At 43.2% G+C, this 143,678-nt stretch overlaps 3 protein-coding genes across 5 annotated transcripts; 2 read left to right on the forward strand and 1 right to left on the reverse strand.

The window, feature by feature from the left end:
- Positions 1–6,840: 6,840 nt before the first annotated feature.
- On the reverse strand, positions 6,841–63,461 carry Nckap1l (NCK associated protein 1 like). Its single transcript, XM_042698730.1, has 31 exons — positions 63,297–63,461; positions 62,127–62,237; positions 61,400–61,492; positions 60,895–60,951; positions 60,024–60,166; positions 58,069–58,159; positions 57,850–57,987; positions 55,053–55,101; positions 54,801–54,957; positions 45,775–45,831; positions 45,121–45,217; positions 44,121–44,230; positions 43,818–43,950; positions 42,894–42,975; positions 42,303–42,361; positions 41,958–42,103; positions 39,210–39,342; positions 38,574–38,693; positions 35,147–35,292; positions 34,740–34,871; positions 30,509–30,727; positions 27,968–28,098; positions 22,104–22,201; positions 21,877–21,970; positions 21,175–21,257; positions 20,593–20,673; positions 17,136–17,229; positions 15,376–15,492; positions 14,946–15,055; positions 12,555–12,644; positions 6,841–7,452 (listed from the first exon to the last, which is right to left on the reverse strand). The coding sequence occupies exons 1-31, from the start codon at positions 63,396–63,398 to the stop codon at positions 7,321–7,323; spliced, it is 3,405 nt and encodes a 1,134-aa protein (XP_042554664.1). The 5' UTR covers positions 63,399–63,461; the 3' UTR covers positions 6,841–7,320.
- A 201-nt stretch (positions 63,462–63,662) lies between these two features.
- LOC122124399 (gametocyte-specific factor 1-like) lies at positions 63,663–73,102 on the forward strand. 2 transcript variants are annotated; one of them, XM_042699150.1, is made up of 8 exons: positions 63,663–63,752; positions 67,127–67,179; positions 67,958–68,003; positions 69,820–69,917; positions 70,474–70,594; positions 70,713–70,814; positions 72,258–72,324; positions 73,024–73,102. In XM_042699150.1, exons 4-8 carry the CDS (start codon positions 69,825–69,827, stop codon positions 73,100–73,102), a joined length of 462 nt encoding a protein of 153 aa, XP_042555084.1. In that variant the 5' UTR covers positions 63,663–63,752; positions 67,127–67,179; positions 67,958–68,003; positions 69,820–69,824. The 2 variants fall into 2 exon arrangements, with proteins under 2 accessions (XP_042555084.1, XP_042555085.1); XM_042699151.1 differs by lacking the exon at positions 67,127–67,179 and having other exon boundaries at positions 63,666–63,752.
- Positions 73,103–79,359: 6,257 nt separating this feature from the next.
- Positions 79,360–97,894, forward strand: Gtsf1 (gametocyte specific factor 1). Of its 2 annotated transcripts, none has more exons than XM_042699096.1 (9): positions 79,360–79,410; positions 81,386–81,430; positions 85,477–85,577; positions 88,448–88,574; positions 89,018–89,101; positions 89,561–89,624; positions 92,919–93,013; positions 93,869–93,902; positions 97,829–97,894. In XM_042699096.1, exons 2-8 carry the CDS (start codon positions 81,415–81,417, stop codon positions 93,883–93,885), a joined length of 504 nt encoding a protein of 167 aa, XP_042555030.1. In that variant the 5' UTR covers positions 79,360–79,410; positions 81,386–81,414; the 3' UTR covers positions 93,886–93,902; positions 97,829–97,894. The 2 variants fall into 2 exon arrangements, with proteins under 2 accessions (XP_042555030.1, XP_042555031.1); XM_042699097.1 differs by having other exon boundaries at positions 79,377–79,410; positions 81,389–81,430.
- The last annotated feature ends 45,784 nt before the right edge of the window (positions 97,895–143,678 follow it).

Raw genomic sequence — 143,678 nt, forward strand, 5'->3', positions numbered from 1 at the left:
CTCCCAGAGCATCGTCCCTGTGATCCCAGCCAGACCAAAACCCACTGGTGATCCTGACTTGAAAGGGGTCCGCTGGAAGTTTGTGCAGGCATTTTCAAGCTCCGATCCCCCCCCCCCACACACACACACACACTGCCCCACCGCACCCCACCCCCACACACCAGTCTCCATCAACAAGGCCTACCCTAGAAGGCTAGGGTGCCTCTAGACACCCGATTGGCCCGTGGGTATTTCAAGTTTAAAGCTCTTCGGTGCAGACCGCCCTACTTCTTTTCTCACTATCCAGTAACTGCACCCAGGAAATCATTCCTGATAGCTCTCTTCCACCCAGCCTGCAGCTGTTCCAGTTCGGTTCCTCTTGTTCTGTCTTCGGAGAAAGCAGTCTAAAGGCTAAAGGCCCAGCACAGCACATAGTGGCTACTTCCACATTTGTGGAATGAGGGGCTAGAATTTGAATGCCAGACAGGAGGAAACCTCTTCTAGCTCAGGCTCTACCTAGGACCCCCAGGAATAACTACTATTTCTTTGTTCTCCATTCGGGAAGCATATATGCAAATAAAAATGGAGATGGGCTCACTAACTACCAGATTTAAGCCCAGACACTAATCCAGGAACTCAGAATGTGAATTTTCATTGCAAGAATTCTTCAGAGATGGCACATGTCTGTAATCCCAGCACTCAAGAGGTATAGAGACAGGAAGATTTCAAGTTGGAGACCAGCTTGGCTACATAGCAAGACTCTGTCTCAGAGACAGAGAGAGGTAGACATACAAACAAATAAAGAAGAGAAGTTTAGAGGTTGGAAGAAAAGGGGAGCAGGAGAAATTATTCTAATTAGAGTAATTATTCTAATTATTATCCCTTCCCCCAAATAAAGGAAGGGAAAATAGAAGGGAAGTGGTCAGTTGGAAAAGAGGATGGACTGTCACAGCTGAGAGATTCCCAGTGTAAAGGAATTGCCAGCTTAGGTCAGGGCTTCAGATCTGGCAGATATGTCAGCTGAAGCAGCTCCTGGGAAGTACAGGCAGACAAATATAGCAGTCAACGATGGAGAAAAAAAAATAGAAAAAACATCAGGACTTTCCCCATTGTCCATCTAATTTCAGCACACATGACTGTCCCTTCTTAGCCAGAGGGGCAGTCCCAACCCAGAAATAACTGCACCTGAAACCCTGCTCACATTCATACACAATGCAGTTCTCAAAATTCGGAAGTGATGGGAGAAAACAATGGAAGGGGTGACATTGATTAAGATGTGTTACACTTATAAAATGATTTGCTGAAGCCCCTTTGTACAACTACTTAAAACCTACATACATATGGATATATCAATATTTATGTAGATATATATCCATATCCATATATATCCATAAAGATGGATAGAGATATCTATATACATATATATATACATACAGAGATACAGATATACATATAGAGACATCTCTATCTATATGGAGAGAGAGATCAGTTACAAAAAAATTGGGAGCAATGCTTTCCTTATCAATTGGAGAAGGAAAGTACTTATCATTTGGGCTGGAAAGTACAAAAAAAATCACAAATTGGGCCAGGCACCAGTGGCTCACACCTGTAATCCTAGCTACTTAAGAGACTGAGATCTGAGGATCATGGTTCAAAGCCAGCAGGAAAGTCTGTGAGACTCTTGTCTCCAATTAACAACCAGAAAACCAGAAGTGGTGCTGTGGCTCAAGAGGTAGAGCATTTGCCTTGAGCTGAAGAGCTCAGGGACAGCACCTAGGTCCAGAGTTCAGGCCCCATGACTAACAACAAAAGAAAGAAAGAAAGAAAGAAATTGGAATTATCAGTTTAAAGAGGTCTAATTAGAAAACTAGGATTTGAGCTAAGGAATTTCCCAATTCAGATAGGTATTTAAATTGGGAGAAGTAGGGAAAAGCTAAGAGACATACTTCCAGGAGGATTTCTCAACATTTGTCAACACAATGACACATGCAATCCTCCTGACCCATTTTTAAGAAAAGGATAATCTATAAAAGAGACTTTGGAGGCCATCTAACTGATAATTGCAGCCAGTTAGCAAGTGGGAAAACTAAGCCCAGGAAAAAACAGTCCCTTGCCAGATGCCAGTGGCTCTCTCCTATAACCCTGGCTACTCAGAAGGCTGAGCTCTAAGGATGGCAGTTCAAATCCAGAAAAATATATGAGACTCTTTATCTCCAGTTAACCCAAAATTCAGGAAGTGGAGATATAGCTCAAGTGATAGAGCACCAACCTTAAGCAAAAAAGCTAAGGAAAAATTCAAGGCCCAATGTGTACACACACACACACACACACACACACACACACAAATATAATCCTCCACAGTCAGCCACAAAGCCACAGCCACGTCCCTTCTAGTGCATTTTCCATTCTGTGGCTTTTTCACTTCCTTTAGTCGCCAGTCCTAGAGACAAACCTCAACCTCATTCCTCTTGTTGCAATCCATTCCTATTTCTGCTTTACCCAACCTCTAAAGAGATAAGAGAGGGATATATTTGTTCCATTCACAGACTGGAAAGACAGCCATTCTTCTCTCTTTTCCTCTCTGGTTCTCCACCTCCACCTTCCCCAGGTTCCTTCTGTCCAACCTTATTCCTCTCCTTTTCATATCTGAACTGCCTCTGCCCCCTCTTTGAATCCCTGCCTCCTCATTCCCTTAACCCCATGATCTCTTCCAACAAGCTCCAAGTTTGATAGAGCCCCCCCCCAAAATGATGCTTTGGCAGCAGGTGACAGATAGATGTGATCTGCCTCCTACGGGAATGCTATTTAAAGGGGCAGCCCCACAATCCTCTCCTTCCAAAGTGACAAGAGAAAAGCCTGCTCCTCAATCTCTCTGAGGCTGCAAACTCAGCTCAAGTTAACTTCTGCCTTCCCCAACCTGCAACCTGGCCCTGCTGTTCCTGCTTCCTGTTCAGGTGGGAGGGAGAACACTTGACAACCCAGTGAGGTGTGGGGGCTGAGGGGGAACTCATCTTCATCTCCTTTTGATGACAGGTACTCAGGAGAAGCAGGAGGCCTTAGGGGGAGGAGGATGGGAAGAACATTCTTCCCCCAACAACGTGAGTACATTTCAGCCATGTGCTAGGCTGTGTCTCCAAGTCAAACTTTGTTAGAGAAGAACAGAGGCAGGCATGAGAACTGTTCAGCTTTAGAAGTCTGTGTCTAGCTGGGACCGCTTTGCCTCCCTCCTAGGTCCTAGAGCTCAAATTGGAATTGTTCCTTTCCCACAAGGCTATATGCTGAGAAGGATTAGGTCCCCCCTCCCCCCACACACACACCTTAACAAAGCCTTGAGGCTGCCTTGGGTGAAACATCACTTTCCCACTGGGTGAAACATCATAGCAGAAGAGGCAGTGTCTTTCTACTGACCAAGGGAAATAGTGTCTTGGCAAGCATCTCTCCCCGGCCTGGTGGGAGGGATAATTCCATCTCACTGCTGCAAGTGAGCTAATGGAGACTTTAATGAAAACACTGCACTAATGAAAATGCTGAGGCTAGAACCTATTCTCTGCCAACAAGACAAAGCAATCAGGGTCACAATTTCTCCAGTTACTCATTCCTCAGGTTTTGTTTTTTGTTTTGTTTCTTTTTGTTGTTGTTCGTGGGGCTTGAACTCTAGGTCTGGGCACTGTCCCTGAGCTCTTCAACTCAAGGCTAGTGCTCTACCACTTGAGCCACAGCACCACTTCTGGTTTTCTGGTGGTTAACTGGAGATAAGTGTCTCATGGACTTTCCTGCCCAGGCTGGCTTTGAATGGTGATCCTCAGATCTCAGCCTCCTGAGTAGCAAGGCTTAGAGGTGTAAGCCACCGGTGCCGGGTGAAGGGGCCCATTTATGAAGACTATGGAGCTTCAGGAGATGGGAGAGCTGCAGAAGTAGGATTCCAGGTATAGGGGAGCCTGTTGAGATTGAGGTGTTGCTCTGTGTGTGTGTGTGTGTGTCCAGCTTCCTAAGGTTGTTTGTTTGTTTGAGAGGGGAGGGGCACTAAACGAAGATGGGGGAGTCTGAGTGCAAAACAGTTCATAACTGATTATGTCCAGGCTGCAAGAAGTCTTGCGTCCTTGACCAGGAGGTGAAGTCACTGGAAGTACAGATGGGCCCTTGTTATCTCATCTGTCCATTCTCTCTATGTCCACCTTCTGTTCTAAGTGGTAAAAGCCGTCTGAACCCTCATCATCTCTTCCTTTATAAATAGGCAGTCTCGTCAGACAGAGGCGACTCATACCTATAGTCCTAGCTACTCAGGAGGCTGAGATCTTAAGATCAAGATTTGAAGCTAACCTGGGCAGAAAAGTCCATGAGAGTCTTAACTCCAATTAACCAGCAAAAAGCCAGAAGTGGATATGAGGGTCAAGTGGTAGAGTACCAACCTTGAACAAAAAGTGAATCAAGACCACTAGGCCCTGAGTTCAAGCTCCAGTACCAGCAATCCCCCCTGCCCCCTCCCACCGGCAAAAAAAAAAAAATAGTCTTTTTCTTTCCCAGTCAAGTAGAAAATCTAGGCGTGATCATCCACTTGGATCCTAGTTCTAGTTTTCCTGCTAACCATGTGATTTTCATTAACTCATTTAATTAATGTCACTGAGCTGGTTTCCTAACCTGAAATAAAAAGGCTTTCCCAGGCTATCTTACAGAATTACTGTTAAAATATTGGAAATAACATTTTGGAAAAGTATAAGTGGTGGCAGGTAAATGTGTGTGTATGATTACATGTTTATGAAAACACATTATATCAAGTCACAACATTTAGGAGAAGGGGCTTGGAGGAGAGACTTGGGTATGGGGTCCCTGTGACAATGTAACTGCTCTGTCTCTTGAGTGTGGTGATAACATACATAAATCTACAAACCTGCACATAGCTAAAAACGCATGAGCAGTGAGACGAGAATCAGTAAAACTGGGACATCTGAAGATCAGTGGATTATATCAATGCCTCTCTCCTACTTGTGATCGTGTACTATGGTTCTGTGAGATGCTTCCATTGATGGAAACTGAAAATTATAAATCTTTCTGTATTATTCCTTAAATATCTCAATAAAGGTTATCAGTCAGACATGATGGTTCATGCTTGTAGCTCCAACTATCCAGAATGCTAGGGCAAGAGGATCACTTTTTAACTCATGAGTTCGAGACCAGCCTAGGCAACCGAAGACTTCATCTCAAACCAAATAAACTATAAGAAAAGAATATGTCTATCACTCTGTCCCCTGCATAACTTGTCTTATGTGCTGGGAGGGTGAATGTGAGTAGTTCCCCACACATATGGAAGAAGTAGAACCAAGCAGAAGAAACAAGGGTGTAGGATCAGCTGAGTGTAGTGGTACACATTTCTTATTCCAGCACTCAGGAGACTGAGGCAAGAGGATTGTCCACTGAAGGCCAGCCTGAGCTATTTCAACAAGACACTGGCTTAAGAGAAAGAAAGAGTGGTGGGTCGCTGATCAGATCCTTCTGAGCCTTCTCTTCCTGATCGAATGCACTAGCAAGCTTTGGTCTCAGGAGGCCTGACACTGAATCACTCCTTAGAACGTCATGTCCTTTCCATAGCTAGGAAGGACGATTAGCTGAAGCATGAAGCCAGATTCACTGTTGCTTCTATCCAGACAGTTGTTGCTAAGAAGAAAACGTGTGTTGATTACGGGTGCCAAGTCAAGAAAGTATTAACTAATCCAAGGTCTGGAAAAATACAGAGAGAGAGGGAGGGGGGAGAAAAACCCACCCAAACAGCTATCAAATTAGTTTAATGAGGACCGGATGGTTTTGCAGAAAGCCAAGAATGACTTCCTTTTCATCATGAAAGTACAGACCTGACCTTAATTAATCAACTAGCTAATTATATTTGCCCATTCTGACCACTTTGAACCTATGACACACATAATCTGTTGCTCTGGTCCACCCTGGCTGTGGAGAGAAGAGTGACGGATGGGACCACTGTTTCCTGCCACAGAGTTAACTAAACCTAGTTTAGTGCTATCTCAATGCCCCAGGCTCTGTGACACTTGAAATTCTAATTAGTGCAGAAAAGGGCTAAGTTGAAACAGCTTGTACTCCCTCAAGGACACCTACTCCCAGGGCCCTACAACCTAATGAGGTTTGTGAAATTTAAGATCTACCAGAGAAATCCCTGCCTGGAGCAACAGCTGTACTCAGGCTGACAAGGGAATTGGGGGTTAAAATACTCCCTCCAAATAGGAGAGAAGTGTACCCCTAAATATGGTAGGAGGGAAAGTCCATATGAATCTGGGCCACGTCACTAGGATTGCTCTAGACTGCCACTTTGCTCAAAGAGAAGGGAGTTGGCATTGCTAGTTTGTGCCTATAATCCCAGCTACTCAGGAGGCTGCAATCTGAGGATCTTGGTTCAAAGCCAATGCAAGCAGGAAAGTCTTGGAGACTCTTATCTCCAATTAACCAGCAAAAAGCCAGAACTAGAACTGTGGCTCAAGTGGGAGAGCACTAGCCTTGAGCAAAAAAGCTCAGGGGCAGCACCCAGACCCTGAGTTCAAGCCCTAGGACAGACACAAGCAACAAAAAGGCAGGCAAGTGAGAGCACACACTCATTGAACACACTCATTACCCACACAGGGCAGGAGAACAGGTGGACAGTTAAACTCTACAGTGGGCACTTCCTCCCTGCCCCTGTGGGAAGTGTAGTCAAGTTGGAGGTACCAGATGAGCCCCATAAAGGAGAAGAGGGGTCCTTTTGCAGGTTTTCTGCAGTAGAAGCAGGCTGAATGTTTGCTGAACACATTTGGAAAAGGAAGAGAGGAGATAATCGTCCTAATGAATGTGCAGGAGACAATAGCAGCTCCAGAGGGAGGATTATAAGCTCATTATGGTTTAATATGATGATTGATCATCTCTGCCCGCCAGCATTATCCTAGAATAGTGATGAAGGTCGGAGAGACCCATGCCTATCAGAGCTCAAGCTCTAGTCACCAGAGAAATACGTTTATAGGTCACTCAGTTTTTTTCATGGTAAAAATTCACACATGTGGCCCATCCATGAACTATCCTCCATGCCCCCAGCCTTCCCTACTTCTCTACCCTTTCTCAGCCCTGGATTGTGCTACCATATAACTGTTCATCAGCTATAGCTCCTGGCTCCTCCCTTTCCCTCTCCCTCTCCCTTCCCCCCCCCCCTCTCTGTCTGTCTCTCTCTCTCCCTCTCTCCCTCCCTCCTTCTCCCTCTCTCCTTCTCCCTCTCCTTAGTGTCCCACCCCACCCCCATCCCCTTTGAGGAAAATGACCAGAGCTTCCATTCAGGCGTAGGTCTAGGTAGGTAGGTCCAAGGTGGGCCCTTCAGTGGGGAATGGCCGGCACCCGGTTCAGGTAGAAGGCCCGAGATACCTCCCTATAGGCATTTCGAAGCAGGACATAAGGAAAACAGGACTCCAGCATGTCAAGGGTCAGGAAGGATGATTCCTCCACCACCTGGAACAGACAGCACCAAGAGATGAGAAGTTCCAGTAGGACACAAATCTGTGATAACTCAGCTCCTCTTCATGCAGTTCCTGGGCTCTCTCCAGCCCTTAGAAAGTATAATGAGTGCTCAGGGCTCCCAAGTCCCAGTTCTCACTCCCTCCTTCCCCTGATGTGGCTCCTAGAAGACAATGACAATGGACCCTATCCACTTTGTCAAAGCTAGTATGAAGGACACAGAAGTAGAAATAGAATATAGATAATAATAACACCACTGTTCTAACAGCCAGGCAACCCAATTCTCTCCTGCTCTGGATACTAAATCATACATGAGAGTGAAGCACAGATGTAGGTAAAGATGGAGAGATGAGCTAATTACACAGCTCTGCAGCCAGAGAAACAATCACCACTGCAGGCCAAGGAAGAGAGGTCTGGAATCCACAAGAGCCCTCTTGCACTGGGCCTCCAGCTCCTCCCTCTCTCAGTACAACACTTGGGGAACAGTAAGGATGCTACATAAAGGAGCAGGCATGATTAATTAGTTTAATTAGAAGCTTGTGTTCTATGGTAAACCCAGCAGCTCCCACAGCCAAGCAGGAAGAGAAATCAGGATGCCTTAGTAAGACTAAGAGTAGGGATGTGAAGAGGACAAAGCAGCATAAACCAGTACAGGGCGGGGAGTGGGGGGAGGGTAATCTCCATATCTGAGAAAGAAGCAGGGTGTATTTCCTGTCCTTCAGTATCTCACCCCAAAAGGTTACAGGACAAAAACTGTTCCAGAGGGAAAGAGTAATTACATCCTCTGAGCATTCCCATAGATAGCTTCCACAGTAATGTCAGGTATTTCAAGTTGGAAAAATCCACTAAGGAAAGAGAATCGATCCTACCTACTTGAACATGTTTTTGTTATGTCTCTCTCTGAAGTCCCTTCAAGTTTTACACTAGTAATATTTTGCTGTTCTCAAATACATGCACATTCAATACACACATTGGCCTCAGAGGAGCAGATACTGCAGCCTGGAAAGAAAGGAAATCTGCCAGCAAACCTAAAGCTAAGCTTTGGTGACAAAGCTCCTTGCTCAGCCCCCAAGCCTCTTTACTCACAGCTCCTCTACATGCAGGTTCAGGGAAATGAGGGATGATTTCAGGAAGGACCCACAGCCCTGATTTCCTTTTCCCCACCAAGTCTCAAGGACTCCTAACTGGCAGAAGTTTATGGTAATAGAAATGATACTGGAGTAGAGGCCAAAAACCTTAGGTTCTGAGGCCAGGTGCCCATGGCTCATTTCTGTAATCATTGCTACTCAGGAGGCTGAGATCTGAGGACTGAGGTTGGATGTTAGTCTAAGCAGACAAATCTGTGAGACTCCAATTAATCAGAAAAACACTGGAAGTATATCTGTGGCTCAAGTAGTAGAGTGCTAGTCTTGAGCATAAAAGCTAAGGAACAGAGCCCAGGCCCTGAGTTCAAGTCCCAGGACTGGCAAAGAAGGAGGAGGAGGAGGAGGTAATGATGGTGGAGGAGGAGGGGGCAGGGGGAACAACTTAGGTTCTGGTTCCAAATCTACTCGTATAACTTAGAGACCTTGAGTTGTATCTCATCTCTCCTCTCTTTTCCTAAGGTTCCTCACCAATAAATTGGAAGTACTGGACTAAGTGTCAGGATCAAGTATGACTCTCATATCAAAGTGTGCACTACCCTGCCAGGTGCCAATGGCTCACGCCTGTAATCTTAGCTACTCAGGAAGCTGAGATATGAGGATTCTGGTTCAAAGCCAGTCCAGGCAGGAAAGAGCAGGAAACTCCATGAGACTCTTATTTCCAATTAACTATCAAAAAGCTGGAAATGGAGATGTGGCTCAAGTGGTGTAGTGCCAGCCTTGAAAGAAAAAAAAAAGTAACAAGTGAGTTCAAATTCTAATACCAGCACCGCACAAAAAAAGAAAAAGAGAAGAGTGCATGGTCCTCTGAGAGAGCCAACTCTCCTAGGAAACTCATGCCAGGAACAGGTTGGCAACATTGCAATTGACACTGCCTAGGCTTGACAGAAAAGATAGGAAGACTCCCCCACCCAACCCCAGGGAGATAAGTGCCGGCCAGAATTTAGGGCTAGACAAATAGACTTTTAACTCAGAATACAGCTTCTTCCCCTCCAGCCATTTCCAATTTCTGTGTGAAAATATTTGCATTTAAATTGCTTTGTAGCAGCTAGTCCCTCTAATCTTCACCTCCTACCTCTGCTTCTACCTCTGCAGGCCTACTTAAAGCCCTAAGGGCAGATACTTTCTCATACCTTACAGCTGAGGTTGGGGTGGCAGTCAAGGCAGAGGGACTGGAGTTGAATGGCAGTTCAAATTACCTGAGGTGGGCTGGGAAGGTGGCTCAGTGGTAAAGTGCTTGCCTTGCATGCATGAGGCCCTGGGTTCAATTCCTCAGTACCACATAAGCAGAAAAAGCCAGAAGTGGCGTTGTGGATCAAGTGGTAGAGCACCAGCCTTGAGCTGAAGAGCTGAGGGACAGAACCCAGGCCCGGAGTTCAGGTCCCACGACCGACCAAAAAAAAAAAAATTACCAGAGGTAAAAGTTGCCTAAATGGTAGCTGGACACTGGAAAGTGGGGGCCTGGGGTGGGGGTCCTTTGCCTGTAAACTAGCTACTCAGGGGCTGAAATCTGAGGATCTATGGTTCAAAACGGACCAGGGTAGGAAAGTCCGTGAGACTCTTATTTCCAATAAACTAGCAAAAAGTCACAAGTACAGGTGTGGCTCAAGTGGTAGAGCACTAGCCTTGAGAGAAAAAGCTAAGCAAGAGCCCTGTCCTTGAGTTCAAGCCCCAATGTGTGCAGAAAAGGCAGAAGAGAGGAGAGGGAGGGAGGGAGAGGGAGAGAGAGAGAGGAAGGGAGGAACGAGAGAGAAAGGAAGGAAGGCAAGGCAAAGAAAAGAAAGAAAGAAAGAAAGAAAGAAAGAAAGAAAGAAAGAAAGAAAGAAAGAAAGAAAGAAAGAAAGAAAGAAAGGAAGGAAGGAAGGAAGGAAGGAAGGAAGGAAGGAAGGAAGGAAGGAAGGAAGGAAGGAAGAAAAGGAAGGCAATGTCTAAATCATCCAGAAAAAGGATAGATAGACAATGGGTACTACTACATCTACTGTTTGGCTAAGATCAAGTAAACCAGGCACTTTCATACATACTGTCTCATTAATTCTAACCACTCCACCACTCTTTGTCCACCTATGTGGATAAAGAAACATGGTATAGTGGTGCATGCACCTGTAATCCCAGCACTAGGAAGGCTGAGGCGGGAGGATAATGAGGTTGAGTTCAGCCTTGGCTACGGAGTAATCTCTTCTCTCTCTCAAAAAACAATAAAAAGTCACCCTTTCCCCTTTATATAATTATAAAACGCTGGTCCAAACCTTGTTCTCCACCTGGCCCACTTCTGGCATCTGCCCTCCTTCTATTCTCTATACTCAGCCCCCAAGCCCCTCATCACATAACTCCTCCACACATCTATACACATACAAACAGGCATATATCCATACTATGTCTCATCCTCTCCTCCATCTCTTCTTTTTTTTCTTTTTCTTTTTTTGCAGGTACTGGGCACTGTCCCTGAGCTTTTGTGCTCTAGCGTAGCACTCTACTACTTGAGCCACAGCTCCACTTCCAGACATTGGTGGTAGTTAGTTGAAGATAATATTTTTGGTCATTAATAGGAGATAAGAGTCTCACAGACTTTAGTGCCCAAGATGGCTTTCAACTGTGATCCTCAGACCTCATGTAAGCACCGACACTCAGCCTCTCCTCTATCTTAATCCTTAATCAGCCCAGGTCATTTTCTAGCTCGAGAAACTGAGCCATAGATACCAATCAGGCCAGAATATTTATTAGAAGGGGGACCTGGAAGGAATCCCAACATGTTACGGAGTCTAACATTTCTGGGCCCAAGGCCAAGAATAAAAATGGAGGTCTATATCTCATGTGACTTAAGAGAGAGAGAGAATGAAAGAGAGAGAGATTAAACCATAAGGTTCTATCTTTCATCCTTCACCACAAACCTTTGTAATTTCATAGAAACTTGGGTCTAAATTAAGAATTCTTAGACGACTCATAGATCAGCACCAAAAGAAGATGAAAGAGGAAACTAGCTTTAGCTCTGACCCCTTCTCATCTCACTCCTACTTTGAGGGGTTTTGTATGCACATATGGATTTCCCTGCTTGCACATCTAAACTCCAGTCACACATCCTCTGACACTGATCTGTCTTTGTAGAATGGACTTGGGGAAGAAGTTCCACACCGGGCCTGCAAAAGTGGCCTGGTGAGAATTGTGGCAGGTGGCAGGAGAATAGTAGGACCTCCAATATCTAGTAATGCGGTATTGAGGTAGGGCACAGGCTCCCGGTGGGCATATCCTTGACTCTAAACCAGAGGACTGCAAGAAGAGAACCTCCAAAATGAGCCCAGGGCAGGAGCATCTTCTGTCCACATCTAAATGTGGTCCCAACCTGAAGACTCAGGCTCAGATCAGGAGTGAGTAAGCCAGTGAAGAAGGAAACAGGATCATGATGGGGAAAAGGTTTAAAAGTCAGCTGCGTCAGAATTCCCGGAACTTTCTGCCAAAGCAGAGACAAGCCCATAGGTTGGGAAGCAAAGAGGAGAGATCTCAGAAACTGCTTAATTCTTGACCTACCAGCCTCTGTTCCCTATAGCTAAAATCACTTCCCTCTTGGGAGCCCCGCCTCCAAGCCTTTCCAGATATACTCCATGCTGTCCAGTACTCTCTTCAGAGTACCTTTAAAGATAAGAAATATAGCTGTCAAGTAAAACCAAATGCATGCTGGACAGCAATCACAAATAAGGACACAGCTGTCCCCTTCCCATCCTTCAGAGAAGTCCTGCAAAGCATTAAACACTCTACTCTGGGATTCTAGAACAAGTCTAAATGTTTTCTTTAGAAACATCTAAAATGTTCGGCAAAAGGGAAGGACAGAAGGTGAGGCAGAATTAAGTCCCTAGTTAATACTTTTAAGTGATGATGATGGCAGAGACCCAAAGACCCTAAAAAGGAGTCTCCTGCTCTCCTCTCCTCTCTTTCCCAGACCAGCTTAAACAAGATACATACCAGGCGCATGAGCAGAGAAATGGATTCCCGATTTCTGGTCTTAAGCTTGTCAGTCTCCTGGCCCAGCTGCAAAAGGCTGACAGAGGCCACCTGTAAGGGAAGCATTTATAAAGAAGCAGATTTTTATGGAGGTCAGAATAGGACAGCCTCAGGCTACAGAAAGTTAAGAAAAGATTAAGGAGGAGTTAAGAAGTGCTCAGCGGTTCACTTGTGAAGACTCCCAGGGTGACAAAGTGGCAAGTCCCGTAGGTTTCAGACGCATACATAGCCTACAAACCAGCCTGGTTCCAACTGGCCTGCCAGTGAAGACGAGATTCTGCCCAGGTCACAAGGGGTAGGGGAAAAAAAACAAAAACTAGAACAAAGGCTGGTGATACTGTGTGCCAGGAGATTAATCTCTTTTTTCCTAGGCAGCCTCCAGGCACCCCTGTCATAAGCTGTTTACAGCTGACTCCTCACTCCACTTAGAGCCAGAGCTGGGCCTCTGATTCAGACACAGTGCTCTTGGTATTCTCCTCCTGTCAACTCCCAAGTGGCTGTCATCTCCATTCACCTCCAGGCCCCCAACAGATCAAAGAGAGAAATGTGAGTCATATTCCAGGCCCAGGTTACCTGCATTTAGCAAACAAATGAGCTTAAAGGGAAAGGAGTAAAATGTCTCTTCTCACACCATCTTAGAGATCTGGTATGAGGCTTCTTTAATGTTTAAGCTATTCAGAGCCAATAGATACTTTTCACCAACCTACAGCAACAATACTATCCCTGATAGAATCAGGATATAACATCTGAAAGAACAATGTAATCTACTATTCCTTTCTGGAGGGAGGAAAATGAGAACCATCTTTACAAAGGAATCTGGTCCCTATTGCTGAGCAGGCACTGGGCAATAGACCCTGTGTCAGAAGTGTATTGTCAGGATTGCTCTATGGAGGATTTAGAATGAAAACTCTATGGCCTCTTTCAACTATGGAAGGATATATTTTTTGTTCTATGTTTTTCCAGAGGCAAGACTAAGATCAATGGTGATAGTTACAGGGAGTCAAACTTCAGCTAAAAACCATTTTTAAACCATTTTTTCAAACAAACTGACATATTCTACAGTGAAATGGGCTGGCTAGCTGACTGTAAACTCCAGTCCTTAAAGCTAAGATCCCAAGATACAAAGAGCATCATTAACTGGGAACTTGTTGGAAATGCAAACCAATATTAATTCCCCCAAGAGATTCTGATTTACCAGAAAGTTTGAAAACTAGTCATTGACTCAGCATAGAGTTGGAAATATGCATTTTTTTTTTTTTTTTTTTTTTTTTTTTGGTGGTTGTGGGGTTTGAACTAGGTATCTGGGCACTGGCCCTGAGCTCTTCTGCTCAAGGCCAGTACACCACCACTTTGAGCCACAGCACCACTTCTGGGTTTTGAGTGGTTAATTGGAGATAAGAGTCTCAAGGGGGACTTCTCTGCCCGAGTTGGCTTCGAACCTCGATCCTCAGATCTCAGCCTCCTGAGTAGCTAGGATTACAGATATGAGCCACCAGTGCCCAGCAAAGGTCCTTATAGATTATAAAATTCAGTGTCTCTTTAACTTTAATGTACAGCTGATACTGTGGAGGCTAAGTCAGAAACATGGATTCTAATTCAGCAGGTCTGGGGTAAAGATCAGGAGTCTATTTTAACAAGCTCTCCAGTACATTCTGATGCACACCAAAATGATGAATCATGAATTAAGTTTAATCTCCCTCATTTATAAGTGAGAAAACTGAGGCTCCAAGTTTGACTCTCCAGAGATCATACAGGTTCATAGTGGCAAAACTCAGATTTTTCTTTTTTCTTCTCTCTCTCCCTCCCTCTTTCCCTCCCTCCCTACCTCTCTCTCTCCCTCTCTTTCTCTGCCTCTCTCTGTCTGTTTCTCTCTTCCCCCCTTCTCCTCCCCACCTCCTCCCCTCCCCCGTGCCAGAATAGGGCTTGAACTCAGGGCTTGGATGCTGTTCCTGAGCTTTTTTGTGCAAAGCTAGTGCTCTACCACTTAAGTTACACTTCCACGTCCAGCTTTTTTGCTGTTTAAGACTCCTGCCTGGGCTGGCTTTGAACATCGCTCCTCAGATCCCAGCTTCCTGAGTAGCTAGGATTATAGGTATGAGCCCCGGCACCTGTCAGATTTTTCTCATTTCTTTGTCCAGTGATCTTTCCAAGCATTTCAGCAGAGACTCAAACACCAGCTGTCAGGGAATTTAGAATAAGCTCCTGCCTTTCCACAAAGTAGCCTCTCACTGTTTACTGAATGAATTAGGTGGGAGGTTAGACTCCAAAGCTCATTGACTTAAAAAGGATTTAAGTCAAACTAATTCCAGCCCTTTGCAATCTTCTATCACTTATACATCTAGAACCACTCACCACCAGAAATTCCTTTAGGTGAGTTTCAATGTTCTTGTTATACAGTGTGAAGAGGGCAGCTGACACCTGGATGATGGCTTTAGTTAAGCAGTGGATGTTGTTGTTGTAACCTAGGTTATTATAAAGAGAGAGGTGAAGAGATTCAGGAAATGACCAAGGGGGACACTGTAGGCTGATCCCACTTAGTAATTAATTTTTTTTTCAGTCTGGGCCACCCCTATTTAAACACTAAAAGATTAGAAGAAGAATATTCCTATGACATTTTACTGGAATTGAATTTTACTTGTAGCTCATTCTCAAGTGGTTTTTTAGAAACAAAATTTATGGGTGAATCACAAGTTCCAGGTGTCATTAACCCATTCCCCCCCCACACCACCACCCCAGGAGATGCTGAAAGAACACTGGTCTGTCAGTCCTGCTCCTTTCTTACCATCCTTCTCAATGTTGTAGAAGGAAGAAGGGTCAGTAGCAAGGAGTGGGAGGGAAACAGCAACAAAGATTAACAGCAGACAGGCCACCTTATACTCTTCTTCAGGAGAGGAGCTGTCTGGGGAGAGGGAAACAGGAAAAGGGGGAAAATGAGGGAAGGTCAGCTGGTTAGCAGTGGCTCCTGCCTGTAATCCTAGCTACTCGGGAGACTGAGAGCTGAAAATTCCATTCCAAAGTCAGCCCAGGCAGAAAGGTCCAGGAGACCCTTATTTCCAATTAAGCATAAAAAGGCTAGAAGTGGAGGAGTGGTAGAGCACCAGCCTTAAGCAAAAAAAAAAAGTGTGATTTTTAAGGCCCTAAATTCAAGCCCAAGTACTGGTGCAGTAAAATAATAATAATAGTAACAAGGAAGAGGAGGAGGAGGAGGAGGAGGAGGAAGAGGCTGATGAACAGGAATTACCTTCTGCAGGAGTCTTATTCTGCAGAATTATTACTAAATGATAAAATGCTTTATCAAGCACTATAACAAGTTCTTATTTCTGGAGGAGGCAGGACTAGCATACATTTATATTGAGCACCTGAGTCCTGGAGGGCAAAACTCCTAGCCAAGACCTCTGTCGATGTACAGTCCTAGGACACCTGTCAACTGCCCAAAGGAATGGAGAGGTGAAAAGGATTGAAAGACTTCTCACTAACCAAGTAGGGAGAAAAAAAAAAACGTGAATCTGGCAATTCTGAAGGTTTTAACCAGCCACTGAGTTCTATCATCTTTTGGATATGTATAAGTATGAATATGCTAATGAGGAGAAATGTGTAAGGGAACTTAGAAGAGACAAGTTGAGCCTGGAGAAGGATCGGAGAGTGTCAAAGTGTTATGTGGGAGGGAGGAGCACAGGATCATTCTAGGGAACTTAGATACTATACTATACAACTTAGCGTGAAATCATATACTATCTTGCTCTCTCATTGATTCATTTGCATTAATCTTATTTCCCCAACCAGGTAAGTTCCCTTGTATATCTGGTGAGCAACAGCGTCTCACTCAGGAATACTTTTTGTTTGTTTGTTTTTGGCCAGTCCTAGGGCTTGAACTCAAGGCCTGAGCTTCTTTTTTCTAGGTCAGCGCTCTACCACTTGGACCAGGCCTGAGCTTTTTTGCTCTGGGCCAGAACTCTACCACTTGAACCATACCTCTACTTCTGGATTGGTAGCTAATCAGAGATTTTAAAAAAATCTCACCAACTTTTTTGCCCCAGCTGACTTTGAACCTTGCTCCTCAGATCTCAGTCTCCTAGGTAGCTAGGATTACAGGCCTGAGCCAACAGCACCTGGCCAGAAATACTTTCTGTTTTTCTGGGTGTCTGTTTGTTTTTTATGCTAGTAGTGCCATTTGAACTCAGGGCCTGGGCAATGTCCCTTAGCTTTTTGGCTCAAGACTGGTGCTCTACTACCTCCCCTTCCATCTTTTTGCTGGTTAATTAGAGACGAGAGTCATGCCTGGCTGAATTGCTAGGATTACAGGTATGAGCCTGGTTAAGACAGCTTTTAACCAACTGGTAGATGAGTTGACTGGAACTTGAAGAGGAACTTAAATCACCTCTATGATTATGTTCTAGATGTTAGGATATACAGTTTAGGTCTTTCCTTATTTCCCAGTTATATCCTCTGGATCACAATCTCAAGTCAAGCCTTTTTTGACATAACATTTTCCCACCCCAAAATAGGGCACAAGTCTTCCCTTATCCTCTTCCCCCATCTTACCAGCTTTCAAATTGGCAATGGCAGCCACCAGGGATGGGTCAATGTCACAGCCCACCCCTGCAGCAGAGGCCAGCTCAAAGACACTCAGGGTCACCTGGTAGAAAAAGAAGAAGAAGAAGAAAAAAAAAGATTGGAGGAAAATCCCAGGAGAGAATTGGTTGGCAGAAGCTACAAGTAGCTAGGATTCCTGAATCATAGATTTGAAACTTTCAGTATGTTACCCTTATTTACTAGATATTTCTTTCACAGATTCTCCTTAACCTGCAAGGGAGGAAAATTATTTAGCTTGGTATTCGTTATCCTCTATAATAAAAGTTTAGTTTCAGTCTTATTTCCCTAAATGTTGAATTCAGTCCACGAAGTCACTGTCTCCAAGATCCTTTTTCTTTCTTTTCTTTGTTCTCATAGTTAAGCTCATACCCTTGCCTCTCTCTAGAGTACTTTGCTCCCTGCTACTTATTCCTCAAGCTTAATTCAAATCTCCTCTTTGTGCTGGCTTCCCTTGATTACTTCAACCTAAACACATCTCTAGTCCCACCAACCAAGCCCTGAACACACCTAGCACCTGATATCAGCTAACTTTTCAGAGAAGAAGCAAGACAGAAGTCTTATTTCATCAAAAAGATTCTAATTGTTTTAATACCATGGCCTAGTAAAGGGAAAAGGTAGCATTGAAGTGAGACAGATCTGGCTTCAAATCCTAACAACATCCCTTATTAAATATATAACTTTAGCTAAAAGTTACATAACCACTTTAAGCTTCAGTTTTCTCATATGTGAAACTGGGGATAGCCAGGCACTGGTCGTTCATGTCTGTAATCCTAGCTACACAGGAAGCTGAGATCTGAGGATCAAGGTTCCAAGTCAGCCTGGGCAGAAAAGTGCATAAGACTCTTATCTCCAATTAAGCACCAAAGAGCCAGAAGTGGTGCTGTGGCTCAACTGGTAGAGTGCCAGCCTTGAGCAAAAAGCTAAGGGGACACTGCTCAGGCCTTGAGTTGAAGCTCCAGGACTGGCATACACATGCACATGCACACACACGTGCACACACACACACTAAAATGATCAGCGAAAACAAGGACAATTGTCCCAATACTGGACAACTAAGTAGCACATCCTACTCAGAGAATCCCACAGACACTACCACACCCATACATATTTGCCCATGATACTGAAACAGAAGCCAAACCTTATCCACCTTCTTCCCTGCCCTTCAAGATTCAAATCCCCTCTGAACCAGATGATTCTGTTTGCTCCACCTTTGGTGAAGCAGATCAAGAACCAGGACCAGGACCTGACCTGCAGTGTCATGGTCAGAATAGAAAGAGATGTTTGAAAAGATGTCAATTTCTCTCTGAATTTATTTTTTTTCTCTTTTATTCCTTTTTTTTTGTCTGAGACAGGGACTTGCACTCCATATCTGACACTTTCGCTCATTGGCTGGCACTGTACCATCTAACCTGTCTCCAACCCCTGTAATCTATTTTTTTTTGTATGTGCGAGTCCTAGAGGCTTGAACTCAGGGCCTGGGCACTGTTAGTGCTTTCTCAGGATTGGCACTCTACCATCTAAGCTGCAGCTCTACTTCTGGCCTTTTGGTAGTCAATTGGAAATAAGAACTTCATGGACTTTGCTGCCTAGGCTGGCTTTGAACCTTGATCCTCAGATCTCAGCCTCCTTCACAGCTAGGATTACAGGCGTGACCAACCAGTGCTCGACATTCTTCTAATTTTCTCAGGCCTCTAAGGCAATAATAGAATCTCAAAAGTACAGGCCATCCCTACCTTTTCTCTACCCCCACCTGCTTACTTTCACAGGCAAGCAGAGCCTAAAGACTGGAGCTGTCCAAGAGATGTCAGCTAGACAAGCTCCTGACAGGCTGGAGCACTCAGCCTCAACAGCAGCAGCAGTCAGAAACGCAGGCTCAGCATCAAGTCAAAGACCATTCAAGAGGGCAGCCAACCAGCACAGCCCCTCAAGGCCTCCTGATTATCTCATTTTCAGATGGTTTCAGGCAGATAGAGGGGGGAACTTCAAACCTCTTTTATTCCCAGGGTAAGGAGGGAGGTGCTTCTTAACAGCTAACTTTAATTCTTCCTTCTCACCAGTCCCTAGCATCGAGACCTCTCTCCTTTAAAGGAATCAGTCATAAGAGAAGTCGCCTGCCCATCACTGGCAGGATCTTATCTCCATGCTTTGGCTACATTTCCTATAACATGCTTGCTTGCTCCAGATGATTAAAAGACAGGCTGACTCAAATGTGTATATAGAAGTGTGGAGAAAGGCAGGCCAGGTGCCAAGCGGCTCACGCCTGCAAATCCTAGCTACTCCAGAAGCTGAGATTTGAGGATGTTAGTCCTAAGTCAACCTGGGCAGAAAACTCCATGGGGCTCTAATCTCCAGTTAACAAGCACAAAGCTGGAAGTAGAGATATGGCTCAAGTACTAGAGTGTCAGCCTTGAGCAAAAAAGCATAGGGGTAGTGCTCAGGTCCTGAGATCCAGCCCAGAATTGCCACACACATACAAAAACGTGGGGGCATGGACAATCAACCCAGGTTGCCCATAGAAGCCCTTTACCCTTAATCCCTCTTCTGTAGCAAGGGAGCCCAAGACAGGCGACACAGACACAGGGGACCAGAAAGTTTGAGGAAAAATAAGGAAAAGAAAGGAACGTGGGAAGGCAGTGGATAGGAATAGAAGGAACAAATCTTATAAATAGGGGACCTATTTGCACAGAACTTGGCATCTATTGTACTGAGTGCTCATTTTGGGTGAAAGCTTACAGAGTCTACTCTAGATCTCAACCCTTGTAATCCAGGAATGTTTTCTCAAGCCTCACAGGGCTCCCGACTTTTCTTTGTACTCTCTATGGCTTCCCAGCTTCCTTTCTTTTTCTGTCTCTATTTTTTTTTTTGCAGGTCTTGGTGCTTGAACTCAGAGCCTAGGTGCTTGTTCCTGAGCCTCTTTGTGCTCAAGGCTGGCACTCTACCACTTGAGCCACAGCACCACTTCTGGCTTTTTCCGAGTAGTTTATTGAAGATAAGAGTCTCATGGACTTTTCTGCCTGGGCTGGCTCCAAACTGCAAACCTCAGATTTCAGCCTCCTGAGTGGCTAGGATTACATGCATGAGACACACTCATGCATGAGACAGCCCCACTCAGCTTCTGACTAGCACTTGCACTAGCACTTTACCACTTGAGCCACACCTTCAGTTACAGATTTTTTTTTTTGCTGGTTAATAAGAGTCTTTCAAACTTGTCTGCTCGGGTTGATTTCAAACCTCAATCCTCATAATTTAGCCTTCTGGGATTACATGTTTTAGGATTACAGAAGTGAGCCACCAGGCACCCAGCTTCCTGCAGAGTTTTTCAGAGTTCTGTCTCCCTTACGTGGTTCCAGTGACATACATTTTCCACAACAAATCTCCTAACCTGATTCCACCTTGTACCCCATACCTTCATGTCTGTGTCTGGAGTGACAAACTCCTTCAGGCACTCAATGGGGCCCATAAGAAATGGGCAGTGAGAGGAGAAAACCTGGAAAGAGAGAAAATGTTTGAGTCCACAGGACATCATCCAACACCTCCAAAAACAAGTAGAAAGAAACAAAGTAAAGGAGCCCGGCACTGGTGGCTCATGCCTATAATCCTAGGTACTCAAGAGGCTGAGATCTGAAGATTATAGTTTGAAGGGCTGGAAAGTCAGTGAGAGTCTTATCTCCAATTTAACCACTAACAAGCCAAAAGTATAGCTGTGGCACAAATGATAGAACACTAGCCTTGAGAGAGCGAGAAAAAAAAGTCCAGGGATATTGCCCAGGTCCTAAGTTCAAACCCAGGACCTGCACCAAAATAAAAAATAAATAAATAAAAAAAACCACTGTCTTCTGATGCCTCCAAGTCCCTCAACTGACCTCTCCATAGGACCTCTTCCTATTCATCTGCTTCTCCTCACTGTTTCCCAATCTTCCCTCTACTTCTGATGCAAAGCCTACCCATAGGGACAGTGGGAATCCTTGCCAATTCTACTCCTTCTCACCTCTCGAAGTCCTTCTTGGACCATGGCCCTAAAACTGAGGATCACTCCAATGATGGTCATGCGCTTCAGTACATTTTCAGCTCCTGAGAGGAAAGACATTTGTTAAACAAGAGAACTAAGAGCCGAGTGTTGGTGGCTTACACCTGTAATCCTAACTACTCAGCAGGCTGAGATCTGAGGATGCTGGTTCAAAACCAGCCTGGGCAGACAAATTCATGGGACTCTTTAATTAACCAGCAAAAAGTCAGAAGTAGAGCTGGGCCTCAAGTGGTAGAGCACCAGTCTTAGAAATACTAAGGGTGAGGTCTGGGAAGGTGGCTCAGTGGTAGAGCATTTGCCTTGCACACATGAGGCCCTGGGTTCGATTCCTAAGCACCACATAAGCAAAAAGGAAAAAAAGCCAGAAGTGGTGCTGTGGCTCAAGTGGTAGAGCGCTCACTAGCCTCGAGCTGAAGAGCTGAGGGACAGCGCCCAGGCCCAGAGTTCAGGCCCCACGACCAGACCCAAAAAAAAAAAAAGAAATACTAAGGGTAAGTACAAGGCCCAGAGAGAGAGAGAGAGAGAGAGAGAGAGAGAGAATGAGACCATAGGACAATAAAGATGCTTCATACCCGACCCGGCCTGACTCCCAAATCCCTGAAATCCCCTGTCATTCACGAGGCTGTTCCCATGGTTCCTTTTTGATGCAGGAGAAGGTATTACCTGTCAGCTGGGGTAGCAGAGATGCCATCATATCTGGCTTGCTAAAGTTGGATCTGATCTGAACAAGTACATCCATGTTTTCCACCACCAGCTTCTGCAGCTCAGGAACACACAGACACACCAAAAAGAACAAGAAAAGAACAACACTCCATCTCTCCCTCAGTCCCCATCACCTTCCTCTCCTCCCCAGGGAAGGCCTCTCCCTGGATACTAGGCTTCCACTGTACCTTCAGCTCCACAATCTGAGAAGTCACGTGCCACATCAGGTTTTCACTCAGGAACTTCATGCCGTAAGGGCCAAGGAGTTCAGCCAACGCCCGCATCTCTGGAATAATTTCAGAGACACTGGAACACTTATACAAACAGCTATTGGGTCATTTGAATATTTAAAATGTCATCCAGCAAGGAAAGGAAGTAAGAAATCAAGGAGGAAAAAAAAATGGCCTGCAATCCTACATTCAGGTAACAGGTCTACCAACAAGACAATCTGCCCTCCTGCCATTGGCACTCACACCATGACTTACCACAAACAATGATTATTTGTTTGATTTCTTGTAGGAATCTGGACTTCCCAGGCCCTTCTTTCAGTTCCTAGGTTTCACTATTGACTGTATTAGCACTCCTCACTCTATTAGATACAGGGCTCAAACTAGTCCCTGAATCTCTCTGAGCCTATTTAATTCTCTGTAAAATGAAGAAATCAATATCTCTAGTGAAATCCTCCAAGTAGATATAACAAGAAACTACATTATAAAAACTTTAGAAAGCTATAAAGATACATTTGAAAACCAGGTGCCGGTGGCTCACGCCTGTAATCCTAGCTACTCAGGAAGCTGAGATCTGAAGATCATGGTTCAAAGCCAGCCTGGGCAGGAAAGTCTCTGAGACTCTTGTGTGTGTGTGTGTGTGTGTGTGTGTGTGTGTGTGTGTGTGTGTGTGTGTGTGTGTGTGTGTCGGTCAAAGGTCCTAAATTCTGGGCCTGGGCACTGTCCTTGTCCTTAAGCTCTTCAGCTCAAGGCTAGTGCTCTACCACTTGAGCCACAGCACTACTTCGGGCTTTTTCTGCTTATGTGGTGCTGAGGAATTGAAGCCAGGGCCTCATGCATGCAAGGCAAGCGCTCTACCACTGAGCCACCTTCCCAGCCCTCCGTGGGACGCTTATCTCCAGTAAACCACTCAGAAAACCAGAAGTGGTGCTGTGGCTCAAGTGGTAGAGCTCTAGCCTTGAGCTGAAGAGCTGAGGGTCATCGTCCAGGCCCAGAGTTCAAGCCCCACAACCAACCGAAAAAAAAAAAAAGAATAACTGTAATCTTTGCTACTTGGGAGACTGAGATCTGAGAGGATCACAGATTGAAACTAGCCCAGGCAAGAAAGTTCATGAGACTCTACTCTCCAATTCACCAGCAGAAAGCCAGGAGTAGAGGTACAGCTCAAGTGGTAGAGTGCCAGCCTTGAGAAAAAAAACAAACAGCTAAGAGACAGCACCCAGACCCTGAGTTCAAGCCCCAGTACTGAGACCAGAGAGAGAGAAGCATAAGATATTCAACTGTGACACATATTAAATCTGAGGTATAGGATATAAACAAGAGTTGTTAGATGCGTGGCCAAGGTCATTTAATCAAATTAGAGAAATGTCCACAAACCCAGCACTGTGCCTCCCTACTACTTATGGTTCTCTCAACACAGACTACTCTTTTCTTATTAGGGGCTGGCTTTTTCTATGGCCCTCTCTTAACCTTTATTTAATGGCTCATTGTCCCAGCTTCCCCTTCTTGGGTTCTCTCTTTCTTCTTCTTTTTTCATAAGCAACACATAGCCCCTGAGTCTCAGCTCTTTTTTAGTCTTTTGCTCTAAATTTTTTATTCCTCTAAATCTAGCCTTTTCTAATGCCTTATCTCTTATATTCTAGCCTGTTCTTGCCCTTTGTGAATTAAATAAACCTGCCTGGGGGAATGCTATGTGAAAAACACCAGTGACAAATTCAGCTTGGAAGTATCCCTGGCTATGGGCCATCTCAGTAGAGCTAGCCATAAAAGACCAGAAATACCAATGCCACAGCAGCAGAAGAAAGGCAAGTTCAATATCATTATTCCCCATTCAGAAAGGAAAGGAAGTCAAGACTCTACACTCCAGTCTTTGAAAGCAAAACAAAGAGATCTCCATCTCCAACAATAACAAAGGAAGCAAGTTGGTCCTGCAATTGACATAAAGTTTGGTCCAAAATAGATACTAACCATATATTTAAAGTTGCCCAATTAGGGCTAGGAATGTGGCTTAGTGGTAGAATGTTTGCCTAGCATGCACAAGGCCCTGGGTTTGATTTTTCCAGTACCATATAAGCAAAAATAAATAAATAAATAAAGTAAAATGAGATAGTTACCCAATTACAATAAAAGAACTGAACTTAGAATTACAAAACAAATTCATAGTTGATCACCTTAACTAATGCTCACATGGTTGCCAGGGCTGAAGAAGGGCTGAATCGCCTTCTTGGGAGCTGGTCTACCAGTTAGATGTGCAAAACTACCTTACTTTAGTTGTCCCTCCCCGCAGCTATCACCCTAGGGCATCCTTCTCTCTTTCTATCTATTTTTGCAGTAGCATTGCCCCATCACCATAGCAACCCAGGGAAATTGGGGTGGGGGTGGTGGAAGGGAGAATGTGCACTACCTCCTGCTGCTTGTCAGTTGTCAGCGAGACCTAAAGCAGATTTTAGAGGCTGCCTATAGCTTGTGGGTAGAGTTGATGAGGAGAGGACACCCAAACCCTCCAGCAAGTAAAGAGTAGGTGAAGGTCAATAACTGATGGAGACTAGGTCACAGTAAGGAGGCAGAACTGGAAAACAAACGTGTGCACTTTGGCTTTCTTAACATCCCCAAAGCAACCGGAGAACAGAGAGGGCAGGATCAATGGGAAACCTCCTGCCTGTTTCAGATGCTGGGCACCATTTTAAGTTTGTATGCTTGTTTGTTTGTTTAGGAAGTACTTGGGTTTGAAGTCAAGGCCTCACCCTTGCTAGGCAGATGCTCTACCACTTGGGCCATACCCCCAGCTTTTGACTTTCATTCTTTTTTCAGGTAAGATCTCTCTTTCCTGGGCCAGGCTGGACTGTGATCCTCCAAATTTATATCCCCTGCATAACTGGAATAACAAGATGTGCCCCACCATGTTCAGTTTTACTTGAGATGAGTCTCTCAAACCCCTTGAACAACAATGATCCCAATCCCCACCTCTCAAGTAGCTAGAATTACAGGTGTAAGCCATCACATCTGGCCATAATCTGACATTTACATAGAGGTGAGAGGAAGAAGGAAGTAGGATCTTTCCTAAATTAGTCAGTAAAACAACTCTGTTTAAAAAGAAAAAAGATCTAAATGAGGAAGTAGAGTTGTGGCTCAAGTGATAGATGGCCAGTCTTGAGCAAAAAAGCTAAGAGACAGAGCCCAGGCTCTGAGTTCAACCACAGTACCAGCACACGAAAGAAAGAAAGAAAGAAAGAAAGAAAGAAAGAAAGAAAGAAAGAAAGAAAGAAAGAAAGAAAGAAAGAAAGAAAGAAGAAGGAAGGAAGGAAGGAAGGAAGGAAGGAAGGAAGGAAGGAAGGAAGGAAGGAAGGAAGGAAGGAAGGAAGGAAGGAAGAAAGGAAGGAAGGAAAGAAGGGAGAGAAAGAGATAAAGTGAAAGAGAGAGAGAGAAAGAAAGAAAGAGAGAGAGAGAGAGAGAGAGAGAGAGAGAGAGAGAGGAACCAACCCAGATATCCCTCAGTAGATGAATGGACCAAGAAAATGTGCACTCTCTCTCTCTCTCTCTACATAGATATATACATATATATATATGTATATATATATACACACACATATATATGTATATATACACAATGGAATTCTATGCCTCCATCAGAAAGAATGACATCACTCCATTTGTTAGGAAATGGAAAGACTTGGAAAAAATAATACTAAGTGAAGTAAGCCAGGCCCAAGGAAACATAGATCCCATGGTTTCCCTTATTTGCAGTAACTAGTATATGTCTAGGACAAGCAGAAAAAGTCAAAAGCTATATACATATGACCAAATAAGATAACGTTAAGTGAGATGAACCCCAAGATAGGGACACAATTGGTTTTTTTCTTTCTTGCTATTGTTTTTAGCATATTTATAAAATACTATGTGGGTTTTTTGTTTGTTTGTTTGTTTCTTTGGTATGTTCTTCCCCCATGGTATAACCCCTGTTTTCACTGTATTTGATTCCAGTGCCCTGCATCTTGTATATACATTTTTCTAATTTGGGGAGGGGAAGGAAAATAATAAAATGCTTAAATAAGGATACAGGTTGATCCATTGTAACAATGAGATGTACAAGATACAATGTTGAAAACAAACTTTACAACTTCGGCATGTGGTGGGGTGGGGGGAGCTGGGGAGGTAGGGAGGAAATGTACTCATTACCTTACTCATGTAACTGTAACCCCTCTGTACAGTACTTTTTACAATAAAAACATATGAAAGAGAGAGAAAGAAAGAAAAAAGAAGGAAGGAAGGAAAGAAAGAAGGAAAGGAAGGAAGGAGGGAGGGAAGAAGGAAGGAAGGAAGGAAGGAAGGAAGGAAGGAAGGAAGGAAGGAAGGAAGGAAGGAAGGAAGGAAGGAAGGAAGGAAAAAGAAAGAAAAAAGGGATAGAAAGAAGAGAAAAAAAGAAGGGAAAGAAAGAAAGAGGATCTGTATGATTTCAAACCCTCTTCAAAAAGGGAGCTGTTTTCCAACTCACTATATGCCCCTTACATATTCCCTTCTCCATACCTACACACATATACATCTCTCTCTCTCTCTCTCTCTCTCTCTCTCACACACACACACACACACACACACACAACACACATGCTACCATACACTAGAAAGCAACTCTGCAACCCTGAGTTAAAATCTCAGTTACAAATCATTTAAATAGGGATACAGGTGGACCCACTGCAACAATGAGATGTACAAGTCGTTATGTGGAAAATGAACTTTACAAGTTTGGTGGAGGGGGGAGGAGGGTTGGGTGGGGGCTGGGGGAAGGAAGGGGAGGGATGGGAAAGGGAAACAAAGGAGGAGGCTACAATGCTTGATAAGAAATGTACTCATTATCTTGCCCATGTAATTGTAACCCCTCTGTACAGTATTTTCACAATAAAAAAATCTGTTTCATCATTTTTGAAAGCATGGCCGTAGCAACCTCCTAACCTCTCTGTATCTCAGTATCTTCCAATGAAAAATGGGGAGAACCAGAGGCTGTTTGTGAAGACTGTAAACATTTAGAACTTAGCCTGCAATAAATATCATTCATCATCCCCTCATCATTCCTATTAAACATCAGTGATGCACATTGGCCAAGGTCCTAAACGTTATCCTCCAGGAAGAAGCAGCCATGATATCCGACCCTCTTTGATTATTGCAAGAATAAGAACGCCCTCTTACTTCTTATCCTGTTCCTCTTACTGTGTATACTGCTTCTTTATTCTTCTTGGTGGAAAGCAGAATAACCCTTTTCCACCCTTTGAAAATTAAATCTCTTTGTTTGACTTGAGTGTGCTTGCCTAACCCCTAAACACTCCTTCTCCCTCTTTGCCTTCAATCCTGACCCACTCCTCGATTCTAGGCTATGTTTAGAATATCGTTTTATTTGTTCCCAGAGTCTAGCAGAAAGTCAGGCACTGGTGGCTAACACATTTAAGTTCTACCTTACTCGGGAGGCTGCGAGCTAAGGATCACAGTTTGAAGCCAGCTGGACAGGAAAGTCTGTGAGACTCTGATCTCCAGATAACCAGCAAAAAGCAGGAAGTGGCTCAAGTGATAGAGCACCAGCCTTGAGTATAAAGGTAAGGGACAGCATCCAAGTCCAGAGTTAAAACCCCAGTACCTGCATGCACATATACACATGCATGCATGCATGCACGCACGCACACACACACACACACACACACACACACACACACACACATATCTAGCATAGAAGTAGGAACTCTGGAAAGGTAGGAAATTTGGGCAGAATCAATAGGCCAAGGTACTATTTGGGAGGAAAAGTTGAGATCTGTAGCACAGAGACCAGATCCTGGGCTCACCAGAGACATCTGAGAACTCCTCTGCACTGAAGCCCTGCTCCCCCTCTCTGGGGAGGCTGATGAAGGCCTGCATGGCTGGCGAAAGGATGATGGTCCCACTGCTTGCCTGGCGGAGGAGACTCTCTAGGTACCTACAGGGTGGGCCAAGAGCCTCAAGTTAGCATCCATTTTCTTCTCCCTGTCCCTGCTCCCCATTGCCACTACTTAGATCAGAGTGAGAAACTCCACTAAAGTCTGAGATACTGAGAAGAGCCTCAAAGAAGACAGAATAGACCGCTAACTATCACCCCAAGCTGTTGGGTCAAACACAGCCTCAGAAATATAATTCCACTTGTCTTCTAATCTGCAGGGTATTTCACTATGCTGTCAAATGTAGTGGTGTATACTCCCCTCCCCCTAAAATCACATTCCCCTACTTCCCCCCCGCCCTCCGCCTTACATTCCCCTCTTACTCTGACCCTGTGCTATATAACACTAGTTCAACCTGGTATTTTTTTTTTAACCCTACAGTGGGAAGCAGTGGCTCATGCCTGTACTTCTAGCTACTCAGGAGGCTGAGATTTAAGGATCGTGGTTCAAAGCCAGCTCCAGGCAGGAAAATCAATATGACTCTTATCTCCAATTAACTAGCAAACAGCCTAAGTCCTGGGTTCAAGCCTCAGTACCAGTATACACACATCTACACACAAATAAACATTACTATTGCATACCCATGCCTGTAATCCTAGCTACTCAGGAGGCTGAGATCTGAGGAATATGGTTTGAAGCCAGGCTAGACAGGGAAATCTATGAGACTCTTTACTTCCAATTGACCACTAAAAAAGCTGGAAGTGGAGTTGTGGCTCAAGTGGTAGAGCACTAGCCTTCAGCAAAAAAGCTCAAAGACAGTGCCCTGGCCCTGAGTTCAAGCCCTAGGACTGGCACACATTATTAAGTGGACTCCTGTGAAAAATAGTTAGCTTCAACCTCTCCAGTGAAAATGCTAGAGTCAGGACTAGGAACCTTCCAGTTTTCTGGTGGTTAATTGGAGATAAGAGTCCCACAGACTTTTCTGCCCAGGCTGGCTTTGAACCTTGATCCTTAGATCTCAGCCTCCTGAGTAGCTATTACAGGCATGAACCACCAGCACTCAGTGAGTGCTCAAACCTTTTGAGCAGAGAGGAGCACCGTGAACACTGGTCATCCAGTCTCCAAATATTCCCTTCTAACCTTGGGCAAGATAAAGGACCAAGTTCAAAGCCCTGCCTGTAGAGACAACTTGATCACCCCTAGAGGCACTAATTCTCAGTTTGTATTTTACAGACATCACAGCCTAACTACTAGCAAGCCAAATCCAGCTGTTGCCAAACATCTCTCTTTTTTTTTCTTTTTAATTTCAATGTCCAATTTTTGAAATAGGTATTTTATATTAAAAAATAATAAGAATTTAATAGAGCAGTATGCAGGTGGTACAAAATGCTGGTTGTCCCCTTTAGAGGATTTCCCTTTCCCTCCCTCTCCCTCTCTCTCTCCCTCTCTCCTCTCTCCTCTTAACCTGACCCATGACATACATTTATCTTACCTGCCTGACTCCTGTTGGCATTTGTACTAGGAAACTTTCTTTTGCCAACTCCGGGTTTTCTCAAGGCTCCTGCTAAACTGATCTAGATTAAGAGCACCACCCAGTGGCTCAGGGAGGTAGGAATCTGGCCTAGCTCCATTCCTTACAAAATCTCAAAGGAAATAATTCTAAGTCAACCCTCTCTAGTTGGAGAACAAGGCCTTCTTCCATGCTATTAAGATCATGGTCATATTTGAGGATGAAGAGATTGCTGTAGATAGTATGGTTCTCAGAGGAAGAACTCAAGACAGAAAATGAGACATAAGAGATATATAAAGAGGAGGCAAAATTGTTGTTTGGTGGATTGTTATTATTACTTTGAGACAGGGTTTAGTGACCCAGGTTAGCCTTAAATCCCTTATCTTCCTACCACAGCCTCCCAAGTGCTAGGATTACAGGCGTGTGCCACCATTACCTGACTGTGAAATCAGTTGAAATCAAAACAGTAAAAATACAGAAAAGAACATCAGGAGCTAGAGATTAAGGGGCAAAAGATCCAATAGCTACAATGGGTTCATCAATGGGTGTTATACTGAAGGTTAGAAGAAAATCACTTTTCCTTTGGGTCCGGTCGTGGGGCCTGAACTCTGGGCCTGGGTGCTGTCCCTCAGCTCTTCAGCTCAAGGCTAACACTCTACCACTTGAGCCACAGCGCCACTTCCGGTTTTTTTTTTCTGCTTTTGCGGTGCTGAGGAATCGAACCCAGGGCCTCATGCATGCAAGGCAAGCGCTCTACCACTGAGCCACCTTCCCAGCCCCTAGAATAAAATCTTATAAGCAGAGAAGGACTGAGTTTGCCCCCAGCTTGTTCCTCCAGTCTGCAAGCAAAAGAAAGACTCCTTTCGGAGGCCCATGGACAGTTCAAGGCTACAATAATTGGGTGTATAAAGTAAAAGTGCTGATCATGAGATACAGCAATGGGAAAGAACAGCAGCACTAACCAGTTTGTGTAGAGAGTGGTGATGGTCTGCTCCCCACACGCGTCCAGTGGCTGCGTCTGCTGCAGGAGGGCGTGACGCACAACTCTAGAAGCATCTGTGCCCAAAAACTGCGCCAGGGATTGAATAAGACTGATGTACGCTTTGACTCCTGCCAACAGCTCAGAAGGCCTTTGGATCTCCTGGGTTGTAGCATTGTATCCAGCCAGCCACACAATAGCTCTAAGTGACCAAAACCAGAAACACAATCAGAATCATAAACATAGTATTGCATGTGACTACACATATGGACCCACTTAAAACCCATGGCAAACAAGGTGCCAGTGACTCACACCTGTAATCCTAACTACTCGGGAGGCTGAGATCTGAGGATCATGGTTCAAAGCCAGCCCAGGCAGGAAAGTCAGTGAGACTCTTATCTCCAATGAACCACCAGAAAACTGGAAGTGGTGCTGTGGCTCAAGTGGTAAAACACTCGCCTTGAGATGAAAAGCTCAGAAACAATGCCCAGGCCCAGAGTTCAAGCCCCATGAGTGACCAAAAAAATAATCAACTCATGGCAAGCCAGGAGCTGCTGGTTTCTCATGCCCATAAATACTCAGGAAGCAGTGTGGTTCTAAGCCAGTCCAAGCAGGAAAGTCTTGGCGCTGGGAAGGTGGCTCAGTGGTAGAGTGCTTGCCTTGCATGCATGAGGCCCTCGGTTTGATTTCTCAGCACCACATAAGCAGAAAAATCTGGAAGTGGGGCTGAGGCTCAAGTGGTAGAGCACTGGTTTATAGCTGAAGAGTTGGGGGACAGCGCCCAGGCCTAGAGTTCACACCCCACAACTGACAAAAAAAAAGAAAAGAAAAGAAGGAAGGAAGGAAGGAAGGAAGGAAGGTAGGAAGGAAGGAAGGAAGGAAGGAAGTCTATAAGACTGTTATCACCAAACAGTCACCAAAAAGCCAGCAGTGGAGCTATGACTTAAATAGTAAAGCACTAGACTAAAGCCAAAAAAAAAAAAAGGCTCAGGGAGATAGATAGATAGATAGATAGATAGATAGATAGATAGATAGATAGATAGATAGATAGATAGATAGATAGATAGATAGATAGATAGAGAGAGATAGATAGATAGATAGATAGATAGATAGATAGATAGATAGATAGATAGATAGACAGATAGATAGACAGACAGATAGACAGACAGACAGACAGACAGACAGACAGACCGACCGACCTCATGGCAACACAATAAAGGCGAGGCAATTTTATCCCTATTTTGGTGTCTGAAGCCCACACATCTGGTGAGGAGCAGAGCTGGGACTCATATTTGGTTTCCAACCATTGTGCTCTTCTTCCTCTTCTGGAGAAATTAGGTCACATACACACACACACCTACAACTGCAACTAAGGGCTACACCAATTGCATTCTCAGGCCCACCATCTGTCTTCTCTCCTTGGGAAGAATTCGTGCCGACCACTATCAGGAATAGAAATCCATGCTTAGCCATGTAAGTGCAGTGCCATCCCCAGTGGCCTCAAATGCCAGCCTGGGTAGAGCCTGCCTGGCTGGCATAATATAGCCACAGCTCACTTTTATGGACTATGTACCTCTACAGGGATATATCATAGAGAGCCCTCTCTACCAAAAGCACCTAGTCACCTAAAATTCCTTCCCCAGTGGCTTGAGGTTACACGATTCAAGTCATTGCTTTGACTTAAGGCTTTTTTCTTTGGTTTTTAAATTTTTATTTTACTTATTTATTTTGCTGGTGCTGGGGCTTGAAGGTGGGGCCTGGACACTTTCCCTGAGTTTTTTGGGGCTCAAGGCTAGCAGTCTACTACTTGAACCATAACTCCGTTTCTAGCTTTTTGTTGTTAATTGGAGATAAGAGTCTCATGGACTTTCCTGCCTGGCCTAGCTTTGAACCATGATCCTAAAATCTCAATGTCCTGAGTAGCTAGGATTGCAGGCATGAGCCACCAAGCATCAGCAACATATTTCCTTCTGTTAAAGGGGGAAAAAAAGTAAAACATTTGAGGAAGAGGAACATCATACTTCAAGCCTTTGTTAGTCATTTATACCTTAGTATAAATGAGTCTCTCAGACTCTTTCCAAACCACTGATGTTTGGTTGGTTGGTATTCTGGACACAATGTTTAAAGTGGGAGTGGGTACAGAAGGGTCTGCTCCCTAGATGTAAGGGAAAAAGAGCCTCTGGTGTCACTTTAAGGAAAATAATACAGAATAGACAGACTGTGGGAAAGCATTGTCTATTTAAGAGTTTTCTCTGAGATCAAACCTCTGCACCAATTCTGGGACTTGGAGAACAACGATGTTGTGAAACAAGAGTCGGAGCCCTTCAGGGAGAACTCGACTATGGCACCTGTACTGCTCCCAGACGCAGAAAGGAGTGCCAGCTGCTGAAGGGCTGCAAATGTGCGATTACACCACTGCCATCAACTAGACAACATGCATGCCACTGAGACACTTCTCCTGTGGCTAATGTGTATGGAATAAAAGCAAAGCAATTTTGCCTTACTCAATCAAAACCCTAAGTGAAAGATAAATGTGCATCGCTCACAGTCAAAAGACAGACTCAACATGGGCCTTCCTGCTTCTGTCCCTGCTCCTGTTAATAGAGCCAGAGTGAACCATGGAGGCAAATCTTACTACAATTCTGCTCTGAACCAGTCAAGGCTCACCATCTCAAATAACAAGCCAGAATGCCAGGTGCTGGTGGCTCACACCTGTAATCTTAGCTACTGAGGAGGCTGAGACCTGAGGATCTAGATTCAACATCAGCACAGGCAAGAACGTCCATGAGATCTTTTTTTTTGTTTTTCTTTTTTCTTTTTGTCAGTCATGGGGCTTGAACTCTGGGCTTGGGCACTGTCCCTGTGCTCTTCAGCTCAAGGTAAGCACTCTACCATTTGAGCCATAGCACCACTTCTGGTTTTCTAGTGGTTTATTGGAGATAAGAGTCTCACAGACTTTGCTGCCCAGGCTGGCTTTGAACTGAGATCCTTGATCTCAGCCTCCTGAGTAGCTAGGATTACAAGTGTGAGCCACCGGCACCCAACTTCCATGAGACTCTTATCTCCAATGAATCAGGGGAAAAAAAAAACAGCTGGAAGTAGAGATACACACACACACACACACACACACACACACACACAGAGCTGTCTCCCATCCCTGCTTTAACATTCTGCTTAGGATTTACCAACATCTACTCCACAGTTTGTAAATCCCCTCCACTGCAAGGTTAGTGACTTAAGCTAAGGATTTTTTCCTATATTGCTGTATCGACAGCATCTACAACACTCCTGACACATAGTAGGTATTCAATAAATACTTATTGAATGAACATGCTACAATTCTAAAACACAGAAGACTAAACAAGCATTCATAATAATTCTTCCCCTTTTCCCTAATTGCTGGCAATAGGGCAACAGGGGTATTCCTCATACTTTAAAGAACAAAGAAATGAGGGGAAATACAGAGGAAAGGAATTTATTTTATTTAGGCCTGGTCAGTGTCACAAATCTGTACTCTGAATTTTATTTTTTTCTTTTTTTTTTTTTGACAGTACTAAATTTTTGAACCCAGGGCCTCACTCTTGCTTGGCTCACCAGCTCAGCTGGTGTTCAACTCCACTTGAGCCATATCTCCAGCCCTGCTTTTTACTCTGTGAGTGTGTGTGTGTGTGTGTGTGTGTGTGTGTGTGTGTGTGTGTGTGTGTGTGTGTGTGTGTGTGTTATGTTGGTAGTAGAACTTGCATTCATGGGGCTGGGAAGGTGTCTCAGTGGTAGAGCGCTTACCTTGCATGCATGAGGCCCTGGGTTCAATTCCTCAGCACCACATAAGCAAAAAGAAAAAGCGCTAGCCTTGAGCTGAAGAGCTGAGGGACAGCGCCCAGGCCCAGAGTTCAGGCCCCACAACCGGACCCCCCCCCCAAAAAAAAGAACTTGCATTCATGGCCTGGGCACCCTCCCTTGTCTTTCTCACTCAAGTCTGATGCTCTATCACTGCAGCCACACTTCTACTTCTGGCTTTTTGATGGCTAATTGGAGAAAAGTCTCACAAACTTTCCTGCCCAGGATGGCTTTGAACCTTGATCCTCAGATCTCATCCTCCCTAAGAAGCTAGGATTGCAGACATGAACTACCATCACAAATGTCAGGCTGAATGTGTCAGAGCTCAAACTTGAGACCTTCTGCCCTGTGTACACACAGACAAGGAAGTGGGGTACCTGTTAAGCCTGGCCTCCAGGTGGCTGCTGAGATACTCAGAAGGGAAGATAGTGTGTTCAAACACAGAGAAACTGTACACATGATTCATTGTCAGCGCCAGTTCTGTCAAGTGTAGGTGGAGCTTGTCCATGCTGGAAAGTAAAATGAGCCTTGATTATGAGTCTGGCACTGTCTGCTAATGCCAGGCCTACAGGCCCCCAGACTCTCTCATTTTCTGAGGATGCTCAGCCTAGAACAGTTCATGTGGATGCTGACTTCAAGAAGAGTTTACACTTACATACCTCCCTCAGCCATCATTTAACACCACCACTTCGCATCTCTTTTGTTTTCCTGTATCACCTCCCTCCTTCCCTTTTATGCCTGTAGGTGCAGTGTCCATTTGGCCCTCTGGGGCCCTGGCACTCACTTGGTGACAATGCTGCGGTTCTTCCGGTGACTCTCAGCTCCAGGCTTGTCCCTCTCAGGCTCTCCTTTCCTGGGAGCCTGCCTCTGCTTCATGGTCTTCTTGTTCTTGGCTTTGCTGATGGTGGTAGCACAGTGCTTAGGGAGGAGCTTTAGAAAGCATTCAGGGGAAGGGAGAAATGAGATCACTTGCTCGCAGTTATAAGAACAGCTCTCCATTATTTTCTGCTCTTTTTATTTCTCTTTCTCTCTCTCTCTCTCTTCTTCTCTCTCTCTCTCTCTCTCTCTCTCTCTCTCTCTCTCTCTCTCCTCTCTCCATGCTTTTCTTTCTCTAATTAGGACCTCTTTGGAATGAATGTGCTTGTCTCTTAGTTTTCATAAATTTCTTCCCATGTACAACTTCAAAATTTCAAGACAGCAGTGTCCTGACACCCTAAAAAAAAACTTTCCTAACAGAAACAACAACAAAAAAACTCACAAGAAAAAATAGTAAAATCAAGAGTGTGCTTTGTAGGGCTTTCCAACATAGGAAAGCAAGTTTGGTGGTTTTGTTTGTGCCGGTACTGGGGCTTGAACTCTTCTGGTACTCCTACTCTTGCTTAGCTTTTCTACCCAAGGCTGGCACTCACTACTTGAACCACATCTTTAGTCCTGCATTTTGTTGGTTAATTGGAGATAAGAGTCTCTGGCTTCAAACCTTGCTGCTCAGATCTCAGCTTCCGCAGTAGCTAGGATTACAGACATGAGCCACCACCTCCCAGCCTGATCTGTTTTAAGACCAAACCTGACTATGTAGCCCAGTCTAACCTGGGACTTGCTACACAGCTCAGGCTATTCTCAAACTCAAGATACTCCTGCCTCAGCCTGTCAGGTGGTTCCTCCCCTAAACTACAGAACTACAGGCTGGTGCCACCACGCCTGACAGAAAACAGTGATTTTCTTTTTCTTTTCTAGACAGAACATCTGTCTCATTGGCTACATTCCTTCACATTCTGTCCCCAAGTTATCCACACCACCACAGAGCTCCAAATACAGTTACATTGTGGCTGACAATGTCTTCCTACTTCTTCTTCTGTTTCTAGAATACACACACTCACACACATATACTTGGTAGTTGAGCATCCATCTTGCATCAGTTCTCATCTCCAGTTAGCTATACAGAAAATATAGGATACAACTGGATATTCAGGCATTACCTTCAAGGGATCAACCTAGGATTCTTGTCATTGATTCTGCTACTGAGAAAGTATTCAGCTGAATTACTTTAAGCAGTTGTACAAAAGAGTTTCATTTCAAGAAGTCATATGATAAATACAATGTCTCCTGATCAATGCCACCCTTTCCTTTGTCTTCCTTGATCTTTCCCAATCCCATTCTGGAATTACTTTAAGATCAGTATAAGAAAGTTGACTTTGATTTTTTTTGTTTCATTGGGGATTGGGGATTGGATTTAGGGCCTCATACTTGCTAGGCACTTAGGCCATACACTCCCAGTCCTTTTGCTTTTAGTTTGTTTTTCAGATAGGGTCTTACCCTTTCCTCATCCACCTCCCTCCCATACCCAGGGCTAGCCTCAGACAACGATCCTCCTACCTCTGCCTCCTATAATTACATGAGTGCACTACCACACAAAGCTTGGTTATGTTACTTCATAGTCACACTTTTTTTTAAGCCAAATGCTTGGCTGTTCCAAAATAAATCAACTCTACCTTGATAAATAAAGACATGTCAACTCTGAGACTGTGTAAACATGTTTATGGTAGATAAACTCCCTGAAGCTGGGTACTGGTGCCTCCCAGCTATAATCCTAGCTACTCAGGAGGCTGAAATCTGAGGATCATGGTTCAGAGCCAGCCTGCAGGAAAGTCCATGAGATTTTTATCTCCAATTAGTCACAGGAAAAGCCAGAAGTGGTGCCATGGCTCAAATGGTAGAATGCTAGTCTTGAGCAAAAAAGAGCTCAGGGATAGAGCCCAAGCCCAGAGTTGGAGCCCCAGGACTAAAAAAAAAAAAAGCACTCTCCCAAAGCAATCTCCCAAAATGTATAATTCCATGAGTAATAGCATCATTAATTACTTACTCAAAATGTTAGCTCTGGAGAGCCAAGATTCATTAGGTTTCAAAAGTACAGGTGTGTACACAAATTATTCATCCTATGGTTTAATCATTCCTGATACAGCAATGAGTAAATCTCTTCCCCATCTCCCTTGCACATAGTAGTCATATAGAGTTGATGAATATACCAGTAAGTGTGCTAATTTGCATATCTTCTTTGCATTAAGGCACACAGATTGCATACCTTCCTTCCCAAATACCTAGTACAAGAACTAGTATCCAGTAAACATCAACTAATACAAGATCCAACATTTACTGACTACTACATATTTAACATGCTCTATTTAATCTGTATTATACCTCTATGAAGAGAGCACTTTTAGCTTTATACGTGAAAAAAATAAAAAGCTAGCCAACCTCTGGTAGCTCATGCCTGTAATCCTAGCTACTTAGGAAGCTGAGATCTGAGGATAACAGTTTGAATTCAGTATGGTCATAGTTTGATTCCATCTGAGCAGGAAAGTCTTTGAGACTCTTAGATCCAATTAACCACCAAAAATCTCTAAGTGGAGATGTGACTCCAGTGGTAGATCATCAGTCTTGAACAAAAAAGCCAAGCAAGAATGCAAGGCACGTGTGCATGTGGGTGTGCTCACATACACACACACAGCTGAAGTAATAATGGGGCTGTGTGTCTATATACACATTATGCCTGCATAGACATATACATAAACATCCTGGCTCCCCTCAACTACCAAAGTTACTACAAAGCCTGACTCAAAATCAGGAAGGGTGGGTAATCTGAGCACTCCAAAAGACTCCAGGGCAATGGCAAATCTAGTTCCTCATTTTCAAGATTTCTAAAATTTAGATTGAGCTAATTATGACCAGGTGCTCTGAATCAGTCAGGGGAAGGGAAGGAGGGGCGAAAAAAAGATAAAAGTAGCTGTGAGCCTCAGCACAGAAGAGATGCTTGAAAATGTCCAGAGTAACTTGGATAATTAGAAAAGATGAGGGAAGACAGTGTTCTGGGGCCTTTGGCCCTGTGTATAAAGGACCAGGAAAAGGAAGTGAACTCATCTCCCAGAGCTGTAGAGCAATAATAGATTTTGCTGGAGTGCAGCTGTTCAAATTAAAAAAAAAAATTGGTGGTACTTCTATCTTGTCCTAAGGGAGTAAGTAAGGAATGTGGGGACCACATTGAGAGAGGAATCTGCCATCTATTCAAATACCCCAAGACCTTCACATTACTTGAGGAAGAGTTAAAAGAGCTTGGTCTGTGAGAGGGAGATAAAGGTAGAGAGGGAAGGTCCGGGGGTGGAGTGGAGAGATGAGCCGAGGTGGAGTGGAGAGATGAGCCGGGAAGTGGCGCCTACCTGCTCGCTCAGGTTCCTCTGCTCGGCACAAATCTCCAGCACACAGTTGCTGGTCTGCTTGGCCAGCTCTTCCAGAAAGGTGTTACAGTGATGAAGACTATGGTTCTTCAGGTGGGGGTACTGTGGGAGAGAACCAAGGGAGAAACTCCCATCGCCATGCCGGTCACTTCTGCCTCACAACACTATTCCCATCCCCTTGCCTGAGCGCCCTTCTCTTTACAGAAGAAACAGAGACCGGAAAAATAGAGGATGGGCTTAAGCCTGTGATCCTAGCCTGCAGGAGGCTGAGATATGAGGATTGCAGAAAAAAAAAAAGTCCATGAAACCCATCTCCAAAGAATCACCAAAAAGCCAGAAGTGGAGATGTGGCTCAAGTGTTAGAGCTCCAGTCTTGAGCAAAAAAGCCAAGCGAGAGCTCAAAGCCTCAGCTGAGTTCAAGCCCCAGTACTGGAACACACATGCACATGCGCATGTGCACACACACACACACACACACACACACACACACACACACACACACAAAAGGATATTCTGCACATCAAACTAAGACATGTAGGGAGTTGTATTATTTACTTATGTTTGAACACTTCGTGAGACCAAAATCAACTCCTGGAACTTGGAGCTCAAATTACCCACCTCTTCTGGGCACATCTCATGAGTGCAGTGGACAAAATGAGCACAAATCAGAGGGAAAGCAATGGCATATCGCAACATAGTGGGTTCCTCCAGGGTCATAGTAAACATCTTCTCAAAAGTTCGGAGATGAAAGCTGAGAATAAAGAAAGAGACTTAAAACTAGCGTTTAGAAGTTGGTTCTTTTTGTTCTTCTTTTTCTTTCTTTCTTTCCTTCTTTCTTTCTTCCTTCTTTCCTTCCTTCCTTCCTTCCTTCCTTCCTTCCTTCCTTCCTTCCTTCCTTCCTTCCTTCCTTTCTTCCTTTCTTGTTTGTTTGTTTCATTGGTTCTAGGCCCTGAATTCAGGGCCTGGGCGCTGTCCCTGAGCTTTTTTTACTCAGGGTTAGTGCTCTGACACTTTGAGCCCCATTACCACTTCCCATTTTCTGGTGGCTCACTGGAGATAAGAGTCTCAAGGACTTTCCTGCCTGGGCTGGTTTCAAATCATGATCCTCAGATCTCAGCCTCCTGAGTAGCTGGGATTAAAGGCTTGAGCCACCAGGACACAGCTAAATTGGTCCCTTTGAAGTGGAAAAATACTTATTCTTCCAACAGATATTTATGGATATTCACCACTCCCTCCCAATTTCAGTCCCCTCAAGGCAGAAGGGACTCAGCAAGTCAACCCTTCCAGACTTTTATAATGGACACCAGATCAGTTTAGTGATAATCTTTTTTTTCCTTGCATAAAATTTGCTATTTATCCCTTAGAATTTTTGTGTGATTTGAGCCATTCTCTCTAATTTGTAAGTCTTAAATCCACATTCCTATCAAAATTTGATGATTATCTAGGTGCCAGTGGCTCATTTCTGTCTGTGATCCTATCTACTCAGGAAGCTGAGATCTGAGATCACAGTTTGAAGCCAACCCAGGCAGAAAAGTCTGTGAGACTCTTATCTTCAATAAACTAATAAAAAGCCAGAAGTGGAGCTGTGTGTCTCATGGTAGAACACTAGACTTGAGTAAAAGAAGCTCAAGGACAGCACCCCAAGCCCTGAGTTCAAGCCCCAGGACCGGCATACACACACAAAATTTTTCTTTTGATGCTTAGCTTCCAGAAAACTGTCTCACATTACTTCCATAAGATGGATTTTAACTCAACCCCCATATCACCTCAATTTCATTTACTCTTTTTTGCCTTTTCTTATTCTTAAAAGTATTATGCTGATATTCTATTACCATATGGGTATTTATATCTTCCCATTAATAATGCTCACAGAGCAAAAATAACATATTGTATTTGTGTATGTGTGCCAGTATAAAGCTTGAAGTTAGGGCTTCACATTCTCTCTTGTCTTTTTCACACAAGGCTAGTGCTCTACCTCTTAAGCCACACCTCTACTTCCTGCTGGTTAATTGAAGAGTCTCATGGACTTTTCTGCTTGGGCTGGCTTCAAACCTCAATCCTCAGATCTCAACCTCCTGAGTAGCTGAGTAGGATTACAGGCATGAGCCACCAGCACCTCGCAACATACTGTATCTTTGTTTGATCCTTCAATGGAATAGTTTTGCACAACAATTGTGGCCATAAATGTTGAGTGTTATACATGGAAGACAAACTAAATGTTCACTTTCCCAATATCTCAATTAATTTTTCAGTTATGACCATTAAACTTCCAAATTTTTCATTTTTAATTATCTTTTTACAGTTGTACAAAGGGGTTTTAATTCAACGTTTCAATTTATGTGTATAACGCATCAAATCAGTCTTAGCCCTTCTGTCATCTTCCCCTTGTGTTTCTTTTAAATTATAACATCCAAAAACACTTTAAGAAAAATACCTGGGGGCTGAGAATGTGGCTTAGTGGTAGAGTGCTTACTTAGCATGCATGAAGTCCTGGTTTTGATTTCTCAGTACCACATAAACAGAAAAAGCCAGAAGTGGCACTGTGGCACAAGTGGTAGAGTGCTAGCAAAAGAAGCTCAGGGACAGTGCCCAGACCCTGAGTTCAAACCCCAAGACAGGCAAAAAATAAACAATTAAATAATTAAATTTAAAAATACCTGAAGAAGTTTCTAAAGATATGGGAGAACCTGTGGGATGAGAAAGGACTGGAAGAAGATGTAGAGCTGAGTTAGCTTCATGAAGGGAAGGCTGTGGAAGGTTTCCTCACATGAACTAATGTGGGAGGAACAAAAAAGGATCAGCTTCAGTCCTATCACTTGGGATGAGTGGGAGAAGCTACCATGGGTGAGCTGTAGGATTGAGCATCTGCCGCTAAGATTGCAAAGAAAATAAGACTTTCCTATCTGTCTAGGGGAATTACAGTCCTTATGGGGTCAAGTAAATTAATAAAGAAGTCAACCAGCTAGGCACTGGCTGGTGGCTCATGCCTGTAATCTCAGCTACTCAGGAGATTGAGATCTGAGGATATGAAGTTCAAAGCCAGCCTGGGCAGAAAAATCTGTGATACTCTTATTTTCAATTAGCTAGCAAAAAGTTGGAAGTTGAGGAGCAAAAAAAGCCAAGAGAGTGTGAGGCCCCTGTGTTCAAGACTCAATGTCAATACCACACATACACACACAAACACACAAACACACAAACACACACACACACACAGAGGAGGAGGAGGAAGAAGAAGCGGAGGAAGAGAAGAAGAAAGAGGGGGAGGAGGAGGGAGGAGGAGGAGGAGGGAGCAGAAGGAGAAGGGAACAGGAGGAGGAGGGAGCAGGAGGAGGAGGAGGAGGAATAATAATCTGAACCAGGACGTACCAGAAAGTAGATAGGTCAGAAGTTTCCACCAGCATTTTCTCAACAGAGTCCAGCATTCGGGAATGAAAAACGATGAGGTTCATCACCTTGGCTAAGTCAGGGTTCTCATGCAGGTGGAGAGGAGCCTTCGCCACACTGGTATAGGCCTGTTGTTAGAGTTGGGAAAAGCACAGAGAAAGCAGACTGAATGAAAGGGGGCCACAACCTTGAGACTATGCCTTGGCTTACATATGACCTGTCTGGTTGCAGTTTTCAAAGTTACTCAATTCTTAAGGCAGAGCTTAGGAAATAAAAAAGGAAGGTAGAACCCGATGATGGGAACCACCAACAAGAGCAGACCATTACCTGTAAGCGAAACCAGTCCAGCCTCAATCCAGAGAATTCAAATTCCCCTCCATTATCCACTATGAATAAAACAGAAGTATAAAGGGAAAGGATAAAGCAGTACTTAAAACATAATTTCAAGGAATGATAGGTCTTCTGAAAGATTTTGTCCTATTTCCTGGATCATAGACCAACATTTCTTTTTTAAAAAACACATATATGTGTGTGTATGTATGTATGTTTGTATGTATGCATTGGGCCAGATGCTAGTAGCTCATGCCTGTAATTCTAGCTACTCAGGAGACTGATATCTGTATATCGGGATTTGGAGACAGTCCAGGCAGGAAAGTTCATGAGGTTCTTATCTCCAGTTAATCAACAAAAAGCTAGAAGTGAGGCTATGGCTCAAGTGGCAGAATACCTTCTTTGCCTTGAGCAAAAATGCTGAAGGACAGTGTCCAGGCACTGAATTCAAACTACAATACCAACACACACACACACACACACACACACACACACACACACACACACACGCACACGCACGCGTACACACACACACACACTAAATTGAGCTTCAAAAATACCCTGCCACCCTCACTTCCCTCCAGTTACCTTGCTTGAGGTTCAGAGAGGAGAGGGTACTGACAAATGAGGACATAATGATGGACTCCTCCTCTGGACACACAGACAGGTTCTAAAAGAAGGGCAGGGGTTGCTGTCAATGGGCATAAGTTCCTGGACGGGAATGAGGACCCCAGGTTCAGTCAGTAGATGAAGGTAGAAAGAAATTGCTAAGTGCAAACAACAGAGAAAGAGTCAGGCAAGAGATAAAGGAAATTTCCTGGGATTTCTGCCATGTTAACAATTCATTTCTCTTTATTTTTTCTATTTCTATAAAGTTTAACGTAAGAAAAAAATACAGCTGGGATTTTTTTTTTTAAGAAATAGCAATAAGGTGTAGCCGGGTGCCATTGGTTCACGCCTATAATCCTAGCTACTCAGGAGGCAGAGATCCTAGGATCGTGGTTCAAAGCCAGCCTGGAGAAGGAAAAGCCATGAAACTCTTATCTCCAATAAAGCACCAGAAAACCAGAAGTGACTCTGTAATAGAGTGGTAGAGCACTAGCCTTAAGCTGAAGAGCTGAGGGACAGCACTCAGGCCTAAAGTTCAAGCCCCATGATGAAAGAAAGGAAGAAAGAAAGGAGAGAAGGAAGGAAGGAAGAAAGGAAGGAAGGAAGGAAGGAAGGAAGGAAGGAAGGAAGGAAGGAAGGAAGGAAGGAAGGAAGGAAGGAAGGAAAGAAGGAAGGAAGGAAGGAAGGAAGGAACAGGGGGGAGAGAAAGGGGGAGGAAGAGGGAGAGAGAGCTAAGGGTATGCATCTGTAATCTTAGCACTCAAGAGGCTGAGGCAGGAGGATCATGAGTTTGAGGTCATCTGGGGCATAGAGAGATCATGTTTCACCCACTCCACAGAGTATAAGATTCAGCTAGTATGGATGCATGGAAAAAATCACCAAAATCTAACCAATGGGACACACCTGAATGACATCACTAAGCACAAGAGCATCAAATCTGGCCAGGTACTGAAGATGGTATAGCTGTATCACTTTGATGTGTCTTCGGATCAAAGCCCTAATCTCCTCCAAGAGGAAGAGCAGCTCTGCAATGCTCCTGTAAAGTTGAGGATGAGAACAGAAAGAAGCCTGAGACCAGAAATATGAACTAGAGATGGACACAGGAGTAACAGGGCAGAAGCTAAGAAATCCTGAGGTTCATGGATGCCTCCTTGCCCTTCCTCCAGGTCCATCCAAGGACAAAGTCTTAACCATGTCAGTACTAACGAGTCGGCATAGTCTTCCGGTGTCTTTGTCTTGGTAACATTTTCGGTATGGCGAACCAGCCAGGTGACCTCATCGCGAATGAAGGACAGAGCCATGAAAGCAAATAGGGCCTATGAAGAAGACAGGAACTATTAGAATTTTCAACTTTAAAAACAGATATCAAAACACAGGGAAAAAAACTATGATGCTAATCTGTATAAGGATACAATCCTTATCATCAACAATGTTCAATGATACACAGACCCACAAACCCAACCTCCATGACACAGAAGCAGGTATGTACAGAGGTTGACACTAACTTATAGTCCCTCCCCCTCCCTCTCTATCAAATTAAATTCTTAGCCAGGCATTTGTGATTCATGTCTGCAATCCTAGCTGCTCAGATGCCTGAGATCTGAGGATCCTACTTTGAAGCCAGTCGGGGAAGAAAATCTGTAAGACTCCTATCTCCAAGTAACCAGCAAACAGCTAGAAGAGGAGGTATGTCTCAAGTGGTAGAGTACCAGCTTTGAATGAAAAAATTAAGTAAGAGTGCCAGGTTCAAGCACTAGTACCAACATACACAAACACACACACACACAAATAAATTCTAGAAATATTTACTGGTTATTTATATGGGTCAAACAGAAAAGCAAAGACTGCCATCAATTAATTCACATTCAGGTCAAAAACAGGACAAGTTCAAAATTAGTGCATAACATACTATGACAGTGCTGAAAAAGAAACATACAGAATGTCTTGAGTACTCTAAACTTCAAGGAATCTGCATGGACAAATAGATCAGAAATACAAAATCTAGATGAAAAAGAAGGCTGGATGAAGTGACATTGATTGAGATGCAGTGCGTTCATACTCTGACTTGTTGAATTGAAACCCCTTTGCACAATTACTTAAAATTATTTTTTTTTAAAAGAAAGAAATGCAAAATCTCCTGAGTGCCAAGTGGTTCCCCATTGCTGCTCATCACTGGTCATCCTCTCCCTCCCTGCATTTCTCTTGCCTTGGGACCCAGAAGTCCTGGCTCATCAGTCAACACCATCTCCAGTTCCTTCACAGCCATCCGCAGGAACTGGCGTCGTTGACAGTGAAATTGGCCACTGAGGAAGGAAAGTGGAAACTTGAGAATATTGCTGCTCCCACCCTTCAAAATTCTCCATGCTGATAGCTCACACCTGTAACCCTAGCTATTCAGGAGGCTAAGATCTGAGGGCTGAGGTTAAAGCAAGCCTGGGAAGGAATATTACAAGAGACTCATCTCAAATCAACCATCAAAAAACTGGAAGCTAAGCTATGGGTCAAGTGGTAGAGCTTGGCATTGAATGGAGAAAAAAAAAAGCTAAGGGACAGTGTCCAGGCCCTAAGTTTAAGCCCAGTACCAGCGTGTGTGTGTGTGTGTGTGTGTGTGTGTGTGTGTGTGTGTGTGTGTGTACAGGCGCACACATGTGCACACACACACACACAAATTCCTCAGAAGAAAGCTTCATTTAAGAATGGTTGAATGCTAAGGATAGATTGGCAAAGAAAAGGCAAGGATCTGTGGGGCTTCAGCAAGGCTCTTGGATTGAGGTAATGGGTTTCCAAAGAAACTTAGCTGGCTTTGAGAAAGGAGAGTCTTGTTCCATCCCCTCTCCGAGAGCCCACAGCCCAGCTTTACCTGTTAGTAATGGCATGTTCCTTGCTCTCCTTGATGTCTGCCACTCGTTTGCCATACCTGAAAAATGACACAGCACAGCAGGGTCAGCCATGCCACCAGTGAGGAACTTTATCCCACCTCAGAGATTCCAGCCTTCAGGCTAGGGAGAGCACAGCACTGCTGACTAGCACCCCTCACCCTTGGCCTGCAAAACTCTCAGAGTTTCAAGATCATTCTGCTGCAGCTCTTAATTTTTTAGATAGATAATAACTATGATTCTGAATGCTGATGGTTTATGCCTGTAATCCTAGCTTCTCATGAGACTGAGATGTGAAGATGGTGTTTCAAGTCAGCCTGGGTAGACAAGTCTGTGAGACTCCAATTAACCAGCAAAAAGCCAGAAGTGAAGCATGGTTCAATTGACAGAGCACCAGGCCTGAGGATAAAAGCTAAAGAATGAAAGGGAAACAAAGGAGGAGGCTACAATGCTTGATAAAAATGTACTCATTATCTTGCCCATCTAATTGTAACCCCTCTGTACAGTATTTTCACAATAATAAATAAATAAATATTTTTTTAAAAAGCTAAAGAATGGTGCCCAGACCCTGAGATTAAGCCCCAGTACCATCATGAAATAAAATAAAATAATGAAACAAAGAAAAGATAATAACCAGAAGAAAGGAAATTACTTGCCCAAGTTCACATAAAGGCTTGAACTTGGGGCTTGGGCACTGTTCCTGAGCTCTTTTGCTCAAGGCTAGCACCCTACCAGTTTGAATCACGGCACCACTTCTGGTTTTCTGATGGTTAATTGGAGATAAGAGTCTCATAGACTTTCCTGCCTGAGCTGCCTTTGAACCATGATCCTCTCATCTCAGCCTCCTGAGTAGCTAGAATTACATATATGAGCCACCAGCACCCAGCCCACAGAGTCTTCTTTTAAATATATTTTTTAATGATTTTAGGGATGGGAAGGTGGCTCAGTGGTAGAGTGCTTGCCTTGCATGCATGAGGCCCTGGGTTCAATTCCCTAGCACTATATAAGCAGAAAAAGCCAGAAATGGCGCTGTGGCTCAAGTGGTAGAGCTCTAGCCTTGAGCTGAAGAGCTGAGGCACAGTGCCCAGGCCCAGAGTTCAGGCCCCATGACCGACATACATAAATAAATAAATAAACATAAATTATTTTATTATCTTTAAGTAGTTTTACAAAGACCTTTCAATTCAATATGTCAATTTATGTCTACAATACATTTTTAAAATTGAGATTAGGTGATCACATATAGCTGGGACTCGACTTCTTTTTCCAATCCTGCACTCATTACTTGAAAGCAGTAAAGCAAGGCACTCTTCTGGTTGGAGTAGGGTGAATAAATCAGGGCATAAGACTGGATCATGGGGGCAGAGGGAGGGGGGCCCACAACGCAGGTGACTCAAATGGCAGAGTGCTTGTTTAGTGAGCACAAGGCCCTGAGTTCAGACCCTCACTTGACCTTGACAATGCACTGAACTTCATCCATTCTCATACCACCAAACTCCTCCAAAGAAACACTCTTCTTACCTTCTCACCTCTGAAGCTCATAAAGCCTTCAATACTTAACAAACTGCCCTCTCAGAAGTCAGTGTGAATTGCCGAATTAAGTAGCCTTTTTATTGCTATGGCTTGTCTATAATATTTGGCCATAATGATTTGTGCTCTGTCAATCTGTGCTCAGAATCCCAGCATTACTGTTGATTCTTTGTTCTCTGTGTTCCTTACATATTACCTTCTTTTGTTTTTGTTTTGTTTTGTTTTTTGGTTCTGGTCATGGGGCCTGAACTCTGGGTCTGGGCGCTGTCCCTCAGCTATTTAGCTCAAGGCTAGTGCTCTACCACTTGAGCCACAGCGCCACTTCCGGCTTTTTTCTTTTTGCTTATGTGGTGCTGAGGAATCGAACCCAGTGTCTCATGCATGCAAGGCAAGCGTTCTACCACTGAGCCACCTTCTCAGCCCCATATTACCTTCTTTTATCATGTATCACTGTTTTTGTTTGGTTTTGGCAGTACCACAGTTTGAACTCAGGGCCTCATGCTTGCTAGGCAAGAGCTCTGCCACTGAGCCACACCTCTAGCCCTTTTGAAAAAATATTTTTATTGTAAAGAAACTGTAAAGAGGGATTACAGTTACATGAGTAAGGTGATGAGTACATTTCCTACTAAGCATTATTACCCCCTTCTTTGTTTTTCCCCTACCATCTCTTCTCTCCACACCTCCCCAACTCCTCCCCCCCACCAAGTTGTAAAGTTCATTTTCAACGTAGTTTCTTGTACGTCTCATTGTTACAATGGGTCAACCTGTATCTTGTTTCAGGGTTTTGTTATTTCCCTTCCCCTCTCTAAATTAGAAAAATGTATGTACAAGATGCAGGGCACCAGAATCAAATACAGTGACAACAGGGGTTATACCATAAGGGGGAGAACATACAAAACAAACAAAAAAATCACATAGTACATTAAAAACAACAACAACAACAAAGAAAAAAACCTCTTGTGTCCATATCTTAAGGTTCATTTCACCTAGCATCATCTTATTTGCCATATGTACATATGGTCATATGTACATAGCTTTTGCACTTATGTACATATTTATATAGCTTTGACCTTTTTTGCTTGTCTGGTAGGATTATCTTAGACATATACTAGTTATTGCAAATAAGGGAAAGCATGGGACCTATGATTCTTTGGGTCTGGCTTACTTCACTTATAATTTTTTCCAAGTCTTTCCATTTCCTAACAAATGGGGCGGTGTCATTCTTTGTGATGGAGGCATAGAATTTCATTGTGTGTGTGTGTGTGTGTGTGTGTGTGTGTGTGTGTGTATACATACATACATACATACACCACATATTCTTGATCCATTCATCTAGTGAGGGGCATCTGGGTTGATTCCATATATTAGCTATGGTGAATAATGCTGCCATAAACATAGTTGTGCTGGTAGCTTTAGTATGGCCTTGTTTGTAATTGTTTGTATAAATGTCTAGAAGTGGGATTGCTGGGTCATAGGGGAGCTCTATGTGTAGTATTGCTTTCCAGAGTGGTTGAACAAGTTTACACTCCTACCAACAATGCAGTAGGGTTACTTTTTGGCCACATCCTCTCCACCATCTGTTGTTATTAGATTTCTTGATTATAGCCATTCTAACTGGAGTGAGGGGGAATCCCAATGTTGTTTTGATTTGCATTTCTTTTTTGTGTGTCAGTTGTGGGTCTTGAACTCTGGGCCTGGGCGCTGTCCCTCAGCTCTTCTGCTCGAGGTTAGCACTCTACCGCTTGTGCCACAGCACCACTTCTGGTTTTCTGAGTGGTCTTTTGGAGATAAGAGTCTCATGGACATTCCTTCTCAGGCTGGCTTTGAACCACGATCCTCAGACTTCAGCCTCCTGAGTAGCTAGGATTACAGGTATGAGCCACCAGCGCTCGGCTTGCATTTTTTTTATGGCTAGAGAAGCTGAGCATTTCTTCATGTGTCTATTGGCCATTCTTATTTCCTCTTCAGAGAAGTCTCTTTAAGTCTTTAGCCCACTTATTAATCAGGTGGTTGTTTCTTGGAGGATTTGTTGTTGGGGGATTTAATTTTTTGAGTTCTAAGTATATTTTAGATATCAGACCCTTGTCTGGTTCAGGCCTGGGTTATATGCCTGAGCTCTGAGATGCCTATTTTTATGCCTCCAATTGTAGCTGGTATGACAGGCATACACCATTGTGCCCAGCCTCTTGCACTGACATGAAAGTCTCATAAAGTGTTCTGCCTGGGCAGTCCTAGAACCTATTTTACATTTCCCACTGTAACTCAGATAACCAGACTGTATTATGGCACCCAGCTATTGGTTGAGAAGGGGTATCAAGTGTCTGCCCCAACTGGCTTCATACCTCAGTCCTCCCAATCTCAGCCTCCCAAGTAGCTGATTACAAGTATGAGCTATCTACCCCATGCTGTTGGCACCACATTAGTGGGGCTTCATACCATCTCATTTCCCTTCTCCAAACCAGTCCTTATTGAACTTAGTGCAAAATGATAGAAATTTAGAGTTGAAAAATATCTTAATTAAAATCAAATCCACAGCAATCTGAATGGATAACTATTCCCAACATCTATAAAGAGCAAGGAAAAGAAATGGGATTAAGAGTATTAAATTTTTTTTGTTTTACCTCTTATTAAGTGAGGGACATTGAGACTGAATCTCTTGCCTCCTCATTTACAAAAAGAAACTATATTGCACCTGAGTTATTATACCTGATTTGTCATGGGGACCAAATTGGACCATTTATGTCAAAGAACTCCCTAAACTATAAATCATACATACCAGTTGCTGTTCTTAGTGATGGGGAACAACTCTCAAATATTCCTTCCATTCCTTAGAACTAGTAATCATTACCAAGTTTCTTCATATAAATAACCCAAATCCACATTCTGAAACATCCTTTTTTTTTTCTTTCTGGTCATTTTCGAGACTTGGACTCGGAGGCCTCCCACTCCCTTGGCTTGCTTGCTCAACTGATGCTCTACTACTTGAGCTACACCTCCAGATCTTCACTAGATGAAGTATCTTGGGCTATGCTACTCGGGCTGACTATGAACCATGTTCCTCCAGATCTCAGCCTCCTGAGTAGCTAGGATTATAGGTTTGAGACACTAGGGCCCAACTCACATCCTAAAACTTCTAATTATTAACTATAGACTTATTCCCTCTTTGAGTCTGGCACTTACATATTTATATAACACATAATTTTTATATAACACATATAATTTATATATGTATATATAAAGTTTGATACATATGCACAAACACACATACACACATACACACACACACACACACACACACACACACACACACACACCTGGAAGATGCATATCAAACTATTTCAGGAGTAAGACTGTAGTCAACTTCTACTTTGTGATCGTCACATTGCTGGATGTTCTATTTGCCACCAGAAATAAATGCAGGTAATGCAGATATCCCACATATCTTCTTTATGATATAGCTTTCTCATCTTCCCTTTACAGACTATTAAAGAGTTGTTAAGTTCCTTATCTCTAATTTATTCTCTTTTTTTTTTTTTCTTTTTTTGCAGCTATGGGGCTTGAACTCTGAGCCTGGGCACTGTCCCTGAACAATTTAGCTCAAGGCTAGTGCTCTACCACTTGAGCCACAGTGCCACTTCTGGCTTTTTCTGCTTATGTGGTACTGAGGAATCGAACCCAGGGCCTCATGCATGCAAGGCAAGCACTCTACCACTGAACCACCTTCCCAGCCCCAATTCTCTCTCTTTTTTAATGCCAGTAGCAGGGTTTGAATTCAGGTCCTGGGCATTTTCCTTTAGCTTTTATTTATTTGTTTGTTTGTTTGTTTTGGTCAGTCCTGGGGCTTGAACTATGGGCCTGGGCCTAGAGACTGTCCCTCAGTGTTTCAGCTCAAGGCTAGCATTCTATTACTTGAGCCACAGTGCTACTTCTAGCTTTCTTAGTGGTTTATTGGAGATAAGAGTCTCATGGCCTTTCCTTCCTGGGCTGGCTGTGAACCACGATTCTTAGATCTCAGCCCCCTGAGTAGGATTACAGGCATGAACCACCATGCCCCAGCTCTTCAGCTTTTTTTGCTCAACGCTGGCACTCTGCTACTTGATCCACAGATCTACCTCTGGTTTTATGATGGTTAATAGGAGATAAGAGTCTCACAGATTATCTTGCCTGGGCTGGCTTCAAACCAGTTGGCCATCCTCAGATCTCAGCCTTCTGAGTAGCTAGGATTATAGGTGTGAGCCACTGGTGCCCAGCCTCCCATTTATTTTTAAATCCACTGCAACCCTGCACTCATGTGAAGCTGTTCCCTAAAAGATGACCTTTATAGCCAAATCCATTGAGCATTTTTCAATTGCCCTTGTGTTTGTTCCCATAGCAACATTTAGTTTGAATAACTGGACCTTCCCTCCTTTTTAATTTAATTTAATTTTTATTGATTGATTTATGGCAGTATTGTGGTATGAACTCAGCCTCACACTTGCTAAGCAAGTGCTCTACCATATAAGCCACTTCTCAGCCCCCTATGCTTTTGACTTTTCAGATAAGTTCCAGGCTAGCCTGGACCTTAATCCTCCTATTTATAACTCATGCATAACTACAGTGACAGCTGTGTACCACCACACTCTACTCAGCTCTTTACTGGTTGATATTTGGGGGCTGGGAAGAGGATTGTCTGATGAACTTTTCACCTCAGGTTAGCCTCCAATTGCAATCCTCCCTATCCTTCCTAGCTAGGATTATAGGCATTAGCCACTATGTCCAGCCTGTTCCTTCTTGCAATGCATTCTTCTCTTCTGTTTTCTCCCTTCTTCTAACTGTCCCCCATCGGTTTCCCTGCCTCTACCTGGCCCTTTAAATAGCAATGTACCCAGAGGGGAGCCTGCTATTCTTCTCACAATACATATTCTCCTGGAGACTCACACCTACTTTCAGGGTTTTGGTTGTCATGTCACCAATCTTCATCTGCTTCCAAACCTCAGTCCTCAGTTCCCAGACCGCACAGCAAAAGGCCTAACACATCTCCCCTCAGCATCCTCAAGACACTGCAAATTCAACTTCTTCAAAACTGAATTCACAGCCTCTTTCCCATGAACTTGCTTTGGCTCACACCTTCCGTAACTTGAAGGAATGCCAGAGATCCACACTGGAAATTTTGCCATCATCCTATTTTACTTACTTCAGCTCTGCTGCTAGCTTTTCCCATCTAATTTCTCTTTCCTGTGCAGCAGAATGATCTTTTCTAAAATGCAAATATGGTCATCTCAACTGCACAGTTTGAATTCACCCGATGGTTCCCTACAGAGACAGATTCAAACCCCATGACAGAGCACGTGAGGTCCCAAGTTATCTCTCCAAGCCCATCTCTTCACATCCCCATCTTGGTAATTCTTGCTCTAAATTATGACCAGCTTTTTAACCCTAGCCATCCTCTCTCTTGCCTCCAAAATTTTGCTAGTGTCTGTCTAGAATACCTTTTCCTGTCTTAATCAACTCTTCTGCATTCCACTCAACACACACACACACACACACACACACACACACACACACACACACACACACACACACACATACACACACCTTTTACACATACACACCATGCTTGCTTCAGCTGTTCAGCTCTTATGTCTATATATCTCTAGTTTTTCTTGATCCTGAAGGGCCAACTATCCCTCTGATAGTCTGGTTTCTCCTTATATTGCATAAATCTTTTGCTTTCTGGGGGGAGCTGGAGGGTTGTGCTAGTTCTAGGGCTTGAACTCAGGGCCTGAGTGTTGTCCCTTAATTTTTTGCTTGAGGCTTGGACTCTACCACTTGAATTACAGCTCCATTTCAGGTTTGTTGATGGTTAATTAGAGATAAGAGTCTCACAGAGTTTCCTGCCAGGGTTGGCTTTAAACCCCCATTCTCAGAGCTCAACGTCCTGAGTAGTTAGGATTAGAGGCACGAACCACCAGCACACAGCTCTTTTGCCTTTTTTTTTCCTCTGATCCTTGAACTCAAAGCCTGGTCACTGCCTCTGAGATTTTGTGAATAAGGCTACAGCTCTACTACTACGATACACAGCCCCACTCCTGGCCTTTAGGTAGTTAATTGAAGATAAGAGTCTCACAGGCTTTCCTGCCTGGGCTAGCTTTGAAACATGATTCTCAGATCTCAGCCTCTTGATTCACTTGAATTAGAGGTGTGAGCCACCAGCACATGGCTTCTTTCACTTTTTTTTTTTTTTTGGTCAGTCATGGGGCTTGAACTCTGAGCCTGGGCACTGTCCCTGAGCTCCTAAGCTCCAGGCTAGCACTCTACCACTTGAGCCACAGCGCCTCTTCCAATTTTCAGGTGTTTAATTGGAGATAAGAGTCTCACAGACTTTCCTGCTTAGGCTGGCTTTGAACTGTGATTCTCAGATCTCAGCCTCCTGAGTAGCTAGGATTATAGATGTGAGCCACTGGTGCCTGACTGGTCTTTTGCTTTTTTAAGTATCCTGAATATTTCCACAGCATTCTTTGTGTTACAAGCCATAATCCTTTACCCTATCATAAGAATTTGTCTGTTTTTACCAATTTGTAAACTCCTTAGACAGGTTTTTTTTTCTTTTTCTTGCCCAGACTAGCTTCCTGCTTCATCCTTCCAAGAACTGGGATCACATATGTGCTTCACCAAACCTGGCTTGAGACTCCTTTTATTTAACAAGCACATACATGGTGCTTACAAGCTACCGGAACTCTTAACATGCACTTTACAAATAGTAATACTTTGATTCTTCACAACCCTAGGAGATCTGTCATAGTAAATCACTACTGTTCTCCACATGTTACAGAAGAGGAGACTGAGACAATGGCATGGAAAAATTAAGTAACTTGCCCAAGGCCACACACCTTGAATTCAAACTGAGACAGTCTGATTTCAGAGTTTATGTGCTTCATCTCTACCATATCTTATTAAGTCACTGTGTTCCTAAGATCCTGAGGAATACCAAGCAAATAGTAGGGATTTGAAAAACATTTCTTTAATAGTTAGGTCTAACCCTTTCCACCTGTACTCTAGGGACACTTACCAAAAGAAAGAGGAGGAGGAGGAGGAGGAAGAGGAGGAGGACAAGAGTGTCAGGAGAAAGTGGGGCACTGATTACTCACACCTATAATCCTAGCTACTCAGGAGGCTGAGATTTGAGGATCACATTTCAAAGCCAGTTTGGGAATGAAAGTCTATGAGACTCTAAGCTCCAATTAACCACCAAATAGTTGGAAATGGAGCTATGGCTCAAGAATGTTAGCCTGGAGTGGAAAAAGCTAGAAGACAACACCCCAAGCCCTGAGTTCAAATATCAATACTGGCTTACACGTGTGTACACGAGTGCGCACACGTGCACACGCACACACGCACGCACACGCACACACACACACACACACACACACACACACACACACACACACGTCAAGGGGGGCTAAAAGTTACCAAAGATCAGTTTGGTTCTTGCGTCTCTCACCCTTTCAAACTGCTGAACAGGTCCTCAGTGACTTTGTGTACCTGCAGCACATCCTCCCGGATGAGGGTGATGTAGAGGGAGCCCTGCAGACACAGCTTCCACAGCTTCTGGCACTGGTTATTGGAGTTGAGGCACCCATGACAAAGAAGAAACCCAACTGCAGGGGGTAAGGAGTACAGACAAAGGCATTTAGAATGTTCACCCTTGCAAGATGCTACTTCGCCCCTACTCAGCTAATCCCACTAAACTTACTTAGGATCCAGCGCTCCATCACTTCCACAGACAGATACTCACAGGCCATCTAGGAGAAGAAAGGCAGAGACAGCCAAGCAGTTAGTTAACTTAGTCTTACCCTAAAGGAAAAGTCAATCTAGAAGCTGAGAATCAATGCAGGGTGGTGCTAGAGATATGAAGTTGGTGGGGGAGAGGGAATAGTACATGTCCAGCATTTGGAAGGCCCACACACACACACACACACACACACACACACACATTTATTTCATCAGACTAGATTAGGGCACTTTGATAAGCTAATGGTTAAGAATATGCCAGGAAGCTGGGCGCTGGTGGCTCATGCCTATAATCTTAGCTACTCAGAAAGCTGAGATCTGAGGTTTGCGGTTTGTCAAGGGCAGGAAAGTCCATGAAACTCTTATCTCTAATTAACCACCAAAAAACCAGAAGTGGCTCTGTGGCTCAAGTGGTAGAACACTCACCTTGAGCTGAAGAGCTCAAGGACAGTGCCCAGGCCCAGAGTTGAAGCCCCACAACTGAAGAAGAAAAAAAAGAATGTTCCAGGAAAGGAAGGCACTGAAACATTAGGCTGAGAGGAAAGAACATTATTGAAAAAAGGAATAGAAGCTCAGGACAGAATTTCAAACAAAATATTTGACATCATTTTCTCTCTCTTCAACAGTTCAGCTCAGGCATTGCTAAATCATTTCTGTAATCCTAGTGACTCAGGAGCCTGAGATATGAAGATGGCAGTTTAAAGCCTCTGGGCCAGAAAGTCTGTGAGACTGTGACTCTAATTAACCAGCAGAAACCAAGAAGTGGAGCTATGGCTCAAGTGCCAGTCTTCAGTCAAAAAGCCAAGAGAGGCCATGAGGTCCTGAGTTCTAACCCCAGTACTGGCATATTGGCACACTGGTGTGCGCGCACACATACACACATGCACACACACACACACACACACACACACACACACACCTTTTAGATATTTTTAACAGCAAGAGAATAAAATTCAGAGCCTTTACATGATTCTTCCTCCATTGAATTATTTTATCACACTTAAGGTAGAAATCACTCAGTTGACAGTTATCATCAATCTTGTATCTTCAGTTCTATTTTTATAACAAGATACTATAAAATATTAGGCCCATAAGATCTTTGAGGGAGGACTCTGGACCCATAGTAATGGAATAAAAGCTTTTATTAACTGATTCATGAGCTCAAATTCCTAGTGTTTGTTCCTTTTTTTTTTTTTTGTCTGTGTGGGGCTTGAACTCAGGGCCTGGGCACTGTCCCTAAGCTCTCCTGCTCAAGGCTAGTGCTCTACCACTTTGAGCCACAGCGCCATTTCCAATTTTTGAATGGTTAGTTAGAGATAAGAGTGTCACAGGGACTTTTCTGTCCAGGCTGGCTTCAAACTGTGATCTTCAGATATCAGCCTCCTAAGTAGCTAAGATTACAGGCATGAGCCACTGGCACCCAGCATATTGGCTTCTTTTTAAGACAGTGTCTCTGTATGCTGCCCAGGCTGATCTCAAACCCATGATTCTCCTGCCTCTAGCTCCCTGGTGCTGTAATTACAGGTGTAAACCACTAGCTCCAACTGACTCAGTTTTATACATTCATTCTTCTATGAATATTGATTAAATCCTTCCCATGAGCAGGCACACATTATTTCTGGTCCAAACAAAAACTCGAATCCAACCATGATATTTTGGCTATAAGAATTTACCAATGGTGGCTGGGAATGTAAGGTAGTGGTAGAGTTCTTGCTTAGCATGCATGAGGCCCTGGATTCAATTCCTCAGAACCACATACACAGAAAAAAAAAAGAAGTAACCAACCAGAACCAAGTACTCTAGCTCATGCCTGTAATCTTAACTTCTTGGGAGGCTACAATGGGAAAGATTGGAGTTAGAGGTCAGTCCGGGGAAAGAAGTAAGGAGAGCCCATCTCAACCAATAAAGTACTAGGCACAGTGTGTACAACTCTCAATCCAACTATACAAGAAGCATAAATAGGAGGATCATAGTCCATATTAGTCCAGGTTTTTTTTTTAAAGCACTACCTATTGAAAAAAAAAAAGAAAATAAAAAAATGGCTGGGAGAATGTCTCAAATGATAAAGTTTCTATGCAGGAAGCACAAGACCCTGAATCAAACCCCAGTTCTGATTTTAAAAAGAAAAAAGCCACCAAATAGACTGGGGCATGGATAAAGTCATATAGCGCTTGCCTTGCAATAGTGAGGCCTGAAGCCAGACACCTGTAGCTTAAACCTGTAATCCTAACTACTCAGGATGTTGTCTGAGGGTCATGGTTCAAAGCCAGCTCAGGCAAGAAAGTTTCTGAGTCTCTTATCTCCAATTAACCAGCAGAAGGCCAGAAGTGGAACTGTGGCTCAAGTGGTAGAGCGCCAGCCTTGGGCAAAAATACTAAGGGACAGGCTGGGAAGGGAGGTGAAGGGTAAACAAAGGAGGAGGCTGCAATGCTTGGTAAGAAATGTATGCATTATCCTGACCATGTAATTGTAACCCCTCTGTACAGTATGTTCTCAAATAAAATAAAATAAAATTTAAAAAAAAAAAAATACTAAGGGACAGCACACAGGCCCTGAGTTCAAGCCCCAGTTCTAGCACCAAAAACAAAAACAAACAGACAAAAAAAAAAGAAAGAAAACACAAGAAGTAATCAGTTTAGAAATAAATCTTAGAAGAAGGCCAAAGCCTTCTTAGGGCGGATTCTCCTGAAAGAAGCACAATCTTCAGATATAGCCTTGGCAGAGAATGGCTTCCCTAACAGAAGGAAAAGGGAACTCACTGTGTCTGAGTTAGCAGGGTCAATCATGGCTGGAGGGTTGCTGATGAGACTAAGAAGCTGGGCACTGCGCCACTGCTCCGCTCCTTGGTTCCTCCGGACAAAGAGGAAATGCAAAGACAGTAAGGCTCCACTCACAGCCTGTAGGAAAAGACAAACCCTTCACGTCACAGACAGGGACATCTTTGCCTGAGAAATTCTCCACTCTTTCAGGGAACTCGCCTTGGTGTGAGGCCCAAACTCCTCTGTCAGCTTCTTCAGAGGGTGGTCATACTCCAAGACCATCTGGCCCAGGCGAGCAAAACTGGGGTCACTGGGAGAAAGCAGAGGAGGGAGGAGTTACAGGCCTTAAGCATGACATAAAGCCTATGTTTGAAATGGATGGACCTAGAACAAATCATGTTAAGTGAAGTAAGCCAGTCTCAGAGAGACAAACAGAGCATGTTTTCTCTCCTATGTGGAAGCTAAATCTTTTTTTTCTTTTTTTTATTGTGAAAATACTATACAGAGGGGTTACAATTACATGGGCAAGATAATGAGCACATTTCTTATCAAGCATTGTAGCCTCCTCCTTTGTTTCCCCTTCAGAAGCTAAATCTAAAATACACTGGGATATGAAAAATTATACAGGACTCTAGGCATTCACACAATGAGACCAAAGGAGGGTATCCTTAGGAGAAGACAACAGTGCAATGCCCACATGCATCTGATCATATAAAATAATATTTATCAAAATGAGCTCCAGGAAATGGAAATGAGGTGTTATTTTTTAATTTGTTGCTGTGTTTGTTTTCTTTTCTGTTTGTCGTGTTTATTCATATATCTGTCTTTGGAAGAGTGAGGGGGCACAGAAATAGAGGGACAAAAGGTAAACAAATGCATCAGTGATGCTCACTAGACACTATGTGGAAAATGAACTGTACAACATATGGGTACGAACAGGAAAGAAAAACTGGGTGAAAGCAAGGGAAGGGGTGACCTTATCCAAAAAGAAAAGTACTTTTTACCTGACATTTAACTGTAACCCCTCTGTACATCACCTTTATAATAACAATTTAAAAACTTAAAGCATATGTTTATATATAGGATAAAGATGTGTGCATAGGTTGGCATTCCCCATCATTCCCAAAGACCATCACACTATGTACAAATGTCGAAGGCAAGTGGGGGACATGAAACTATGGATAGATAATGGGTCAGGCATATGGGCAGGTATCCATATAAACACATCTGAATGTCCATCTTACACAGAACCATGTGTCATGTCTCACTCTGAACCTTCTTGACTTCATTTTTTAGCCCTAAAATTCTGATATTCTAGTGAAGGTAGGAGAAAATTGTAGATAATACAAATTCATTTGTATTTGGCTTCAACTGTATTATCATACATTATTTACTTCTAATGGCTTAATCCTACTGGTATTAGTTCACCAATACTAATAAGAATTGTCTTTTTGTCTTTTTTTTTTTTTTTTTGCCAGTTTTGGGGCTTGAACTCAGGGCCTAGACACTGTCCTTGAGCTCTTTCACTCAAAGTTAGTGCTCTACCACTTTGAGCTGTAACACCACTTCCAGTTTTGAGTGGTTAATTGGAGATAAGAGTCTCATGAGGACTTTGCTGCCCAGGCTGGCTTTGAACCACGATCCTCAGATTTCAGTCTCTTAAGTAGCTAGGATTACAAGTGTGAGCCACCAGCAACTGGCCCTCTTTTTGTCTTTTGTAATATCCTAAAAAGCAGCATGGAAGCTAGTCCAGGTTAAAAAAAAAAATAGCTCAGGGGCTGGGAAGGTGGCTCAGTGGTAAAGCACTTGCCTTGCATGCATGAGGCCCTGGGCTCTATTCCTCAGCACCACATAAGCAGAAAAAAAAGCCAGAAGTGGCGCTATGGCTCAAGTGGTAGAGCACTAGCCTTGAGCTGAAGAGCTGAGGGACAGCGCCCAGGCCCAGAGTTCAGGCCCACGACCAGAAACCCCACCTCCCCAAAAAAAATAGATCAGAGAAAATGCTAACTGGATAATCAATTATCAAGAGTTAACTACACATAAAAAAACATATGTTATTTTGCCTGGGTCATGATGTAGATTTTCTTATGAGAAATCACAGCATCTATTTCCTTTGTAGCTACCTTCTTATCTCAAATCATCATAAATGAGCCTCTTTATCTCCCTTCACTTACCTATGCCCATGCATCATTTCATGGGCACAGTTGTACAGGCCAATGAGTATCCGCCGGTCCTCAATCCGTGACAGAAGTAAAATGACTGAGGTGTAAGTCACAATCAAGTCTAGGTAACTCCGAGTGAAGTCAAAGTTGAGATTCTGCAAGGAAAATATATAGGATCCCAATGACAGAATAACCAAACAACTTGGATCTCCCTATTTTGCAATTTTCTAACAGTGTTAAATAGACTCCAAAAGAATCTACAACAAGTAGAAACCTGGAGGATTGAAAATTCAGAGGAAGAAATTTAAAACAAAAGTCATGGGCTAGACCAAGCACTGGTGGTTCACACCTGTAATCCTAGCTACTCAGGAAACTGACATATGAGTATCATGGTTCAAAGCCAGCCAGGGAAGGATAGTCTGTGGCATTCTTATCTCCAATTAACCAGCAAAAAGCCAGAAGTGGAAGGGTGGCTCAAGTGCTAGAGCGTCAGCCTTGAGCATAAAAGCTAAGGGACAGAGCCCTAAGTGCAAGCCACACACACACACACACACACACACACACACACACACACAAAGTACAAAAGTCCAGGGCTAAATAAGAGCTCAAGATACAAGGAGACTGGGAAATAAGGAAGTACATGAAGGTTGGAAGAAATAAAGTAAGAAAATTTTGTATAATATTTGTATTAATTAAATCACATTGCTAATTACACTGATTATATTTTAACATCAGCACTTTTTACAAAAGAATTGTGGTCCTGAATAGGAATAAATGGAATAGCCATTCTTCTAGTCCCATCCCTTTCTACGCTGTCTCAACTTACACCTGGTCTTTTCTTTAATCCTATTGTATAATAGAAGAAGGCTATAAAGGATCTTACAATATCAAAATGGCACTGGCAGGCATCAATGGTGTTGAGAAGTTCATATACATGATCCTGGAAGTGAAATTTAAAATAAGAGTGAATAGAGATTTTTTTTAATGATGACGCATAATATCAAAATTTGAGGACAAGGGACAGGTCCCAGAGCGTTTCCAGGTAAAAAAGTAGAGAAGAAAAAGAAAAGAAATCCCTTCTCTGTAAACCCTAAATGACCCCTTTCAGATGTGTGTCCACAAATACAAGGTACTTCCATATCATGCATACTTTCCCTGAATTCACTATCCCTGAATGCTATTCCTCCACAGGGTAAAATGGGGCTTTTTAAAAGATGGATAGTTTCTATATAATTGGTCATTTATTTTCTTTAACAGTACAATTTAGAGATCCTTCTATATTAGTACATATCTCATTTCTTTCAAAAAACTTTATGAAGCCACAGAAATGAACACCTACTAATTAATGACAATGCCTACAAAAGAGAATTGGACCAGAAAGAGCTCACCCGAAATTCCATGACATCCACAAATGACTGATAGTAGTTGATGAGGAATCTAATTATCTCAGCTTTTTCACGATGAACTGGCCCTAAATGTTGCTGAAACACAAAACATGTAAAAATAAAATGGCAATTGGCCAAAGTTAACTCCATAGAAGGACTAATACCTGAACACCTTAGAGGTTTGAAATACATTGACATGGGAGGTGAAATCTCTCCAATGTTCTCCACATCTTTAAATAGAGATTCTTTACCTAGGTAAGATAGTTCTGACTAGATTCAGAGAGCTAAATAAGAGGATATTTCAAGACCCCTTTTAAAGCTGGAGAAACATACTATCTAAATCAAAGTCAAAAGAAACAGGATAAGAAGAAGCTACAGTAAAAACAGATAGGAAGTTCACTGCTAATAATTAATAAGGGCAAAAGAGTGAATAGCCCACTAGATACATAGTTCTAAGCAAGGAAATACCCAGTGGAAACCAGGAAGAACATTAAAATATACACATTCTGCTAGGCTGGTAAAGTGTCCTTGTGAATCTCGCAATAGAGACACAGAGCAATGCTATGTTCCAGCTTGAGAGGCTCCCATCTCAGAATTCTCATGACTGGAAGCCTTATGTTTATGCCTCAGGAAACTAAAAGAATGAAGAAAAGCTGTCCAAAGAGGAGAATGTGAACCATCTTTGCATACAATTTTGTCAGAGAAAAGAAAAGTAGGGTCAAGCTCTCACCGTGCTATTTCGGACATCTATGTTAGGAAATTTCTTGTTGATATATTTGAGACATGATTCCATAGACTTTTCCAGGAGGAAAGGCGGCTTGGATTTAGGATCTGAACAAGTCTGCACAGAAAAACCGCATTATATTTCAACCCTTTGTCCCCCCCTGAGACATACCTTTACCTGAATCATTCAATCCTTAGGGGAAAGCCCTGCAGGAATTCATTATAAAAGCATGAGAGTAGATCAAGAACAAGTTCCAAAACAGTGAGCCAACTATCTTAAGAGCTAAGCAACAACCCCAGTGTCTTGTCTCACTGGGTGAAACTTAACATCTTCTTGGTCCCAGCACAAAGAGGAAGTTGTTTCCCCGCCTCTCAAGAGAAGACGGAAGCTATAAGAAAAGTGGTTTGTCGTAGAGTTAGAATTGTGGGAGACTTGGGCCCACAGTTATGCCTATTAAATGAATATTTTTATCCCAAAGTGCATTTACTGGGGAAACTGGAACAAAGAAAACATGTTCCTAGTGATTTGTTTTATTGCAAAATGCACAAACATTTCCTCCCACAAGAACCTTATTCTCACTTCTAGTAACTTTCCACAGTGCCCCTGTCTTCATTTCTGCTTTTGATGTCTTCGCTAACCCCTGGCTCACCCATTGCTACCAGCTTCTACCAGACTCACAGTTCTAATCCTACACACACAGGCATACAAATACAGCATGAACTGCACCCAAAGTACTTTAAAAGGCACTTACCACTTTTTTTTAATCTATTTCTCTTTCCTTAAAGGGAAGTACTTCTACCCCCCCAAAAAAAAAGGTTTTTGCTGCAGACCTAGCTTTAGGTTTCCTTGGCGCATAGGAAAGGGTAAGTGATAAGACCCAGAACTCTAGCCCCAGACCCATGTCCAAATCATTCAGAACAAAATTACCCTCCCCACCACTGCCACCATCACCCTTACCTTCAATTCCAGTGGAAAGCAGTTGCTCTCACTCTAAGAATCGCATGTAGGAAGGGGAAAGCCTAAAAAGAAGCCCCCTTCTGCCTCCCCAAACTGTCTGGCCTCCATAATCTGGGCACCTGAAGATCAGTTAGGTCGAACTTCTGGACCTGCCAGTTTTACAGTTCCCTGCTTTACTCTTGCTGAAATAATTAGATCCATTTCATTACTTGTGCTTACCTTCTTGATGTTGTATATTCGGATGAGAACTCCCTGACCTCGGTCATTGAGGATAGTGAGCTTCTCCGCTAATTTATGCTGGTAGGCAGAGGTCAAAGACATGATGGCCACGGAAAGAGTGGGGTATCCGGACAATAAGGCCTTGAGCTCCCTACACACTCTAAGTTTGGGTGGTGACACACCCTGTGCAGAAGGACCCAGCCTGGTTGGTGCACTGGGCTTCCTGTGGCCCCTGTGATTGGTTCATGGGTGCAAGCAATCATTATGGTTTCTTGTGCTTCCTCTAACACACACAGCAGAGGAGACTTCCTCTTTCTGGCCATGCAACACTTTTCAGTAAGCCTGTGAAGTGGAGCCTGAGGAAAGAGACAGGCTTTCAGGGTTCTTCACACTGTAGCACTTACCTTTGGCTTTAATTCTCCATAAATGTCCTACACAAAACTCTACAGCAGACAGGTAAGTATCTGCCAACCCAGCCCCCACAAATATTTATAGATTTCCCCTCTTTTATATGCTCCCTCAAGAATGCTTCCATAACTCCTTACTGAGCCTTAGGCCCTATGTCATTTAGGATACATCTCTTGCTAACTACCCCACCCAATGTAAAAATATTATGTTATATACTATTGTTCATGCATATGCATTCACACGACCCCAGCAGCTTTTTCATGTAGGGCTGGTATTCTTCCACTTGAGCCACCTCCAGCTCTTTGCTGGTTAATTAGAAGTAAGAGTCTCATGAACTTGTCTGCCTAGGCTGGCTTAGAATTGCAATTCTCAGATCTCAGCAGCCTCCTGAGTAGCTAGGATTATAGGTGTGAGCCACCAGCACTTGCTTTCCTTATTATTTTTTAGGTAAATGTCTTCTCTCTCCAAACTACAATATATACTCCTTAATGACAGGAATGATTCTCTTTTTTTGATCCTTGGTATTGGTAGTTGGGCATGAACTAGTGAGACTTGAACCCAGGGACTCTCAGTCTTACTTGGCTCTCTTGCTCAAAGCTGGAGTTCTGAGTCACATCTCCACTTCTAGCTTTTGTTGTTTAATTGGACTTCTGAGCTTGGGGTGGCTTCAAATCTCAGTCCTCAGATCTCAGCTTCCTGAGTAGCTAGGATTATAAGTGTAAGCCACCAGTGCCCAGGTGGGAATGTTTCTTAATATTATATCCTTTACAGTATTCCTAGTACAGTGATTCTCCAAGAGCATCAGCACTACCTTGACACTTGTTTGACAAATGAATTCTCTGGCCCCACCCCAGACCTATTAAACCCAAAACTGCAGGTTGGATTCAGCACTCTCAGGCTTAACAGGCCCTCCAGGTGATTACGCCTTTGAGTTTGAGAACCACTGCTCTAGTACAAAGATACTTAAAGTCACTAAAGAAACAGATTTATACCTGTTCTCTGAAATTTAGGTTGATAGCCTAGAAATCTTCATTTATATGTAGAGGAGGAGTGTTGGGTGCAAATGTGCCAGGGGACACATGTTGAGAAATACTGGTCTAGAGCAACACCTCTTAGACACAGTAACAACTTAATAAATATGCCAGTTGTAGTAATTTACCAAATTATTGATACTAGTTTGAGAAATGAGCCCTGTGAAGAACCAAATTAAGAGCTGGGAAGGTGGCTCAGTGGTAGCGTGCTTGCCTTACATGCATGAAGCTCTCGGTTCGATTCCTCCACACCACAAAAGCAGAAAAAGCCGGAAGTGGCGCCGTTGCTCAAATGGTGGAGTGCTGGTCATGAACTGAAGAGCTGAGAGACAGTGTCAAGGCCCAGAGTTCAGACCCCCACAACCGAAAAAAAATCAAGATTAATTAATAATGATCCCTAAGTCTTCGATGACTGAATAAATTTTAGCCCCAAGATATTTTTGTTATTCCAACCAAGTCTTCACCTCTAACTCAGGAAAGCTTTTCATTTATTTCAAGTTCTTTCAAGGCACAAAGTAAATCAGACAGAGTTCTCTTTGCATCTGTTGTCTTTCCAATTTGTTTTCTCTCACTTGAATCATATTTTCTACATCCTGAGAGCTCATATTGTGCCAATAATTCCAAGTGAGTTAGAAAAACAGAGTCAGGATATACCTATAATCCTAGCTTCTCAGAATGCTGAGATCTAGCTCAAAACCAGCTAAGTCTGCACCATTCCATCTCCAAAAAAAAATTGGAGGCATGGGTTAAGTGGTATAAACATCAGCTGAGCAACTATGAGGCACTGAGTTCAAACTCTGGTATGTAGAGGAGAAAGAAATGGGGAGAGAGGGAGGTGATCAGCATTATTTAAGGAGTTTAATGTGTTTGCACTAAAATGAATGTATTATTTTACTACTTTGTTATTTATGTAGAGGGAGGTTTCATTGTTACATTTCCACCCGTTTATAATATATTCCAATTGAATGTATTTTAGAAAGAGAGAGAGAGAGAGAGAAAGAAAGAAAGAAAGAAAGAAAGAAAGAAAGAAAGAAAGAAAGAAAGAAAGAAAGAAAGAAAGAAAGAAAGAAAGAAAGAAAGAAAGAAAGAAAGAAAGAAAGAAAGAAAGAAAGAAAGGAAGGAAAGAAGGAAGGAAGGAAGGAAGGAAGAAAAGAAGGAAGAGGGAGAGAAACTGACAAATGCTAATGCTTAATGTAAACTTTCAAACATCTCTAAGGAAGACTTAAGATTTTTAGAAAGGAGAACCTATCTTTCAGTCTATCTACTGGATTTTTATCCTTTAGAAGCTGTAGGCCTGGGATTAGAATAAACCCTGAAGCTTTGAATCACCTGCTGTTATCAAAGAAACCCAGGTTCTTCTAAAGAGATCTATGGGGTTTCTATTGGCTTTTAACTTGATGGGGGAGAATAAATAGCAAGCCAACATCCAGAGGACTCATCTAGAAGGCAGAATAGCATTAAGCTTTTCATGGTACGTATCATGCTTTTGGCTCTTTCTCACTTGGTTTTCTTATCTTTATCCCAAAACTTTGGTTGAAGATGCTGCATAGCAAACTAATCTTGTATCCTGCTGTGCCCTAATATAAACTCTTCCAACCTAGTGGGGACTGTGTTCTCAGTCTTCTGGGATTATGCTACGTTCATTTCCCTTTTCACATATATATGTTTTCCTCTTGTTAACTCAAATCCTGTTTAATCTTGAGGATCTAAAGCAGCAATCCCAAATCTAGCCTTTGTTGAACTCTTAAGGCACTTGGTCTATACCACATGCTTTATTTCTAAATCAGGCTCTGCCTCCAGAAACCTATACTATACTCATTGCGTAGCTGAAGTCAAAGAGCTCTAGAGCCTGAAAAGACTTCTACTGTAGAAGCTCACACTGGGGTATCAGTCAGAATCAGGCTTTCATGAAGTTGAATATGGGCTGAGTTGTGTGTGTGTGCATGTATGTATGTGCTGGTCCTAGGGCTTGAACTCAGCCTGGGTGCTGCCCCTTACCCTTTTTTGCTCAAGGCTAGCACTCTACCACCTGAGCCAGAAGTGGTTCTGGCTTTTGGTGGTTAGTTGGAAATAAGTCTCATGGACTTTCCTGCCCTGGGTAGCTTTGAACTAGATCCTCAGTCTAGCTAGAATGACCGGTGTGAACTACCAACTCCAGGCCCTGGGCTGAGCTGTTTGACTTAGTGGCTACAAGTCCAGTTCTAGATCCAAACAGCTTGAGTTCATATCCCAGTTTGATCTCTTACCAGCTGACTGTTTCCTGCTTGTAAAATGTAGATGACATTGATAGTTTTATGGGACTGTTGTGTATATTAAATTGATTCATACATATACATTGGTTACTTATTTACTACATACCATTTACTTTTCTTTTCTGGGGATTGAACGCAGTGCCTGTACATGCTAAGCAAGCATTCTGCCTCTGAGCTATATCTTCATACCAGGTAACTTTCAGGGCTTTGCATGTGCTACTTCAAACAATAATGCTATTCTAACATGTACTAGCCTTGTAACTTTAAGCCATTATGATTCAGTTGGTTTCCAAATTTCTAAAATGGTGGTGATCACATACGCCTGTGGGAATAATTAAATGATTTGGCATATGTAAACGTTTGACTCCAGGCCTAGTGAATTAAATTAGGAATACCAACAATAAATTAAAATTTTGATTTAAGGAAATATTTAGTGGGCTTGTTATAGAATCCCAGACAGTGAAATATGACACCGCACAAAGAGAAAGGCCAGTTTAAAGAAGAGACTAAGCATAGCATGGGGTGATCTTGAGGGACTTTATTGGAAATATTATCTAGCAGTTCCTCCTGTGAACTAATGAAGCCTTCCTAAAGGTATTTAATTACCCCAGAACAAAGCCCTTAAGTAACCCTCGCTATGAACTAGAATCCCCTGAGGTGCTCTTAAAACTACATTCAGCCATAATCTATTCTTTTGAGATTCTGACTGAATTGTTCTGGAGTGGCACCAAAGCATCTGCAGCCTTAACACTACCCAGGGATTTTCATGCATAAGTAAGTTTGCTATGACATCAAAACCTTCCAAACCTCCGAGGAACCATAGAACCTATTGTGGGAGGAGAGGAACTGAAGAGAAAGCTTAAAAGAGCAAGTTGATGCCCACCACTGGTTGTAAAGTACTATGCTTTCTCTCCTCTCAAATTTCAACTGTTCACCTTGTGTGGCTTACAGGATTGTCTTCCTCTTTCAGTGATACTTCCTCTGGGATTCTTGATAGAGACTGCTTCCAGAATAAGGTAGGTCTTGAGATCTTTGGGGCTAGGTTTAGCATCAAGGTACCATCAAGGTTGGAATATTCCTGCCATGTCTGAAATGTGTTAAATGGCTTCATCATACTCTTGGCTAGACTATCAATAATTAAGGAATCTAATGTCACTAGTTGTTACTGCCTGTCCTGAAACAGTCTGTTTACTAAGACCAGTCTTAGCAGTCTAGTTAAAATTTGCATTTTTAAGCTGGGAACTAGTGGCTGATGTTTGTAATCCTAGCTACTCAGGAAGCTGAGTATCAAGGTTCAAAGCCAGCATGGGCAGAAAAATAGGAGACTGTTAACTCTAGTTAATCACCAAAAAGCCAAAGTGGAGCTGTTGTTCAAGTGATAAAGCTCCAGCGTTGAGTGAAATGTCAAGTAAGATCACAGGGCTCTGAGTTCAAGCCTCACTAATGGTATGAAAAAAGAAAGGAAGGAAGAAAATGTATACTTTTCTAGGCTTACTAAAATAAGGGTTTGGAATTGTCTGCAGGCTACAGTTTCATATTAAAATACTTTTTCCATTATCTCTTAAGAATCTAAAGATAACTCTACAATATTGGATTATGCTTAGGCTTTATTTCTAGAAAGCCAATTCAGTTAATATCTGCTCATGACTCTACTACAATATGTAGAGAAAGCGTGAAAGAACCACCTAGGCTTGTGTTCTTGAAAGCTACCTAGATCTAAATCCAGGGATTTAATCACCAAAATGCCCTCAGGAAAATCTGACATTTAGCAGCCTAGCTCTGTGCCTTGTGTCCATGTCCTGAGCACGATACAAAGCAGAAATGACATGGTTTATTCTAGGGCACTTGCTTATGTCAGTCTTTGCTTGATCTTCTCCCACCCCAACTATAAAACTGTATGTCTCTGCTTTGCAGGAATCTCAGCAGTAGCTGTTGCTTGGAAACTTGAAGTCCTTGAAATGAATGTCTGCTAGGATAGCTAGAAACAGCCAGCCTAGGGGAAAGTGAGACTCCTAATGGCAGTAAAATGAAGCAGATTTGAGATGGTATATTGTTCACATCTAGGAGTCTTCATATGTTAGTATCTACAACTTCAGATATTTCAGACTAACAAATTCTAAAACAATTATAAACTAGCCTGAACTTAAACATTGTGCTGTGTATTCTTATTCTCCCAAAAGTTGTGAGCTGTCTGCCAATTAAGAGCTTAACTTGAGAAAGATGGAGAAGGGAAATGCTTAAAGATGAAGGGAACAGCTGCCCTGCATTTGCTTTCTCCGACACTCAAGCTTACAGTGTTAAACATCTTATCCAGGTTTTTCCATTTTCAAGAATTCTTATGTATGTGTGCACGCTAGTACTGGGATGTGAGCCCAGGGACTAAGCACTGTCCCTTAGTCTTTTTGCTCGAGATAGGCACTCTATCACATGAATCACAGCTAAACTCCCAGCTTTTTCATAGTTAAGTGGAGATAAGAGTCTTACAGACTTTCTTGCCCTGGCTGGCTTCAAACTATGATCCTCAGATCTCAATCTCATGAATAGCTAGGATTACAGGCATGTGCCACCAGTTAGTCTATTTAAAAAACTAATTAAGACTATATCATACAATATTAATTTTTTGGTCTCCTAAGGCATGGAATCAGTAATTCCTCACTCTATTGTTTAACTGCCTAGGCTATTGCCTTAATAAAATTTCCTACAGGTAAGACTTGACATACTTGTATCTTTCACACCACTTCCCTTTTGAGAATAGAAAACAGGCTTATATCAAGATAATCTGATCTTAAATATCAATCTTTTCTTTGCTTACCTGTGTCTCATGCCATTTAGGACTAATGGAGCCAGAAACCTTAGAAATATGTCCTTATGACCCAAACCACAGAATGCCAGCCAGCAGGTTACAGTACCACCTGGCATCATGCAGGAAGGTAAGTTTTCCTGTTAGAAACTACAAATCGCTAGAAGGGGAAATTTTTCATGATATAAAATTTTAAAGCTTTTTTCAAAGAGAAAGAGAAAAAAGACAGCTGGGTGCCAGGGTACTTGTAATCTTAGCTACTCAGGAGGCTGAGATCTGAGGATCAAGGTTCAAAGCCAACCCAGGTAGACAAATCCCAAGAAACTCCTATCTTCAACTAACAGGCAAATAACAAGAAGTGGAACTATGGCTCAAGTGGTAGCATGCTAGCCTTGAGCAAAAAAAGTTAAGCAAGCATGTGTGAGGGCTTCAGTTAAAGCACTAGTACCAGCACACAAACACACAGACACACAGACACACACACACACAGACACACACACAGACACACACACACACACACACACACACACACACACACACACACACACACACACACACACACACACCCTTCTGATCTTGTATAGAAAAGACCTAGCAATTCTTCATGATAGTACCTCCATAATTTCCAGAGATTGGAATAGTGGGTGTAATACAGTCAAAATCCAATATGAACATTTTCCTTCTAGAAAAATCCGAAAATAGCTAAAAAGATGGCTAACTGCAAATATAACGCTTGTCATGTGGTCCCAATCAAAAGGCTCAAGGAGCACGAGGCTAACTGTGTCAACAGAACTTCTGTGGATGATGGTAAGTTTTGCATTAAGGTGCAGGTAAATGACATCAGTGGAGATGTAGGATGCTTCCTATGTATCTCAACCCAATACAAAAAATTACTTCTATCACTTTTTGTTTCATTTTGTTTCAGAACCATTTATTCTTCCAAAGTTTACTTGCTCTAGTTTGGATTCAAATGAGGAACTTCCTAATACTACAAATCAAATTCCTGACCCCGATGTCTGGAATGTAGGTGAGCAAGGGTGAAAATGTGAACATAATCACAAATGAATGAAGACATGAATCCTAAGCCTTTATCGTTTAATAGATACCAAGTAACAGCCTTGTGTGGTCTTCATGCTCTTCACATAAAAATCTGAATTAGTACATCATTAAAAAAACTGAATTAGTACATCTAAGGATTTCACCTGTGTCTCTGGAAAGGTTGGGGGGAGGAATGTAACTTTAAAACAATTAAGATAGGGCTGGGAAGATGGCTCAGTGGTAGAGCGTGTGCCTTGCATGCCTGAGGCCCTGGGTTCGATTCCTCAGCACCACATAAGCAAAAAGAAAAAAGCCGGAAGTGGCGCTGTGGCTCAAGTGGTAGAGCGCTAGCCTTGAGCTGAAGAGCTGAGGGACAGCGCCCAGGCCCAGAGTTCAGGCTCCACGACCGGACCAAAAAAAAAAAAAAACAATTAAGATAATCTTAACAACCAATGTCTCGTTACTTCCCTACCACAAAAAAATTTGTTGACACAAACTGAAATTTGCATGAAAGATTTGAATTTAGCTTATCTCAAGTGATAACCTGTCCCTAAGATGCAGCATTATATAATGAATATCTCACTGGCTTTCAGTCAAATCTATGTACTGCTATGCGCACTTACCTTAAAGAAAGTTACTTCTCTCAGCTGGCTGAGAACTGAGGACCAAGGTTTGAGTTTAGAAGCTAGCTGGAGCAGAAAAGTCCATGAGACTCTTAATCTCCAATTAACCAGCAAAAAGCCAGAAGTGCAGGAGTGGCTCAAGTGGTAGATCATTAGCCTTGAGCAAAGAACTCGAGCCAAAAGCTTGAGGCCCTGAGTTCAAGCCTCAGAATAGCACAAGAACAATTTGTTAAGGCAGTTACTTTTCATATACATCTTCCTCCTCTCTGAAAGGCTGCCTCACAATCTTAATAGAAAATGGCTATTCTGGGAGTATGGTGTGTGGTAAAGCACTTGCTTAGCAAGTGTATAGGACTTGAGTTCAAACTACAGTTCCTCCAGAAAATAAATAACTATATTATCATAATATCGGCTCTTTTAATACATAAACTCCAAGTTGATATCATTTTATCAAATTAAAATTTGGTTGTATGTTAGTGATTAAAGACATGGACTCTTTTCATCTTGTAGCTATCAGTGATCTTGGTGGCTGTCAGTGTTTCACATTTTTGTTTCCAAAAGGCAAGCGGAAAAAGTATAATTGCCTTTTAGCTATCCCAGCCCAGAGGAAAATACTTTTCATTCATATTCCATTGACAAACCTGGTCACATGATCTTATAAGTGCAAGGGAAATAGGTAGGTAGTCCCTGCCAGAGCAGCCAGTAACCACCATGGACAGGAGACTAAAATTTCTGCAGCCAGTTTGTCATCTTTGTAACAATATAAAACTGCTTACTACTTGTGTTTCTTCCTCTTTTCTACTTCCTAGATACCATGCATCATTTTCCATCATTTGTCCTTAAGGATTTTGCTCCAAAGATGCTGGTTTGTGAAAGGTAAATTAAGCTATATTTTCATTGTCATACTAAAGAGAATATCTGGTCAAGTGGACTTGTGTGTGTGTGTGTGTGTGTGTGTGTGTGTGTGTGTGTGTGTGTACATTTGCAAGCATGGGGGTTGGGGAGGGGGGGGGGGGTACCAGCCCTGGGGCTTGAACTCAAGGCATGGAAGCTGTTCCTGAACTTCATCTGCTCAAGTCTATCACTCTAACACTTGACCCACAGCTCCACTTCAGGTTATTTTGTTTGTTTTGTTTTGTTTGGCAATTAACTAGAGATAGGAGCCTCACAGATTTTTCTACCTGGGCTGATCCTTAGATCTCAGCCCCCTGAATAGCTAGGATTACAGGCCACCACATACATAATTGGACTCCTAAAGGGAGATAGAAAATTAGACCATAGGGGCTGGGAAGGTGGCCAGTGGTAGAGTGCTTGCCTTGCAGGCATGAGGCCCTGGGTTCGATTCCTCAGCACCACATAAACAGAAAAAGCTGGAAGTGGCGCTGTGGCTTAAGTGGTAGAGCACTAGCCTTGAGTTCAGGCCCCACAACCAACAAAAAGAAAAAAGAAAAAGAAAATTAGACCATAAACATTACTTATCACTTTTTACATACCACTTATGTTAACTACCCACCAATAATTACTAATTTTCCACTCCTAGTTTCCAATTAACTTTTCTCTCTGGTCCTCCTACAGTGACTCAAAAGACCTAATAGCTATGACTAATAAGCAACTTAACAACTATAAGTCCTGGAGAAAAGGTAAAATAAACTAATAGAATTTAAAATAATATCACTAATATTGCATTCTAAACTTTCAAAGATTCTTGGACATTTGTCTTCTATACAAAATAGAATTACAGAAAAAGTCCTGGTGGCTTTTACATCTGACTTTGGAGAAAAATTTGACTAGGGCTCTATTTGAGATGCTACTAACACACCCCAAGCTTAGTATCAAAATGATATTGGGCCTGGAAGCTAGTGGCTCACGCCTATAATCCTAGCTACTCAGGAGGGTAAAATTAAGGATCATGGTTCAAGGCCAGACTGGGCAGGAAAGTTCGTGAGACTCTTATTTCCAATAAACCACTCAGAAAACTGGAAGCAGTGCTGTGGCTCAAGTGGTAGAGTGCTAGCTTTGAGCTGAAGAGCTGAGGGACAGTGCCCAGGCCCAGAGTTCAAGCCCCATGACTGACAAAAAAAAAAAAAAAATTACATTGGGGCTGGGAAGGTGGCTCAGTGGTAGAGTGTTTGCCTTGTATGTATGAGTCCCTGGGTTCGATTCCTCAGCACCACATAATCAGAAAATGTCAGAAGTGGCGCTGTGGCTCAAATGGTAGAGTGCTAGCCTTGAGCTGAAGAGCTGAGGGACAGAGCCCAGGCCCAGAGTTTAAGCCCCATGCCCAAAAAAAAAAAAAAAACAGAAACAAAAAGCACTCAAAATGACATTATTTCCAATCTCTTCTCCTCACAGATAAGAAAAACTGATGGAGAAGTTATGGATCAAAGAGCCAATAGGAATTTGTTTTTAAGTCACTATTAAACTTTATGGACGTCTTAATTATCAAACTTGACACTTCTGTCACTGACATCTTAATATATTTTATTTAAATAAAGAATATTTTCCTATGACAACCATCAGCTTGTTTCTTATTTGCCCTTGTGTTCACATTCTCATTTGCTGACTAAAAGACTAGAGGGCTTATTTGCTTCTGTTATTAATAGAGGATATAAGTCTATGGCAATAATGCTGTTATTAAGTTCTTCATCTCCTAATCTTTTCTCATGTATTATATTCTAAGTCACTATACAACCATCAGATCAATGTTCTTTAATAAATTCTCTTCTAGGGGTTGGGAAGGTGGCTCAGCGGTAGTGTGCTTGCCTCCCATGCATGAAGCCCTGGGTTTGATTCCTCAGTACCACATAAACAGAAAAAACCAAAAGTGGCACTGTGGCCCAAGTGGTAGAGCACTAGCCTTGAGCTAAAGAGCTCAAGGACCGTGCCCAGGCCTAGAGCTCAAGCCCCACAACTGACCAAAAGCAACAACAATAAATTCTCTACTAGTTTTTCATACTCATCTGAGTTTGGAGCTTGGTTCTAAATGCACCTTTCTTAAAATCCTTAAAGTGAGTTCATCCTCATCTCATTACACCTATTCTTTGACATCGTTCATTTTTAAATGTCACCCTTTGCCCTCCAACCATTCAAGTCCATGTTTTAGTATTGTTTTTATTTTCAATCCAACTCCTATTTTCACTAAAATCTTTCATGTCTTTTCACAGCAGTTAAATATAGACAATTTTCTCTAACATCAGTCATACTAAATCTTCATAAGGGAAGTCAGAATCACCATGTGGCTTTTTATTTCCTACACAACTAGCCTGGTGCTATGCATCTCATATTCAAATACTTTGCACCTTTTGTTGAAACCGTGTTTCTCTATGTAACCTCAAACTTGCTATGAAGCCCAAACAGGCCTTGAATTTTTTATTATCCTGCCATGTCCCCCCCCCCCCACACACACACACACCTCCATTTCCATCACTTCCAGCTTACTTGTTGCTTAGGCTGAACCAAGACCATTGATTTACTTAGCTAGCTACTTAGTTAATTGGTCATGGGGCTTGAACTCAAGGTCTGGGCACTGTCTTTGACCTTTTTTGCTCAGGACTAGCACTCTACTGCTTTGAGCCACAGCACCCCTCTTGTTTCAGCCTTTGAGCTGAAGAGCTGAGGGACAGCACTCAGGCCAAGTTCAAGCCCCATGACTGACCAAGTAAAAAAAAAAAGAAAGGAAAACCAAAATGACTTAACCAGATGAAAAATACTTCTTAAAAAGTGGATTGGGGGCTGGGAAGGTGGCTTAGTGTAGAGTGCTTGCCTTGCATGCATGAGGCCCTGGGTTCGATTCCTCAACACCATATAGGCAGAAAAAGCCAGAAGTGGTGCTATGGCTCAAGTGGTAGAGTGCTAGCCTTGAGCTGAAGAGCTGAGGGACAGCGCCCAGGCCCAGAGTTCAGGCCCCACGACCGGACCAAAAAAAAAAAAAAAGTGGATTGGCAGCCAGGCGCTGGTGGCTCACACCTGAAATCCTAGCTACTCAGGAGGCTGAGATCTGAGGATCCCAATTCAAAGCCAGTCTGGGCAGCAAAGTCCATGAGACTCTTATCTCCAATAAACCACCAAAAAACCGGAAGTGGTGCTGTAGCTCAAGTGGTAGAGTGCTAGCCTTGAGCTGAAATGCTCAAGGACAGAGTCCAGGACCACAGTTCAAGCCCTACAACTGAAAAAAAAAAAGTGGACTGGCGGCGCGGCTCATGTGGTAGAATGCCAGCTATGAGTAAGAAAAACTGAGCAAGAGTTCAAGATCCTGAGTTCAAGCCCCAGTACACACACACACACACACACACACACACACACACACACACACACACAAATAATAATTTTTATTTAATTTAAAAAGTAGAAATTGTTTCCTCAATAGGAAATGTACTCATTACCTTACTCATGTAACTGTAACCCCTCTGTACAGTAGTTTTACAATAAAAGACATAAAAAAGTAGAAATTGTTTCAGGGGTAGGTAATGTTTCTTCAGCATAATATTACCCTTCTATCATCTTTCTAACAGTCTTCAGAAAGTTCTCATTTCCTTTCCTATCTCAAACCAATAGTGGCTCATAAAGAATGGCTTACAATTTACATGTTAGAAACCAACACCAGAAAAAATGTGAGATGCTATTTGATGCTGAATTCTTAGGAAAGAACTACCTACAACTCAGAGAAAAAAGAGCAGATTTATTAAGTACTATTTGTATATTGGTAACTCTTACAGGCAATGTGGATTACAGAATCATGAGACACATTTTCTGATACAGAATCTAAAATATAGACAAAATATCACTACTTTTATTCTCCTCACTCACCTTGAATTTACTTTAACTTTCTAGAGCTTGCTAAACATTGGCTATTCCTTGGCAAGCCCCCATTAGAAGCCTTTCTTTAAACATGTTTGTTTTCTTTTTTAACTTTATTAAGTAGTTGTACAAAGAGGTTATAATTCCCTAAGTCAGGATATGAGTACAATACATTTTGATCAATGTTATCCCATCCATCATTTTCCCCCTCCAATCCCTACCCTCATTACATAATTTAATTTTTATATAATGTACATTGAATTATAGTTATTGCATTTGCACACTCTACTTCAATTCATGTGCCTACCATTACCCTCATCCCAAAAATAGGTTTCCATTTCTGGCCTCTGTGTGTGTGTGTGTGTGTGTGTGTGTGTGTGTGTGTGTGTGTGTGTGTGTGTGTGTGTGTATGCGCGTGCATGTGTGCCAGCCTTGGGGCTTGAACTTAGGTCCTTGTACTTGCACTTGGCTTTTCCCCTCAAGGCTGGAGCTCTATCACTTGAGTCACCAAAAAAATGCACTTTCCAACAGATGTGTCTTTTTACTCCTTAGTCCAAAGGCTTTATTTATAGCCTTTATTAATTCTAAAAATATAGTGTATAATTTAGGGATAAATGCTAGTCTGCACACAAATAGAACCAGTAAGAATCAGATTCAACTTTGGGTATCAGCTACCTCCTAGAATGACCCTTGTGTAAATTACTTTGTCTCATTGTTTCTTTCCTTTTTCAAATATGATGAACCTGGCTGGAAAATCAGTCTAAAAGAAAACGCAGCAGGGATTTCAAAAATGGCAGAAACTTTCTGGTCTGAAAAGGAATGAACAAAGCATTTAAGAATAAAAAGAACAGATGTGGGTGCATTTTTATTTCAAAATCAGCACTGAAAAACAGGTTTGGCTTTTATTGGTATGTTCACAAGCTTGTTCCCTGGTGCTAAATGGAACAGCGTTATCAATTGAGCATCCTGTCACCCTGACAAGGCATTACTGAAGGCAGTGAAGCTTGATTCTGTATTCTGGTTTAGGACCCACTTCCCACCCTCTCAAGCCTTTAGTTCTTTCTTCTTCATAAATGTCAATCTGCAGGTATCTTGAATGAAGAGTATTTATGGTCATAACAGCAGTGACCCAAAAAATGCCTGAAAAAATTACATTTTTGGTTCAAAACACTCTGGCCCCACTAACTGTGCATGAATGATATTGTGATCTATTCAGAAATTTAGGATTTCGTGACAATTATTTGGAAGTATTTCCTCATAATCTGAAACTGACTTGCCAAAAACAGCAGCCTTTTCAAAACTGCTTTGTTCAAAACTTGTAGAGAAGCTTTCATTCTTAGCAATTTAACTGGGGAATAAAGCACTTAATGGCTTGCTCCTTCTTCACATGAATCATCTAGGCCATGCAGGTGAAAGAATAGCTTTTAGAAATCAAAAACAGTGCCTAGGTCAGTGTTTCTTAGCATTGGCTGCATATTAAAATCATCTGTGTAGGTTTTTAAAAATAACTATGCCTAGCTATTTCTGATTAATTTGTCTGGATAGGAACTTGGCATAGAATGTCTCAATAGCTCCCCAGATGACTCTAATGTGCAGTCACGATTTAAAAAAAAAAAAACTGTCCCTCAACAAAAATGGCTTGAGTCCATCTTCCATCAACATCTATTTCTTTGGAACTAATAATTTATGTTTACAAACTACTCATGTAAAACATAGAATGTCTCGCTCCCAAGATCCTCTTCATGGAAGTTACATTCAAATATTACTACTAAGATAGGTTCTTTCAAGTCATACTTAGGTTCTAAACTACTGAAATGTGTCAGTGAATATGACAACTACTGAAATCTCAGTATTTCAGCACCCAGAATAACCTGCCAGACTGCCTCTAAGGTTTTGGATAATAAAAACTTTGTTATATCACATCTTTTACATTGTGACTTCTAATAATATCAATAGCTGTGTACCGTGGCACATACCTGTAATCCTAGCTACACAGGAGGAGGACATCTAACAATCATAGTTCAAAGCCAAGCAAGAAAGTATGCTACACTCTCATGTCCAATTAACCAACAAAAAGCCAGAAGTAGAGCCATGGTTCAAGTAGCCTTGAGCAAAAAAGCTCAAGAACAGCATCTAGTTCAAGCCCCAGAACCAGTACAAACACACACATACAAAACCAATAAATAGATCTAGCTTCAAGGCAAACACTTTCCTTTTCTGTTTATCCTTCAAAAGGTCCTTGTTTTCCATAATTTATAGGAATTTACAAATTCAACCACTTTCTGGCATGTATTATATTGTCAGTTAACTATTATTCCACTTCATACTTCCTAAGCACTTTGGGAATAAAAATCTATATTATTTTAAAATCTATATTATTTTAAATCTATGTGTGTGTATATATAGTTACACATATGTATATTATTTTGTTACATACATATGTACACATATATTTTGGTTACATGTATCTCTATACTGTTACACAATATGTTTAACAAAATGAACCAATATGTGTACACAAATTGTGTAACAAAATAATATATAACAAAGACAATTGATTTATATGTTTGCTTTTCTATTTCAAATTTTAACTTTGACCCACTTTTCATCTCCAACCTAAAACTTCCTTTAATCCAAGAAGGCACATCCACCATCCGACCATTCATTCTCAGACATTATTATTGCCTTTTGAATTTTGAGATTCTCTTATACCATGGTAAACAGACACAAAATTCCCAATCTTGTTGATTGTTTCTTTTGAATTTGTATTTTGCTTTTTTGTTTGCTTGGTTTTTTTTAACTGTTCTATATAAATAACTCGTGAGCAAGAAAATCCGTCAAGGCATGATTAAAGCTTCACCTCATCATCCCATAAAGAACTATTGGGGACTAGACAGGGTGGGCTCAAAAAGAATGGGAGCCAGGCCAAGAAGCAATGAGGATTGTGGGGGCGAGCTCCAGCAGAGAAAGACTACCCCAGGCCTACCACATTACCTCAGCCCCACAGAGGCCATGAGGAGTCGCCGGAAGTGGGCCCCACCCTGGCGTCGTGGGCCGGAAGTGAACGTTGCGCCGGAAGTAGACGTTGCGGAGGCCCGTGGCTGTGGCCCAGGCGGCTGTGGCGAAGGCTGCTGTGGTAAGACCACTTCTTGCTCCTCAACTGAGGTAGGAAGGACACAGGGCCCCCATTTAGGCTCCTCCAAATAAATCACCTTGAGGTTACCTTCACCATGGAGTGCTTTCCCATTCTCTCCCCTAGCCTTTGGCCCAGGGGATTTGAATGGAGCTGCTGCCGCCATTGACCCGTGCGGCTCCATCTTCCTTCAGGCTCCACGGGCCTCCTTCTTATTTGCAAGCCATCTTCCCTTACTCTTCTCTTCTTTGCTTGTTTTTGTTTTTTGTCGGTCATGGGTCCTGAACTCTGGGCCTGGGCGCTGTCCCCCTGCTCTTCAGATCAAGGCTAGTAGTATTCTACCACTTGAGCCACGGCACCACTTCCGGTTTTTCTGGTTTTGTTTTTTTTTTTTTAATTGGAGGTAAGAGTCTCATGGAGTTTCCTGCCCAGGCTGGCTTTGAACCGCGATCCTCAGATCTCAGCCTCCCGAGTAGCTAGGATGACAGGTGTGAGCCACCGGCTCCCGGCTCCCTTACTTTTCTTATTTAGTGTAAACCTGCTCTGATTTTGTGGGGTGGACTGTTTGTTTAAAGGAGGAAAATTACTGAGAATTCGACCTCCTGTTAGGGATTTAAACAGAAAAAGGAAAAGAAGAGAGGGTGGGGGGAGCCTGGTCTAGCCCTGCTTTCAAACCCTAGTACCCTCCCCCTCAAAAAAAGTTCAAACAATAGGGTGTGTGTGTGTGTGTGTGTGTACGTGTGTGTATACTGGTCCTGAGCTTGGATTCCGGGCCTGGACACTGTCCCTGAGCTTTTTTCACTTATAGCTCGCACTCTTAACATGTTAGCCACCGCTCCAATCCTGACTTTTTGGTGGTTAATTGGAGATAAGAGTCTTACAGACTGTCCTGCCTAGACTGGCTTTGAACCGCTATTCTCAGATCTCAGCCTCCTGAATAGGTAAGATTACAGATGTGAGCCACCAGCACCCAGCTCATCAGTCTTTTCTAGACCTTCAAATCAAGAAACACAATACTTACTCTTTCTTCCAGACTTTTTACAAATTTTGTTTTGGCAGATTGAATGCAGGGCCTGCAGCTGTGCTCTTTTTGCTTTAGGGAATTGTATGGGGAACCAAAGGAAAGCTGCATAGAAACAATAGCTGTACATACATCCATTTTTCAGAGCTTTCTATTGGGGTGGCTTTATAATAAAAATAGAATTTCCCATCATACTTGGCTTATTCAATCACAGTGATGAATAGATGTCTCCAGTAGAAGAGGATTTAAACTTCAAACTCATTTCTTTTAGTCTTTCACATTTCTGTTAGATTTCCTCTCTTATAACTGTGATTATAACTATGATTAATTAATATAAAATCTTGATTTACCATAAGATCCTTTCATTTTTAAGAATTCAAGAGGAAATCTTTAAAACAGAATCCTATTATTTCTCTGTTTATGCAAAATTTAACACTTTTCCGACTTAACCCAAACAGTAGGTAAATGATGATAGGCTGTTGTGATACCACTTAAAATAGACATCTTGTTAAAGTCAGGCATTGGTTGCTCACACCTGTAATCCTAACTACTTGGGAGGCTGAGATCTGAGGGTCACAGTTCAGAGCCAGCCCGGGCAGAAAAGTCTGTGAGACTCTTCAATAAACCACCACAGTGGTACTGTGGCTCAAAGTGGTAGAGCACTATCCTTGAGCAAAATAACTGAGGGACAGCACCCAGGCCCTGAGTTTAAGCCCCATGGCCAACAAAAATATTGATAGTTTATATTAGTAATCCTTTCTGACTTAACTCTTGGTATGCCCTAGAACTAATTCCAAGACTGAATTTGGTAATAATCTTAAAATGCTTTGAAGTAATAAAAAATTGCTTCTATTTTTTCAGAAGAGCATTCATACTAAGGATTTCTAAAAAGTGACCCCACTTCTTAGGGCTACTGTTTGATATACTTCATTTCTGATTCCCTAAACTATGTGTTTTTGTTTTTGTTTTTTGTCTTTTTTTCTCAGCAGTTGGAAACAGGTCCTGGGTTTTCAGCATGGAAGACACTTACAGTATGTATTTCTTGTTGCTTTGAGAAAATGAGTTGTTTATACATAGTTTGATGTGTGGCTAGAGTTTTAGTATGTTGTGAGGAACAAAGGTCTGGTATTGATGTAGAGAAGTGCTCAAATTTGAAAAAAAGATGTGTGTGTATGTGTATGTGTGTTGGTTGGTACTAGAGCTTGAATTCAGGGCCTGGATGCTGCCCTTTAGCTTTTGCAGTCAAGGCTGTTAATCTACCACTTGAGCTACAGATCCACTCCCATCTTATTAAGAGTCTCACAGACTTTCCTGTCCTAGCTGGCTTAGAGATGCGATTTTTAGATCTCAGTGTCCTGAGTAGCAAAAATTACAAGCACAAAGCCACTGACTCACAGCTTTGAAATAGACATTTTAAGCTTAAGTAATTAAAGAAATAGAGAGCTGGGTGTGGCAGCTGATATCTGTGATCCCAGCACTCAGAAGGCTGTAGCAGGAAGATTGTAACTAGCTGGGCTATATGCCAAGATCCTCTCTCAAAGAAATAAAAACCTTTTGAGATGTATCTCAGTGGTAGAGCATTTGCCTAGACCCTAGGTTTTATCCCCAGTACTGAAAATAAAGATAAAATAAATTTTTCTTTAAGAAACCAGATTAGAGGGCTGGAAAGGTGGCTCAGTGGTAGAGTACTTGCCTTGCATGCATGAAGCCCTGGGTTCTATTCCTCAGCACCACATAAGCAGAAAAAGCTGGAAGTGGTGCTGTGGCTCAAGTGATAGAGCACTAGCCTTGAGCTGAAGAGCTGAGGGACAGTGGCCAGGCCCAGAGTTCAGGCCCCAGGACAGACAAAAAAAAAGATTAGAGGTGACCTAAAGTGCCAAAGACTAAAAAGTGAAGCATTATGGTAGCTCTCATTATAAACCCTGATATGTGCCACTATATAGGTAATAAAATATGTATGAATCATAAGATATGTCCATTCTGTCAGTTGTTGACATGGCCTGGTATTTGCCAGTGATGGAATGGATTAAATGAAGGGAAACTAACAAGAATTTCAACTGAAAATGCTCCCTTGGTGTTTTGAAGCTTCAAAAATAAGAAAAGATTGCTGGTCAAGAATAGCTTGCCTGTCCTCTAAGACTTTTCCTTCCTATTCATTCTGTCCTTCAAGTCACCTCTCTGGCTCATTTGCATCACGATCATGGTTAGCAATTTATTCCATGTTTACCACTCTTCCAGTGAAACTGTCTGTTTCAATTCCCCACTGGCTTCTGATTTTCATTGCAGTCTCCTGGTTTATAAGCATCTTATCAAATGTGAGCTGTTTATCTTGTTTTACTTTTATCCTTCAGGAATGGAAAGAGCATTTTATTAGGTTGCATATTGTCCTCAGAATGTGTTTAACTATTGAATTTCCCTTCTTTAGCCAAGCTTATTAAGATTTGGGGCTCAGTCTGGATATATTTTTATAGCCTAAGAGTAGTTTTTAAAAAGCATAATATGTTAGGAGACTTTTTTTCACTTTAGAGTTCCATATGTCTTCAGTTAACTTAGCCTCAGAAGTTGTTTCTTTCTTTTTGTGCCAGTACTGGGGTTTGAACTCAGGGCCTGGGTGCTGTCCCTTGGCTTTTTTGCTCTAGTCTGATGCTTTACCACTTGAGCCACAGCTCAATTAGAATTAGACTTTCATATACTTTTCTGCCTGGACTGGCTTCAAACAATGATCCTCAGAGCTCAGCCTCCTAACTAGATAGGATTACAGGAGTGAGCCACTAGTGGCTGGCTAGGCGTTTGTTTGTTTTTATGGTGTTTTGTTTTGTTTTGTTTTTGCAGATTGTTCTTTTTTGGGGAGGTGGGGTAATTCATGGAGCTTTTGAATTCAGGGTCTGGGTTCTGTCCTGAGTTTTTTCGCTCAAAGCTAGCACTCTACCACTTTGAGCCACAGTGCCATTTCTGGTTCTCTGGTAGTTAATTGGAGGTATAAGTCTCGCAAACTTTCTCTCCTGTCTGGGCCGACTTTGAACTGTAATCCTCAGTTCTCAGCCTCCTGAGTAACTAGGGATACAGGCATGAGCCACTGGGTGGCCTGGTAGATTGTTCAAAAAATTTTTTTGTTTTGTTTTGTTGTTGGTTATGGAGCTTGAACTCAAAGTCTGGGTGCTGTCCCTGAGCACTTTTCTTCAAGACTAGTGCTCTATCACTTTGAGCTATAGCTCAACTTCCAATTTTTGAGTGGGTAATGGGAGATAAGAGTCTCACAGGGACTTTGCTGCCCAGGCTGGCTTCAAACCACTATCCTCAGATCTCAGCCTCCTGAGTAGCTAGGATTCAGGCATGAACCACCAGCACTCAGTGAGTACTCAATTTTTTAATTAGCCAATTTGGTAATAATTGATTTTTTTTCTTTTTTTTTCTTTTTTTTTTGTCGGTCGTGGGGCTTGAACTCTGGGCCTGGGCACTGTCCCTCAGCTCTTCAGCTCAAGGCGAGCGCTCTACCACTTGAGCTACAGCGCCACTTCCGGTTTTCTGGTGGTTTATTGGAGATAGGAGTCTCACAGTCTCTCCTGCCCGGGCTGGCTTTGAACCGCGATCCTCAGATCTCAGCCTCCTGAGTAGCTAGGATTACAGGCATGAGCCACCAGCGCCCGGCTTTGATTTTTTTTCTTATCCATGCTCTTGAAAATTAAACTACCAATCTAATATAGGTAACAGGATTATTTGAAAGATAACTAGAATAATCAATATCAACTACTTACAGAAGTAAATTAAAGCAATCTGATATGAAAAAAATCTAACATTTTTCAAACTTTTATAATGTACAATTGCATTATTTATCAACTTTGTTCATGTCATGGGATAGTAGAAATATACAGGATGCCGATAAAAGAGCTAATTTACCTTTAGAACTGGTTGTATTGGGATTGGAGGATAATTTGTGGCATAGTAGGCCACAAGAGGGGATACTGGCATGTCCACAAACCACTTCAACTTTGACGTAGTGGTTGGGAAGCTCTGGTTAAACTAGATAGCAGAAATCAACATGAATTATCACTTTGAGCAAAAGACTGATGACTCATGCCTGTAATCCTAGCTCCTCAGGAGGCTGAGATCTGAGAACCATTGTTCAAAGACTCTTACCTCCAGTGAACCAGCAAAAAAAAAAAAAAAACCTGGAAATGGAATTATGACTCAAGTGGTAGCATGCCAGCTTTGAGCTAAAAAGCTAAAGGATAGCAAACAAAATTCAGGCCCCTGTATCTGCGCGCGCGCACGCACACACGCACGCACACACGCACGCACGCACGCACGCACGCACGCACACACGCACACACGCACACACACACACACACACACACACACACACACACGAACCAGGTGATAGTAATTCATGACAATAACCCTAGCTACTCTGGAGGGGAAGATCTGAATATCTCAAATATGCTTACTAAGACCTTACCACATATTTTCTAGTTCTTGCTTAAGATTCAGTGATAGATGGGTGCCACCTGTGGCTCCGGTCTGTGGCTCCCACCTGTAATCCTAACTACTCAGGAGGTTGAGATCTATGGATCCTGGTTCAAGACAGCCAGGGCAGGAAAGTCAGTGAGATCCTTATCTCCAATTAAGCACCAAAAAACTGGAAGTGTAGTTGTGGCTCAAGTAGTAGAGCACTAGTCTTGAGCATAAAAGCTCAGAAGTGCCCAAGCCCTGAGTTCAAGTCCCGTGGCTGGAACCAAAAAATAAAAATAAGATTTAGTGATAACACAAATTTATTTTCTCATAGTTATATTTTCATTTCTAATTGTTTTTGTTTTGTGCCAGTCCTGGAGCTTGAACGCAGAGCCTGAGCACTGTCCCCAAGCAGGCCTCAACTCTCAGCCCCTTGTAGCTAGGATTACAGGCTTAGCCACTAATTCTGGGCTCATTTTCAATTGTTTAGTCACCTTTTATTGAAATATTTTGTTTTCACTGTTATGTTCTATTATTATAAATTCTGTTGCAAAATCCAGTGTGCTTGGAAGACTGTAGTTTTTACAAGACCCTATTATACTTTATACTTACTGTATTTTTCTTGCAGTCGACTCTCTGGACCCTGAAAAGCTATTACAATGCCCATATGATAAAAATCACCAGATCAGGGCCTGCAGATTTCCTTACCATCTTATCAAGTGCAGAAAGGTAAGATATTGTTTTCATAATTTGTCCTCTAATACCCTCTTCAGTTTTGTTTTTAGTGTGCCAGTCCCAGGGCTTGAACTCAGGGCCTGGACACTATCCCTAAGCTTCTTTTGCTAGGGGTTAGCACTCTACCACTTGAGCCACAGCTCTGCTTCCAGCTTTTTTTTTTTTTCTGTCTTGAGGCTTGAACTCTGGGCCTGGGCACTATCCCTCAGCTCTTCAGCTCAAAGCTAGCACTCTGCCACTTGAGCCACAGCACCACTGCCCGTTTTCTAGTGGTTTATTGGAGATAAGACTCTCACGGACATTCTTGCCTGGGCTGGCTTTGAACCTTGCTCCTCAGATCTCAGCCTCTTGAGTGGCATGAGCCGCCGGCGTCCAGCTAATTTTTCTTTGCTAGTAATGAAAAATCACTCTTACTTTATAAATCTGATATGTTTATTATCTTGGTAAGGATTGAGTGTTATCAATCTCTATGATTTTTTTCTATTCAGAAATTTTAGGGAAATTGACTAGTTTATATCAAGAAAATAATCATTCCAAAATACAATTTTCTCACCGGATGCCAGTGGCTCACGCTTATAATCCTAGCTACTCAGGAGCCTGATATCTGAGGATCGCAGTTTGAAGCCAGCCTGGGCAGGAAAGTTCACAAGACTCTTATCTCCAATTAACCACCAGAAAACTGGAAGTGGTACTGTGGCTCAAGTGGTAGAGCACTTGCCTTGAGCTGAAGAGCTCAGGGGCAAAGCCCAGGCCCAGAGTTCAAGCCCCATGACTGACCAAAAAAATAGAAAAGAAAAGAAAATTTCTCCGTATTTCAACTTCTTATTAAAAAATGTCATTTTCTCTCTGTTCATTGTTTTATAGACTTAGCCTGTAGTAATTAAGAGGCATTTTAAGGACTAGGAATGTGGCTAAGTGGTAGAGTGCTTGCCTAGCATGCATGAAGCCCTGGGTTTGATTCCTCAGTAATCAGTACCACCTAAACAAAAAAAGCTAAAAGTGACACTGTGACTCAAGTGGTAGAATGTTAACCTTGAGCAAAACAAGCTCAGGGACAGTGCCCAGGCCCTGAGTTCAAGCCCCAAGACTAGCCAAAAAGCAAAACAAAAAAGAGGCATTTTGACAGGGTTGTTAGAATGTAGATGCCAGATACAGAGACCAAAATTCTGCTAGCATTTATGCTTAGGAAACAACTTTAAAGTTTAATCCAGAGCTGGGGTGTAACTCAGTAGCAAAGCACTTACTTAGCAAGTTCAACATCCTGGATACAATACCCAGTACCAAAAAAGAAAAAAGACAAAGAAGTTTAGTCCAAACTATATAATACCCTTTAAAATATTTCTTTTAAGTAGTATATAGCTTAGTGATATAGCATGTGCCTTGCATGCTTGAAGTCCTAGATTCAAGCTCTAGCATTCACAAAGGAGTTTCATTTACATTTCTAGAAACATAAGTTGCCTTTGTTAATTATTTCTGTAGCTCCTTTCAGTCTGGAGATCAAGGATCCCTAGACAATTAAACCTGGACAATTTGGGTCAGCATTATCATAAAACTTCCCTAGGCTCTTAACATTTCTCAAGGATAAAAATTGGGAAGGAGATCCAAGTGGTTGAAATACATTGTTATATAATCCCTATCTTCTATTGTCCTTCTTAATCTTTGGCCATAAACCATTGCATTGAACACCTGATATCCCTTACAAAAATGAAAATGATGGAAATTTCTGCCCCCATGAGTTTTCTTGGGTTTGCAGTTTTTGTCTTTCAATTCAGGCCTAGTGCTTCTAGGTAAGCACTCTTCCAGTTGAGCCACACACCACAACCCTTTTAGCTTCAGTTTTCACATAGGGTCTCCAGCTGTTACCAGGGCTCAGGATTTTGGTCCTCCTTCTACCTCTTGTACAGCCAGGATTACATCTGTATACAACCTCAGTTAGCTAGGGTTTTTTTTTTTTAGCTAGTTTTTTGAGATAGGACTTGCTAACTTTTGGGGAGATGAAGGAGGATTTTGCTGGCCTTGAACTTCAATATTCCTATCTCTGCTTCCTATATGGTTGGAATTATAGATGTGCCACCAACCCCAGCTGTGAGTTTCTTAATCTTTATGTTTATCTAGCTTTCTACACATTAATTTTACTTTTGAGTTCCATTTGTGACATATCTTTGTCTTTTTCTAATAAATTTCCTAATTGCTGATGTACTTGCCACAGATTTGAGTGATATTAAACCTTCTGTTTTGTTTTAAAACAGGGAACTTGGTCAGCAAAGTAATTTCTGTCATTTGGGCTGTTCCTTAGTGAAATAGCTGAAATAAAGGTCAAACTGTTCAGAGCCTCATTTCAAGCATCATTACTTTAAATAATCAGCCCTATGTTAATCTGCAAAATCATTGGTTTGTCTCTTCTGCAGCTTCCTTTATAAAAGCTATTTTCCAACACTGTTTTATTGCAATAGCAGAGTCCCTACTGCAATGCAGACTGTTTTAGAATTACTGCCTTCTGAATAGCAGCTTTCAAAGACATCCATAGAATCTCCATTACAGACTATGCTGCCTGAATATTGTGAATCGGAGAAATAAAGATACAATTCAAATTTACTGTTTAGCTCTATATAAGCCACTTAAATTCTAATACTTGTGTTGTCAGTCTCTACTATCATAACAACAAGGCTTATATTTTGATGATTTTGAAGTAATGTTTATATAGCCTACATGAGCAATAACAATTCCTTCTTTTCTACAGTGAGTTAAACAACAAATTTGTCAAGGACTTTCAGGGAACCCATTTACAGAATGAGGTCTGAACCATTCCCTTTAGTCTTTAAGAGACTGAAGAACTAACAGATCCCTTAATTTTGGTTCCACAGAATCATCCTGATGTCGCAAACAAATTGGCCACTTGTCCCTTCAATGCTCGCCATCAGGTTCCTCGGGCTGAAATCAGTCATCATATCTCAAGCTGTGATGATAAGAGTTGTATTGAACAGGATGTGGGTAAGCCTAGCTGGCTAAAGTGTTTTGACCTAATCTGAATATTAACCACTTCAGATTTGCATGATGCTTGATTTGGGTTTTTTGACATTTCTACAGAATAGTATTTTTCTCATGGTAACAATAGCTTGTCAGGCTGAGTGTGTGTGTGTGAGAGAGAGAGAGAGAGAAAGAGAGAGTATGTGTGTCAGATTACTTTCTCTTCTGAATACTGTGCTTCATTTTTCTAATAAGTCACCTAAACAAATAGTTGTCATAAATATGGTAAACGTCTTTGTTTCTGCTTTTCTTTCTAGTCTCCTATCAGCAAAAAAGATAAAACCCCTCTGCCTAGTTTTATATGGTCCCTTTTGTAGAAACAAATACCCAGTAGGCTGCCTACAGCCCCTTTATCCACAATAACTTAGCAATGCCCCCTTCACAATCAAATTTCTTTTGTCTTGCAGTCAACCAGACTAGGAACCTTAAACAAGAGACTCTGGCAGAGAGCACATGGCAGTGCCCTCCTTGTGATGAGGACTGGGATAAAGGTGAAGTCATTCTGCATCTTTCCCTCACTATGTCTAAATCTCAAGTCGTTTGCTTAAGACAGAAGGAAGATTTTCTTTTTTATGAACACACCATGTTGTTCCCACCGCCTTATTATTTTTATCGGACCCCAAAATGAACACATTTGTATCACTGTGCAGACACACAGAACAGCTTATCCCTCTTGATTGGAAAATGCACTTCTTTACATCTGCTTTTTCCCATAAATTGTATTGTACCATCTGTGTTTGATTGTTACTAGGCACGTTTATTATTATTTATGTCACTCGTGTTTATATCCTTCAATTAAATTCCTGCTTCTGTGTCACTTAGGCAGGGTATTTGATCAATTTGTACTTGCGTCTCCAACTTGAGTATTGTTTCCAATCTTACAAATTCAATACCATAAACTGATGCCTTGTCTAATAGTACCACAAATGATATTTTGTCTCCTTTGGCAGATTTGTGGGAACAGACCAGCACTCCATTTGTCTGGGGCACAGCCAACTTCTGTGGCAACAACAGGTAAATAAAACGGTGTCATTCGCAGCACTACTCCCCAAATCAAAGTGTCCTGTTACCAAGATGCAAAGTCACCATTGTTCCTTAATGATGTCCTTTGGTGTGGTAATCTAGTACATATATTGTTTTGGTGAATTTTTTTCTTATTTATTCCTTGATTTAAAAAAAATCATGTACTGGGACTGGGAAGGTCGCTCAGTGGTAGAGGGCTTGCCTTGCATGCATGAGGCCCTGGGTTCTATTCCCCAGCACCACATAAGCAAAAAGAAAAAAAGCCAGAAGTGACGCTGTGGCTCAAGTGGTAGAGCGAGCGCTAGCCTTGAGCTGAAGAGCTGAGGGACAGCACCCACGCCCAGAGTTCAGGCCCCACAACCGGACCCCCCCAAAAAAAAAATCATGTACTTTGTGCTAATCATTGGGAATACAAAATGCTACCTTATAGTCTAACAAGAGAGGAGGTAGTGCTAGGCATTCTTGTTTTCTTTCTCTCTGTGTGTGAGTGCACACACACGCGCTTACAAGCTCTGGGGCTTGATCTCAGGGCCCAGGTACTGTCCCTCAGCTTTTGTGTTCAAGTCTAGTGTTCCACTTGAGCCATAACTCCGCTTCCATTTTGTTTGTTTTGCTGGTTAATTGGAAACAAAGAGTCTCATGGCCTTTCCAGACTGGCTGGCTTGAACTGCAGCCCTTGGGTCCCTCTCCTGAGTAGATAGGGATCACAGGTATCACAGGTATGAGCCATCAGCACTTGGAAATATTCCTGTGGGTTTTTTTTATTTTTTGGTTTTTGTGGGTTTTTTTTTTTTTTTTTTCAGTTTTGTCAGTCATGGAACTTGAACTAAGGGCCTGGTGCTGTCGTGCTGTCCCTGAGCTGTTTTGCTCAAGTCTAGCACTCTACTACTTAGAGCCACAGCACTACTTCCAGGTTTTCTTTGTTATTGTTTTGTTGTTGTTGTTGTTTGGTTTGGTTTTGTTTTGTTTTTTGGTCAGTCATGGGGCCTGAACTCTGGACCTGGGCACTGTCCCTCAGCTCTTCAGCTCAAAGTTAGTGCCCTACTACTAGAGCCACAGTGCCACTTCGGCTTTTTCTGCTTATGTGGTGCTGAGGAATCAAACCCATGCATGCAAAACAAAGCACTCTACCACTTAGCCACCTTCCCAGCCCTACTTCCAGTTTTCTGGTGGTTAATATGAGATAGGAATTTATGCAGGGGAAGGGGAAAAACAAGTCGTTTAAGGATACAGGTGGATCTGTTGCAACAATGAGAAGTACAAGTTGTCATGTCGAAAAAGAACGGGGGCAAGGGGGGAGGGAAGCAAGGGGAGGATTGGGGGGGAGAGGCTGGGAAGGGATGTGAAGGGTAAACAGAGGAGGAGGCTGCAATGCTTGATAAGAAATGTACGCATTATCCTGCCCATGTAATTGTAACCCCTCTGTACAGTATGTTCACAAAAAATTAAAATTAAAAAAAAATATGAGATAGGAGTCTCATGGACTTTTCTGCCTGGGCTGGCTTTGAAAGTGATACTCAGATCACATTTTAGGATTACAGGCCTGAGTCACTAATGCCTAGCATTCCTATATTTTAATTGGGTAGATTTATCTTTTCTAGGTAAATTTAATTTGTTAGGTTTACTTTACCTTAATACTTGGGAAAAACTCTTCAATCATTCTTACTCTGGGAAAATAATATCTAAAAAAGTGATGTGAGAAGTTCTTTATCTGAGATTGAGATTTGATAATCCAGCGTATCTGTTGGTTAGGAAAGAAAATACGTTTCTTCTTCACACTAATTTTTGTATCTAAATTAAACTATTAAGATTTCTCATGGGCTGGGAAGGTGGCTCAGTGGTAGAGCGCTTGCCTTGCATGCATGAGGCCCTGGGTTCGCTTCCTCAGCACCACATAATCAGAAAAGGCCAGAAGTGGCGCTGTGGCTCAAGTGGTAGAGTGCTAGCCTTGAGCTGAACTGCTGAGAGACAGTGCCCAGGCCCAGAGTTCAGGCCTCATGACCAATAAAAAACAAAAATAAGATTTCTCATTACCATCAACATTCAAACCTTAGAAGATTTAATTTTAAATTCAAATGAGACTATTTCTGGATTAAAAAGTGAAGGAATAAATAGGATGCTAGACTTCATTTTTCCCCACTTAGAATGCGTATAGTTGTTTATTTTTAATTGTAAAGATGCTGTACAGAGGGCTGGGAAGGTGGCTCAGTGGTAGAGCGTTTGCCTTGCATGTCTGAGGCCCTAGGTTTGATTCCTCAGCACCACATAAGCAAAAACAAAAAGCCGGAAGTGGCGCTGTAGCTCAAGTGGTAGAGTGCTAGCCTTGAGCTGAAGAGCTGAGGGACAGCGCCCAGGCCCAGAGTTCAGGCCCCATGACCGGACCCAAAAAAAAAAAAAAAAAGATGCTGTACAGAGGGGTTACAGTTACATGAGTAAGGCAATAAGTACATTACTTGTCGATCATTGCTACTCCTGTTGTCCCACTATCCCTTCCCTCCTGTACCTCCCACACTCCTCCCCATTCCACCCCAACGCCCCCACCCCTGCATAGAGTTTTTTATTCTTAGTTTCTAAAGCTAATTAATTGAAAGTGTACAATTTTATGTGTCATAGAGTAAAAAAACTTGAAAAGAATTGCACTGGTTACAACTTTCACTTTTGCCTCAGTTTTATGAGATTTGCTGCCTTTGATGAAGTTGAATGCATTTTGGTTTATCTCTTATGTTTATTGAGTGAGTTGATGAGCCTATGATACTATTGAACAGTAGATGGCATTGCAGTTTATCTTAATTTCTAAAAAATTAAAATAGTATCTTAATTTCTATACAGAGTCAGGAACTTTCCAGAGAAAGAGTAATCATTCTAATTGCAAGAACGTTTGTTATAGAAATGTGTTTACATTTCAGCAGGCACTGGTGGCTCACGCCTGTAATCCTAGCTACTCAGGAGGCTGAGATCTGAGGACATGGTTCAAAGCTAGCCCAGGCAAGAATGTCTGTGAGACTCTTATCTCCAATAAACAACTAGAAAACCAGAAGTGGTGCTGTAGCTCAAGTGGCAGAGCACTCACTTTGAGCTGAGGGAGTGCCCAGGCCCAGAGTTCAAGCCCCATGACAGACAAAACAAAAACAAAAAACAAAAAGAAATGTTTTTACATTTCAGATGAATGTAGGTTGTTTTTTCGCCCTAGTTACAATAAAACACATTTTTATTATCTTGTGTATATGTGCTAAAGAATGCAGATATGCTGACATAGTGAAATTCCTCCTTTTTTTTTTTTTGCAGTCCAGCAAGCAACATAGTTATGGAACATAAGAGTAACCTGGCCTCTGGCATGAGAGTTCCCAAGTCTTTACCATATGTCCTGCCATGGAAAAACAGTAAGTAAAATAGAGGCAAAACACTTTTTACTCGTTTCATTGTGAAAAAATAGTTGGTTCAGATTATTCGGATGTGTTTGGTCTGAACACGTTCATGTACTTTGCATGACTGACTCTATATAAAGGACCCTGCAGATACCCTAAGTATCCCATTCATGTCACCCTATTCCTATCCCTGGTTAGAAACAAGAAAATATAAAAGCACAAAAAAAAAAAAAAAATTTTCAAAGACTATTTTCAGTACTTCAAATAAATTTGGGGACAAAAAAACTATTGATTTGGCTAAGAGAAAAATCATCCCTGATTGTCAAGGCATAATGTCAGTAACAAATTGGAATAAGGAATTATATTGCAGGGACCTAGAAGGAAATTAGAAAAAGAAATTCGTAAGGACCAACATAAGAAATGGAATTCCATGTGGTCCCTAGACATCTGAGGCCATGCTGGGTTAACAGGTACTAAATTTCTACATTTGGAATAACCAAGTGTTAACCTTTATTTAGTATAAACTCTTTTTTTTCTGATACAACCCCAAAATTCACATTCTCTAATTTCAATCTTTACCAGTTTTTGAGTGGGTAATGGGCTAATTTTTGAGTGGGTAGAGAATGCCCTTTAAAATATCTCCCTTTGAATAATTGATCCCCAAAAAAATGAAGTCACAAAATTATGTGTCAAAATGCTTGATGGGTGGGCTCTTTTCTCTTAATTGAAATCTCGTTACTAATTTTAAATTTTTATACTTTTTTTATTCAGTATGTCCCAGAAATAAGTCATTTATGTTTAGTAAATATTGAGGATAAAGTGAATTTTGGTTGGCATGGTATATTTACTTTGAAATATTTCTACTTGTAGATGGGAATGCACAGTAACTGAACCTCTTTCTTAAGTAAGTGTTTCAATTTTATTTCACTATCTCCTCTGATGATAGCAAGATTAAACTGGACATAAAGCAATTTGGGTCCAATTTTCTTCTAGATTATGGTACCAAATTAAAAAGGGTTCTTGTGTGTATGTGTTTTCTCAGTATACAGCCTCTGTTACGGCTTCCTACACTAATGAATAAGCATTTACTAGTTAAATTAGAATTCTGTTGACATCCTAAGTTGTTTTCCCTTACGTTAGTACGTATTGCTTTTTTTTTTAATCAAAGTTGAATTCATTCTAGATCTATGATGCCTCTTGTAATGGACTGAAATTAATCAGACAGTTGTGCTTCATTGCTCTGCAATTCTTTTCCTATGCCATATAGTTTTAATCATCATCAAAAAAATCATACTTTTCAAAAAATCATACTTTTCTTAATGGGCACTTAAAAGTTCTGAATCTCTTAAAGAGTCTCACTATTGATATTACATGAATGTTTGATTTAGCAGAGGAGACCAAAATCTTATTTCTACAGATGCAGCCTTTCCTTGAGATTACCTTGTATGTACCTCTCAGAGCTCAGATACTTGAATGCTATCTTGGCTGAGGTTGCCTAGCCAAACTGCTCTTGGCAAAGGGAATATTATAAAGGCTGGGAATGGGATTATATCCCAACTGTCTTGCAAATAGTAGGCCGTCAAGCAAATATTTATTGAATGAATGAATAATTAACCTGTTATTTCAGGTCTCACACTGTGTACAGTGAAGCAGATGAATTTGTTAGAATATTTTTTTGGTCAGTCATGGGGATTAAACTCTGGGCCTGGGCGCTATCCCAGAGCTCCTCAGGTCAAGGCAAGCACTCTACCACTTGAGCCACAGCATCACTTCCAGTTTTCTGGTGGTTTATTGGAAATAAGAGTCTCACGTACTTTCCTGCCCACGCTGGCTTTGAACTGTGATCCTCAGATCTCAGGCTTCTGAGTAGCTAGGATTACAGATGTGAGCCACTGCCACCTGGCTTGTTAGGATTTTTAGATACCAGAATGAATGTTCCTTTTGGTGAGACATGATTGATGCCAAAAGTAAACACCCTTTAGCTATAAACAATAATATTGATCAGTTGCTTCTAGGTATTGGCCACTTCCATTGGTAGGTTCTGACTTAAAACTGGGAATACATCTGCAAGCCAGAAAATGAGATTTAACCCCAAAAGAAGAAGAGATACAATAGTACTGGGGGGCTGTCAAAAAGCATACATTGAGCTGAGCACCCATGGCTCACACCTGTAATCCTAGCTACTCAGGAGGCTGAGATCTGAGGATCACAGTTCAAAGCCAGCCCTGGCAGAGAAGTCCCCATGAGGTGGTAGAGCACTAGCCTTGAACACAAGGAAGCTCAGGGACAGTATCTAGGCCCTGAGTTCAAGCCCCACAAACAGTCCAAAAAGAAAAATGCATTGAACAGACCTGGATGATGAACTTTGAATTTCTCTGATACTCTGTACAAGATATTTGGTGAACTTATACTGTGACTAACTAAAATGGTAGCACTGGGCTGGGAAGGTGGCTCAGTTATAGAGTGCTTGCCTTGCATGCATGACGCCCAGGTTCGATTCCTCAGCACCACATAAGCAGAAAAGGCCGGAAGTGGCGCTGTGGTTCAAGTGGTAGAACGCTAGCCTTGAGCTGAAAAGCTGAGGGACAGCGCCCAGGCCCAGAGTTCAGGCCCCACAACCAACAACAGAAAAAATGGTAACATTTAAGATGAAAACCTAGAACAAACTTCTACCTCTCTATGGTAGGACCAAATACTTTTCAGACTTTCCACTCTGCTGCCAAACCAAGGAATAATTTATTTTTTTCATGTAATCCCTGAGGAATAAAAAAAAAAAATACATTAAGTTAGATATGAATCTGAGGGGTTTTTGCCAGGTACCAGAAGCTCATGCCTGTAATCCTAGCTACTCAGCTCTGAAGATCACAGAATCACAGTTCAAAGCTAGACCAGGAAGGAAAGTCTATGAGACTCTTATCTCTAGTTCACCACAGAAAAAGCTGTAAGGGCATTGTGGCTCAAGTGGTAGAGTACTAACTAGCCTTGAACAAAAGGAAGTCAGAGACAGCATCCAGACCACACAGTTCAAGCCCCAGAACCTGCCAAAAAAAAAATCTGTGGTTTTTTTTTTTTTGAGATAGCATTTCATTATATAATCCTTGAACTCATAGTCATCCTGCTTCAGCATCCTAAATGCTGGGACTGCAGGTGCACACTACCACACCTGGTTCTTTTTTTGGGGGTGGGGGGGAAGGGGGTCCAGTCCTGGAGCCTGAACTCTGGGCCTGGGCACTGTCCCTCAGCTCTTCAGCTCAAGGCAGCGCTCTATTACTTGAGCCACAGCGCCACTTCCGGCTTTTTTTCTTTTTGCTTATGTGGTGCTGAGGAATCGAAACCCAGGGCCTCATGCATGCAAAGCAAGCGCTCTACCACTGAGCTACCTTCCCAGCCCACACCTGGTTCTTATATTCTTGATAAAGTTTTCCATCAAGCTGGGCACTAGTAGCTCACACCTGTAATCCTAGCTACTCAGCAGTTTGAGACCTGAAGTCTGTGAGACTCTTTAACTCCAATAAACTACTCAGAAAAACCGCCAGAAGAGATGCTATAGCTCAAGGGGTAGAGTACTAGCCTTGAGCAAAAAGAAGCTCAGGGACAGTGCCCAGGCCAAGTTCAAGCCCCAGGACTGGAGGGAGGGGAGTCGTGCGGGGAGGGAGAGAGCATCATTTGTGTCAGGTTTTGTTTTTTACCTTTTGGGTGTTTTTTTTCTTTTTTTGTGGGGGGGAGGGGGCGATGGTGCCAGTTCTAAGACTTGAACTCAGGGCTTGCTCAAGGCTAGTGGCTAGTGCTCTACCACTTGAACCACAGCTCTACTTCCATATGTATATAATGTATTATTCTCATATGAGAATAATTTGTTCATTTAATATGTAGTGCACTTTATAACATTTGGGTTTTATTGACAACTCCACTTTTTTTACTAGATAAGTCCCTCAGAAACTGGTAATGCTATATTAATTCTTATTTCCTAAGGTACATTTTAACTGCTCAAAAAATATTGCTGAGTTAATGAGTAAACAGAGTAGATGAGAGGAGAAAAATATGAACATAAATTAATCAGGATTATTCCAGAATTGTCCTAAGTAGTCGATTTCCTGTAGAGTCAGCTCTGATGTTCTTCTCACATGTGACTAGTGACACAAGAAGTATGCATTGATGTTTCTGTGGAATGATTTCATTTCATTAGCAAGTTTCTATGTACACGGCAGTACCAAGAAGGTAAGGGATTTACTGGGGCTACAGTTACCCCAGAATTTACTGGGGTTACAATTGGGTGAACTATTATTAGATGTGTGCATGGTGCTTTTTATTATTAAAAAGAATTAAGAGCTGGGCACCAGTGGCTTATGCCTGTAATCCTAGCTACTCAGGAGGCTGAGATCTGAGGATCACGGTTCAAAGCCAGCCCAGGCAGGAAAGTACATGAGACTCATCTCCAATTAACCACCAGAAAACTGTAAGTGCTGTGGCTCAAGTGGTAGAGTGCTTGCCTTGAGTTGAAGAGCTGAGGGACAGCACCCAGGCCCAGAGTTCAAGCTCCACAACTGACAAAAAAAACAAAAAGAATTAAAAGGTCATATAATACTGCCAGCTCACACCTGTAACATTAGCTACTCAGGAAGCTGAGATCAGAGACTCTAATAATCATAGTTCTAAGCCATTCCAGGCAGCAAAAAATTAGAAGTGGAATTGTGGCTCAAATGAAAGAGCACCAGCCTTGAGTGAAAAAGCCAATCGAGAATATAAGGTTATGAGTTCAAATGCCAGAATTGGCATTTAATTAATTAGCTAAAATGGAACTAAAAACTTGTTTTTCTCATTTCCTAGCAGATGCCAGCCAGATCCTAGAAGATTCTTACTCCTGACTCCTTCTACCCAAGTATTCTTCATTTTGTGGTTCTTATCTAATAAAAGAACAGTAAACCCTTTTGACTTGCAAACTGACAATTACCTTTTTTTCCCCTTGACTTTTAACTCCTCAACCTTGAATGCCAGAACTCTCATATGCCATTGAGATAGTGTTTGATTGTTTGGTTAAATACCTGCAACCCCAAAATAAACAATCACATCAGCCTGGGCAGGAAAGTCCGGGAGACTCTTATCTCCAACGAACCACCAGAAAACTGGAAGTGGCATTGTGGTTCAAGTGGTAGAGCACTCACATTGAGCTGAAGAGCTAAGGGACAGCACCCAGGCCCAGAGTACAAGCCCCATGACCACCACCAACAACAACAAAATCACATCTTATTCTTTTTAATGGAAACAATGATTTGAAGTTGCCTTAAAGGATCCAGCTAAAGTGGGCAGGAGGTTTGAATTGTGTTCTCTGACATACATAAACCAAATTCTTTTACTTTGTTATTTTTTTGTTGTTTAATTTTGGGTTTGGGGGAACATAATCTTGTTTTATAGCCCAAGCTAACCTTGAGCTCATGATTCTCTTGCCTTCTAAATTCTGGAATTAAGCCAGGTGCCAGTGGCTCACGCCTGTAATCCTAGCTACTTGGGAGGCTGAAATCTGAGGGTAACAGCTCAAAGCCAGCTCAGGCAGGAAAGTCTGTGTTATCTCCAGTTAACCACCAGAAAACCTGAGGTGGCACTGTGACTCAAGTGGTAGAGCACTAGCCTTGAGCTGAATAGCTTAGGGTCAGGACAGCGCCCGGGGCCCAGAGTTCAAGCCCCACACCAACTCCCCCCCCTCAAAAAAAAAAATCTGGGATTAAAAACAATGATCATAGACCTACGTCTTTTAAACATTTAAACATTTCTAGAAATGGTCTTTTTCTGATCAGTACATCAGTGCATCCTGGTCTCTGAGATGTTGATACCATTTATTAGTGAAATACCTTCTTTTCCAGGATTGAGGAGGGGAGACAGGTTTATGCTATATGCCTCAGACTAGTCTTGAGTTTGATATGTTCTTGAGTGCTGGAACTAGAGCAATGTTTTTTTTGTTTGTTTCTTTCTTTGTTTTTGATGCCAGTCCTGGAGGTTGAACTCAGGGCCTGGGTGCTGTCCCTGAATTTGTTTGCTCAAGTCTAGCACTCTACTACTTGAGCCACAGCTTGACTTCCAGCTTGTTGATGGTTAATTGGACATTAGAGTCTCACAGACTTTCCTGCCCAGGCTGGCTTCAAACTGAAATCATCAGATCTCAGCCTCCTGAATGGCTAGGACTACAGGCATAAGCCACCAGCGCACAGCTAGAACAATCACTCTTATTTAGAATTTTTAGAACATCTTGCTGCCTGAATAGTTGGGATCTTTTGTTTTTATTTTGTTTTTGACTGCTTCTTGGAGTTTATTTTCTGCTTCATACAAGGAATAGTAATGGCATTAGGAAACTTGAGGCAGCTGGTAGGGAGAGGGCTCTCGACTTCCTGCTGCTGTGTTGCTTGCTGCAACCTACCTATTGTACTGGGTAAAGTAGTAGGCAGGGTTTCAGCCTAGCACCTAGGAAGGCTTGATGGTTCTACCATGTCAAGACAGTGGCCCAATGTTGACCTGACTAGCCTGGCTAACCAGCTGTTTCTTCATGGTTTCAAAGCCAGGCCACTCTTGCTTGACTGTTCTTAGGAGGGCTTCACTGCATGCTTGGGACTGTGCCATTATGGCCATGAACAGAAGAGTGGACTTCCCAAAGAAGTTTGCCTACCAGTGAGCAGAGTGGCATTGGGGAGACTCACGTGGTGGGAGATGAGTACTCAGCACTTCTGCGAGACCCATTGCTGTATGAAGAGCCCAGTTGGCCTGGTGAGGAGAGGCTAGTCAGCAACAGGGGCTTTAAAGGATGCATGGGGCAATCCTGGGATCAGATGAAAGCCACCTAAGACTACTGGGGACCATCTGCTCCTACTTAACACCAGTAGTAGTCATGGTGGCCATGAGCAAACCACTAGTGGCTTGCTTTGTCAGTGTGCTGGTAGCATCCTTAATGAGCAACCCCTTTGTGTGTAATTGTGGGTAGCAGAGACCAGGACACTGGCCACAGAGTCCTTTTGCAGAGAACATTCCTCTATCAGACCTGTGTGCAGACTGAATATTTCCAGTGTAGAGTAGGCTTTCTTATCTCCCTCCATTCCAGCTAGACAATGTACTAGCTGTCAAACTAGGTGTGCATTATTTATGGGTGAAGAAAAGAATGGAGTAAGAAATGTCCATGTGGAAAAGGCATAGCTTTCCAGCTGCATGTGAAATCTTATATGGCCTCAAAGCTTACATGTGTCAGGGTGACTACCCTGAGATGTGTGCCTAACAGTATAGGTAGCTCTCACTATCCTAGCACTATCCTAGCACTGTCCATAGACCTTTACAAGAAGACTTTGGAAGACCAGTTTTCATAAGTTCTGTTGTTTGGTTTTCATTTTGCTGTGATGCAAGCCCTTGAATCCAGGGCCTGGTACACACATGTCCTCCCACTGAGCTATGCTCTCAGCCCTTCCAGATCAGTTTTTATTAATATTATTGTTGTTTTCAGGTTTCATTTAATGTTATAACTCTGTGGCCTGAGAAGGATTTGGGATCTGATATAGATAGGGATTTAGATGACGCATACTGACAAATCTTTCCAGAAATGCTCTCTCTGGCAATGTTCACTGGTGGGCTCCTGTGAATTGCTTTATTCCAAGTTTTTATTATTTACCAGTTGAGCCACAGCTCTTGCCCTTCAAAAGTTTTACACAAACTAGGATTCCCTTCTAATGAAGCAAAGCTTTCCCTATATGTTTAGTACTAAGATCTAAAAGTGGGCAAATACCATACTGCTTGTGTGTGTATATGTGTGTGTGTGTGTGTGTGTGTGTGTGTGTGTGTGTGTGGCACTGGGACTTAAACTCTGGACCTTGTGTGTACACTCAGCTTGTTCATCTGGGGCTGATCTTTACCACTTAAGTCACACCTCCAGTTCCTAGCTGTGTCTTGAGTAAATACTAGAGTATTTCTTCTGGTGAGTATAGTAATATATTGAGGAGGAAATAAAATCATCTCTCTGCCCCTGATTCTGATGATTTACGTTTGTTTTTAAATCAACACCCCACAACTGCAAAACACAAAACCCTTTTGATTTTGATTGTTTTGATAATTACAGAACAAAATTCTCCATCATGTGGGAGCTCCTAACTAGGAAAAAAAAGTAAATGTATGCCTAACTATAATATAATGCAACAAATGAATTAAATAGGAAATAACATGGTGTTTTTAAATTATCTAAAGAGATACATATGAAAAATCTTCCTATGCAATCTTGTCTTAAAGCTTAATAGCAAAACATCTGACCTTTGAAATGGGAATAACACTCATAAAGAATGCTTGGCTAGAATGGTAGAGCACCAGCTATGAGCAAGCAAGTAGAAAAAGCATAAGACACTGAGTTCAAGCTCTGATACCAGCACACAAACACTCAGGAAGAATGCCTGTGTTAACTTCAGTAGCTCACAAAATAGTCTTGTCATTTCTTTAGCAAACTAATGATTATAAAACTACCATTTTGTCTAATTCATAAGCTTTAAAACACTGCTAGTTTTATTGAGCCTAGAATTCACTAGTCTAGACTGAGTTGACTAGAAATGTTTGGAGATTCCTCAAGACAAGTGCAAAGTAATGTCTCTTTACTACTTATGTCAGAAATTGGGAAAAATCTGTTGTCCCTTCTGTGAGACTTCTTTTTTCAGAACATACCTTTCCTTTGAAACATGAACAGTAGGATGTATGAATATTCTGCCACAGTGTCAAAGTCAAGAGTTCTAGCTAGACTGCATGCTGGTGGCTCATGCCTGTAATCATAGCTACTCAGGAGGCTGAGATCTGAGGATCACGGTTCAAAGCCAGCCCAGGCAGGAAAGTCCATGAGACTCTTATCTCCAGTTAACCACCAGAAAACTAAGTGACGCTGTGGCTCAAGTGGTAGAGTGCTTGCCTTGAGCTGAAGAGCTCAGGGACAGCGCCCAGGCCCAGGGTTCAAACAACACCACACACACGAAAAAAAGAACTCTTGGGTCTTATCCAGACCTCCCAAGATTTGCTACCAGGAGATTATTTGCTTTTTGGAAGATTGCTTTTCTCTGCAAGAGTTCTAGAAGTGCCATTGTGATTTGCAAATATTCTCACCAGGAACAAATGGAAATGATAAATGACGCTTAGCTCTCTGGGTAGCTATACCTGAACTAAACAGGGAGAATATTTCAATTTAACTTCAAATAATGAACTGAATACTCTCCATTGAAGAGGGAGAACAGTAGCTGCTTGTGTTAGTCTCCTAGACCAATTATATTCAGCATATACAATGCTGGCATTCTTGGAATCCTTTCACAAGTCATATTAAACGCCAGGCAAAAACAGAGAATGAGCATTTACTTCTACCAAGCACATTATAAAAATTAAGGCAATTTGGCTAGGCACTGCGGGCCCACAACTGTAATCCTAGCTACTCAAGAGGCTGAGATCTGAGGATCATTGTTCAAAGCCAGACCAGGCAGAAAAGCCCATGAGATTCTTTAGTAAACCAGCAAAAAGCCCTAAGGAGAGGTATATCTCAAATAGTAGAACACCAGCCTTGGGAAGAAAAAGTCTTAGTACCTTGAGGCCCTGGTACCAACACAAAAAGTGGGTGGAAGACAATTTTATACCACATATTTGAGGACTTTGAAGGGTTTTTTGTTTGTTTAATTATTTGTGGTCAAACCCAGAGCCTCGTGAATGCTAGACAAGTGCTCTACCACCAACTATACTTGTTTTTGTATATACTATATATATTTGGTTGTGGGGTTGAGGTGGGTATTTGCTATTTGGGTTGTTGTTGTTTAGGTTTTTGGTTGATTGGTTTGGGGATTCTTTTTAGAGAAGATCTGAGGCTGACCTTGAACTGCCCTTCCCCTATTTCAACCACCTTCATGCTGACCACTGTGGTTCCTGTAAGGACATTTTAAATAGAGCTGGACTGGCCTGGAAAGAAGAAACCCTCAAAAAATACACATTGAAAGGACAGACATGGTGGTGCATACCAGAAATCCCAGGGAATGAGTAGATGATTAGGACAAGCACAATTTGGAGGCAGCCTGAGACCCCTGTCCCAGCCAGATATTGTGGCTCACAGCTGTAACCCATGTACTTGGGAAGTGTAAGAATGGGGATTACAGTCTAAGATCAGTGCCTGGGAAAAACTTGAGACAATGTCCAAAAATAACTAAAATAAGTAAAGCAAAGCTGGGCATTGATGGCTCACACCTCTAATCCTAGTGACTCAAGAGGCTGAGAATTAAGGATCTGAAGATCTCTGGCTCAAGTGTTAAAGCATCAGCCTTGAGCACAAGGAGGCTCAGGGTCAACGCCCAGGCCCTGAGTTCAAGCCCCAGGACAAGAGAGAACAGAGAGAGAGGATTTGGGTAGAGTGCCTTTTTAGCAATGTAGTCTTGAGTTCAAATCCCAGTACTGCCAAGAAATAAAAAAAAGTACATATTGCATATGCCAATTCAATGCATAGAATAAAAAATACCTAAATTCCATGAGCAAACTACTATAGCAAATATACTTGCTCAGTATTTTGTCTTGATATGATTAAAGTTCAGACATACGTCTTACTTTACAGAGTTGGCCTCTTTGAAGCCCACAAAAGACACATTATAACCTGTTACCTCACACCAATAGTCTGAGGTGATTGTTCAGGCAACACTGAGATCTGATCACCACAAGCCTGTGTGTGAGTGAATATTTGCCTTTAACAGGGCAATTCTTGGGGCTGGGAAGGTGGTTCAGTGGTAGAGTGCTTGCACTGTGGCTCAAGTGGTAGAGCACTAGCCCTGAGCTGAGGAGCTGAGGGACAGCATTCAGGCCCCACAACTGACAAAAATAAAACAAAAAACACTACTGAAAGTACGCTTTTTAGAGTCCTCTTCCTTGTTTCTATTTTGTCAGATTTGGGCTTTTGTGGCTTTTACTGGACAGCTCCTTGTGTTGGTTTTACTTCTGGAGTAGATCATTTAGCAGAGGTGCAAATTGAAAGTGATGGAAAGTCTTGATCTTGAGATTACCATCTCCACTGAGATATCCTTTTGTTGAGTTGGAGATTTCAACAGAACGATACAGTTGAAAGGGAAGCATTGATACGGTTCCACCAGATATGTAACTTTGATGTTCATGTCATGTCTCAAATGGACTGAAAGGGAGCTTAGAAACCACTTAATCCAAAGCTTCATGTTACATGTAAAGAAGCAGGCCCTGTACAAATGTGAAACATTAACTTCTGTTAAAAGAAGAAAGGAGAAGCGGTGTACTGATGGCTTACACCTGTCCTAGCTACTCAGGAGGTTGAGATCTGAGGATCATGGTTCAAAGCTAGCCTGGGCAGGAAAGTCCATGAGACTCTTATCTCCAATAAACCACTTAGAAAACTGGAAGTGGAGCTGTGGCTTAAGTGGTAGAGCGCTAGCCTTGAGCTGAAGAACTGAGGGACAGCGCCCAGCCCCAGAGTTCAAGCCCTATGACTGACCAAAAAAAAAATATTGGGGCTGGGAAGGTGGCTTAGTGGTAGAATGTTTGCCTTGTATGCATGAGGCCCTGGGTTCGATTCCTCAGCACCACAAAAGCATAAAATGCCAGAAGTGGCACTATGGCTCAAGCGGTAAAGTGCTTGCCTTGAGCTGAAGAGCACAGAGACAGCACCCAACCCAGAGTTCAAGTCCCACGACAGACAAAAAAAAAAAGAAAGGAGAAAGATAAATATAAAGTTCCAGAAAATGACTGTCTCTAAGGATGAGGCCAGGATCAAACACATGATAGTAGTGGTGGTCTGATTAATTAGATATGTTTCTTGGGGGACAGGAGTGCTTCTACTACCAGGAATAGAGTCCAGGCCTTTCACAGCCTAGACCAGCACTCTACCGCTGAGCTACATCTCATCTTGCTGTTTACTATGCTTATAGTTAACAGAATCAGAATAATTGTTGCAAAATCCTTTCTGGACTCAGGAAATCCTGAAAATGTTATCTTTGCTAAGGACACATAATTCATTAGTGAACCATGGCCATAACCTGAGACTTCCCATCTCTACTTCACTGCTTTTGGCTTTTTTTCCCATTTTTTAAATTAATTTACTTTATTGTTAATTATTGTTAATTTATTTTATTATTGTTAATTTACTTTATTATTATAGAGGTGATATCCGGAGGGATTACATTTACATACATCAGGCAATAAGTACACTTCCTTTCATACGAGGTCATCGGTTCCCTCATTCTCTCCCAGCCCCTCCCGCCCATCTCCACACACAAGATGTATCTAGTTCACTTCCATCAATGTCCAGTGTATTCCATTGCTTCACTTTTTCACCCTTTTTCCTTGGATTCTATGCTTTTGGCTTCTGTACCATCCTGCTTCCCTACATTTTGATTGTACATTTAACTTCCCACTTGGAGTCATGACTCAAGTGGTAGATTGCCTGCCTAGCAAGCACAAGGCGCTGGGTTCAAATACCTATAACTTCTCCCCCACCCCAAAATGCATTCACAATGTCCCATTCACAATGCATATGAAAGAAATGTTTTATTAATTCTCACTCAGCTTCTAACTATTGCAGCTGAACTCATTTCTGAATCTATCAGATTCCATTATCAGCTACTCCAGTGGCCTAAGCCAGCACCCAATTGCCCTCAACCCCTTGTACTTCTCTCTCCACCAAGACCCAAGTCAAGCGAAACCATCTTGTAATCTATTCTTTGTAGATTTGGTATAGAAAATGCCAAATAGGGACTAGGAATGTGGCTTAGTGGTAGAGTGCTTGCCTACCATGCATGAAGCCCTGGGTTTGATTCCTCAGTACCAATAAATAGAAAAAGCCAGAAGTAGTGCTGTGGCTCAAGTGGTAGAGGGCTAGTCTTGAGCAAAAGAAGCTCAAAGACAGTGTCCAGGCCCTGAGTTCAAGCCACAGGATTGGCAAAAAAAAGAAGAAAATGTCAAATATGCCACCTGACTCCACTACAGAGGTGCAATTTCTAAATGCACTCATTCCTGTTAAGCTTTTTCAGATTTACCTGGATACTGTTGCAAGCATTTTATTATTCTCAACTTTGTAGGCCCTACTTCCCATCCCTCCTTTTCAACAGATGACTTTGTCCATGCCTTGCTGGAGATAGAAAGCTAACCTGAACTCTTTAATTCATGCAGCATCTTCTTTCCTTCTCAAAATATACCTCCAGTTAAGGCTAACTTCATCTGCATCCCTTGCACTATATACCATTGTATGAGCTAGCCATTGCTGTATGAAAAATTCCCAGAAAACATCATGAATTAAAACAATAACAAATACTTATTACTCTCAACGATTCCTGAGTAAAGATTGAAGAGTGGCTTAGCTGGGCCATCCTGGTTTGGGATCATTCCTGTGGTCCCAGTCAAGATTCAGCCAGGGCAGTAGTTCCCTAAAGACCACCAGAGGGAAGATTTACAACTAAGATGGCTCAGTTTTGTGCCTGGCAGGTCAGTGTTGGTTGTTAGCAGAAGTGCTCAGTTCTTCTCCACATAGAACTCTGCACAGTTTGTTTGGGTGTCCTCACAACCACCAACTGGTTTTCTCCTTAGTGAGCAATTTAAGAGCAAGACAGAAGCTATAAATTCTTTTATGACCTCACTTCAAAAGTTACACTCCTTCATTTCTACAGTATGCTTTTGGTTACACTTGTGAACCTATTTCCTTGTGGGAGGGAACTTAAGAAGGCGTATGAGTTCTAGGAGATAAAAATCACTGTGAGGCTTGGAATATGGTTTAGTGATAGAGTGCTTACCTAGTGTGTCTGAAGCCTGAGTTCGATTCCTCAGTACCATATAAACAAAAGGCTGAAAAAGGACTAAGGGAGGGAGGGAGGGAGGGAGGGAGGGAGGGAAGGGAAAGAGGGAGGAAGGAAGGGAGGAAGGGAAGGAGGGAGGGAGGGAGGGAAGGAGGGAGGGAGGGAGGGCTGGGAGGGTGGCTCAGTGGTAGAGTGGTAGAGTACATGCATGAAGCCCTGGATTCTATTCCTCAGCACTACATAAGCAGAAAAAGCCAGAAGTGGCACTGTGGCTCAAGTGGTAGAGTGCTTCCCTTGAGCTGAAGAGCTGAGGGACAACATCCAGGCCCAGAGTTCAGGCTCCTTGACCGACAGAGAGAGAGAGAGAGAGAGAGAGAGAGAGAGAGAGAGAGAGAGAATCACTGGGGGCTATCCTTTTTCTCTTTTTTAGTTGGTTGTGGGGCTTGACTGTGGGCATGGGTGCTGCCCCTGCACTCTTCAGCTCAAGGCAAGCACTCTACCACTTGAGCCACAGCATCACTTTTGGCTTTCTGGTGATTAATTGGAGTTAAGGGTCTCATGGACTTTCCTGCCTGAGCTAGCTTTGAACTGTGATCCTCAGATCTCAGCCTCTGGAGTAGCTAGCATTTCAGGTGTGAGCACCAGCACCTGGCATGGGGGCCATCTTAAAGACAAACTGACACTCAGCCTCTCCCATCCTCTAGTACCTCTCTGTCTCTCTCCCTCTGTGTTTCTCTCTTCTTTACATTAACTCTATTCTCTTTCCCTAACGATTTAGATACAAAAATGCTAGTTGCATTTTTTTTTATAATTCCAATACTAGGGAGCTATATTCTAAAAACAAAAACTAACTATTGGGGCTGGGAAGGTGGCTCAGAGGTAGAGCACTTACCTTGCATGTATGAGGCCCTGGGTTTGATTCCTCAGCACCTCATAAGCAGAAAAAGCCGGAAGTGGCGCTATGGCTCAAGTGGTAGAGTGCTAGCCTTGAGCTGAAGAGCTAAGAGACAGTGCCCAGGCCCAGAGTTCAGGCCCCATGACTGACCAAAACAAACAAACAAACAAACTATTCCTTTCTGTTGAGCAGGACTTGACTGCAGAGAGTAGAAGTTGGTTTTAGCAAGAAGCAACATGTTATAGGGTACTAAATGGGCTACTATTGGGGAAAGGGGGAAAGAGGAAGAAACAAACTCTAGACTTCTAGAATAGATTTCAAAAGATGGCTAAGGGACTTGCCACCACTTCCCTACATTAAGGAATCTCCTACATTTCAGAAGCTACCATTGTGATTGATAGTTTAAAAATACACCACCTCTGCCACTGTCAGCATCCCCAAATATACACCCAGCACCCAATCTTAATCCCTGCTCTCCTCAGGATCCAAGTGATATATACACACAAAGCATTTAATTGGCAGAATTTAATTCAGATGTGATTTAAACTAGTTTACTAAAGGCTGGAAATGTAACTCGGTAATAGAGTACTTACCTAGCATGAGTGAGGTCCTGGGCACAATCCTCCACATCACAAAAGGAAAAAAAAAGCTAACTGGCTTTGCAGGCATGTAGAGACACATTGTCTTTGGCTTTCCAGTGGCTGTACACTAGAAGAATAGTTATACGAAGCAACCTATTACACACAACCCTCCACACACTCCACTAGATGCTCACTTTCCTTCACTGCTAGGTTTCCTGAAAGAATTGTCCATACTTAGTTTTCTGAGTGTTTGTTGTTGTTGCTGTTGTTATTTGTTGTGCTGAGGATCAAACCTTGGGCCTACTGCATGCAAGGCAAGCACTTTGCCTTTAAGCTGTATCTGTAGTCCCATTCCCACTTCTTAATCTAGTGAGATCTGCCCACTCTAGGCTTCATAATGTCTCCACTGGACCTCCTCATTTGCAGGCCCAGCTGTCTAGTTCATTCCTATTCCTTTGGCATTCAAACTGTAACAGGTTGTTTCTTGTGATATGATACTTGTAGTGAGAATCATATCAATGTCATACACAAAGAAGCCTTGGGTTGAAAGATACTTGGAGCTTCAGTTATCATCTCAGTTAGACTTAATTTTCCTCATAAAGGACTAATCTAGGTCTATCATTCAGTCACCAGAATCCAGCATTTCCGTACCTCTCCACTCCTCTGCTCTATATCAGGTCAGCATTCCTTGCCTGGACTGCCAGAGCAAACTCCTAGTAAGTCTTATAAATCCTTGGTTCTCTCCATTTTATTTATCTTTCACCTACCTTAACACAACTTTCAAGATATTTAATCATCTGTCTCAGTCATTATGGTAATATTAGCGAGGGAAGGGGTCACATTGTCCAAAAAGAAATGTACTCTTTGTCTGACTTATGTAACTATAACCCCTCTGTATATCACCTTGATAATAATAAAAAAAAATTACATATTAGTAAAGGCTGGGGGGAAAGGGATAGGGCTTGAAATTCAGGCCTGAGCACTGACTGAGCTTTTTTGCTCAAGGCTAGTGCTCTACCTCTTGAGCCACAGCTCTACTTCTGGCTGTGGTGGTTAATTGGAGATTAGAGTCTCATAGACTTTCCTTCCCAGGTTGGCTTTAAACCTCAGTCTTCAGATCTCAGCCTCCTAAGTAGCAGCTAACATTATAGGTGTGAGCCACCAGTGCCCAACCAGTAAAGTCTTTTTGAATACTTGATATGTGTCAAACACTGTGTAAATACCATATATGTGTGCATCTATATAGAGAGATATATATGTATGTGCATAGAGAGACATGTATGTATACATGTACAGATACATATATGTGTGTGTGTATAGATGTGAGGTTAGAGGTATGGCTCAGGTCATAGAGCACCCACTAATGAGCTAAATAAAGCATCAGATATGAGTTCAAGTCCCAGTCTCAGACCAAAAAAAAGAAATAGATGGATAGATCCATAAATATGTATCTCTGTATACATCTATATAGAGATATCTATATATATATAGGTACATGTATATTTTATTTAGGAACACATAATATAAATGAAAAGGTCCCCATTTCATAGACAAAGAAACTAGGGGTCATAGAATTCTTGAGATTTGACCAGAGTTGTTTAGATACTACCTATATACATGGAGCAACCAGAGTTGGAGTCATACCTGCAATCTCTAAAGCAGTCGCTTAGCTCCGTGGCATTTTATAGCTGCCACAGCTTTTTCTCTCCCTGTCCTGTTCATATTCTCATCACAGTGAACACATCATCTAATATGCTATACTCTTTCATGACCATGCCTCTACACATTTCATTTCCTAAAATGCATTTATTCCCATCTGTCCTCAACACTTTCCTGTTTAGCATCATTCCTTTCTATCTTCAAGTTCCAACTCCAGTGTCACCACCTTAGCTAACTTTTCCAAGTGCCCTGCTCTACACTTCTCCTCTGTTTATTTTTTAAATAGGCATTTACTGAACTGTGTTATACCTAAATGTCTGTGTATTTGGTTGGTCTGGATTGGGTTGGGTTTTTTTGTTTAGTTTTGTTTGGGGAAGGAGTTGTGGGTCTGGGACTTGAACTCCTAGCTTTATTTTTTGCTCAAAGAACTCCCATCATACCATTTGAGCCACACCTCCACTTCTGTCTTTTTGCTGGTTAATTGGAGACTTTTTAAAAAATCTCTTGGATTTGTCTGCCCTGGCTGGCTTCAAACCAAGATCCTCAGATCTCAGTCTCCTGAGTAGCTAGGATACAGGTGTGAGCTACCATAGTTTAAAAGCAAACAAAAATATATTTGATATTTTAGCAGGAAAAGGATATAACACAGAGAATTGGTACTTACAAAACCATCTGAACAGCTAGAAGAGCTGTATGTAGGTGGTATAAGGTTTGTCAAAGGGAACTACCATGTGGTTCAGGCAGAAAAGGATTTATTATCCATACTGTGGGGCCTGCATAAGGTGGAAGGTATGCAGTCAAGGGAAGCGGTGACTCCAGGTGGAAATGGGGTTAATGTAGGGAGAGGGAGAGGAGGAGGTGTGGCCATGGCAGGTGTGGGCGTGACCTCAGAGTCTGAGAAACTCCCACAGTCCAAAGGAGGCATGACTGGGGTGGTTCAGTATGTGACCTCAGAGAAGGGGACGGTAACTTCCCCCAGGTATGCCAGTCACCTGGGTAATGCAGGTGCTCTTCAGAGACTTCTGAGGGAGGACATGTGTAGTTCTGCATGGGAAACAAAAGGGGAGGGGAAAATCTACATGCAGACTGGCATGGAGAAAGCAGCCCTTTTCACAGGCCAACCTAACATTCTTGCCTTTTGATAGTTATAAAGGGGGCACTGATTCTCTTTGGCTACTGTCTGCTGGCAAGAGGTGTCAACATTAGGGGTAAAAGGCTGAGTTGTTGTCCAGTCTGGGAGAAGGCATCAGTGACTGTTCCTTGGTGGTGGACACACCTATGTGTCTTTGAATGGAATCTGAAAGAAATATTACAAGGCAGTAAGAAAAAAATATTAGAGGACACACAAACATCAAAAAGAAGGATTCAGGACAGAGTATTAAAAATTGGATGGCGGGGCTGGGAAGGTGGCTCAGTGGTAGAGCGCTTGCCTTGCATGCATGAGGCCCTGGGTTCGATTCCTCAGCACCACACAAGCAAAAAAGAAAAAAGCCAGAAGTGACACTGTGGCTCAAGTGGTAGAGCGCTAGCCTTGAGCTGAAGAGCTGAGGGACAGCACCTAGGCCCAGAGTTCAGGCTCCACCACTGGACCCAAAAAAATAAAAATAAATAAAAATTGGATGGCTTGGCTAGTTCAGCTAGTCCCTATCTCCTGCATTTCAGGTGGTCCTAGAGTTGGTGGGAAATGTCCCTAGCTACTTCTGACATATGGCAACTGAGTAGGGGAGAGAATGGTAGGCTAGAATAAGCAGTCATGGGCTAGGAAGGTGGCTCAGTGATAGAGTGCTTGCCTCGCATGCATGAGGCCCTGGATTCGATTCTTCAGTACCACATAAGCAGAAAAAGCCGGAAGCGGCACTGTGGCTTAAGTGGTAGAGCACTAGCCTTGAGCTGAAGAGCACAGGGAAAGCACCCAGGCCCAGAATTCAAGCCCCACGACTGGCAAAAAAAAAAAAAAAGAATAAGCAGTCAGAAGTGGGGGCTGAATTGGAGTGATTAAGGGCTGAACAGAAGGCCTTGATAGATGTCTGGATTATAGAGTATGTATGGGAGACCCAGGAAGCTGCCAAGGCTAACTGTCCTGAGTCTAAGACTCATCTTAGGTTCCTGTCCTGTTTATTTAGAAGACAGATATGAACATTAGCTAGGCATGCCCATTAACTATTTTCTTTCAATCTCCCAGCTCTGGTTAGTTTTGAAAGAGCAGGAATGAAGTGACTCCATTTAGGATGTGACCCCATTCCCTCTTACTCCTCTCCATGATCCCTTATCACCAGGAATAGCTTTGTCCCATGAGGTCTCGGTGCTATTGCTGGGATGGCTTGTCAAAGTTGTCATTTTTACTCATTGGCCTGGGTGCTGTCCATGAGCTCTGTTGTTCAAAGCTAATGCTCTACCACTTGAGCCACAGCTTCATTTCTGGCTTTTTTAAGTAGTTTTTTGGAGATAAGAATCTCAGGGACTTTTCTGGTAGGGTTGCCTTCAAACTGCAATCCTCAGATCAAATGAGTCTTTGCCACAAACCCTTTTATTACCAAGTGAAGCAACAAGGAGATCAACAGAAATAATAAGCAGAACTTACCTGTAACTCAAGAATTGACCAACAAATATGTACCAGAGTTATGTATCTCTTTGTGGGTCTGCTGCAGAGAGTAAAATTGGTAATAACAAAACTCAGTAGACATGATGAGAGTTTTCAAACAGCAACTGAATATAGTACTTTAGAATACGACTTAAGATTGAAACCACTGTCAGCTCTGTATCCAAGGTGGCTTACATACTTGGGAAACATATATTAAAAACTTGATAAACTTAATAGTCACAAATACTTTCATAAATGGACATAAAGAATGGTATGCAGGCCAGGTGTTGTTGGCTCATGCCTGTAATCCTAGCTACTCAGGATGCTGAGATCTGAAGATCACGGTTCAAAGCCAGCCCAGTCAGGCAAGTCCACGAGACTCTTAGCTCCAATTAACTACCAGAAAAGCAGAAGTGGCACTGTGGCTCAAGCTGTAGAGCACTTGCCTTGAGCTGAAGAGCTCAGTGACAGTGCCCAGGCCTAGACTGACAAAAAAAAAAAAAAATGACATGCTGATTTTACATCAGTGTATTAATCTCAACCTTATTTAAATCACAGCCAACTTAGTTACATACTAACTTTACTACTTTACTTATAAGCTCTACCAACCCCCTCCTCCCCTCCCTCTTGCCTCCATTTGGCCTGCAGAGCCAGCTACCAGAAAACCTTTTAAACAATTTTGGTAAAGACATACATTAGCATACAAATTGGCATTTGAACACTTGCTGGGGGGGAGGGGTGCATGAAAACCCCATCACATGGCCAAGATGAAGAATTTCTGGGTTAGCATACAAATTAACCTTTGAACATTTGCTAGAAGTGTGGGGGTTGCATGAAAACCCACCACATGGCCAAGATGGGAAAAAAAAAAAGTCAGGGTGGTAAGAAAACTTGGTGGAATTTTTTTTTTTCTGGTAGTGGGGCTTGAACTCTGTCCCTCAACTCTTCAGCTCAAGGCAAGTGCTCAACCACTTAAGCCACAGCGCCACTTCTGGTTTTCTGGTGGTTTATTGGAGATAAGAGTTTCACAAGTTTTCCTGCCCAGGCTGGCTTTGAAACATGATCCTCAGATCTCAAGCCTCCTGAGTAGCTAGGATTATAGGCATGAGCCACCGGAGCCCAGCTGGTGGAGCTTGATTAAGAAAGCAAACAAGGGGGCTGGGAAGGTGGCTCAGTGGTAGAGTGCTTGCCTTGCATGCATGAGGCCCTGGGTTCGATTCTTCAGCACCACATAAGCAGAAAAAGCTGGAAGTGGTGCTGTGGCTCCAGCGGTAGAGTGCTAGCCTTGAGCTGAAGAGCTGAGGGACAGTGCCCAGGCCCAGAGTTCAGGCCCCATGACTGGCAAAAAAAAAAAAAAAGCAAACAAGAAGACAAGCAGCAGACAAACAGACAATAGAAAGGCAGGGCACACAGTAAAAATGAGGGTGCTTTTGAGGAGAGAGAGAGAGAGAGATTGAACTCCATAAAACCAGGGAAGTTTCTAAAGGAGACATCTTGGGAGAGTTATGAGACAGGAGACAGAGTGGAGAGAAGCAAGGAGAGCTTGAATGTACAGAACTTCTGGCCATTTACCACTGCATTAGCAGAAACTGTGGCAATAAAATGTTGGTTTTGTGGGATCCTCTAATGACAAGGACATAGGTAGGCGGGGAAGGAGTCTGGTGAGTGCAAAGAGCTTAGCGATGGAAGGCATCCCTATCCCCCCATAGGTGTCTGTTTTAGAGTGAGGGTCAGATTCCTGATTCAGGCGTTCCTGAAGCAGGAAGTGACCAACCAAGGAGGTGTAGGAACCCTCTGGCTGCGGCACCAAGTCTAGAAAGACAAAGAATCAGAGGACTCAGTAACATTCAACAGAAGTAGAGGGTGGTGGGAGACCTGTGTCGTGGATGCAAGCCCAGCAGTGTAAAAGGCAGGAAGTACGGCATGGAGTTCCAATGACAGTTTGGTTTCTAAGGGGTGGGCAGGATGTGAAATTAGCCCTCAGAAAAGGAAAAGCAGAGAGAATCCTGCCATTCCTGACACTGGCCCCTCCCAGGTATTCGGCACCAGATGTAAGGTTTTGCCAAAAGGAACTACCACATGGTTCAGGCAGAAAAGAGTTGATTATCTCAATTGCTGGCCAGCACATGCGGAAGGTACTGGGGGGGGGGGGGGGGGGGGAGGGGGGAGGAAGGGAAGGGGTGACTCTAGGTGGAACTGGGGTTAATGTAGGGAGAGGGTGAGGAGGTGTGGCCATGGCCAATGAGGATGTGATCTCAGAGCCTGAGAAACTCCCACAGTCCGAAGGAGGCGTGGCCAGGGCTGTTTAGAGTGTGACCTCAGTGAAGGGGTAGGTAACTCAGGTGCTGTGGGGAGACTTCTGGGGGAGGACAGGTGCAGTCCTGCCTGCATGGAAAACAAAGAGGGAGGGGGGAGTCTACGTGCAGAGTGGCACAGGGAAAGCAGCCCTCGTCCCGGGCAGACATAACAAGTGGGACCTCTAAAAATGATTCCCAGAAGACTACCAGACCAGTCCCCCAAAGGTCTACAGCTTCTGACCATCCCTGGAATACTACATTTGAGAAGATTGTGTCATAGTGCATGGTGTACACACAATGCACATGGAATCTAGAGCTACTAATGCAAATGTCGGAACGCAGGTCATCTGAGGAATCGAAAAGGAACGTGGGTAATTAGTGTCTAGAGCATTGAGTGTGTTTGGGGGATTTTTAATGTTTGCTTTTGTAATATCAAGTCTCTCTCATTTTCAAAGCTCATTGGTATTAGTACCATATGACAACTCATAATCCCCAAGAACTCCAAAACCTTTGTTGCTATTAGTGCTTGAGTAGTAGGGAAGACAACTACTTGAGAAAAAATGATTATAAAAGTATTTAGGAGGTAATATTGAACTAGAAGGCTTGACTAAGTGCAGGCTGATCTTGAGTTTAAGACAAGCCTACGTGACCTCGAAAACACTTTCTGTGCATCAGTCCTGTCGTGAAGAAAGAGAATGGAACTAGATAACTTTCAAGGTTTAGTCCAACCCTGAAATTGTGGTTGATTTAGTTATTCAATTGAAAGAAAAAGAGAGAGAGAGTGTGGGAGGGAGCTTATGCAACCATTTCTGGGGCTTATGATCATTCTATAAAATTCTCCTGTCAACCTTAAAATATTGCCTGAGGCCATCCAGATGAAGGGAGAGAAAGAATGGGAGAAGAAAGTAACATAGAAAGTGAAGAGGGTTGTTTTTTTTTTTGGCCTCATGATATTGCAACGAATAGTTTTCAAAACTTACTGCAATTGAGGTGTTCCTCATTTCCCAGTTTGGTGTTTTGGTTAATCCAGTCCCTGGAGTTAAGAGGGGAAAAAACATGCTTCAAAGAGCCATCAGTGATGCTGATGCTGCCAGGAGGGCTCATCACAGCCTCAAAAGCGAATGTTGGTCCCAGTGTGCTGAAAGCAGCCTCTGGGCTATGAGAGGCTAGGCCAGAGATTAAATGGAGCTTTCTGCAAGGTCCCTGCAACCACCTTTGGGTTATTTTAAGGTGCTTGCTACATTTTCTTTTTTTTTTCTTTTTGGTGTGGCCTGATTTGTGTGTGTGTGAAAACCTGTCCTTCATTCTTTTGCTTCTGTGATACAAGCTGCTTGACAGAACACCATTTCCTGAGAAACTTTCAGATGTTAGCCAAGGGTCAGTTTGCCAATGCTGTGTTTTTGTTGTTATTTCCCTCAAAATAGGAGACACCCGGCAGCTACTGGTGCTACTGCAGCAGGAGTTTTGTGCAGCCCTCCAATTCTCCCCTGCTAATATGCTTTCTTATTTTGCCTCAAAGCTTGTTTACCAACTCTCAACTTAGCCCTGCCGCTCCTCCTTTATGAACCCCACTCCCTGCATTGTACATTTCATACGGGTGGAAAACATGACAGATTCCTCTCAGCCCTCACCAGTGAAAAGTGCAGAATCACCAGAGCCAGACTGCACACCCTTCGCCAAACCTTTGCAGAGATGTTTCAGGGTTTTCGTTTTTGTTTTTTTAAAGACATTGAACACCTAACAGTTTCCTCTTTTCTAAGGACTTCTAACAGACAGGCCCCAGGGCAGTCTTTAATTACTGCAGGAAGAAAAATTAAAAAATGAATGAATGAGAGTTTAGTGCTCAGCCAAAGATGATCCAAATCCTAATGTTATATCTACGGCTACAAGGAGCCCAATTAAATGTGATGTACACATGAAGATTTGTTTTAGTTACAGCTCTACGTCCAGCCCATTTATAGTCAAAGGCAGTCTTTCTCAAAGTGTAGTCCAACTAATGATCACCCACAACAGAATTACTTTGCTTGCTTATTTAAAATGTAGATTCCTGGGTTTTGCTCTACATTTCCTCAGAATCTGATTTGCACCTTACTCCTCATGCTAATTTGTATGTGTAACCATATGCAATACCACACATTACTTAATAAAGGCTTTTCCTAAATTTACAAAGCCAGTCATTACACTGCATGAAGACCCAGGTCTTAAAAAAAAAAAAAAAAAAAATCCAGCCAGGCACTGGTAGCTTACGCCTACTAGTTACTCACAGGCTGAGATATGAGAATTGTAGTTAGGAGCCAACTAGGACAAAAAAGTCCCCATGTGACTCTTAACTACAATTAACCACTCAAAAGCCAGAAGTGGAGCTGTGGCTTCAAATGGTAGAGTGCCAGCCTTAAGCAAAAGAGCTCAGGAACAATGCCCAGGCCCTGAATTAAGCTTCATAACTGAGACCTGTAATCCTAGCTACTCAGGAGGCTGAGATGTGAGGATCACAGTTCAAAACTAGCCCAGGGGCCCCGCCTCTCCCGCCGCTTGGGTGCGCGCGTTTGGTCCCGGGGCGCGAGCGTGCCCTGCGTGTGCAGGTGCCCTCCAAGCCTGCCAGGCGCAGGTTTCTTGAGTGCCCCCCGGCTGCGGTCTGAGGAGCGGGCACCGGGCGGAGGTAGCTAGCCGACGGCGGCGCCCGAAGGGACGAGGAGCTTGGGCGGTGGAGTGAAGCCTGAAGGCCATGGAGATGACCATAAAATGGTCAACATGGAGTTTACCTGTGACCACTGCCAGGGTTTGATCATAGGCCGAAGAATGAACTGCAATGTGTGTGATGACTTTGATCTTTGCTATGGATGCTAGGCAGCAAGGAAATATTCCTATGGCCATTTGCCTACCCATAGCATCACAGCCCATCCCGTGGTGACCATCCAGATCAGTGACCGCCAGAGGGTCATCCAGCCATATATCCACAACTACTCCTGGCTGCTCTGTGCCGCCTTGGCTCTCTATAGTGCCCATGTAACCAGCACAGAGGACATGGATGGGAAAAAACTGGGTCCTCAGGCCTGCAGCAGTAACGCCATCCTTCAGAGCCAGTGCATGCAGCTCATCAGGGACTGTCTGATGAAGGCTCACCAGGGCAAAGGTGACTGTTCCTCATGCACAGAGCAGACCCCAGCTAGTGGTGGAGGCCAAGCCCAGGTATCAGTGAAAGACGATGCTAGGCTCAGAAGCAGCAGAGTCTTGTGGCCTACAAGAGGGATTCATCCCAGCCTAGAATTTAAGTCTCAGGCTCACTTGAGAGAACTATTGGTATAAAGTAACATTTAGTTTCTCAAAATGTTTACATGATGTTACAAAAATAATAAGTAGAGTTCTTGAAGTCTGTGGATAGAATATTTGGTACTTGAATGTTCATAACTTTGCTTAGGAAAGCCAGATAGATATTGTTAACCTAGAGGGCAAATCTATTTTCATATGCCAGATAAGAGCTATCTATAAAGTAATTTAGCAGGCTTTGGTGTTGCACATCTGTAATCCCAACATCCCAGAGGGAGCTTCTCCTTTTCTATTTCTAAATATCCTATGTGGTTAAAATGTATCCTTCCTCCAACCTATTTAGCAAACACTGCCCTGGTCGGGACTGAAAAACCCCTGGTAAGTATTGTACCACAGGAATGCCTGTTGCAGGTAACCATGATGCCACAATCAAACACTGGAATCCAGTGATTTAAAAAATCTTCACTAGCTATACAACAAAAACGGACCTCATATCTAAAATATACTTAGAGATCCAAACATCCCCCCAAAACAAATCCTCAGAAAACAACCACCCCATTAATAAGTGGACTAAAGAATTAAAAAGAACTTCTCTGAAGGGGAAATAAAAATGTGCAATAGACATATGAAAAAATGTTCAGCATCTCTGGCCATGAAAGAAATGCAAATCAAAACTACATTGGGATTCCACTTCACCCCAGTTAGCATGGGCCATTATCAAGAAAACTAATTTTAACAGATCCTGGAGAGTGTGTGGCCAAAAGAGAACACTACTACACTGTTGGTGGGAATGTAAACTTGTTCAACCACTCTGGAAAGCAGTATGGAGGTTTCTCAAAATACTAAACATGGACTCCTCTATGATCCAGCAATCCTACTCCTGGACATTTACCCAAATGACCACAAACAGCACAACTATGTTTACTGCATCATTATTTACCATTGCTCAGATACTGAATCAACCCAGATGCCCCTCAGTAGATTAAAGGATCAAGAAAATGTGGTATATATACACAATGGAATTCTATGCTTCCACAATAAAAAATGGCATCGCCTCATTTCCATTTCCAAATGGAAAGACATGGAAGCAATCATATGAAGTGAAGTAAGTCAGACCCAAAGAAACATAGGCTCCATGGTTTCTCTCATTTTTAATAGTTAGTGTGTATCTAGGATAATCCTAGCAGCGGGTCGCAATAGCTCAATAGCTATATACATATGACTATACAAAATGATGCTAATCAAAATGAACTCCAAGATATGGAAATGAGGGGTTTGTTTTGTTTGTCATTTTAGTGTACTGTTTGCAGTTATTTCTTTTTTCTTTCATTTTTTTCTCCTTTGGTTTATTCCATGTGGTCACTGTCTTTGATTTCATTACCCTTTGTTTTGTATATAAGTTTACCTGATTTTGTAAAGTGAAGGGGAACCATAGAAACAGTGGGACAAAGGGTAAATCAATGCAACAGTGATACTCTACTAGACGCTATGTTGGAAATGAACTTTACAACTTGGGAGGAGGGAAAGCAGGAGAAAACAAGAGAGAGAATAACACTGTTTGAAAAGAAATGTACTCATTACCTTACTTATGTAACTAACTCCTCTGTACATCGCCTTAACAATAAAATAAATAAATTTAATTTTAAAAAAACAAAAAACAAAAAAAACAGCCCAGGCAGGAAAGTCCATGAGACTCTTATCTCCAATAAACCACCAGCAAACCAGAAGTGGCGCTGTGGCTCAAGTGGTAGAGCGCTCACCTTGAGCTAAAGAGCTGAGGGACAGAGCCCAGGCCCAGAGTTCAAGCCCCATGACCAACAATAACAAAAAGTATCCACACAGCATTTGCCTAGCATGTTCAAAGCTCTGGGTTCAATTTCTGTGAGTAGGTAGAAGGTAGTTTGGGAAGCAGTGTACACATGGGAATCCACATATTAATCATAAAACATATAGCTGCCCAGGCACAGTGGTACACACCTGTAATCCCCCAAATCCCAGCATTCAGGAGACTGAAGTGAGAGGAATTCTAAATGCATCAAAGTGTGGGGTGTTTTGGTGGGGGGGAGGGAAGTAATTGGGGGAAAGTACTAGGGATTAAACTCAGGACCTCCTGTTTGCCAAGCAAGCATTCTGCCACTTGAGCCATATTTCCAATCACATATAGTGGCTATAATTTGTGTGGGGTGTGTGTGTGTGTGTGTGTGTGTGTGTGTGTGTGTGTGTGTGTTGTAGAGCTTGAACTCAGGGCCTAGGAGCTGTCCCTGAGCTCCTTTTGCTCAAAGCTAGCTCTTTACCATTTTGAGCCACAGTGCCAATTCTGGTTTTCTGGTGGTTAATTGGAGACAAGAGTCTCATAGACTTTCCTGTCCAGGCTGGCTTTGAACCACACTAGGATTACAGCTAAGATTACAGGCATGATCCACCAGTATCCTGAAGCTGTAATTTTGTTGATGTTGTTGTCCTATGTTATTTTTCAAATAGAGTCTTGTTTGGCCTACCTCAGACTAGAATATTCCTACTTTCACATCCTGAGTAGCTGGAATTACAAATGTGAGCCACCAGACTTGGCTCAAGTGCTTAAGAGTATCAACAGTGAACACAAAATACATTTTAAGGATAAACTGAGGACACTTAATGCAGAAATGATATGAGTATATCTATCATAAGATTATCCCCAACATTGTCTTAATTCCTTCTTGATTCTTTTCTTTAAAAATAAAATTTATAGCCACTTAAATAAGTGCTTTTTATCCTAGGTAGATCACAATGTCAGTTGGCAAATGAGAATATTCTCTAAAAGAGAATAGATCTATTTTTAGGGTATATATTAACACTGTCCAAAAAAGGACCGTGTTTATTCACCAATAAAGAATTCATTTGAGAGCTGTCACTACTTATAAATTACCTTCGTGTCTGAATACACAGCCCAGGGAATAGCTGGCCTGTGGGCTCAACATGGACCAGAATGATTGCTCATCAGTTCTATCTTTGCTAATAGGTAAGGGACATGAAAAGGATAGTATAGGATACCCTCCGTTTCCCATAGTTGAGTCAGGTAGGGGACAGAAAGAGAAGTAGAGACAATTCATTTTCAAAGATTTTCTTCTCCCTGCCCTACAGCTAACAAGGATCCTACTTACCTACCTGGCTGTTTTCCATCTATAAGTATAGGGTATTATATATTCCTTTAGGGGCTTCAGGGGGTTGTTTTGAGTCATGGTCCCTGAGCTCTTCTTTGGGCCACTGCCCCACTTCAGGTTCTCTGGTGGTTAATTGGAGATAAGAGTCTCGTGGGGACTTTTCTGCCAGGGCTAGATTTGAACCACGATCCTCAGATCTCAGTAGCTCCTGAGTAGCTAGGACTATAGGCATGAGCCACCAGGGCCCAGTTTGTTTTGGTTTTCATTCACAATTCCAGACTCATAACTCCCTCCCAAGATTAGCCTTAGGAACTAGAATGTCTTTTCCCTAAAACAGGTCATAGAAACTCAAATCTTCAGGCTGGGAAGATGGCTCAGTGGTAGAGCGCTTGCCTTGCATGCCTGAGGCCCTGGGTTCGATTCCTCAGCACCACATAAGCAAAAAGAAAAAAGCTGGAAGTGGCGCTGTGGCTCAAGTGGTAGAGCGCTCGCCTTGAGCTGAAGAGCTGAGGGACAGTGCCCAGGCCCAGAGTTCAGGCCCCACGACCGGACCCAAAAAAAAAAAAAGAAACTCAAATCTTCAGCTGCCTTTCTGTCATGAAATAGAGCAGAAAGAAATTATATGATCTCCCCTTGTCAGATAGTAGATCCTAAGACCCTTCATTCTAGAGAAGCCCTTATGCCCCGGGGAGGTGGAATGCTGCAAAAAGACCTGGAAGATAGCTAAGGCAGACAGGCCTTGCTGGATTTCCTCACCCAGTCCATTAGCATTAGATATTCAATGACGCCTCCCCCAGAAAACCCTTATCAGGAGGAGGTTTCTGGAGGGTGGCCCCTGGAAAGGGCACAGAAATTACACAAACTGCAACCTGACCCATCCTGTACATCTCTTCTGCATCCTTTGTGGTATGCTTCATGATAAACCAGTAACATAAATTCGTCCCTGAGTTCAGTGAGCCATTCATGCACACTAAGCAAAAAACCTCCATGTATAGCAATCCAAAGCACAAACAGGACAACCCAGAGCTTACCTATCTGATGTGAGGGCAGCCTTGGAAACCAAGCCCCCAATCTGTAGGATCTGGCACTGTTTCCTGATAGATGGTGTCAGAATTAAATCAAATGGATGATAGCCAGCAGAAAGGACTGTTTATATGGTAAGTAAAATAACAGACCATCAAAATGGTCGGTGTTTTATGAAAGTCGTAGAAGAAACTTAGTTTGAAATTGAGAGGATTTGGGGGAGGATTTGGGCCTTTGATTTTTTTTTCCCTCCAAAACAAAGAGGAGTAGAGGTCTGCAACCTGAGCATCTGGAAGTTTAGGGGTGTTTTGTTTTGCTTTGGTTTTGGTTTGTGCCAGTCATAGGGCTTGAACTCCGGGCCAAGGTGCTGTCCCTGAGCTTTTTTGTTCAAGGATAGCACTTTACCAATTGAGCCACACACCCCAATTCTGGCTTTTTGGTGGTTAAGTGGAGATAAAGAGTATCACTTTCCTTCCTGGGCTGGCTTTGAACCTCAATCCTCAGATCCCAGCCTCCTGAGTAGCTAGAATTAAAGGCATGAGCCACTAGCACCTGGCATTTATTTGTTTGTTTGTTTATTACAATGGGGAAAGAACTGCAAATAGGATGAATTTCACACAGTTTCTTTGAAAATTCTAGCAATCTTCCTCAACACATTCTAAGAGGAAGAATTTAGCCCTGGGATGAAGTTGGCAGATCTGGGAAGTTTACATCTCCAAGCTAGTTCTAGAGAAAACTTCAGCAGAGCTGTGGATCCCCTTGGTGGCCAGCAGGGGGAGTGACACTCTATGGCTGCTAGAGACTGAGGAAGAAATGGTTGGGCAGTGGGTAGCTCGCATTGAATCTTCAGAGCTTATGGGAGAAGTAAGCAGGATGCTTTCTTTGCTTTCCACTCCACTCATCCTAACCCCCACACACCTCTTTTCTCTTCCTTCCCTTTCTTAGAAACTCTGGCCGGAGACCAAGGTACACGTCACTGAAGCTGACACAGGATCTGTCCAGCTTCCGGTTTGTCAGACTAAGCGGAGGTGACACAAAGAATTCCCTGGTGAGGGAAATCTGGGAAGAGGATGACAGACACTTGAAAGACTTCCTGAAGATCAGGTCCTGGGCTATCTAGCACCAGTTCTAAGTTGACAGTGCTCTCTTTCCTTAGAGTCTAGAAAACGCCAGTATCTGTGAGCTGTGGAGGAACCACCCTCCTGACACTCACACACACACATACAAATCTAAAAGTGACACAAACCAGGGACAGTATGGGCAAGATGCAGGATAGGTATCCAGATGGCTGTCTGGCACCCACAGCTAATGAGCATCAAATTAATACATGGGTAGGCACTTTGCCTGCCAGTGGGCATGAGGCCATGGCAATCCGTTGGGTACCATCAGCCTGCCAAGGCACAGGGCATCCCAAGGCGGAGAAGGGCATCCCACAACTTTGTGCCCATCAGCTTCCCTGCCACAGACTGAATAGAACCAGAGCGTCTTAGAGCCCTCCTGCCTGTGGACACATAGACTTAGCTTCCTGTTGGAAGCAACAGAGGAAAGAGAGGCTAGGAAAGGGTGATGTTCTAATGAATAGAAGCAAGGCTGCCTTCTTCTTCTCTTTGGAGGCATTTGGGTCCCAGAATTATAAGTGAGAGCCAGCCGGTGGTTCACATTTGTAATCCTAGCTACTCAAGAGGCTAAGATCTGAGGATCATGGTTGGAAGTCAGCTCAGGCAGGAAAATCCACAAGACTCTTTATCTCCAATTAACCAATAAAAAGCTGAAAGTGAGGTACAACCAGTTTCTAGGTCCCTCTGTTCACTCCTGAATAGACTTTGCTTTTTCTTTGCTATATAAGTTCTTTACAAGGGGCTGGGAAGGTGGCTCAGTGGTAGAGCACTTGCCTTGCATGCCTGAGGCCCTGGGTTCAATTCCTCAGCTCCACATAAGCAAAAAGAAAAAAGCTGGAAGTGGCGTTGTGGCTCAAGTGGTAGAGTGCTAGCCTTGAGCTGAAGAGCTGAGGGACAGCGCCCAGGCCCAGAGTTCAGGCCCCACAACCGGACCCAAAAAAAAAAAAAAAGTTTTTTACAACTGTTACTTAAAAAAAAAAAAAAAAAAAAAAGACCGAGTTCCAGTGGCTCATGCCTATACTCCTAGCTACTCAGGAGGCTGAAATCTAAGGATCATGATTTGAAGCCAGCCTGAGCATGAAAGTCCATGAGACTTTTATCTCTAATAAACGACTCAGAAAAAGCCAGAAGTAGTGCTGTGGCTCAAGTGGTACAGCACTAGCCTAAAACAAAAGAAGTTCAGGGACAGTATCCAGGGCCTGCGAAAAAAGAAAAAGAAAAAAAGCAAGCTGGAAGTGGAGCTGTAGCACAATGGTAGGCCACTAACCTTGAGTAGAAAAGCTAAAGAATAGTGTCTAGTACCTGAGTTCAAGCCCAGAAGCAATGCATACACACATCAGAAACCCAAAAACCCAAAAGCACAGATCTATTACTCTGCATACTGAGAAGACCAGGAGCTTTGTAACTAAAAGAATCTACTTCTTCAAATAGATAGTGATGGTCATCTGGATAAAATCCACTATTAATTTATAATAGTTTGAGTATAATGCAAATCTGTCTCTGGTATCTGCTCCACCATTCTCCAGAGCCTTCCTCCCTCCCAGAAGGCTCTTCCCCTTCATAGGCAAAACAGGCCAATTGTTCATTCAGTTCCCCTGTATTGTTCAACTGGTCACTGAGAAAGAACCTGTGCCTCAGTTTATCCTGTGAGGAAAAAATTTCCCTTCTTCAGATGCTGTATCCTTTCCTTTCCTCGGGTGAGGAGCCTGGAAACTTCCCTTCTACCAGAGCGTCCCTATATACCCAGGCTTAATTGAAGAATAAATCCCAGTGAACTGTTGAGAAGAGAGTTTGGAGGAGATTCAGCATGACAAGTAGCAGGACTCACCTGAGTTCTGCTGCCCTCACTGCTCTGGGGAAGAAAAAATGATCTGACTAGACAGACTGAGTAATGTCTTTCTCATTGATTGCATTATGGTGGATTTCAACATAAATGTCATCTTACCTCTCCTCTTTCACCAGATGAGCCCCATGTGTCTGATCTCAGAGGTGAGAGACAGAGGGGAGTTAGTATAATAACATGAGGGAAAATAAGTGTGGGATGTGAATCTTACTTTCAAAGAATTTACCATCTATCTTATACTGTTATGCCTAAATTTAGCTACTTAAAACAATAGACATTCATTCTGTCCATATCTTATGGTTTAAGAATTCACGAGAAGAGTAGGGCACCAGTTAGATACATCTGTAATCCTAGATACTCAGGAGGTGAAATGTGGAGGATCATGGTTCATTCCCATGCAAGAAAGTCTGCCAACACTCTAACTCTGATTAGCTAGCAAGATGCTGGACTAGCTCAAATGGTGGAGTAGTAAAGATGACCAAGAAAACCAAATAAGATCCCAAGGCTCTGAGTTCAAGTCCCTGTACTGACACACAAAAAGAACATTCAAGAGCTGCTTAGCTAAACAGCCAGCTCAATACCTATCACAAGACTGCTGTCAAGATGTCAACCAAGGCTGCAGGTATCCAAAAGCTCACCAGGGGTTGGAATGTGTCAATCATATGACTGACAGTTTGTTCTGGCTTCTGGTGGAAGGTGTTTTTCCCCTCTACACTGGCTCTCTATAAGGCTGCTTGAATGGGTTTGGTTTGGTTTGTTTTTTTTGCAGTACTGGGTTTGAACTCAGGACCTCTTATCACTTGAGGTCAGGCACCTCTTATCACTTGAGCATGTCCACAGTCCATGAGTATTTCAGGACGTGCTGGCAAGCTTCCCTCAGAGTAAGTAATCCGAGAGAGACCAACTTAGAAACTGCTCTGTCTCTTATGACAGCCTGGGTAGTGAAACAGGGCATAAATAGCAAGAGATACAGGTCACTGGGGCTATCTTGGAGGCTGACTACATAATCATCTGGAGTTTCAGCATTTTTATAAATAGTAAATAATCAGCCGGGCACCAGCGGCTCACGCCTGTAATCCTAGTTACTCAGGAGGCTGAGATCTGAGGATCACGGTTCAAAACCATCCCAGGCAGGAAAATCTGTGAGACTCTTATCTCCAATAAACCACTCAGAAAACTAGAAGTGGCGCTGTGGCTCAAGTAGTACAGTGATAGCCTTGAGCTGAAGAGCTCAGGGACAATGCCCAGGCCCAGAGTTCAAGCCCCATGACTGAAAAAAAAAAAAAAAAAAAAGTAAATAATGTCAAGATGTGGTGACATATACCTGTAATCCTAACACTGAAAAGTGCTGAAGGGAGCAACATCTCAAGCTCAAGGCTAGCCTGGCCTGTGTTCAGAAAGCTTGTCTCAAAAATCAAAAAGAAAACAAATCATGCCAAGTAGAAGAGCCAGTGTGTTTAAAAACCTACAAAAACTTTTTTTTTTTTTTTTTGGGGGGGGGGGGTCAGTCATGGGGCCTGAACTCTGGGCCTGGGCGCTGTCCCTCAGCTCTTCAGCTCAAGGCTAGCACTCTACCACTTGAGCCACAGCGCCACTTCTGGCTTTTTATCTGCTTATGTAGTGCTGGGGAATCGAACCCCGGGCTTCATGCATGCAAGGCAAGCGCTCTATCACTGAGCCACCTTCCCAGCCCCCTACAAAAACTTTTGAGAGTGCTCATGCAAGAACACATTTTAAATTTTTCACAACATGTCATTAAATAAAATAGAGCTGGGCACTGGAGGCCCATAATCCTACCTACTACTCAGGAGACTGAGATCTGAAGACTGAGGTTCAAAGCCATCCTGGACAGGAAAGTCCATGAGACTCTTATCTCCAATTAACCACCAGAAAACCAGAAGTGGTGCTGTGATTTAAAGTGGTAGAGTACTAGCCTTGGGCAAAAAGAGCTCAAGGATAGTGTGCAGGCTAAGTTCAAGCCCTATGAATAGAATTAGGTAAACTGTCTTTTCATTGAAACTTGGTTTTTATTTTTAACTCCCTGAATATATTCTTCAGAGTAGGCTAAAGGGTTGCATGGATCACATGTGATTTTTTTTTTTTCCGGTCAGTCATGGGGCTTGAACTTGGGGCCTAGGCACCATCCCTGAGTTTTTTGCTCAAGGCTAGTGCTCTACCACTTTCTGTTTTTTTGTGGTTTTTTTGTTTTTTGTTTTCTGGTCGTGGGTCCTGAACTCTGGGCCTTGACACTGTCCCTCAGCTCTTCAGCTCAAGGCTAGCGCTCTACCACTTGAGCCTCAGTCCCACTTCTGGCTTTTTCTGCTTATGTGGTGCTGAGGAATCGAACCCAGGGCCTCATGCATGCAAGGCAAGCACTCTACCACTGAGCCACCTTCTCAGACCCTGCTCTACCACTTTGAGCCACAGAGCCACTTCTGGTTTCCTGGTGGTTAATTGAAGGTAAGAGTCTCATGGACTTTCCTGCACAGGCTGGCATTAAACCCTGACCCTTAGATCTTAGCCTCCTTAGTAGCTAGGATTACAGGTATGAATCACTAGTGCCAGGTACCATATGTGATCTTAATCCTTAAGTGAAAAAGGTAAATCATGCTGCGTAACAGGAAAAAAATCAAACACAAAAACCAGGCAATATTGGCTCATATCTATAATCCTTGCTACTATCTCAGGCAGAGATCTAAGATCTAAGGATGACTTGAAGCCTGGCTGGGCAATAAAGTCCAGTGAGACCCTTACCTCTAATTACCTACTAAAAAAGCTGGAGTTGGGCACTGGTGGCTGACACCTGTACTAGCTACTTAGAAGGCTGAGATCTGAAGATCACAGTTCAAAGCCAGCCTGGGCAGGAAAGTCTGTGAGACTCTTATCTCCAATTAACCATCAGAAAACAGGAAGTGGCTCTGGCTCAAGTGGTGGAGTATTAGCTTTGAGCTGAAGAGCACAGGGACAGACAGTGCTCAAGCTGAGTTCAAGCCCCACAACTCACACACACACATACACACACACACACACACACACACACACACACAAGAGGAACAAGCATCTTCAAATAAAGTAGCAGTGAAGAAGGTTTATATCTCTAGGTCCAAGATGGCTGCTTAGTGTGTTTCTATGTCCCAGTAAGTAGCAGGAAGAAAGAGGAAGTAGAGAGCAATTTGTTTTCCTTTTAAAGGCCATGACCCAAAAAAGAGGTAAATTTATTCATTCATATCCAACTAATCGAAACTTACTTATTGGGCCTCTGCCTACCACAAAGGGGGTGGCAAGGCGCAGTAGGAAGCTAATGCACCCTGCCACAACCCCAGGGGATGGGTGACAGCACGGAAGGGCAGTATTCCTAGGAGGAGGAAGAGGACAAGAAAATGGGTGCTGTGATTCCGTGGTCTCAGCCCCACTTAACAAAATAGAAGGGAGAGAATGACAGATGACACTATGCAAAAGGAAATGTAATTATTACCTGACATCTATAAGTAACCCCGCTGTCTATCACCTCTAAAATAACAATAAAGGAAATTAGGAAGAGAAAAATAGAGCTCCGTGGGGATGGATGGGATGACCCATCTCCAGATTCATTTCAAGAATTGGATGTGACCAAGTACTAGTAACTCACACCTTGAGCAAAAGAGCCACATGAGAGTTCCAGGCTCTGAGTTCAAGCCCCAGTTCTGGCACAAAAAAAAACCAACAACAACAACTGCATTAGCCGGACATGGTAGTGCACACCTGTAATCCAACTCTCAGGCGGCTGAGGCACGAAGAATATGAGTTTTTGAGTCCAGTCTAGGCCACATAGTGAGATACTGTCTCAAAAAAAATAATAATAATTAGGCATTGGCTCATGCCTGCTACTATGGCAGAAGAAATCATGAGGAGAATCATAGTTCAAGATCAGCTAGGGCAAAAATAGAGGAAACCCCATCTCAAACAATAAGCTGAGAATATGGTGTGCACCTGTTATCCCAGCAACACAGGAGTTGTAAATAGGATGTCACAGCCCTGGCTGGCTCTAGGCAAGAACACAAGAAACTATTCAAATAATAAAGCAAAAAGGTCTGGAAGCTGGGTGCTGAGACCTCACGCCTATCAGCCTAGCTCCTCAAGAGTCTGAGATCTGAGAATGACAGTTCAAAGCCAGCCTAGGCAGGAAAGTCCATGAGACCCTTATCTCCAATGAACCACCAAAAAGCCCTTTGAAGCTATGGCAGAAGTGGTAGAACACTAAGCCTTGGGTACAAAAGCTCAGGGACAACCCCTAGGACCTGAGTTCAAACCCCAGAACCTCCACAAAAAAAGAAAAGGTGGGCGGAGGGGTGGGGGGTGGGGGGGAAGGTGACACAATGGCAGAGATAGAAAGGTGCCACAGACACGCATCTATTATGTGAAGTAAGCAGCAATCAAACCCAAGTGTTCTTTCCATGATCCCAGACCCATTTCCTGTGCACCACAGGGTCACAATAACAAAAACCAAATGTCAACATTCAAAATTCTATGGACTCTTTTTTCCATAAAATATTTCGAGTCGCCTCTATCATATGGACATCCAAATGCATTCCGTTTCTAAGTTTCACAGTAACTTCCTAAATGCCCTAGATAATTAAGTGCTAGACTGTGTAGTCCAGACTATGAGTGCAGGACTTCAGAAGTCAGTCCTTGGGGAAGAGTTAGAACAAGCTAAAGCAGCCTGGCAGGGGGTATCTTCTATGTCAGGAGAGCGCCATGCCCTCCAGACCCCAAAGCATGGGAGCAGGGCTGAAGCTAAACTAAGCACACTAGTGAGGCAGCACGGAGACCCAAAATGACTGGAGTAAAGGAAGTGATGGAAAGTGGGGCAGCGGGGGAGGACACCAGTGATGATTTATACAGTTAACTGGCCTCCACTTTCTAGGAACACATATATGCCAGTATTCCCACAATCTCCTCTCTCCACTCCAGTCATTTTGTCACCTTGCATAAGAACAGGCACATAGTATTGACCTAATGGAGATCTAGAGGCTGTATCAACTGACAGACACACAACACTTACTCCATGCTGAAGATCTCATGCCAGGGCACAATTTGGCAAAACAGAATGGACTCAGGCACCCGTGGCTTGTGCCTGTTACCTTAGCTACTCAAGAGGCTGAGATCTGGGCTGAATGAGGTCTGGCGGATCAAAAGTTGAAGTCAATCCAGACAGACAAGTCCACAAGATTCCATCTCCAGTGTTGGAGGCCTGGTTCAGGTGGTAGAGCACCAGTCAAAGCATCTGAGCAAAAGCGTTAGATACCAAGTTTGAATCCTGGTCTTGAACCAAAAAAAACAAAAAACAACATGATGGGCTGGGAAGGTGGCTCAGTGGTAGAGTGCTTGCCTTGTAGGCATGAGGCCCTGGGTTTGATTCCTTAGCACCACATAAAGAGAAAAAGCTGGAAGAGGCACTGTGGCTCCAGTGGTAGAGCTGAGGGACAGTGCGCAGGCCCAGAGTTCAGGCCCCATGACTGGCAAAAAAAAAAAAAAAAAGATCACATCTCCAATTAACTAGTAATAAAGCTTGCTTGGAGATTTGACTTAATGGTAGAGCACCAGACATAAGCAACCAAGCTCAGGTACAGGCATACATATACACACACACACACACACACACACACACCCCAGAATATGGCAAACTGAATAGAAGATTAAAAAAATTTTGGGGGGGGCGGTCTGGTCGTGGGGCCTGAACTCTGGGCCTGGGCGCTGTCTCTCAGCTCTTCAGCTCAAGGCTAGCGCTCTACCACTTGAGCCACAGCGCCACTTCCAGCTTTTTTCTTTTTGCTTATGTGGTGCTGGGGAATCAAACCCAGGGCCTCATGCATGCAAGGCAAGCACTCTACCACTGAGCCACCTTCCCAGCCCACACCTGGTTCTTATATTCTTGATGAAGTTTTCCATCAAGCTGATTAAATGTATCATGTTTGCCCTAAAAGCTCTACTCTATAGTTGAAGGGGCCCAATAGAGCTGCAAACTCCATGGGAGAGGAGGCTGGGCCCTAGATGGAGAAGTCCCAGGAAAAGGGGCATTGGAGATGAGCCCCCCCATGGAGAAATCCAACCCCTACCTCCAAATGAACAATGAATGGAAAGCTAATCAAAGGGAAAGATAGGAGGTACTGTTAAGGTCAGACAGGATCCAGCAGCCGGGACCCAAGCCAGAGGAAAAGGCCATTGTCCGAGTTGCTTTCTGGACTTCCTGCCTTCACATGCACTGCCCACCCCATCCCAGGCCTCCTGATCTACCCTTTACCCCACCACCATGGTGCGGTGGACAATAGAACACTGAGCTTCTCCTAAAGTGACAGAATTATCCGCTGGACCCATCCACAGTGGGGAGGCCTTTAGATCCTCAGAGAAGCTGCTTCCTGGTCTTAGCAAAGAGCTAGCCCTCGTCACTTCTATTTCTTTCTTTCTTTCTTTCTTTCTTTTTTTTGGTTGTGGGGCTTGAACTCAGAGCATGGATGCTGTCCCTGAGTTTTATCACTTTGAGCCATAGGACCACTTCCAGTTTTCTGGAGGTTAACTGGAGATAAGAGCCTTAGAGCCAGGCACTGGTGGTTCATACCAGATAATTCTAGCTATTCAGGAGGCTGACATCTGAGGATCGCAGTTCAAAGCCAGTCCGAGCAGTAAAGTCCATGAGACTCTTACCTCCAATAAACCACCAGAAAACCAGAAGTGGATGTGTGGCTCAAGTGGTAGAGCGCTAACCTTGAGCTGAAGAGCTGAGAGACAGCACCCAGGCCCAGAATTCAAGCCCCACAACTGACAAAAAAAAAAAAGTCTTATGAACTTTCCTGCTTGGGCAGGCTTTGAACTACGATCCTCAAATCTCAGTCTCCTGAGTAGCTAGGATTACAGGTGTGAGCCACCAGTGGTGGGCACTTCTTCTGCTCTGTTTCACCCAAGATCTAGATTTTGGGGGCACAAATGAGCAAGAGCTGGATGAGGAGAAGGGGCTATGTCTATGAGGGGTCTGTGTCCCTAGTCTGTATCAAGCCTTTTATGCCAGGGGGAGGAGGGAATTCAAGCAGCAGAGGAGGGCTGCCCTGCTCTGCCCCTGTCCCTGGTGAGCCCAGCCTGCCACTCCCAGCTCACCTTATTTCCCTGTCACTCACCTTCGGGTCCTCAGCCCTCCCGGGCCCACATAACCACACCTCTGGCAGGGTGGCTGAGCTTCTGGCTGGAAACCCAGCTCAGAGCGGAAACGGGCAATTGGGAGGTGTGATTTATGTCTCTGACTTCACCCTGGCAGGAGCCCAAAAACACTGACCTTCCTCCAAGTGCCCTTTTGGCAAATATCCCTTTCTCCCTCCAAACCTCAGACTCTTTGAGCTTGGGAGAGGTCATCACAGCCCAACCACCTCATCTTCACTTTGAGCCCATCAGCACCAACTTCTGCCTCCACTTCCTGCCCACTACAGACATAAAGAATGTATTCCCTTTACAATCACCCACCAGGGGCAGAGCCTCCTATCAGCGCCAAACAATAGGGAAGTCCCTTCCTATGTCTGATTTCCTTCTCTTCTGCTATTGGACCAAAAGTTTGGGTAAAAACAAAGAGGCGCTACTTGCTCAGAATTTGGCTTCTGGTCTCTTCAAGATCTCTTTGCAAAAACAAATGTCTGGTGACTCTGCTTGGGGGTATATTGGTGGTTGAGCTCAGGGGCTTTATATTTGCTGGGCAGGTACTCTACCACTTGAGCCATGCCGTCATCTTTCTTGGCACATTTAAATTAATCCCTAGCCCTAAGACACTAGCTATCTCTGAAGATTTCTTAGAAGGTAGGTTTTAGTGGGAAAGGCCTATAATCACAGCCCTTGGGAGGCTGAAACAGGAGGATTGAGAGTTCAAAGCAAGCTTAGACTATATAGTGAGACCTTATATTTCTCAAAATATTCTCAATCATACCAGAGTTGACCTTTTCTCACTCCTAATCGATAGCATGTGATATAGATGTGTCTTTAGCCATTTGTCAAGGGCTGAAAAATATACCCTAATTTACCCCAACCTGGAAACCATGGGCCAGAAAAAAATAAAAAATAAATAAATATATATATACATATACATATATATGTGTATAAGTATATATTTGACAATGCTGGAGTTGGGCTCAGGGCCCTGTACTTGCTACTTTATCAATTCAACCATACCCCAGAAAAGATCTACTCCGCCCCAAGTCCTTCCAGAGGCTTCTACCTTTACCAGTTAGAAAGTCCTGCTGGATATTCACCTTTTCCTGCTTTAAAAGATTCTTCATCAGGTAACACTGGTAGCTCATGCCAGTAATATTAGCAATTCAAGAAGCTGAGATCTGAAGCCAGGCAGGAAAATCTGTGAGACTCTCCTCCCCAATTAACCAGCAAAAAGCTGCAAGTAGCAGGGTGCCAATGGCTCACGCCTGTAATCCTAGCTACTCGGGAGGCTGAGATCTGAGGATCACGGTTCAAAGCCAGTCTGGGCAGGAAAGCCTATGAGACTCTTATCTCCAATTAACCACCAGCAAACCAGAAGTGGCCCTGTGGCTCAAGTGGTAGAGTACTCGCTTTGAGCTGAAGAGCTCAGGGACAGTGCCCAGGCCCAGAGTTCAAACCCCATAACCAAAAAACAAAAGCTGGAAGTAGAGTTGTGGCACAAGTGTTAAAGCACTAGCTTTGAAGAAAAAAGACTCAGAGACAGCACCCATTACTTGAGTTCAAGCCCAAGATTGGCATTTAAAAGAAAAAATTCCTCACCAAACTGAGTGCCTATAATCCTAATTATTTAGAAGGCTAAGTGAATGGGAGGATCATGATATAAGGCCACTTAGCAGAAAAGTTTGTGAGACTCTCTCTCAACCTATAGCTGGGTATAGTGGCCCCATTTATCATCCTAGCTTCATGGAAGGCTGAGATCTTCCTGGCCAGCCTATGCAGAAAAGTCCATAAGAAGCCAGAGGCTGGTGGCTCACACCTGTAAACTAGCTACTTAGGAGGCTGAGGTCTGAGGATCCCAGTTCAAAGCCAGCCCAGGCCAGAAAAATCCATGAGACTCTTTTTTTATTTTTTTTTTGGGGGGGGGGGGTAGGGGTCTGGTCGTGGGGCCTGAACTCTGGGCCTGGGCTCTGTCCCTCAGCTATTCAGCTCAAGGCTAGCGCTCTACCACTTGAGCCACAGCGCCACTTCCAGATTTTTTTTTCTTTTGCGAACCCAGGGCCTCATGATTGCAAGGCAAGTGCTCTACCACTGAGCCACCTTCCCAGCCCCCTATGAGACTCTTATCTCTGATAAACTACTCAGAAAAAGCTGGAAGTGGCGCTGGAATTCAATTGATTGAGCCCCTAGCCTTAAGCACAAAGAAACTCAGAGATAGCACCCAGGCCCTGAGTTCAAGCCCCAGGACTGGCATCAAAGGAAAAAAAAGACCTCAAGACTCTCTCAACAGAAAGTGGTGCTGTGGCTCAAGCGGTAGAGCACTCGCCTTGAGCTGAAGAGCACAGAGACAGCACCCAAGCCCAGAGTTCAAGCCCCACAACTGACAAAAAAAAAAAACTCTCTCAACAGAAGCTGGGTGTGATGATACATGCTTGTGATCTTAACTGCAAAAGGAAGTCTAAAATAAGTGAAATTGAAAGATATAAAAGCTGCCTCATGATTTTGAGGTTAAATGAGGAAATACATGTAAATGCTTAGTTTCCTAACTGGTATTTGATAACTAAAATTGGCTTATTTTTTTTCCCCCTAAAAATCCCCCAAATTGCAGACGGACCTGAAAATTTGCCCTTCCTGATAACTGAGAGTTCATGGTCTCATTACAGCATCCTGAAAATGACACAGATTCTTAGACGTTCATCTCTGGTTGATGAATGAATGAATGATCTCTCCTCCACTCACTTCCCTGAAGTCTGGTCTTGCCTGGCCAGGCTTCTCTCCTACCACCCTACAGAGCCTTTTCCTCCAGAGCCCTGAGCTCATCCTGGTTACCAGATATTTATTTATTCCTGGCCCCCACACAAGGACTCCAGCCCCAAGCCTGGTTTTCCCCTGAGTTTCTATATAAGAATCTGAACGTGTTGGAGTGAGTAAAATGGAACCTTGAGGATCATCTAATCCTTAGATTCCTTCCTTAAACAGCAAGACAAACTTGACAGCCAAAGAAGAGCAGTCTTGCCTACGTGGGAACTTCTAAGACAAGTACTTGGATTTGTTCCAGTTGGGTCCCCATCTGCTTTCAGGGCTAGGAGAATTCTCATCCCCTTTTTCTTTTCTCCCTCTCAGGGATCACTGTTTTTAACTGCCTGGAACAAAAGCAAAGGCCAGAGAGGGGCTCCAGGAAAACCCTTCACACACAACTTAGTCCCTTCTCCTGCTCCCAGCTTTTTCCTCTCCTGTTCCCTCTTCCATTCCTCTCTTTTCACCCCCTCCCCTAATCATGCTGATTTGGCTTCTGTGCTAATCTGTGTATCATTTGCATATCAACAATACCATTTGTTGGTTTGGTTCGTCATTGGATTTGTTAGTTTTGTTTGTTGTTGTTTTTCTTTTTTCTTTTGTAGGTCTCGGTGAACTCCGCCTGAGTGCTGTTCCTCAGCTCTTCAGCTCCAGGCTAGCGCTCTGCCACTTGAACCACAGTGCCACTTCCAGTTTTCTCTTAGTTAATTGGAGATAGGGGTCTCAAGGACTTTCCTGCCTGGGCTGGTTTTGAATTGCAATCCTCAGATCTCAGCCTCCTGAAGTAGATAGGATTACAGGTGTGAGCCATGGGCAATGGGCTTGTTCTTTTCTTTCTTTTTTTTAGGCCAGAATTTTGCTAAGCAGTCCATGCTGGCCTCAAGCATCTTCTATCTCTGTCTCCAGAAAACTAGGATTACAGGTACATACCACCACACGCTGCTCTATATGTAGATGTGGGTGTGGGTGCAGGTATGTGTTAGTGTCAGAACCAGGGCCTTGAACTTAGGGCCTTGAAGCCTTGCTTAGCTTTATTTGCTCAAGGATGATGCTCTACCACTTGAGCCACACCTCCATTTCTGGTGTGTTACTGCTAAGTTTGGAAAGCCACTGGCATCTGGCTTTATCACCTGGCTTTATTTTTTTTAATTAATTTGGAAAGAAGGAAGGAAGGAAGTGGCGCTGTAGCTCAAGTGGTAGAGCGCTAGCCTTGAGTTGAAGAACTGAGGGACAACGCCCAGGCCCAGAGTTCAAGCTCCACGACCGACAAAAAAAAAAACAAAAAAAAAAAACAGAAGGAAGGAAGGAAGGAGAGAGAGAGAGAGAAAGAAAGAAAGAAAGGAAGGAAGGAAGGAAGAAAGGATGCTCCATGGCTCTTTGGGGGAAGGTTTTTTTGTTTTGTTTTTTGTTTTGGTTGGTTGTGGGGCTTGAACTCTGGGCCTGGGCGCTGTCCCTCAGCTCCTCAGCTCAAGGCAAGCACTCTACTGCTTGAGCCACAGCGCCACTTCTGGTTTTCTGGTGGTATCAGTCTTTCTTGCCCAGGCTGGCTTTGAACAGTGATCCTCAGATCTCAACCTCCTGAGTAGCTAGGATTACAGGCGTAAGCCATCAGCACCTGGCTTCTGGAGGAATTTTTAATCTGAATTTACCCAAACATCCAAAGGATGAGGGTCTGAGTCATAGCCAAGTGGGGCACACTTAACTGGTGGGTTCTGTGGGCACCACTACCCTATTAGCCATGCAGACTCTCTATAGGCCTCTGCCAGTGGACACAAACACTCCAAAGACAAAATGAGTGGGCCGGTGTCTCCTAAAGTATAGCCAGGTTGCTTGAGTTGGAATCCCAGATTTTCACTCACTTAGGCAAGTTAATTAGCCTTCTTCATCTCATGGGATAGCTCAGGAGTATGCCTCACAGACAGGGAGTGGGATAAAATTATGTCATCCATGTAAAGCTCTTTGAAGACATACTTGGTACCATAAAGTACAAGCTCCAGAAAGCTTGCATCCCATCCCCCAGCCCTTACAATCCTAGCCCAGGTGGCCCCTATCTTGCATCTGCTCGGGACCTCATTACCCTTCTCTTAAGCTTCACACTTGGCTCCTTCACACCCAGCCCCTTTCTCTCTCCCTGGGCCCCAAACCTGGGTATGGGGGAAGCAAGGAGGAAGACAGGGAAAAATGTGGCCATTTTAGGGCAGAGGAGTTGTTGGAGGGGAGGGAGTGGGGGCAGCAGAGAAGTGGACCCAGAGTTGGGAGGCTCCTTATTGGGAAAGGCCCCTGTCTGATTCTGAGAGACAGAGGCCAGACCCAGGCACTGGGCCAAGCCCCTAGTCCTAGACCTGAAGCCAGCACCAGGGATGGGAAGGTACACAATTGTTTTGGATCCTTCTCCAGATGAAGCCCTGCTGTTCCACCCCCCATCCTGCTGATCAAACTCCCAAGGCCATTAAAGTAGCTAGAAACAGGCGTTAAAGCTGTCTGGGTATAGGTCTGTGTTGAGGGAAGGAAAGCCTCCTGCTTCTGGAGCCTCAGATCAAACGCCTTCTTTAGGACACTGCCCACTACCCTCACTACCTCCCCCCCCCCCCCCCCCCCCCCCCGACAGCCAACGGCTGGCTGGGAGCTGCTCCTGTAGGAATCCGGCCAGTTCTGGGGAAACTGCCTAGGGGGGGGGTGGGGGGGGGGGGCGTGGGGCGTGCAAGGGTGAGTAACGGTTCCCACAGGGATCGGGGTGCCCATGACTAATCAATGAGAAAGAGAGAGAGGAAACTTACATTCCTTGACTTGTAGGGCAGTCTATGGAGGTGGGAGGTGGGGCAGGGGCAGACTGAGGCGAGGACAGCCAAGTAGGGACACAAAAGAAGGGAGGCTTAGAGCTGGGAACTGGTGGCTCACGCCTGTAATCCCAGCTGCTCAGGAAGCTGGGATCTGAGGATCACCATTCAAAGCCAGCCCAAGCAGAAAAGTCCATGACTCTCCAAGTAACTAACAAAAATAAATATAAATAAATAAATGCCAGACATGGGAGTGTGGTTCAAGTGCTAGGGCACTAACTAGCCTTGCGTGAAAAAGCCAAGGGAGAATGCAAGACCAGGTTCAGGCCTCAATACCCACACAATAAAGAGAGAGGTGGAGGCGGGCCATCTCCCTAGTCCTTCTCTCTGTGTTCCAGGCCTTAGGAGGAGCAACAGGCAGGTCACCACACACCTGGGTCCCTGCTTCTCATCCCCTGGCAAAAGAACTGCTCCTCCAATTCATGCAAGCCAGGGCTACTGACTTTGAACGGGTTGACAGAAGCGTACCCTAGCGTCTCACTGGCATTCCTCAGCCCCTATCCCTCCCAACCATCTAGTGGGTCCCTTTGCCCAGAAGAGCCAGCTTGGAAAAACTTCACTGGGCAAAGCTGAAAGCCACACTGGGGGCATAACAGCGGAAATGAGCCAGGAGCCAAGGTGCTTAGCCAAGGAAGGAAACCAGTCTGGGCCACAAAGGAATCAGGAAAGAGAGGGAACAAACAGCCAAGAGCTTCCTGCTTATCCCCCTCCCTGCCTCCCTGACCTCCTCCAGCCAGTCAGGGCCCTAAGAGAGAGAAGTGGGGATGCTGGGAGCCACACCTACAGCTTTCTAGAGCTTCCTGCTCAGCTGCCTTCAGAGCTGGGGCTGGAGCTCCTCTCCCAGCAGCCCCTGCTCCCACCGCCAGATGATCACCTTGCCTCAACCAGCCCCTCAGCCAGCCCTGGAGACCCTATTGCCCCTGCCCCATCTCCTCCACCAAAGTGACCCATCCCTCTGCTTCAGAGGTCACTCCATCCAGCCCTCTAGGTATATAGGGCTGAAAGAAGGGGGTGGTTTAGGTAAGAAGTAAGGTGGAGGGGAGAAAGGTGGTAGCCCTCATCCCAAACAAACTTGCTTCTCACTTCCTACTGTTCTAGGAAGAGCAGAGGGGGCATGTGTACGCACACACACACACATATACACACACACCAAAATTTGTCCTGCTGACCATCTAATATACACATACCCCAGCTAAGTATACAGACACGAATTCAGATCTCTCTCTCTCTCTCTCTCACACACACACACAGCCATATACACTTATATACACACCTCAATTTTGGCCTGTTGACTACCCAGGACATGAACACCCCAGCCAAGCATATATACCCACACAAGCATGTTTCAGAGTTCAGATCTCAGGTTGGTACCAGTGCTCACACTTGTAATCTCAGCTACTCAGGAGACTGAGATCTGAGGATGATCATGGTTCAAAGCCAGTCTGGGCAGGAAAGTCCATGAGACTCGTATCTCCAATTAATGATTTGCAACGCAGAAGTGGCTCTGTGGCTCAAAATGGTAGAGTGTCAACTTTTGAGTTCAAGCCTCAGGACCAGCACACATACAAAAAGAAGAGTTCAGATCTCTCTCACACATACAGAGTCTCTCTCTCTCACTCTCACACACATTCTATCTGTCTCTCTCTGTCTCTGTGTCTCTATCTCTGTTTCTGTCTCTGTCTCTGTCTGTTCCCCCACCCCTCTCTCTCACCATCTTGGCCTGTCGACCACTCAGGACACAGGTACCCCTGCAAAGCATACACACCAACAGAAACATGTTCAAGAGTTCAGATATCTCTCTCTCTCTCTCTCTCTCTCTCTCTCTCTCACACACACACACACACACACACACACACACACACAGAACCATGTATACACACAGAGGAGCTTGCCTCACATACACATTCACATCACAGGATCTTTTGCCAGCGTGGCCAGCACAAATAGTGACCAATCATGTGGAGAGATGAAGAAACTTGGCCAATTTGGGCCTCACTCTCTCCCAGCGCTGTTTCTCTCCAGGCCTGTTTCTCCATCCCTCCTTTCTCTCCAGGGACTGTCCCCTGCCCAACACAGCAAAAGGTGGAGAGGAAACACCTAGATGCTCCAGGCCTCTGCCTGCATGTTGTAAAACTCCATCAGCTGTCTGCGTTTCTGGAAGCCAGCCTCACCCCCATCCCGCCCCCGAGGTGATCACATGGAAAATGTCCAGCTGTGGTTGCTTGGAGAGATGAGCTCAGTCTGAGTGAGGCTGGGGGCCTGGACTCAGCGTCAGACTTTCCACCTCAGACCTTATCCCTCCTCCCACCCCCGAATACCACCCCTGGGATTTAGGAGCAGGAAAGGGGCCAAAGGGACTTCTGACGTAAACATCACAGCCTTGCTCTGGATGGAGGGGGAGGGGCACTTAGCAGAGTAGACCAGAGCAGGATGCTTTAGCAGCCTAGCCTGATTCATACTGTCCCTAACTGCAGGGGAACAAACCTGGAGACCAGGAAGATTCTCCCCCCACCCCACATGGGATGAGGGAGGGAGGGGTGTGGCTTCAGAAATCTGCCCCAAAGAGGTAGGGGTGGGAAGAGCAGGGGACCCATGAACCAATGAAATCAACTCAAAAGTCTAAAAGTTACTTAGTACAACACCTTAATAATAATTTTTTAAACAAAGTATATTTTAGAAAACATTACAAAGGATATAGAAAGCCTGGTCCTAAAGGGAAAGTAGAGGGATTTGAACATCAACTCTGGTCTGCCTGATCTAAGTTGCCTTCCATTGGCCAGTGAAGGAAAGAATTAGCCTTTCCCTCCCGCCCCCTCCATCCAGGCTTCCAAAGTCTGTCTAGTTCCCACAGGCTATACTCCATAACCATCCTACCTCCCCTTACATCCGCCACCTTTTCTTCCCTTCCCCTTTCTTTTCTCCATCTCTCCCACCGCCTTTCAGGATGATCCTTTTTTCTTTCTACTATTAGCCATTCCTGACTCTTCCTCCCTAATCATTCTGCCTTTTTTTTTTTTTTACTTGTTATTGTATAGGTGATATACAGAGGGGTTACAGTTAAATAAGTCAGGTAAATAGTACTTTTTTTTTTTTTCTTGCCAGTCCTGAGGCTTGAACTCAGGGCCTGGGCACTATCCTTGAGCTTCTTTCGTTCAAGGCTAGCACTCTACCACTTGAGCCACAGTGTCACTTCCAGGTTTTTCTGTTTATGTGGTACTGAGGAATCGAACTCAGGGCTTCATGCATACTAGGCAAGCAGTCAACCACTAAGCTACATTCTCAGCCCAAGAGTACATTTCTTTTTGGACAATGTCACCCCTTCCTTTGTTTTCTCCCAGTTTTTTCCTCCTGTCCCTACCCACAAGTTGTATAGTTCATTTTCAACCTAGTGTCTAGTAGGAACCACTGCTGCATCTGTTTACCCTTTGTCCCTCCATTTCCCCAAAGACAGATAACTGAACAAACAAGACAGAAGAAATTAGCAAGTAAAGCCAGATGCCGGTGGCTCATGCCTGTAATCCTAGCTACTCAGGAGGCTGAGATCTGAGGATCGCTGTTCAAAGCCAACCTGGGCAGGAAAGTCCGTGAAACTCTTTATCTCCAATAAACCACCAGAAAACTGGAAGTGGCGCTGTAGCTCAAGCAGTAGAGTGCTAGCCTTGAGCTGAAGAGCGCAGGGACAGCGCTCAGGCCCAGAGTTCAAACCCCACGACCGACCAAAACAAAAAGTATCAAGTAAAAGAAACCTCTTGTTCACTCTGCTTTTCTCTGAGTCCCTTTGCTCTTTCTTACATCTCCAACCTAGCCCAGCCCCACCTTCTCCTCAATCTTTATTCCTCTATTATGACCTGCAACACCCTATAGATAGTAAGTGATCAATGATATATTAACATCCTCTTGTCCATCTTTTACACAGTTCTCAGTCATTTTAGAACAGGCTTATATTGTTCCTGATTCAGAAAGTGGAGTCATGGAAGGTCTGAGCTGAGAAATAATGTATCAGATACTTGCTTCAAGAGGGCTGGGAAGGTGGCTCATTGGTAGAGTGCTTGCCTTGCATGCATGAGACCCTGGATTTGATTCCTCAACACCACATAAGCAGAAAAAGTTGGAAGTGGCGCTGTGGCTCAAGTGGTAGAGCACTAGCTTTGAGCTGAAGAGCTAAGGGACAGTGCCCAGGCCCAGAGCTTAGGCCCCATGATCGACCAATGAGAGAGAGAGAGAGAGAGAGAGTTCAGTGAGCAGGATTATTGGTGTGTAAAAAGAGACCCTCTCCCCTTCCTCTTCCTCCTCTTTTTTTTTCTAGATATCCCAAGCTGGCCTTGACCTCAAGATCCTCTTATATCACCCTCCCAGTGTCTACCATGAGAACCTCTTTCATTTCCTCTTTGTCTCTCCAGGTGTTTCTTTCTCTCTGATTTCTTCCCCATCTTCACAGGTTTCCCCACCTGAAGATAACTTCCTATCTCTCTTCCATGAACTTTCTTCTCCTGCCTATGGTTTTCCTTCCCTGTAACCCCTAGTCTACCCTTCCTTTTTTCAGTTGCTACAACCCCTGCCTTCCTAGCACATCTGTAAGCAATTCCCTTGGAGGAAGGAGGGTTAAGATCTCCCAGCCAGCTGTGGGGGTGTAGCCAGCCATGGTAGCCTGGGTAGATGGCCATGTCCTGAAGGAAATCCAAAAGTAGAAGATTGCAGCCTCCTTCCAGTTTCCCTTCCTTGGCCACTAGCTCTTCACCCAACTCCCCCAGTTTCTCTTCTTCCCAGATTAATCTCTTCCCACAGCCCTCCTGTATCTTAGAGACCAGGGCCCTGGCCTTGAGCCCCAGAGTTCTGGCATGTGGAACCTTCTGGTCAAATGTTGGGCAGAAATGAGCCAAAGAGGCCTCTTACTACTCAACCTCTAAGCTTCTAGACCGATGTTGGAAAGGATCAACCAATAGAGATCCAGAGATACAAGGTAGAGGCTATGAGGTCTGACAGTGGTCATGAGGATGCTGGGAGTGGGCAAGCTTTATGGACAGCAGAATAAACAGAATACAGAATAAAGCACACACACACACACACACAAGATCTTGGCTTCCCTTGGGCTTTGAAAGCAAATCAAGAGTTAAGGCTTGTAGGAATCTTTAACTCCCATTTCCTGCACTGAGAGCAGGAACTGTTTCTCTTTTTCCCCTCTTTGTACCCACTTTATCCTGTTACACTAAAATAAACTCTTGCCAAAAGAAAAAAGTCTAAAAAAAAAAAAAGAAAGAAAAAAGTCTAAGGACTTAGCACATGTATGCTTTGCTACAGGTAAAAGAGGAAACCCAATAGATTTTGCTACATCAGGCCCGAAGTAAACCACTGTAGATTATAAAGTCATAAACTGTATACAACACTACCTTGCTTTTTAAAAAAAAATTTATTGTAATCGGGAAGATGACGTACAGAGGGATTACAATTTCAGAAGTCAGGTCATGAGAACATTTCTTTTTGAAGAAATGAAGATAGTGTATCACCCACACTATCTTAATTTTTTTTTTTTTTTTTTTGCCAGTCCTGGGGCTTGAACTCAGGGCCTGGGCACTGTCCTTGAGCTTCTTTTGCTCACTCTACCACTTGAGCCACAGCGCCAATTCTGGGTTTTTCTGAGTATGTGGTACTGAGGAATCGAACTCAGGGCTTCATGTATGCTAGGCAAGCACTCTACCACTAAGCC

The sequence above is a fragment of the Dipodomys spectabilis genome, unplaced genomic scaffold (assembly GCF_019054845.1).
Source record: "Dipodomys spectabilis isolate Male_0828 unplaced genomic scaffold, ASM1905484v1 ptg000234l, whole genome shotgun sequence".
Lineage (NCBI taxonomy): Eukaryota > Metazoa > Chordata > Mammalia > Rodentia > Heteromyidae > Dipodomys > Dipodomys spectabilis.

Coding starts and splice junctions, on each gene's coding strand:
- Nckap1l (XM_042698730.1), bottom strand. CDS start 63,398: ATGTCTTTGACCTCTGCCTACCAGCATAAATTAGCGGAGAAGCTCACT. Junction 62,238..63,296: donor GAATATACAACATCAAGAAG/GTAAGCACAAGT, acceptor TTTTCTGTGCAG/ACTTGTTCAGATCCTAAATC. Junction 58,160..60,023: donor GAAATGATGCATGGGCATAG/GTAAGTGAAGGG, acceptor GCTTTCTCCCAG/TGACCCCAGTTTTGCTCGCC.
- LOC122124399 (XM_042699150.1), top strand. CDS start 69,825: ATGGAGCCAGAAACCTTAGAAATATGTCCTTATGACCCAAACCACAGA. Junction 69,918..70,473: donor ACCTGGCATCATGCAGGAAG/GTAAGTTTTCCT, acceptor TTTTCCTTCTAG/AAAAATCCGAAAATAGCTAA. Junction 70,815..72,257: donor CCCCGATGTCTGGAATGTAG/GTGAGCAAGGGT, acceptor TCTACTTCCTAG/ATACCATGCATCATTTTCCA.
- Gtsf1 (XM_042699096.1), top strand. Junction 88,575..89,017: donor TTGTATTGAACAGGATGTGG/GTAAGCCTAGCT, acceptor TTTGTCTTGCAG/TCAACCAGACTAGGAACCTT. Junction 89,102..89,560: donor TGATGAGGACTGGGATAAAG/GTGAAGTCATTC, acceptor CTCCTTTGGCAG/ATTTGTGGGAACAGACCAGC.